Genomic DNA, 141,946 nt, shown 5'->3' with positions numbered 1-141,946 from the left:
AAACAATATTTCAATTTTTTTCAATTTTAAAAAATATTTTCTTAAAGATTACCGCAAGGTTTATAATGGAATATGTTTTACTTACTATACAGCGGGTGAGATGATTTAATTTAAAAGCAGACTAAAAAGCAGGACATAAGAGGACAACAAAACTGTGTTGAATTAAAAGAGAGCCCTTTATTGTGGCTGATGGAAGAAACTTGAACATACAACAAGGCAAAAGCAATTTGTTACAATAACTGTAATTAATCCTGAAATGGGCGAGAGTAAAATACGACTGTTATTAATATTACTGTGACTATGTCAACACTACTACAGACCTGAACATGATGGCGACCAGCAGTATGACATAAAATATGAAGGGGTACACCCAAGACTTGAACATGAGAAAGGAAAACAGACTCTTAAAACAGGAAACATGACGAATGTATACCTCACATTAACAAACAAGGGCAATTGGAATGAATTGTAATGGTAGGTGACACGAAACGATCTATTTAAACAAAGCAGTAAAGAATGAGCAACTATGAGGTGTCTGGGAGAATTAGAAGAACATAACAAAGTATCGCCAAATAAAAAATACTAACTAATAAAAGCAAAAACAAGAATTACATACATTGATCAATAGTAATCTTAATCAACAAATACCAAAACTAATGCAAAAAATGTTGTGTCACAAACCCAAAGTGCGAGAATCGCATTATTTTCTAAACTTAGTGTAATTTTTTACAAAAGCTATTAACATGAAAAAGAATGCAATACAAAATCTAAACGAACAAGCTCTATTTACATTTCGGAAATACATAACCTACATATGTACACATACAAAATGTATAAAAACAATTTACATCTGTTCCTTAGTTTCTATCAATACAAATAATAATTTACATGACATTATTCAACCTTATATACATTTTATAAAATAAATACAAGTATTTATTTTTCACAGAGAGCGCACTCCCATTCTGCAGCCTCTGCCTTCTGAAACAGCTCAGTGTTCATCTGCAGGCACTGTGTGTGAAACCACCTTGAACAGCTGTCACACTGGATCTGTGAATTTTCAACAAACCAAAAATACAAAAAATTATTTAATCACATGATTTAACATTAATATCTTTATTAATCTGCCATTATTATGTATTGCATATTTTTTCATTATCAACTATTCTAAATAACTGACACACAAACCAAAAAAAAATTTACATGCTAGTTAAGGCTATATTTCCCCTCTTCCTCAAAACAAAAAAACCAAATAACAAAAGCAACTATACACAATAGATTTTGTTAAATAATATCCCCAATTACAAATCCGTCTTACCCATTTGGTGATTGAAGGCCCTGGAAAAGGTGGTTTTGGAGTTGAGCACATGGCGCAATTGTTTTCTGCCTCGAACACTAGTACAAACATAGTAAAATTTGTTATTGACAATGAATATTTAAATCAAGTCATTTCTTTGTGCTGTAACACTTCACAAACCTGAGGCTCCCAGTATATTTAAAGCAATGGCTTCACGCTGCTGTGCCATTGCTTTAATTGTTGTTTTAAATGTCATTTCTGGTATGTTGGGAAATGACTCCATGAACGCCTTTGCCATCTATGTAAATAGCAAAATATTAAAAAATTATTTAGTCATATTCCTTTTCTATAGCAGACACAATTTTATAATGCACCATCAGCACAAAAATTATTTGAAACTCATGTCTTCGTTACTTTACCAAGATGACAATCACACCGCAGCTATTTGTGTCCTTCTGTACTGGGTGTTTCAAAACTCCTCCTTTTAACTTGACATCCACCCAGTCAGTCTTGTTGATCGCAGTACGCCTCATTTTGAAGAACTCCCTGTGAAAGGGTTATACTATCATGTCCAGGCAGGAAAAGTTAAGAAAATGCAGACTCACGGAAACAAAATTCTGAACTTAAGTACAGCTTTAATGCTGGACGGCAAACAGAAAAATGTTCTGAACTAGAATACAAAATCTGCCCGCTCGGCACGCTGCCAGACAGGCAGGTCATTACCTTATTTTGAATGTTCAATGTCAGCACACACAGTTTGAAAAAAACTCTACTATAAAAATTTTTGGAATAACATGTGGCTTAATTTTATGCCACATTCTTTATTTATGGGAAACAAAGACGGTCGAGAGATATCACTTAGACAAAAACTAAAATAGCACTGGCTTTGAGTACTGTATTAAATCATCTACAGTAATCACAATTCACTATTGATATTATTTACACAGTCCCAACGCCAATATGGCTGCACCACCAAAAAACACACAGAATAAAAGAAACTGTAATTCAATGAAAAAAAAAAGGGAAAGTAATATATAATTAAAGAAAAAACAAAAATCAACCATCACATTACAAACACAAGCTGCTGCATCTAAACTGCTAAAGCAAGTTCTTAAGGCCAATGACTGACCCATCTACTATTGGGACACATACAGTTTACTTAATACTGTGATTTAACACAATATTAAGTAATATAATAAACTAACAACCAACTTGTACTTTTTCATGCTAAAATGTAATTACTGAGGCACATTACCATCCCAGCCCACCGATAAGGCCTGGCCTACAAATTTGGAAAACACTGCACAACTATAAAAGTAAATGATAATTTTTTAATTTTAATTTTGGAAAAATAACATTTACCTGAATTTTTGTGCTGCCACTTTGGATTCTTCAAGCTCTCTTTTGTTGCGTGCTGGATCAACAAGGTAAAGACAGCTGTCTGCTTTACTTAGGTACTGTAACAGAAAAGATAATACAATTAATTCTCTAGCCAGTAATTACAGATAAAAATATGTCTTTTATCATGCTTGAGAGGTTTGAATAAAACTAGTTTGATCAGTTATTACAGCTGATTGTTAAAATGAGCCCAGGAAAAGCAGTTATAAAAGATATTATTACATCAATCCCCATCAATCCCTATTACAATAAGTCAAGGTGATTTACAGATTCCATTTGCTCTTATCTTATTTGTCCACACAAGATTTACTACAGTCGAATACCGTAAATTTCAGTTTTTAATGGAAAATGATAGGAAACAATTAGCATTACAGTATACTGGCATTTGACGCGCAGGACTTCATAGTGGGAGATCAAAGACACCACAAATCTGGGTTTGATGAATCCATTTGTCTCACAAAGTAAAAAAGGTTTCCAGGGATGAAATTTTATGGCACTAACAGTACATAATTTGAAAAACAAAACCCTAATTATTCCATAATATTGCGTTTTTTTATTCAAAATATGAATTTTCTGGAGGAAAATTTGTGTTAGTACTAACCAGGAACTTCCAGTGAACATTTCCAACGTTCACAAACGAAACAATTGCCTGGTAGTTGTCAAAGTTGACCTGTTAACAAAGCATTAACACAATGTAAAATACAAATATATTTATATTGAAATATGTATATGTATTTATTACCTTTGACAAACAGTGCCTCCTCATCATTTCTCTTTTCCCGAACAGGATGACACCGGCAGTGTAGTGGTTCAGTATGTATACCTTACTGCCCAAATCCAACTTTCCGGCAATTTCATGCAGGGCACACTCTATGATCTTGTACAAAAAAAACATTGAATAATGAAGAGAGGTCAAATTAAACTGCTAATTATGTTACATTTTAGAAAATATTTAATCCATGATTAATTAATAATGTAGTGCTATCAATGTAAGAATTTTACTCTCTAAAGCACTCAAACGCACTTTCATTTTCATTGATTGGCTGACTGATTTTATATGTGATTTTCTCTATCAAAATATAGCTAGTTTATGTCAAACATTACAAAATGAAAGAATATATTGAGCTAACAGTATAATAACAGTAACTCAAATAAACACTATATAAAACCAAAGTACACAGAAGACAAATTATGAAAATACAACAAAGCAGATATCGAGGCAGAAGGTTTATATCAACCGAAGACCACACTGTGTGTGACTCCTGTCAGCCATGAACAGGAGATTGAAGCAACATTTTGTGCTTATTAACGTTTCACATTTTAATAAAAACAGATTTAAAAAACAATATACTCCAATAAATATCAAAGTTACAATATCACAGAACATTATTAAATCCTTTAGTTGTGTTTTCATGGAAAATCTGGATAACAAAATGTGACTCAAGACTGAAAGTTCGTCTTAGACAATTTCACTTTTTTAAATAATTTGATAGATTTTTTTTAATTTTTTACGGCTATTTATTTATTTTAAATTAAAGCAATGCTGGTCATTACGCATGAAAGTTAGCGATCTGGAGTTGTGACTGACAACAGTATAAAACCTTTTAAGATTCAAGTGCATCAGCACAGTAACAAATCCATTTAAGACTAAAGCATGTATAAACAATAGCTCTGTCTATAAAAACATTCCAACTGTGTAACGTGGATGCTAAAATGTGTTGTTGATATGGGAACAGCATTAAGATCAGTGATGTTTTTGCTCTATGAATAGCAATAAACCAAAACAAACACCAGGAAATTAAATTTTTTGTTTGAAAGGTTATGTAACACAGTAATTAAAATACAGCTTCATTTATTTTGTAGTCTGTCTTTTCCACGTACCTCGCCTGTTAACCATTGATGAGGTTCCAGTGATTTCAGCTCGCTGTGGTGAACTATAAAGTTGTTCCCTTTTATTTGTGATGGAATCACAGCAACAACAATTTCGGTTTCCTGTCTTTTCCACAGTGCAGTGACCTATGGGCAACATAAACAGTGTATTTGTATTTGTGGCACAAGAGTAAGTAATGCTTTTGACATTGTCAAAAAAGTACACAAATAACTCCAGATGTACCGCATCTTACAAAATGTACATTTGCATACTGACTCATGGGCATTTATTAGTGGTCTTTGATGAGTCGTTCTTGATCAATGGTCATACCAATTTGCATAGTTATGATGAAGCAACTCACCCCGCAACTGATCATTACTTCAGTTTGCTGGTTTAACTTAGAATGATAATGTTCTCTTTATAATTTGGGGGAAAACTGCAGTAAGATTAGACTGAAGAAGTCACTTTGATGATTGACGAAACTTTTCTCCCACTGAAAAAGCTACGTCCAGATGAATGGAATCAAGTTTTTCAGTTTGACATAAAAAGGATGATTGACAATTCATCAAGACATATAAATGACTATGTGTTATACCATTATAGAGACCTAATACATTTTTTATGACAAGTTAAGTATTTATTGAAAAGTTGTTTGATGTGCACAAGATTGTTACTTTCAAATTTAATTTGTGAATACTAATAACTCAATTTGACATCAGTCTACCTACCACAATCAATAATTAATTAGCTTGGAAAAGCTGTAAAAAGGATGAATAGTTTAAAGGGAACAGAAAAAGTTTTCATCATAACAGAATACATAAGCCTTAGTTTTGCACAAAAATTTCAAACATAAAAATTCACATTGTAAGCGCCAGACGTCTGCTTTATATTTTTATTTACGATTGAGTTCATGTTTGTTTTATAATTCATAGATTCATTACATAAGTCATCTTTTCAGGATTAATAAATGTGAAAATATATGTGTTTACATAAAGTAATTTTAAGTCACTGTTTTGGGATTGGAACCTAAAAGGGGGTACCTCTCACTAAGTATGTAAGTGCAATAGTAGCATGAAACCCTGTGTGAGTGTGTGAGAGGGAAGGGGAGGAGCATGGACATAGAGGTTAGGAGTCTCACGGTTTTCTGACCGTGTGCACAGCTAGTTATGGATAACTGCTATTTTTTGGAACTTTCATGCTTTTTTAGGAAGGAGTTCATTGTTACATCTTCAGTTTGTAATAAATAAACAGTCTTCAAATCATAATGCAACTGGAAGCATTTCTTTTGGAAACCAGGAACACGCGTCAGCCATAGACTCTCCTTTTTTGAACTTGGTTTATTGGAAATTACCCTACACACATGTTATTCTCATGTAACCCTCTGCATGTTTCCGAACTGTGTCTGAATGACATAGCAGCAACTCTAGTGATCATGATGTTATGACTTTTTGTTGTGATTTCATTGAAGCTAAAGACAGTATAATACACATTGATTTACCTGTAATTTATCCAATGTGTTGCCCTTTTCCTCCTGTACTTCTCTGGAGGTGTTTCGCACATCGCATCGTTCTATATCGTCTGTGCTCTATCATAAATTAAAACACATTACCATTTAAATATTGTTTAATATGTGTGGTGTGCTACTATATTCTAATTCACTGTTTTAAAGTGTAATTTTTGCCTTGCATTTAATATTTTCAAATTGATATAAATCAAAAATACATTACCATAATTAAAACCTTAATATCACAAAAACCATGATCACCTGACTTATGGAAGTTGGAGTTGGATCCTCATTCTGATTTCCTTGTCCTTCACTGTTTGGAAATGGGTCCTTCAACAGTTCTTTGCACGCCCTCTCCAGTTCCTTTGCATTTTTTTCCTCCTTGTCCACAAGATTTATTGTAAATGGTGCTGATTTTTTAGTCTTATTTTTTACATGGTCATAGATTGTTTGAACAATCACATCAGCACATTCCCTGGCAGGAAAGTTGTATATTCCTGAACTTACTGCTGGAATTGCAATAGAACACATTTTGTGCTCCTCGGCCTTTTGCAAAACACTGATTATGGCCTGTCGCAACATTGGTTTTGCTTGTGTGACATCTTTGGCTGATGGTTTGCTTTGCAGACATGGTCCCACTACGTGAATAATTTTTTGGCAAGACAGGTTCCCAGCACTTGTTACAATAGCTTCTCCAGTCCGCAGAGGTCCGTTTTCTGCTATGTAATTATTGCTCTCTTTCTGTATTTTTGTCCCACCACATTCTGAGATCGCCAATGCCAGCCCACCACAATGTTGTAACATGGTATTTGCTGCATTGACAACAGCGTCCACTTGAAACTTGCAGAGATCAGCAATCCACACTGAAATGTTTACATCTTGCGTGAGATGTGCTGACATTATCCTTTTTTGTGTTGCTGCTTGTTCTTCTTCATCCTTGTGAGAAAATTGTAAAAATGAAAAACAAAAAAATTTAAATAACAAAGTAAATATAGAATTCATAACATTATAAAAAATTTAAGAAAGATGAATACAGAGATTGTAATAAACATATTATTCAAGGTCAAGTATAGCTCAACAACAATATATTTCAAAATTAGATTAGGCAAAACTACTATAGATGCCAGCCATCCTTTCTTTGTATTACCTGCTGTATTAGAAAGCATGAACTAGTGCTATTAGATCCAAATTTTCATTGTTCTCACATAATAACATTAAAATTTAAAAACACACACTCACATATTTATCTCTCTCTCTCTCTCTCTCTCTCTCTCTCTCTCTCTCTCTCTCATTCTCTATGTATATCTATCTATCGATCTATCGATCGATAGATAGATATTAAAATGTCTTGCTTTTTTTTTTTTAAACAGTATTGAGCAATCAATCCAACAGTTTAAATGCCTTTCATGACCGGACTTTTTCAATCATTTTTACGCGAATACTACTGACTGACATTATTCTTAGAAAAAGAAGTGACTTCTTGACGACCCAATTAACTCGATCTTTTAAGTTGCTCGAAGAACAAAGGAACCAACGAACATAAGTCATGATATGAATCAGTATTATGGCTGGCCTTCAAGATTATCGGATCAAAAATATGAACGATTGTCAACAAGTAATAATCAATGAAGCAAAATATGGATCACTGACTGTGATATGAAAAATTAAAAACATCAGCGGCCACATTTTTTAATGGGTGATGAATTGTAAAATTAAATTTTTTTCATTCATATCGTCATCTGTAGGTTATGAGAATATGAGTACAGAGATACAATATTTATATCTATAGCCAATGATTAAAAACAAAATATATTGTCACTGTTCAGGGATGTAATTTGGCCATTGGTGTTGTTGTTTTCAAGGCTTCTTCGAGGAGCATCCGGGAGAACTACTTTCAAAGTATTTAAATGAAAAGCAAGCTTGCTTTTCTTTTAGAAGGTTCCATTAATAAATATTTACTAGCAACATCTTTAAAATGATAATTAAGTGTTAGTGTTTACAAAAAAAAATAAAATAAAGCAAAGTAAAATCAGTAATTATAATAATAGTTTCTTTGATACAATTAAATAATTTATATAAATACATATATATATGGTAACGAATGGTAACAAAGAGAGGGAAGGTAGTCAGAACTGAGGGGATTGAACTACCAGAAGGCAACATTGCAGACATAGGGGACAGTTACAAGTACTTGGGGATCCCGCAGGCAAATGGGAACCATGAAGAGGCCGCTAGAAAAGCTGCAACCACCAAGTACCTGCAGAGGGTCAGGCAAGTCCTGAGGAGTCAGCTGAATGGTAAGAACAAGATCCGGGCCATCAACACGTACGCCCTGCCCGTGATCAGGTACCCTGCTGGGATAATAGGCTGGCCAAAGGAGGAGATAGAAGCCACTGACATAAAGACAAGAAAGCTCCTTACCATGCATGGAGGGTTTCACCCCAAGTCCAGTACCCTGAGGCTGTACGCTAAGCGGAAGGAAGGGGGCCGGGGACTGGTGAGTGTCAGCACCACAGTCCAGGATGAGACAACGAACGTCCAAGAATACATTGGGAAGATGGCCCCAACTGACCGAGTGCTCAGTGAATACCTCAGGCAGCAGAAACCCAAGAAAGAGGAGGGAGACGAGGAACCATCATGGAAGGACAGAGCCCCTGCACGGTATGTACCACCGGCAGATAGAGGAGGTGGCTGATATCCAGAAATCCTACCAGTGGCTGGACAAAGCTGGACTGAAAGACAGCACAGAGGCACTAATCATGGCAGCACAAGAACAAGCTCTGAGTACAAGATCCATAGAGGCTGGGGTCTATCACACCAGGCAAGACCCCAGGTGCAGGCTGTGTAAAGATGCCCCAGAGACAATCCAGCACATAACAGCAGGGTGCAAGATGCTAGCAGGCAAGGCATACATGGAACGCCATAACCAAGTGGCCGGCATAGTGTACAGGAACATCTGTGCCGAGTATAACCTGGAAGTCCCGAGGTCAAAATGGGAGATGCCCCCAAGGGTGGTGGAGAATGACCGAGCTAAGATCCTGTGGGACTTCCAGATACAGACGGACAAAATGGTGGTGGCTAACCAACCGGACATAGTGGTGGTAGACAAACAGAAGAAGACGGCCGTAGTGATCGATGTAGCGGTTCCGAATGACAGCGATATCAGGAAGAAGGAACACGAGAAGCTGGAGAAATACCAAGGGCTCAGAGAAGAGCTCGAGAGGATGTGGAGGGTGAAGGTAACGGTGGTCCCCGTGGTAATCGGAGCACTAGGTGCGGTGACTCCCAAGCTAGGCGAGTGGCTCCAGCAGATCCCGGGAACAACATTGGAGATCTCTGTCCAGAAGAGCGCAGTCCTGGGAACAGCTAAGATACTGCGCAGGACCCTCAAGCTCCCAGGCCTCTGGTAGAGGACCCGAGCTTGAAGGATACAAAAAATAAATAAATAAATAACCGCCCGCAGGGGCGTGCTGGGTGTTGTGTATGTATATATCAAACCTGTTTAGTGACAGCTTCAGTCTGCTCTGTGGGCACATCTGAGTGTGGTGGTTCTTCTTGATGATCCTTATAAAAATAATATAATTACTACTTTACATGGAAGAACACAGATTAATTACAGAACACACATGACAATGTATGTCTTTAGCAGAACTTAAATTATTCTTGATCTCTAATACATACATAGGTTTAGACAATATACAGTCTTTGTCTGTGTTTATATGTTACTGCATTTTCCGAACAAAATTTTAAGTGATATAAATGGTCTTCTACAACAGCAATAACTAACAATAATGATAATTATTTCACTAACATCAAGTATTTTATGGGTAGCTGTTGCCATGTGTGGAGTGTACAATATCAAGATTTTCATTAACAAAGTTTTCCTAAAAGCTGTGAAAGACTAATGATGTTTTTAATTAGAAAATGTATTATGGGACTTAACATGGTTATTTGATGTATACAAAACATTTTTAACACATAGATGAGTTATAATTACTGTACATTTATGTATAGTTAACATCGTTATTTACTTTCATAAATATGCATAAAATGAATTAAATCACAGGAGCATAAAGAGAATTACAGTAAGATTACAGTATTTTTTACATAACTAATTGAACAATTGTAAAAAAAAGAAAAGCAAAGTACACATTTAAATTTGATTAGAACACACAACCTTTCTAATAGAAAATGTTTTAGTGACATGCATAGATGATAGAAAAAATGATGATACCTTACCTGTTTGACTCGTTTTCCCATCAGAGGAGTTACATAGAAGCCTTTTCGTTTTCGACTTTTTTTCTTCCACTTCTCGGTCTCCACTCGGTAAGACTGAAAAGTATAATTTTTAAATAATTAACAATACTTTTTAGATCTGATCTTCATGTTTAAAATATTACAAACATGCAAACCGTCAAGGACATTTACTGTAATCCCAAATTTAGTTACCGTAAAATGCTTAATGCTTCCTGTCTTTTGTTTAATTACAGTTGTTAGTCTAATAATCTCCTATATTTATCACGTCTGAAATGTCATTCTAACCACATGTAATGCATTTGAGAAAATGTTTGTTAATAACACAAAGTCACAATGACAGTACCAAAGACATTTTAGACTAAAGAATGCACAAAAAGAAAAAAACATTTCTAATGTGAATGTGAATATACATTACAGATTTGATAAATTCAAAAACAGCAGTGCGAATGACTGTTGTTGTGTAAAAACTGCACAAAATCTGTCCCAAAATTTAAATTATCCTATTTAAACCTCACCTTCATCCTTTTTTTGCCGACATCGCCATATTCTCGGAGAAGAGCATCATGTTTCCTTTGATATATTTGCACAAAGTCATCTAGTCTAGTGAGACGCCTTCGTTCGAAGCGAATCCTTTTCAGGTCCCATTGACTTTTTTCCATTATCCCTTGCGTTCGATTGTCTTCAGTGTAGTTCTGAAAATGTTAATTACATCATTTACACTTTGGCCGAATTCAGCATAATGTTTCTTTTACTGTATTAACTTATTCTACCTGCTTCTTAAACTTCGACACATGATTGTACCGTTTACTGAGAAAGCGATACGCTGAGCCTTTCCCATGCCGTCCAAGGTCTCCTAAAGAAAAGGCAGAATTTTTAATCAATAAAGCACATAAATAACAACATATAAGTGTTGATTGACCAAAACAAGACATACCAAGCAGCATTCCTGACCACAAGGTAGCATGTGGTAGAAAGTACTTTGAAATACTTGAAATGAATGCTGGTGCATAGTACACATTCAGTGGTCCAGTCACATCAAGGTGGGCACTGGCAATTACTTCGACAAAGTGCTTTTTAAGTGATGAATGAACAATATCTGTCTGAAATAAAAATTGAAATATCATATGATTACAATGTCTTTTGATTTTTAAAGAAAGTCTTAATTGTTTTTAAAAACACATAAATATACTACAAAACGATGTTATTGGTGTCACACTACATCATGAACACAATTAATATCTGAAACATTGAAATCCAAGATGAATTTTAAAATTACCTTATAATCCTCTGGAATGATGTCTGTTTCTTCAGCATCCCCATTCCCCGTCTGATCGATCAGCATTTTGAGGTTCTGCAGGTGTTTTTTCACTTCTGGTCCACTGCATGGACTTTTGAAAACAACTGTTGCACTTATAATGATGCCATCCATGTCTTTCAAGTTTGAAGAACAGGCCAGTAATCCAAAAACGTGCATGCCAAATTTGTAGTGTTTCTGTAGTCTATAGTGAAAAAAAGCATATAAACAATATGCATACTAAACACAAAGTCTAATCATTAGCAGAAAAAACAATTGCAAAATATAATTATAATAGACATGAATTAGAAAGTCAACAATAACTACAAGGGCAAGTACACTAACACCGGAGAAATACTTAAAACAGAAAAATAACAATCGTACTCACAGACTCGAGCACAAATACCTCTTTTTGCAAAGATCCTTTGCGTTCTTCATGATGTGACTCAAACACCGGTGGAGAATGGGTATGTTGAAGTTATCCGTGTCTAACTGTCCTGTGATAACCTGGAAGTATCGCTCCAAAAGGTCTTCCAAACTTGCTCTGCAGAATGTTACAGCAATGGACTGGAGAAGCACCAGTGAGCCATCACATATGATCATTACTGGCCTTTTGTTTGCCCTGCTTCCATACATTCGTGTAAGCTCTGTTTGAAATGCTTGTAGAAAATATGTAACAGAGGCAGTGGTATGGTCACATGTTACAAAAGTTGCTGTTGGTAGAGGTGATGATCCCTTGAAGGGATTTCTAACTATCACTTCATACACATAGTACGGATTAGCAGAAGCATTGTCTTTAGAGATAATGCTTCCTGTTGCATCAAAATATACTATGTCTTCTTTGCACCGCTGGTAAAACACTGAAAGTGTTTTTGTGGACCACAGCATTATACCTTTTGGATGCAGGAGCACTCTCTGAAGGACTTCGTTTGGAAGTCCTTGCTGTCTGTCTATTAAAATTTGCAGACTGGTCATCTCATTTAAATGAGGTCTCTGTTTTTTTCTGTGGGACAAGGCAATATTTTTCAACACATCTTTAGATGGAGCCTCATCCCGACACCCTGCTTGGAAAGCTTTTTCTGGTATTAGATTTAGAGAATCCAGATAAAGACTTCTTGGCAATTTGGTTTCAAGTTTTTCTGCTAAAACATCTCTGGACTGTCCACGCACAGGTCTTGTTTTTATTTCCTTTGTGTTGTGGCACACCTCACCTCCTTGGAAAAGCACATCAGCCTTCAGGGTTTTTTCATCTTTAACCTCCACTTTCACAGTCACTGGACAATCCTTAAAACGGCAGTATCCCGTACATGAGAATACAGCCGTCTTAGAATGTGACTGACTGGTCTTGATGGTATGCCTCTTAAATCCAAAACTGCAAAATGGGTGTACTGACTTAATGCCAGTGGCTACAACATTAGTCCACTGCATACTTTTGAAAAGCCTCCCTTTCTGTGTTTTTTTTATGTCTTGCCAGTCTTTCTGATCAATGAAAAAAAAGCATGGCTGCTGTGGCAAAGAGCATTTGTAGAATTCCTCTTCAGCATTACTACTGTCACTTGTGTTTGTTGAATTTCTACTCCAGTCCTATAATGCATCAGAAAGACTTTATTAAAAATAGGTGATGTAATTTCATGACAGAAATGTTATGTGGAAAATACTTTACCTTTTCGAGGGATGTAGACGATTGTGATGGAGACACACCGGGTTGTTTCAATTCAGGAGAAATGTTTTGGACAATGCCATTGTCATCACTCTCCTCCACAACATCCTTTGAATATCATTTTATTTGTCAAACAAAGAAATAACTTTTAAATAGAGACATTGTTTTCATAGAGTAAAAGTAGTTATAATTAATGTAATAAATAATTCCAACCTGTTTGAGCAAATGGAGAGATTCATTTCCTTCCATTGCAGATGGACACATCTCCAATGTTTCGTCGCCAGTGTTTCCTTCATCCTGAGTGTGAAATAATTATTAACTCATGAGTATAGTAAGGTAAAACAAGAACTACATGTTTTATTTTAAAAGGTTTAGCATATAGCTTACTCTATATTACAGATTTAATAGATGTTTATATAACCTATGCAAAAAGGCATGGAAACTGTATAATAGAAATGTGAAATCAACTACTCTGTATTGCATGTTGTCACAGCAAGTTCTTTAGTAGAGTAAAGAAGCAATGTTTGTTGAACACCACAGTGTTGTGAAGCCTTATATATATTTATATGGCTTTTATATGAAAATATTGTATTCTGCAGTGTGGACATAATACAAGTAATTTACTTACTTTATGTTACTGAGAGTGTGGGGGGTGAGTTGGAGGGCAGGGTGGGCTGCTTTTAACCATGTAAAGCACTTTGTGCTACATCTTTGTATGAAAAGTGCTTTATAAATAAAGATTGATTGATTGATACACACACACACACACACACACATAGATGATAAATGGACTGATTTATATATATTGCTTTTCTGCTCAGCCAGAGTACTCAAAGCTCTCTGAGTCTGTGTCGTGTCGTCCCTCAAGCTGTGTGTTTCCTTGTGTGCCTCTCTGCAAAGTGTGAGTTTATATTTTCCAAGTTTAGTTTAGTATGCTCATTTTCTGTGACCAACAAATAAAGCTGTGATTTTGATTTGCCCTTCAAAAAACAACGGTTTATGTTTTTTGTGCCTCCATCCATTAATGCAATATGTCTCATGTTAGGTGTTATTATTAACCACTAATAATAATGGATTGGATTTATATAGCGCTTTTCAAGGCACCCAAAGCGTTTTACAATGCCACTATTCATTCACTCTCACATTCACACACTGGTGGAGGCAGCTACGGTTGTAGCCACAGCTGCCCTGGGGCAGACTGACAGAAGCGAGGCTGCCATATCGCGCCATCGGCCCCTCTGGCCAACACCAGTAGGCGGTAGGGTAAAGTGTCTTGCCCAAGGACACAACGACCAGGACAGAGAGCCCGGGGATCGAATCGGCGACCTTCCGGTTACAGATACGCTTCCCAACCCCCTGAGCCACGGTCGCCCCACTACACTATGGACTTACCACTACACTACAATTTATAGAAAACAATACATTCATGTGTAAATGATTGTTTAACCATGTAATCTAAACATTAATATAATTTTAAAAAATGCAACTTTTGAATTCATAACAATATATGTAACATCAAAGAAATCATGTAATTTTGTTTTGAAATACGTACCAAAGCAGATGAGTTCTCTGCGGAGGTCCCACTATCACCTTCAACATCGATATTTTTTGGTTTGTGTATGACTTCCATGGTTCTCTGTTTAATACACATGTAGTAATTACATTTTCATCTATCTGTAATGTAAAACCGTATCCTTCCACCTTGTTATACTTAGGTGTGCCTGTGCAAGGCCCAATTTTTATTATTCATCCACTGTTCTTCATGTCTAAACAAACTTCTGTTGCTCACTCAACTTTTGCTCTGTAATTAATTCAGAGCTTAAAAAATGTTTGCCACTCTCCTTGATAAATACTAAGTCCAGGGTAGTATTCAGACTCTAAACATAGATATCATAGAGTGCTTACCTTTTGGTAGTGCAGAGCAACATGATTAAGTTTTTTACGATTTGTATAATTGTTTGGCACTCCCAAGTCTTTGCACACGTTACTCCAGAATGCGTCTCCTCGGTGAACACTGTGTTTCTTTCTGTTTTGTCTTTCGGAGAAAGTCTCAATGCATTTTAGTATATGTTCATGTTTCAAACGAATTTTCCGTGTCTGTAAATGCAAGTAAAAAACAATTAAATAAAATAGAAAGAACTATACAACTATAAAATTATATTTCAATTTTTTTACACAATATAACTTCTAAATATTGTTTAAGGATAAAACTTGCCTTTCCAAAGGATGAAAATGTGGAGGTTCTGTAACACAAATAAGAAATTAAAAAACAAAGGCTTCAATGTATTTGCCAAACAATAACATTTTCAGTTTTTGTCATGCACTTGTTATATTTACATATTTCCTGTATTACTCGAAATGACCTATTTAAAACCACTGGGGTGAGCGAAATGGTCTCGGATGGAAACAGACTAATCATATTATTGTTAACGCACCATTACAGTCAAAGATATGGACAAAGCAACAGTCTTATGATTTGTGTTTCGGGTTCAAGGAAATAAGCCTACATAGGAAAAGTTATTAAATTATGTATTAATATCAAATTTATTTCTAACAAAGTTGTTTAAAAGTGGTTGTTTGTTTATAGGAGCTACCGAGAGCATCACGTGGTCATACCACATCTATTACGTAATGTGTCCATACCTAAATACATAGTACTTAAAAACACGTTAAAACCAAATTTAACTTAGAAAACAGTAATAGGAAGCAAATAACATATGAAGCAAAAAGCCATAAGGAAAACTTCATAAAATTTTTTGTCAAGAAGGCAAATGTTATGACTTGTGGCTTAAGCTAATTGCATGCTTACCTTATCTGTCGTTTTGCGTAGCTCATTATTGTCTGTTGCAGAACCACGGGAACTCGTAACTTTTCAAAGTTTACAAACGTAGTGTATTTAAGACTGTCAAGTAAAATTGTAATTCCGTAGTTCCTACAGTTGTTGCAGCATGTGCACGCATCACACCGCCACCGCAAGTACTTGACTCATTGGGCTATAGGCTACTATCACCTTCACCCTTAATCAGTGTCCCGGATCAATAGTCACCGGATATCCTCGGACGCATTTCAGAAAAGTAAAATAATGCGCGATTTAGAAATGTTAATACTTGCCTGTTCAATTTTAATCATTTGGATAATTGATATTAGTTACACATAAATAGTGTTTACAGATGACCTTTGACTTTCGATGTTCAATTAAGCAACGCAAAAATGTATTACAGGCACATAAAAAACGAACCCATTGATGCATCAATTGTACTTAAACCCAAAAATACCCATGAAAGGTTTTTAAAATGGACATTTCAGTAGATAAACGGTTGAAACTTGTAAAAGTACTTAGTGTCACATTGAAAAAATATTTTTGACAGTTAAAAAAATAATTAAATACATTGCATTTAAAGATATTTGAAATAAAATAATAAAAGGGTGGAGTGCCCACTCCGGGTCGGGGATGAGTTCCTGCCCCAAGTGGAGGAGTTCAAGTATCTCGGGGTCTTGTTCGCGAGTGATGGGAGAAGGGAGCCGGAGATCGACAGACGGATTGGGGCTGCGGCTGCAGTAATGCAGACGCTGCACCGGCCCGTCGTGGTGAAGAGGGAGCTGAGTGTAAAAGCGAAGCTCTCAATTTACCGGTCGATCTACGTCCCTACCCTCACCTATGGCCACGAGCTGTGGGTAGTGACCGAAAGAACGAGATCGCGGATACAAGCGGCAGAAATGAGCTTCCTCCGAAGGGTGGCTGGCCTCTCTCTTAGAGATAGGGTGAGAATTTCGGCCATCCGGGAGGGGCTCAGAGTAGAGCCGCTGCTGCTCCACATCGAAAGGAGCCAGCTGAGGTGGTTCGGGCATCTGACAAGGCTGCCTCCTGGGCGCCTCCTGGGTGAGGTGTTCCAGGCATGTCCCACCGGGAGGAGGCCCCGGGGCAGACCCAGGACACGCTGGAGAGATTATATCGCTCGGCTGGCCTGGGAACGCCTTGGTGTTCCCCCGGACAAGCTGGAGGAGGTGGCTGGGGAGAGGGAGGTCTGGGCCTCTTTGCTTAGGCTGCTGCCCCCGCGACCCGGCCTCGGATAAAGCGGATGAGGATGGATGGATGGATGGATATTTTAAATGAATTAGACAAAATAATTAATGTCTTTTTTTGGTAAAGTTCCATTATGGTATAATAACCTTCATACTTCACTGATGGGTGAATACTCTTGAGCAACTGTTTTGTGATTTTGTTTATTGGTGTTATGGAAAAATTATACAGGTTTGTTGAAGTATTTTTGGAAGATGATAACACATTGGTTGAGTATAGGAAAGTGTGTGTAGGACTTTTGAAAAACATTGACAACTGGTCCTCACTATTATTGTGAAAATAAATTTTAAAAGAAAGTCTCCTAGAAAGCTAAATGTTGAAAAATGTGAGTAAAACTAAAATATTTTGATACTCAGCAATGCTGTACATTTTAGTATTACAGTGTAAAATCAACCAACATTAAAAACAGAAAACAATGAGAAAAAAGAGATAAGATATGATAACCTTTATTATTCCAACACGTGGGAAAATTGTTTTGTCACAGCAGGAAGTGGACAGTGCAAAAGTTATATACCAAAATTGGAATACAATAAGAATAAAATACTGTACAGAAATATACAAAGTAGAATAGAATAAAATACTACATATATTGGAAAAAATAGAATAAAATATACAATAGGATAAAAAATAGAATGCAAATGAGAAGACCAAGTCAAATTTTTAATCACTTCAGAATTTTAACGATTCTGATAATTGCCACTGTGATAATCAATTCTTAAGTAATTAAGTAAAGTGTATCATTTTTGTCATAATGTACCAACTACATTGAAACATCCATCTATTCACTTGCGTTTGTCCTCTAAAGGCTTGCGTGAGGTCGCTGTCATAGGGCGAGAGGCGAGGTATACCCTGGACAGGTCGCAAGTCTGGCGCAGGGCAAACACACAGGGACAGAAAACCATTAGCACTCACACCTATAACTTAGATTAATCAATTCCACACATATCTTTGGACAGTGGGAGGAAGCCAGAGTACCCAGAGAGAACACATGCAAACATGTGGAGAATATGCAAACTCCAGACAGAAAGAAAACAGCATGATGGTGGAATTGAACTGACAACATTCTTGCTATGGGGCAACAGTGCTAAACACCATGCCACTGTGCAACTCAGATTAAAGGATCTGACATTAAAATGAGTAATTAAAGACTATCAAAATTAGCTTTTGGAAAGCTATTCTGCACCTCAATGTAATTTTATTTATGCCCAAAATATACATATTCTACAGAAAAATCAGAACCAGAGAAGCTTTATTAATTTGACGGTGAAATTTAATACAAGTACCCTTTAATATCTGAGGATTCTACAGTAAATCTGGCTGAAACTTGGCACACAGGTACAGTAGGTGTCCCAGAGGGGGGATGTGTTTAAAGTTGTACATCAACTTCTCAGGATGATTTTTAATGAATTTTTGAAAATTGACATAATTCTACTGTATTGGCCGACTGCATTGGATACAAGTACCCTTTAATTTCTGAGGAATTCTACAGTAAATTTGGATGAAACTTGGCACACAGGTACAGTAGGTGTCCCAGAGGGGGGATGTGTTGAAAGTTGTACATCAACTTCTCAGGATGATTTTTAAGGAATTTTTGAAAATTGACATAATTCTACTGTATTGGCCGACTGCATTGGATACAAGTACCCTTTAATTTCTGAGGAATTCTACAGTAAATCTGGCTGAAACCTGGCACACAGGTACAGTAGGTGTCCCAGAGGGGGGATGTGTTGAAAGTTGTACATCAACTACTCAGGATGATTTTTAATGAATTTTTGAAAATTGACACAATTGTAGTGTATTGGCTGTATTAGATTGAATAAATGTTTCCATTAATTTCTGAGGAATTCTACAGTAAATTTGGATGAAACGTGGCACACAGGTACAGTAGGTGTCCCAGAGGGGGGATGTGTTGAAAGTTGGACATCAACTACTCAGGATGATTTTTAATGAATTTTTGAAAATTGACACAATTGTAGTGTATTGGCTGTATTAGATTGAATAAATGTTTCCATTAATTTCTGAGGAATTCTACAGTAAATTTGGATGAAACTTGGCACACAGGTACAGTAGGTGTCCCAGAGGAGGGATGTGTTGAAAGTTGGACATCAACTACTCAGGATGATTTTTAATGAATTTTTGAAAATTGACATAATTCTACTGTATTGGCCGACTGCATTGGATACAAGTACCCTTTAATATCTGAGGAATTCTACAGTAAATCGGGCTGAAACATGGCACACAGGTACAGTAGGTGTCCCAGAGGGGGGATGTGTTGAAAGTTGGACATCAACTACTCAGGATGATTTTTAATGAATTTTTGAAAATTGACACAATTGTAGTGTATTGGCTGTATTAGATTGAATAAATGTTTCCATTAATTTCTGAGGAATTCTACAGTAAATTTGGCTGAAACTTGGCACACAGGTACAGTAGGTGTCCCAGCGGGGGGATGTTTTGAAAGTTGGACATCAACTACTCAGGATGATTTTTAATGAATTTTTGAAAATTGACACAATTGTAGTGTATTGGCTGTATTAGATTGAATAAATGTTTCTATTAATTTCTGAGGAATTCTACAGTAAATTTGGATGAAACGTGGCACACAGGTACAGTAGGTGTCCCAGAGGGGGGATGTGTTGAAAGTTGGACATCAACTACTCAGGATGATTTTTAATGAATTTTTGAAAATTGACATAATTCTATTGTATTGACTGTATTGAATTGAATAAAAGTACCCTTTAATTTCTGAGGAATTCTACAGTAAATTTGGATGAAACTTGGCACACAGGTACAGTAGGTGTCCCAGAGGGGGGATGTGTTGAAAGTTGTACATCAACTACTCAGGATGATTTTTAATGAATTTTTGAAAATTGACATAATTCTATTGTATTGACTGTATTGAATTGAATACAAGTACCCTTTAATTTCTGAGGAATTCTACAGTAAATTTGGATGAAACTTGGCACACAGGTACAGTAGGTGTCCCAGAGGGGGGATGTGTTGAAAGTTGTACATCAACTACTCAGGATGATTTTTAATGAATTTTTGAAAATTGACATAATTGTAGTTTATTGGCCGACTGCATTGGATACAAGTACCCTTTAATTTCTGAGGAATTCTACAGTAAATCGGGCTGAAACCTGGCACACAGGTACAGTAGGTGTCCCAGAGGGGGGATGTGTTGAAAGTTGTACATCAACTACTCAGGATGATTTTTAATGAATTTTTGAAAATTGACATAATTCTATTGTATTGACTGTATTGAATTGAATATAAGTTTCCTTTAATTTCTGAGGAATTCTACAGTAAATCTGGCTGAAACTTGGCACACAGGTACAGTAGGTGTCCCAGAGGGGGGATGTGTTGAAAGTTGTACATCAACTACCCAGGATGATTTTTAATGAATTTTTGAAAATTGACATAATTCTACTGTATTGACTGTATTGAATTGAATACAAGTACCCTTTAATTTCTGAGGAATTCTACAGTAAATTTGGATGAAACTTGGCACACAGGTACAGTAGGTGTCCCAGAGGGGGGATGTGTTGAAAGTTGTACATCAACTACTCAGGATGATTTTTAATGAATTTTTGAAAATTGACATAATTGTAGTTTATTGGCCGACTGCATTGGATACAAGTACCCTTTAATTTCTGAGGAATTCTACAGTAAATCGGGCTGAAACCTGGCACACAGGTACAGTAGGTGTCCCAGAGGGGGGATGTGTTGAAAGTTGTACATCAACTACTCAGGATGATTTTTAATGAATTTTTGAAAATTGACATAATTCTATTGTATTGACTGTATTGAATTGAATAAAGTTTCCTTTAATTTCTGAGGAATTCTACAGTAAATCTGGCTGAAACTTGGCACACAGGTACAGTAGGTGTCCCAGAGGGGGGATGTGTTGAAAGTTGTACATCAACTACCCAGGATGATTTTTAATGAATTTTTGAAAATTGACATAATTCTACTGTATTGGCCGACTGCATTGGATACAAGTACCCTTTAATTTCTGAGGAATTCTACAGTAAATCTGGTTGAAACCTGGCACACAGGTACAGTAGGTGTCCCAGAGGGGGGATGTGTTTAAAGTTGTACATCAACTTCTCAGGATGATTTTTAATGAATTTTTGAAAATTGACATAATTCTACTGTATTGGCCGACTGCATTGAATACAAGTACCCTTTAATTTCTGAGGAATTCTACAGTAAATTTGGATGAAACTTGGCACACAGGTACAGTAGGTGTCCCAGAGGAGGGATGTGTTGAAAGTTGTACATCAACTACTCAGGATGATTTTTAAGGAATTTTTGAAAATTGACATAATTCTACTGTACTGGCCGACTGCATTGGATACAAGTACCCTTTAATTTCTGAGGAATTCTACAGTAAATTTGGATGAAACTTGGCACACAGGTACAGTAGGTGTCCCAGAGGGGGGATGTGTTGAAAGTTGTACATCAACTTCTCAGGATGATTTTTAAGGAATTTTTGAAAATTGACATAATTCTACTGTATTGGCCGACTGCATTGGATACAAGTACCCTTTAATATCTGAGGAATTCTACAGTAAATTTGGATGAAACTTGGCACACAGGTACAGTAGGTGTCCCAGAGGGGGGATGTGTTGAAAGTTGTACATCAACTTCTCAGGATGATTTTTAAGGAATTTTTGAAAATTGACATAATTCTACTGTATTGGCCGACTGCATTGGATACAAGTACCCTTTAATTTCTGAGGAATTCTACAGTAAATCTGGCTGAAACCTGGCACACAGGTACAGTAGGTGTCCCAGAGGGGGGATGTGTTGAAAGTTGGACCTCAACTATTCAGGATGACTTTTAATGAATTTTTGAAATAAACATAATTGTAGTGCATTGACTGTATTGCACTGAATATGAGTTTACTGTGATTTCTGAGTAATATTACAGTAAATCTGGGTAAAAACTGGCCCAGAGGTAAAGTAGGTGTCCGAGAAGAGGATTGTGTTGAAAGCTTGGCATCAACTTTTAAGAATGATTTTTAATGAATTTTTGAATATGCAACCAGACTGTCACGATGGCTGTGTTGGGCTGTTCCATTGTAATTTGTGTGCGCGCGTGCGTGTGACTGTTCACGCGCGTGCATGTGTGCGCGAGTCTAGGCTTTCAATCAGGATATAAAGCGAAAAGGCGCTACCGTAAAGACTGGTGTAAAAGCGCAAGGAAATTTATGCGGCGGATAGGAGGCGGCTGGCTTGACCGCGGCTCACAAATGACGGCTCACTTTACCGCAGTGATTTACCGGTGATTTGTGAGACTGGTAAACTTATGATAGGTACGATGGTCTTTCGTTCTACACGGTGCATTTCAAGGTCCTGCACCCATCCGGCGGTAAACTGTACCTGGGCTTGTTGCAGTGACCTGAAGTTACTAAACTTCATGAGTGTATACGCTCACTCCAAGAACCGTATGATTATAAATATGCATATAAATATGCTAAGATGAGATAGCTGACTTCATCTAACTAGCAAATGTTGTCCAGGCTACGTTGGTGATACAGTTTTTTTTTAATGTGTATGATATTTTTGTCATGCGATTTTAAAGCTGGTCCTACAACCGCATCCAAGAATAACATGCAGCTTATCTCAGAACTGTCGGTGAAAATTATTCTTGGAGCTAGGTTTAATTGAGCTGCATTTTAAAGAGGTGCAATTTCACAATTTGTGTATATTTTTTAAGTTCACTATTTTGTCATGTGTTGAGAAAAACACAGATTTTAAAATTACATGGTCTAATATTTACATTTAGCATATAACTGCAACATTATTTTTTCGTTGTTTTTTTTTAAAGACTCGAAAGGACTTGAAATTCAAAGTTTCAGACTTGTGACTTGACTCGGACTTTTACACCAGTGACTTGAGACTCGACTCTGACTTGCCTGACATTACTTGAGACTTGACTTGAGACTTGAGGATAAAGACTTGAGACTTACTTGAGACTTGCAAAACAATGACTTGGTCCCACCTCTGCTCTGTGGAGTTTGCAGATGATGTTGTGATCTGTAGTGAGCAGGTGGAAGTGAGCCTGGAGAGGTGGAGGTATGCCCTGAAGACAAGAGTAAAAGTCAGGAGAAGCAAGACAGAATACATGATGCATGAAGATGGAGACAGGTAAAGATGCGAGGAGTAGAGCTAGTGAAGGCCGATGTGGTCAAACATGTAAGGCAACAGACTCATGAGAGAGAAAGAGAGCGCAGGCAGGGTGGAGACGAGCATCAGCAAGAGTGAAAGGAAAGTTTTAAAAAATGGTAGTGAGACCTGTTACGATGTGTGATTTGGAGACAGTGGCACAAACAAAAAAAACAAGGAGGCTGAGCTGGAGGTGGCAGAGTTGAAGATGCTAAGATTTTCATTGGTAGTGACCAGAATGGACAAGATTAGAGATGAGTACATCAGAAGGACAGCACAGGATGGAGACAAAATTGGAGAATCCAGGCTGAGATGGTTTGGACATGTGCAGGGGAGGGATAGTGGATATACTGGGGATATTATGTTGAAAATGGAGCTGCAAGGCAGGAGGAAAAGACCACAGAGAAGATTAATGGATGTAGAGGGCTGGTTTCACACAAGAAAAGAGGATGGAGCCAGACTGAGCCACTGTGGGGACTCCTTAAGTGAGCAAGGGAGTCTCCTTTAAGTATATTTAATAAAAGGCTAGCAGTTGACCTTTAATAGTGCAGTATTTTTACACTGACCATTGATCCTCAAGTACAATATTACAGTATTGCTTCCACCATTGTTTACTGAAATTCACCAATCAATAAGTAGTATAAACAGTCCAGAGTCAGACCAGAGTTGAGGGCTAAGATGGAGCTACAGCAACTGTTTGATCGATCAGATGTGGTGGTGGTGGTGGTGAGGAGGAGGAGGAACAAGAAGGCCTGTCTGCCGAACAGTCAAGCCACTTTATCTGTCAGGTTGGAACAATGTCCTCAGACCCACAGAGTGGCTGCTTATCTTGTGGTCACACCTGAGGGAAAATGTGTTGAGTCCACTTAATGTCCACTTGTGTCGAAGTCACAGTGAAACAGTGTGGGAGTCTTTTCGATGTGCCATTCTCAGTTTAACACAGAGCCATCTGAGAGGATCTTTACTCCTTGATTGATTCTTTCTGTGTCCTTTCTGGTGTATTTTTTTCAATGTGTGAAGCAAATAGCTTTTTTAATTTAAGTGTTCTCTTCTTATTTTGTAGTTTGACATCGTAAATAGTGTTATATAATAACGAAATGCATAATTAAAAGTAGTTGGAGTATCAGGTCACTACACACTGCTTTGGGTTTGCAGTGAATTGCAGATTTTCCAGAGAGCAACAACTAAACATAAGACAGTCTGTTATTGCATAAATATATCCCACAAATCACACCATTATTTAGTTTACATGTCACAAAAAGACGCCAATGCTTACAGTGGTCTTCTGAAGATTTAACTCAAAACTTAAATGCAGGATATTTTTAAACAGGAATCATGCATTGTAGGGTTTTTTTTTTCAAATGAGATTAAAAAGCCAGGAGCTGTCGAATAGGTGGGAGATCTAATCATATAACATTAGGTCAGAATATTTCTGCTTCTGCTGCTTTAAGTTTAATTTCTTTTCTGTATTGGTTTCCCAACTTTATCAAAGTGAAATGTCACATCAATGGAGAGCACACTGAAAAAGATGACTGAAGAGATTAGTCTCAGTCCATTATTTCTGTTTAAAAGTGGAGTAAAAACTTCTAAGGATTCATGTCTTTGCCAGTGCTCTATGATCACTGAGTATATATTTGTTGGAAGGATTTTTGTTTTGGCATGCTGAGAGTATCTCCCGCTAGTCAGTGAGCTTAGAATATAGCAGGCAACTAGCCAGTAATGTAAAGCGCAGTCAGCCACCCCTGCCTTATTTGTTAGGGGTCCGTGTTCCTCGTGCAGACACCTCATGTCCACTTAACCTTGTGACCGCAGCAGCCCAGGCTGGTTAAACGGCGGTCTGTAAAGTGAGTGGATGTGGCTTGGCAGGATTAATCAAGTCTAACGACACATCTGTAGGTAGGCTCACTGGGAAGAGTGAGCATCAATCAAAGTCTGGAGCATCTCTCTCTCTCTCTGCTGCATCGACCAGTGCTTTGGGCCCTTGGTAATTAAAAGGCATTGATTGGCTTCAGCCGCAAGATGCTGGGATGCAGTCAAGCAGCACAGCGCAGTGGGATGCTCAGAAAGAACAGGTGTGGTTGTTCATGTGTGGGTGCATTTGCATGTGTTTACACATGTAATTAATGTGTTATAGCCACGCAAATGTCAGTAGTTTTGTTGTAGTTTGCTTTTAGCTCATGCAATAGATGTCCTTATGCTTTAAGTCCTTTTTTTCTAGCTTAACTTGTTTTCTTTCTGTTTGATTTATAAACATTGCAGTAATTGCATCTTTTTAGCTTACATAAAGCTGGCTGCATGTGCCTCTAGTGAGGTTTAGTTGACTCATCCATTTGATAAAATCTGAAGCCTGAGAGAAACCTTTAGGTCTGTGCGCCCTTATTAAATGAGAATCAGGAGAGAAAAAAACAAAAAGGGGGGGAAAAAACACGATTGATTCTGTGCATATACCCGAACCCTGAGGCTCATCTTCCCCATGGACACACACAGTCCTCGCACACTCGCTCTTCTTTTATTCCATCTGAGTGAACACAGTAAATCTAAGTGCTGCCAGATTGCTAGCGCTGCACATTTTTCGACCCTCAAGTTGGCTCATCAAGCAGGGAGCCTTGCCTTGGCTGAATAAGGACCAGAATACTACTATAAATACACTCCCTGACTCTTTACTCAGTCTGACACACTGACTGAGTGACAGTGAAGGCCACACATAAACACTCAGAGTCCCTTTTGATGGGTTTATCGATGTGTTAAAATACATAGTGGTTTTTGTTTTTGTTTTTTGGTGCACTATCCTTTGAATTACTAGGATTTCTGCAAAATAATCCTTCAGATCCTCTCTTCTGTCTTCAGTTTGATATTACATTCACTCCAATTTGCTGCCTATAGAGGTTTCCCAGATAATTACTAGAGAACAAACATATTTACAAGAGTCTAATATCGTTTAAAGTCTATACTGATGCACTAATAAGCTAAAAAAAAAAAAGAAAAAAGCTGGATTTAGCAGGCGTTAAAGGGTTTAGCAAAGAAGAAGTAAAAGCTGTACAGCCTGTTCCTTCATTTGTCGTGTGGAGGGGGAGCACTGGCTGTTTAAAAGATGCCTGTCTCACTCCATCGTTTGACCACAGCTTGACAATGATGATAATCCCACCCGTGGCGCCGAGTTTTAGTCTTCCTGCTGTGCTCATAGGACCGATTAACGCTTTGATCGAAAAGCCTCTGTTTAATGTCAGGATGGCAGATGAATCATTAACCCAGTGGAGTGGACTGATTCGAGGTCTAAATCCAGGCAGAAATTCAGTAACTTGTGATCTTATTTAGCAGATATTCCCTGTAGCTGTCCTGTAGCTGCTAATGAGATGTCTGAGGAGATGAGGGAGGATATTGGATCATTCCTCCCAAAAAAACTGTCTGATTTCATCAATATTTTGAGCATGTATTGACTGAACAGCAGTCTTCAGTTCAGGCCACAGCATCTCAATTCGGGTAAAGTAAAGAATTTGGCTTGCCTTTTCCAAAACATGAATTTGTGTATTTTGCAAACATTATGTTGTTGATTTATTTATTTATTTTATTCCTAAGATGCTTCAATCCAGGACACATCTGGGTCAGGGGTGTCAAGCATAAGGACCAGAACCCAGAGGACATAAATTTGAGACGTTTAACTGTATTTTGATGTCATTTCAGAGTCGTGCTGGCAGATTTCATTCATTTTCTTCATAGAAAATTTGAGACATTCTGTTGAAATTGCACTTTTTTATGCTGTATTAAGATATCTCAAGGATTATATGTCTAGTTAAACTTCTTAACACTGAGAGAAAGATGGTTTTTGCTGCTCCAGCCCACAAGATCAAAGTGGGCTGATGTCTGGCCCACAATCTAAAATGAGTTTGACATCTGTGATCTAGGTGGTCTTTCACAAAGTTAACACAAGCAGCTTTTTCCTTTGGTATTCCTCAAAGTGGACACATGAACACAGGATTTAGCTGGGTTTTGGAACTTCTGCAGGTGCTTTGCTGTTATTCCTGGCTAAGAGGAGTGCACATGGTCCTGGCGTGATCTCTGCAGGATGCCCACTCTGAGCGACAACAGCAGCAGCTCACACTTTCCTCTGTTTGTTTTTAGAAATGTTTTCGTAGCATTTTCCTGCTTTGTTCATCTGTACAATACCAAGGTCCTGTGAAAGTTGCTGTGATAGAGCATTGATTCACACGAACAGTCTTCCAGGAGCAGAGCAGACTTTGAAGGCAAAGTCAGTCCTTTTATTTTTTGCTTTGAGGTTATTTGACAGAAAAACAGAATATTGTGCTCATAAATATACACTGATTAGCATGTAATTATGTTTTCCATCACCTGATGTGTTCTCACAGATTTCTAACTATTCTAGCAAACATAAAAAAAGAGCAGGTTCAGTTTATTTGGAGCTCCCATGTTTCCCTGCCATCATGAATACGGTGGCCAAGATGAACATCTTAACATCTGCCTAACTGTGTTTTATGTATGTTGCTTGAGACCAGCCACATATGTAGTACACCAAAGGCAGAGGTGTGAAGGTCCTCCAGTCTACTGGTTTCCTTGCATATCTCTCACTCTCTCGCTCTCTGTCTGTTGTCACTAAACATACCTTGCTTTGTGGAGGTGTGTCTTCCACCGGTCCCAGCCTATCTGCACCTGGGCTAAATACCACACCTGCCAGGGATTTGGTCTTCAGCCAGTTTCCATTTAAAGCAGAAGAAGATATTCATTAACTGCCAGATTGTTGACTAAGCTAGAGTCCTGTCGCCCTGTAGCCCTCACCTCAGTAGTGATGAAGTGCTTTGAACGCCTGGTCAGAGACTTCATCATTTCTTCACTACTAGACACACTGGACCCACTACAGTTCGCTTACCGTCCAAATCGTTCCACAGACGATGCCATCTCTCATCTCCTCCACACATCACTCACTCACTTGGCCACTAGAAGGGGGAATTATGTTAAAATGCTCTTCATAGACTACAGCTCTGCATTTAACACCATAATTCCCTCCACACTCACCACCAAGCTGGAGCATCTGGGACTCAGCTCATCTATGTGTCAGTGGATCTCCAACTTCCTAACTGGCAGACCACAGGCAGTAAGGATGGGAGGACATGTCTCAGCCTCCACCACTCTCAGCACTGGAGCCCCCCAGGGGTGTGTTCTGAGCCCCCTGCTGTACTCTTTGTACACATATGACTGTGTGGCCACTACCAGCTCCACCACCATCATCAAGTTTGCTGACGACACCGTCGTGGTGGGCCTGATCTCTGATAACAACGAGACGGCCTACCTGAAGGAGATTAGGAATCTGGAGAACTGGTGCCAGAGGAACAACCTCCTTCTAAACGTCAGTAAGACAAAGGAGCTGATAGTGGACTTCAGCACTAAGCAGGAGAGGAACTACCAGACCCCCGTCATCAACGAGTGCCCAGTGGAGAGAGTGGACAGCTTCAAATACCTCGGAGTTCACATCACGCAGGACCTGTCATGGTCCTGTCACATCAACACCGTGGTGAAAAAGGCCCGTCAGCGTCTCTACCACCTCAGACGCTTGAGAGACTTCCAACTGCCCTCCAAGGTGCTCAGGAACTTTTACTCCTGCACCATAGAGAGCATCCTGACGGGAAACATCTTAACCTGGTTCGGGAACAGCACCATGCAGGACAGACGAGCTCTACAGAGGGTTGTGCGGTCAGCTGAGCGCACCATCCGCTCCGAGCTCCCTGACCTGCACTCAATCTACAGCAGGCGGTGCTGGACCAAGGCCAGGAAGATCGTGAAGGACCTCAGCCATCCCAACAACAGACTGTTCTCTCTGCTGAGGTCAGGAAAGCGATTCCGCTCCCTGAAGACCAACACAGAGAGACTGAGGAGGAGCTTCTTCCCGCAGGCGATACGGTCTCTCAATCACACCACCACACAGTACTGACCCACACATACAGTTCTTACACACACTGGACATTCTGGACATTGTTTTCACTTCATTACTTAAATCACGCTGCTGTTATTGTGTATATATTTATTTATATTTCTTCATACATTCTTATATAGTTCTATATTGTGTATTTGTTGTACAGTTATTTTATTTTCAACTTTAATTTATATATTTTATCTTATTCTCCCAGTTAAATTTACCCTTCATTCTAATTTGTGTTGTACAGTTATTTCATTTTTAACCTTAATTTATATTTTATTCCTTCCTAGTTAAATTTACCCTTTTTAATTTTTCATATTTATTTCCTATCTTATTCATAGCCTTTTCCTTTTTCGTTTTCTTTAGGTCACGAGCAGTTGTCCAAGCATTTCACTACATATCGTACTGTGTATGACTGTGTACGTGACAAATAAAATTTGAATTTGAATTTGAATTTGAGTCCCGGACCCTGGTAAGAGTGGACTTAAGAGTGAGTGTTCTGGACTTTGAGTCAAGGGTTGTGGACCTGTTTCTGCTGTTGCTTCTGGCTTGGAATGAGGCTTGGAGCCTTCAGGACTTCCAGCTGGCTCAGAACCCAGACACCAAATTGTTGCTCTTCTGTGTAATCATTTGTCGCTGTAAATAAATGTACTCTACGGAGGATTCGAGAGTCTGCATTATGAGTCCTTCTGACCACTAACCGTGACAGGAGGAGGAGGGAACTTGGAGGCGTTCAGACACCATGGAGGTAAATTTAAATTTACCCATATGAGGGATAATTTTTTGTCACGTAAGATGGGGTCCACTTCACCAAAGAGGCAAAAACATGAAGGAAAGAGAGAATGCAACCAGTATTTAGATAACACATTGTCTTCCTCCTCACTTCAAGCCTGATCTCTTCAATCGATGTCAGGACACTTAATACAAAAAAAACCTGGGCAGATTGCTCATTTATTCCCAATATTATCACAATTACTTATTGTCAGCAGACTGGACATGTGACCTCCTGTCTCTGGACAGCTGACAACAAACTGGCTAAACAGTAAAAACAGCTGGCTATATGCTAACATTATGCCAGCTAGTGTTAGGCTCCAGTGTCCTAACAATTACACTTTCCCTCTGATTAACAGTTTGATTAAATTCTCATATTGTATGAGAGTTTATTCACTAAGTGTCAAAGTCTACCTCAAAGAAAGTTTCACTTACACCGGCTAATAGCAGCTAACAGAGGCTAACAGCAGGCGTTACCAATAGAAAAGTTCAGGATATGCACAACAACTTCTTTCAGTATCGCTGTCGTTGGACAGAAGTGAGCTTCACAGACTCATTGACTTTGTATTGAACGCCTTTCACACAGTTTTACAGCCTCGGCGTGTACACCAGCTAAACAGCAGATTGAGAGCCTACACTTGAACTACAGAGGAATGATAGTCAGAGTTGTTTGTCCTATAGCGACCACCGTCGCTAGGAGGAGTGGTAAGAAAACAGGAATCAGTTGACTGTAATCTACTGACATCTAGTGGTGAGATTTTAAACACTGTGCCTTTAAAGATTGACAGCTTTGAAACAGACACTTTTACTGGAATTCCTGGCTGGAGATCTGGAGAGGTCGTTTGTAAAGAATTCCTCTTAATATTTCTACCAACAACGATTAGTGTCGATAAAGATATTATTATATTCCCTGTAAAGCACTTTGTAATAGATTCCTGTCTTAAAAAGTGCTATATAAATAGATTTTAGTGAGAAAGTGTTTGTCTTTAGTTGTGAACCGTGAATCTTCAATTTAAATATGTATATATTTTCCCTTGCGGTGTGATATAGTGCATGGCCTTTCGTCTAATGTCTGTGACTGAGCTATACTTGTCTGCGAGCCTATTTCCCCTGCCGCTGTCCTTCATAAATCCAATGAATTACCCAGTATCCCCCCTCTTTCCTCCATTAACCCTCCCCTACTGCCCACCTCCCTCTTCTCTCCCTCCTGAACGAGTGATCAATTAAGGCCCTGTCCAGCGCTCAGTGCACGTCAGCACTTTCTCTCCTCCTCTTATCCCCTCCCTGTCATTTTTTTCTTCTTTTCGGGTGTTGGGCCAGCCACCACCAACACGACAGGATAGGGAGCAGAAAAGACCAAAGGCAGTAGGAAAAACAAAAAGAGAGAATCTTTTATTTTCAGGATGAGAAATGCTCTGTACAGAGATGTGAGTGTTCAGGTGTCAGTATGTGCTCGAAGGAAAACATCCTTTCGTAAACCCTCTGGCAGGAAGTTTACCTTCTGCCTTGCTAGAGGACTTTGCTTTAAAGAGGAAGAGAGAGAAGACAAAAGATGAAGGCAAGTAGAGAGGAGTTATAAAGGACTTGTACAGCTGTCTCTACACTCTATCAGTTCACAGTGAGAAAATACATGTGCACAGACAGTGCTGGTCAGGAATGTAATGCAGTAAACATATTTTGTCCTAGAGGAGTAAAGTAGGAGATTTTTGTTTATTATCATCAAGTCCCATTAAAACTAAAACAAATCTGCTGAAATGACTGCCTGTGTGGTCAAAGCTTCCTTTTCCTTTGTGTCATAAAATTTTGAGGAACGCATTAATGAGCCACACTTCACACTGAGTGTCATGCTCCTCTGTTATGATGAACACGGGCTCTGTTGTATTTTATCAGGGTAAATCCCTCAGCCATTGTTCTGTTGCTGCAAGAACAGCAACAAATGTGCGTCTGACGGTGTAAAACGCTTGCTAGAAAGTGCACTGCTTAGCTGTTTTTTCAAATTAAAAGAAGAAAAATAGCATCAACCTTGGGATTTGTTGAAAAATACAGAGAAACTCTGCTTTTATCCTTCAGTGGGTTGTTTAGTATCTGAGGATATTCTCCCACACAGCAGTCAGGTAAACTGAATGAAAGTGATTTATGTCTCTGCTTACAGTTTAAAGGTATGGTCCAATAGTGAGCTTAGTGAGATCCAACACCTGCCACATAGTTGAAGAAAACACACGTTATCCACAGTTTAATGTTAAAACATTAAAAACCTCTGTGGGCTGTTTAAGGCTCCGTGTTTGGAAAGACACGGCATATTTTGTACTTCTGCACGCCGGCAAAGTGGATTTTAAAGCAAACACTGAATATGTGATTAAAGTGCAGTTTTAATTCAAGTGTTGCTTGAATTTACTGCTTAGTAATTACTGCCTTTTTCATCCGCACTCCCCCATTTTCAGAGGCTCAAAATTAATTGGACTTACTAACATATTATTAAATATATATGGACTTATTTTTAAGCACTTGTATGAAAGTTTTTTGTAGTCACTGCCTGAAGTCTAGAACCCATGGATATCACCAAATGCTGGGCTTCCTCTCTTGAAATGAGTCTCACTTTCTTCAGTTTTGTATTTAATAAGTGAAAAGCATGCTTTTTGGGGCTGAGATCAGGTCACTGACTTTTGCAGTTTGCCTTTGGCCATTTGCACTGTGAAGCGCTCGACTGAGTTTGGCAGAAAATGTGGTAGGCTTCAAATTATGAGCTGCTTTTCTCCTTCTTCCCATCATTCTGGTACAAATTCATCTTAGTTTCATCTGTTCAAAGATGTTTTTTTTCTCTAGGATGCTGCAGACTCACGTCCAGTCTAAAAATGGGGGAATACGTATAAAAGTGGTTGTCACATTGTAATTGTTTGATTTGAAATCCTCTGTAGTGGTGTATAGACGCAAAACTATAACAGTTGTGTCTCGACCATCAAATGATGGACTTTGCTGTATTTGCATTACATCCTAATAGACAACCACTCGTATTATCTCTTTCAAAAGCAACACACAGACTAGTTTGAACAATTTCCATTCATCCCTCCATCTTTTTTAACCACTTATCCAATTCTGATTTGTGTGGGAGTTTGAACATTTTTTAGTAGCTGTGCACTAGAATTGTACTCACATAGAAATTCACATTGAAATGCTCAGATAATAGCATCAGTGAAACACTGGGAGACTCTGAGCTGTTAAAGGTGGGCTCTATCCTAGCTGTTTCAATGACTCATCCTTCCCTTATAATCTTTGTGCTCAAAATCCCCGCATCATTAAACTCCCATTATTTCAGTATAGCTTACTCCATAGTGAGGATCAAATTGAGATTTCAGACACTTATAAATTCTCCTTTCCCATCTCCGCTGTCACTGACTAAATGTAGGGTCGCACGACTTTAGTATTTTTCACAATGTTACATTTCCATTCAGTTCTGGGACTTGTTAAGTGCACTCGTGTTGTGTTATATAACAACGAGGGAACACTTTTAGATACATCCTGTGCAAGTACAATGAAAGCACATTGGACCTTTTTCTTTTACAATTTCCTCCTCTTTTTACCGTAAATTGCTGAGAAACACTCAAAGTTAGGGAAGCGAGTCTAACTTTGTCGAGACCGGAGTGGAGAAGCTCCATTAATCCATAGATATTTGTAAACAGGACTAACTTTGCATTCTGCATACCTTCAAACTGTTTGCAGACACCCAAATATAAAGCATATATAAAAGGTAGATAAAGCTACAGAGTCTAAAAGGTGCAGCCAATACATAACTGTCTCAGACCAAAAATAGTCTATGGGGAAAACAAATATCCTACTCACTTTATCTTTGATTTCAATAAACACTCTTGATGAGTTTATGATTGTGATTGCTACTTTCAATTCTTGGATAATACGATGTTTATTTAGTAAAATATGATCTCCTCACTGTCCTTAAAGGTAGATAAAGCAGGGTGTGTGTGCATTAGGGCGTGCCTGTCCTGTGACTGACAAGTTGCTACCCTACGAGCATGCAGCATCCCTCAGTTTCTCAGTCACATCCTCCCTCCTCATCGTTTCCAGTTTTAAATCATCAAGATGGCAAACAGCCAGCATGCTCAGCTCAGGCTCTGGACTGGGATGGGGACTTTGCTAACCATCGCTGACATCACGATTACTACATTAATCTTTTATATGCGTTCTGTAGAGACAATTCATTTTTTGTTTGACTGGACTTGCACTGTATGGACAAAAGCACTGGCACACTGCCTCTACAAGAGCTGCTCGGCCATGGAAACCCATGCTATGAAGCTCCCAGCGAACAGATATTGTGCTGATATTAACGTCAGGGGAGGTTTATCTCTCTGCAGAGGATTGGCAACTTTTACGGACTATGCACCTCAGCGTTCAACAACACCGCTCTGTAACTTCATGTGTCAGAGTTGCTGTGCTTCCTTCCACTTCTACACTACAATAATACAAATTACTTCAGGAAGGGCATCCGTATGGTTCCTCTGAGGGTTCACATGCACTCCAACTAAAATAAAAAAAAACAACCCACCAGCAAATAGGAAAAAGCACACGAAACCCAACAGAAGTGTGATGGAACAGCTGCAGATGTGACAGAAACCAAAATATGCAAACTGTACTGAGACACACTTAAAGGAAGCAGAGGCTTCATCTGTGCTGTGTGGCAGAAAAAGACAACTGCTAATGATATTATCATCATTAGCTGTCAGGATTAGCTGTTTTGGTTTTTTGTGAGCTTTTATTGCATTTTTTTTTCTATTTCCGTTGTGTATTGGTCGCCTTTGCAGCATTTTACTATTTGCTGTTGTTGTTGTTTTTAATTTGCCTTGCGGGACATCCGGCAAACGTGGAGCTACCCGCTGCAGCGACCCTGTAGTGACAGGGTAGCAGCTGAAAGCAGCAATGCTACAGCTGATCTTTAAATATCAATATAAGCTTCACAAACTGAATATGAGTACCACGCTGTAATTCACTCGCTCACCCATTCACAAATGTTTTTGAATGCAGACTGCATGGCTGAGTGCTTGCTGTTATACACCTGCAGCAATGGGACTAAAAGCATTTGGATTCAAAGATTAAGAGGTGTGCTCCATTACTTTTGTCCATATAAGTAGTCTGTGTGTTGGCATAAACCTTCAAAATGCCACTGCAGTGTATTTCATGGAAAATATGATCCTATTAAATTCTCTTATCTCATTTTAGATCACTGAGGTGACTCTAAACCTTTCAATAGATCGTACAGAAATTTGATGGGATGTTTTTTCGCTGTAATATATATTTTTTATTTAGAATGCCCTAGCCCTATTTTTCTGCCTCTCGTGCCCTTTTAAAACCCTGACCTCCCCTCTGAGTTATTAAACCTTTTAATACGAAATCCAATGAGTTTCGCTGGTCTATTACGAGCTGCCAGATCCACTTAGATGACTGCCTCGTAAGTTATTATCGGTTCAGGTCTCCGCTGTGGTGCAGCTACCGGCCACTGCATCACTGATGACCAGTTAATTCAGTTTCCCAGTCATGATTAGCGCCGCACACTGTGCACACTGCTGAGGAGCTTTGATCTCTGCTGATTGTTGCAGATTGGCAATCGTCTCAAAGAGATAAGGCCTCGCAAATTTAAAGTGGCTCGCGAGCAGTGGAGGGACTTCATCTTTTAAAAGCTTATTAGTCTTGAAGATTATCCGAGGTCTTTCAATTTGACGGTCATTAGATGGGTGCGATTGAATAATAGATGAGATCCTCTTCTGTTCCTCTGTGCTTTCTTGCTCTTCGGTCCACTTTTGCGTATCCAGCAACAAGCCGCTTACTGCGCCTCACTGTGCCAGTGCCGTGGGAGAGGCAGTCTCGTTCCTTCACGACTGCTCTTTGTTGTCTGTCCTTGTAAAAGTCTCTGTCTCCTCTCCCCGCCCTCTCGTCCTCACATCACTCTAAATGATGCAGTATTTTCTGAACATGTGGGAGTCTGGGGCTGTCTTCTCTCTTCAAGAAAATAAAACAGTAAAATGTCTGCCTCATTTATCTATCTGCCTCTCTCTTCTCCACCCTTATTCTTTCAATCTCTCTCTCTTGCTCTAAGAGCTTTCTTACTCCAGGTTGGATTACACTGATAATCCTCCCTTTCTTTATCCATTTCTGGCTCAGCGCTCACCCTAATTTTGGAGGAAAGTCTTTGAATTAACCAGAAGAATCCATTTCACCTTTTCAAGAATCTGATAAAGCACCCTGCTTGCCGTAATCTCATTTTACCTTCACTCTCCATCCCCTTCTTCATCTGTTTTCTTCTTTTATTTCAGTTCCAAAACAGAATGTATTGCAAAGAAAACCTTTTTTTTTTTTGTTTCCGATTGCTTTGCAATCACAAATCATAGAGCCTACAGTCCACTGGAAATTGGGTTTCCTTGGATCGGGGCCCACTCCATCTTTTATCCCATATTTAGTTTCTTTCATCCTTTCCTTCACGTTTCTCCTCCTCTTTTTTTTTTCTTTTTCTTTGTTTTCAGACAAAGTCTTTTGAAATAGCGTCCGCAAAGTTGGGAGCAGACATGAGGATTGAGATGGTGCATATGATGTTGAAAACACTAAATGCCACCAGACAGAGGCGGTCAATCACAGCGCCTGCAAATTTCCACTGCTCCGCCATGCTTTCGTTCTCATCTTGCTCCCGGAAGCGGTCCGCCATGTAACGCACCTCCTCCAGGATGGCCTGGAGCTGGGGGTCTCCCATCCCTACAGTGGAGCACCCTCCAAGACCTCCCGCCCCACCTCCAAAGCCCCCACCACTGGAGACAGTGCTGGGACATCCTACAGTTTCCACATTAGGGGTAGGCGGTGGAGGGGAGCTGCAAAATTGTGACGGCAGGTGTGGAGGTGGGCTTCCCGCCACTCGCAGAGGCCCAGCGGAGATGTTGTTTCTCTGGATGCTCTCCGGGAGCACCGAGGGGTCGTCCATGCTCTGAAAACCCATATATAGAAGATTCCCGTTGTTGTTAGCACTCGTCTGAGCCTGGAGGTGAGGGTGCCCTGCATGAAGCGGCCCTGTTTGGAGGGGAGCCAGGTTCTGTGGGTGCAGCGGGTGGAGGGAGTCCGGAGGGTTAGGGATGCTTCCGCTCTGTGACCCCGAGGAGCAGCGGCGCAGGTGGGGGGCGCAAGGTGGCCGCTCTGGGTCGTCACTCTCACCCGGGCGCTTCATCCGCAGGAACCACGCGACCCACTGCAGCAAAACGAGCCGCACCTAGTAAGAGAGAGAGAGAGAGGGACACTGAGATATGTAGAGATGAGAGCGGGGGACTCGAGGGAGCACAGAGCATAAAAGCACTCAAAGAAGTAAAAGAAAACATAAGAAAGCAGCCACAAAGCACTAAAAGCAGCTACACATCCTGACCTGCACCTAACGCCAGTTAAGCTGGGCTAATAGGCAGTTATTTGTCTCTTTCAAACTGCAGCTGCACTTGTAGAAGTATGAGATCCTCACCAGGGTCGCCTGAGGAAAAGATTTTTTTTTCTTTGACTGCATTCCCCACAGAGAGGAAACTTAGAAGTAGGCATACATTCAAACTGTGGAAATATTGAGAGCAGTGCTCACATTACTGTTTTATGACTCTAACAAGTTTGCTGTAATGTTTCATTAAACAGTGTTTAAATAGAGACCTTATTCAAATTGAAACCTTCGCTTCTGCTCTCCCAAAAAATACAAAAAAGACTCCAAGTCCCCTGAAAGTCATTCTGGCCCAGCAGAGTCCAGATGGGTGTCTGGCATCTAATGAGCAGCTAATGTCCAGATGACTGCTCAATTACACTCGACAGAGTATGTTTACCAGCCAGGTAACCGTCTCTGTTGCTGCTGCCGTTGACGTAGGTTTTTTTCAAGGGCTGTAATTATGAACTGCGCTGGTTCGATGCCCTCATCTGAACCACATCAATTAGCCTGTTAATTGGCCATTGGACTGTCTGAACGAGCCATTCATCAACAAAGCGTCCTTGAATTGTGTCGATACATCGAGCATCTGCGCCGTCATGCAGTAAAGCTGATGCACATGTATTGAAAACTGCAGGCCTGTCAGTTCGTCTCTGCAGTCCACACATAAATCACCGGATAAATACATCTCAAGATGTTGGTTAATATTACATTACATGACATTTATTTTCATTTCACACCTTCTTTCAACATTTTTCATGTTTTAAAAAATTCACGTTATGACAAAACCTTTGTTAAAACAAAGCTTGATGAATTTTTTATCATTAAAAAGGCGAGGAAAATAAAAAAAGAAGGAATGAGGCAAATCAAATCCTCCCACACATCCAGAGTGCTTTGAAATGCACTCCTGTTGAAGTCTGTGGTGAGGCATTTGATGAACACACTCAGGCAGACTGACACTGCTGGATGAGTCACAGCCGAGGAAGTCGGAGAATAAAAAGCGAAAGAAAACTGGCAGAGGAGCACAGGTATAGAGCTAACAAATGGATGACATGTTATTGAAAATGGCAGAGCAGAAGAATTATACTGAAGCTTGAACAGAGATTAACAAAAAGATTCATTTGAATATATCTGTGTGAATTAGAAAGACTCGTAAGTGATGATGTTTGTGGAGTTAGGCTCACCCATTTGGGCATTTTTCCTCCGGTCGGATCGTGATGATGATACTGCAGAACCACCACTGTGGCGATGACTGACATCCCAACGATGATCATTATACTGGCAAAGTACTGACCTGGGAGGAGTGGGAGAGAGTAAAATATTTCATTTTTAAGTCACACCGTAATTTCCTACTGCCTCACTGAGCTTCACAGTATCTGCTACAGCTTGTTATTTAGGAAACAGCCCAGCAATCGTTGTATAGAAGTAAAAGATCTACAAAATGATGGCTTAATGTCTGTTTTCAAGGACTCTAAGGTCAGCAAGATGAGGTATTTCACTGAAACACATTATGATGGGATTCTCAAGAAAAATGTGAATTTTTAAGGATGGTGTGTTCCTGTTTTTTTCAAGGTGGATGTCTTCATAACACAACTTCTGCCAAGTTTATACTCCTGAGGGAAAAATCATCAAACAGATTAAATCCACAGCAGATTCTCCTAATTAAAAAAACAAGCAGAAAGGAAAACACTAATGATTATGACTCTTTTTTTTCTTCTCTTACGCTTTTAATGACCAGGATTTGTGTCTTCAGGCAAAGATGGCCTTGCATCTGTGTCGGTTGCCGTCTAAGCTCGCTAAACATAATTTCCAGCAGCGTGCCCACAATCAATTTAGACTATTAAACTTTAAGGTGAGCAGGTGGCCACAGTAAATCCTGTGATTACAGTTTTTTGGGGGGGAGCATTGTGTAGATTTTCTGGTCTCCTGTAGTGCAGTACTGTGCAAAAGTCCCTCAATTTTCCATGTTTTGCAATGAAAATGGGAAATAGGTGCAAAAATTGATTAAAATGTGCAAAATGAAATCCATGGAAATAAAGTGTATAAGGCAATCTGTACAATTCAAACAGCTTGAAAGTCAGTGTTTGGTATGACCACCCTTATTCTTCTGTCTTAGGGAAGCTTTCTTGTTGTGTCTTTAAGTGTGTCTTCATGAATAGTTCTCCGGGCTTCTTGAAGGACATTCAAAACTCCTCTTTGGATGTTGGCTGCCTTTTGTTCTGTTCTCTGTCAAGATGATCCCACACTGCTTCAGTAATGTTGAGGTCCGGGCTCTGGGTAGGTCAGTCCATGACTGATGGTGCTGCATTGTGAGTTTTTCTATCCAGGTGTGGTTTTACTGCTTAGTGTGTTTAGGATCATTGTCATGCTGAAAGATGAAGCTGTCGTCAATCAGACACTTTCAAGATGGTATTGCATTATGGATCAAAACCTGACTGCACTTTTTGTGTATTCAGAATTTCATCAATTTTGACAAGATCACTGTTACCACTGATTTTCACTGCAGTTCCCTGTTTCCCTTCCCTAAGAATGGCTTTTTTGACAGCCACTCTTCCACTCAGACTATTTCTGATGAGGGTCCAGTGAACAGTAGATGGATCAACTGAAGGGTCAGACACATTTCTCAGGTCCTCTATCAGGTCTTTGCTGCATTTTTTCCCATTTCTTAAGGACAGGACTTTCGGATACTGTTCATCAGCTGTAGATACTTTTTTTAGGTCACTTCTTTTTTCCTCCACTTGTCAAGTTTCCTTAAATGTTTTAGAACACACTGCACATCATCCAGAGAAATGCCAAGTTTTCAGCTAACAGCTCACTGAATATGACTTTGTGCAAAAATACTGTTTTATGTCTGCCAAACTGTGGAACAATGTATGTGTTTTTGCAACAGGCTGCTAATAAATTTAAAATGAAGTTTTCTGTCATGTATAAGAATAACACTGGTTTGTGTCTGGAGTTAGGAGCCTGTTACATGCTTGAATGAGCCATGGGTTACTGTTAAATGGGTTAAAAAGCACAAAAAATCCCATTCCACTGAAAGTGGTTAAGTGAGAACTACTGTCTCTGGTAGCTTTTCATGTAGTTTCAGGGTTCTCAGATTATCAGAACAGCAGCTGATGGGAACATTTTGTGCAGCCTGCAATTGAGTAATGTTCCTTTCATCCATTCATAGTTCATGTTATACTCTTGCACTGCAGAAAGACCGTAGCAGTAGACAACATACTTCCTCCGTTTCAGCCTTGAAGGCAAAGTATAAAAGGCAGCATCACTCAGCTAATGAATTTAAAAAAACCTGTAAACCCGAAAGCATTATCAGCATATAAAAACACCATCTGAATGGTCACAGGGACACTTGTGTATCCCATCTAAATTGATACTTGGTCATTGAAACCTTGGGAAAGTCTACAGTTAGGTCCATTATTTGTTGGACACAGTATTTGTAATTTCAACAGTTTTTTAAAAAGAAGGAATGCACTGGCCAACACCAAAATGTCTAACAGACCACAGAAGACAAGTTCACAACATCTAACAGTCACCAAGGCTCTTAGAGATGCTGATCTACAATCAGCAGAGCCTTCAAGATGAACTTGTCCTAAAAGATGGGAAGAGAAAAGTAAGAAGGACAGACCCAGCTCATCAATCCAAATTTACCACATCATCTGTGAAACAAGGTAGAGGCAATCTTGTGGCATGAGCATGTATGGCTGCCAACTGAACTGGACTACTAGTGCTTATTGATGATGTGACTCCTGATAGAAGCAGCAGGATGAATTGTGAAGTGCACAGGGCTGTACTCCCTGCTCAGAGTCTAAAGTGGACTGCACAGTGCAAATGGATAATGACTCAAACCAAACTACTAAAGCAACCCAAGAGTTTCTCAAGGAGAAGAAATGGGATTTTCTTCAAATGGTTGGTCACTGATGTCAACCCAAGACAGCATGTTTAGGCCTGCAACTGAAGGTGGCTGCACTAAACGCCCAGCAGAGCATCTCAAGGGAGGAATCACAACAACTGGTGATGTTCACGGGTTCTAGAGTTGAGCCTTGGATTTCACTCCAACAGTCCTGATATTTAAAACTATATTAGTCTGTACGATTCCTCCTGAGCCTCTGAAAATGGGGAATTGTGTACAAAAGTCACCGTAGTTCCTAAACAGTTCATTTAAATTTGTTGTAAAACCCCAGAATCAAAGCCTCGAATTAAAGCCTGCACTTCAATCACATCTTAATTGTTTGGTTTAAAATCCACCGAGGTGACACACAGAGGCGAAACTACAAAAAAAATGTGTCTTTTCCCAACGAATTATCAGCCTAACTGTTTAATCAACATGTTCAGCATCCACAGGCTAACTATCAATTATAACAAACAAAAAACAAGCACAAAGTATCGATCGCGCCCATCAGATAGAAACTGCATGCAGTATTTCCAGTGAGTCAGACAGCCTGATTTAATGCTGTGTGTTGCGATGGCAGCAGATTCTTTTTCCTATGAATATATCCATCTTTCACATACCTATGAGAGGGACGGAGTCAGATGTGGCTGGCATGATCTCTGCGACCAGCAGCATGAAAACAGTGAGAGACAGGAGGATGGTGATACCTGCAGATAGAAAGAGAAATAATACATTTTGTTAGGCCATCGATCCAGTGGTTTGGTCTCCTCCCCTCAGTCGCTCTGTCTACTTCTGAGAAACTGCATTAGTCTGTTTGGTATTTTGATAAATAGTTACACTCAGGAGGAGATCGGGTTCGATTTATGTAAATGACTGGCTAACGCTCGTACAGTGAATCACTTTTTTGGCATTGTGCATCTCTAAAGCAAAAAAAAAAGCACTTCCGCATACACAGCACATAACCCTTTTTAAAGGTGTTCAAACACCACCGGTGTGCACGCGAACACACTCCTCACACCCTCCCGCAATTCCATCTTCATTTATCCACCGCCACGCAATCTGTCTCACTTCTCCAGCAGACGGAATTTAGGGAGTGCTTTGCTGGCATAACTGTCCCCATTCAGAGGCATTCAATTAAACTCCCAGGCCGAGAGATAAAATATGAATGCTCTTTAAGGATATTAGGTGAATTAAAAATGCGTCTTTTATGTCGCTTTTTCTCTTCACATATGACATTTATTCTTTTTAAAAGCATGCTCCTCTAACCCTAACGGCTCGGCCGCTCGGTGCACGCGTCTCCTCCATCAACTGAAGTGACAGAGTATTTTTCTGGAAGCCAGTGTGTAAGCTCTCCTCCCAATCAATTCACTAGCTTTAATTACATCAATAGGTTAATCGTCCGTGTGTGTAAGGCTTGGCATCCCCCCCACCTCCTCCTTTTATGGAGAAATGCTGCGTAATGCATCCTGCATCGGGGGTGAGGTCAGGCTTTGACAATGCTGTTGCCTCCCAAGCAGACATGAGTCAAAGAGCATTTAGATTTATCCAGTTACCAAGGTGAACTTAATGCAATATCAAGCTGCAATCTTCTATTTTCTTAAACAATTAGTCAAATAAATGGTGGAAAAAATAATGCAAAATTTCACAAAATTCAAAAGTGACACAAAAAAATCTTGAACCAATTAAATTAGATTAAAAAAATGTAAAGCTGAGACTTTTTCTCTATTTTTACTTTATAAAACTTAATCGGTTTCCCAAACATAGTCATAATTTTTCAACCACTTCCCTCTTCCATTAGTTGCCTAACAGCTTTACCTCTATAAATGTCAGATAACGTGAAATCTGGACTATTTAATGTCCTGAGGAGATGAACATTAGTCATCTCTAAACAGGTTGAAGCAGATATTAAAACATATTTGCAGCTGCTGCTTGATCCCGGCAATGCTCTCTCTCTCTCTCTTCCAGCCCATTATTGTGCGATTTGGATGTCTCTCCCCTTCTCCTCCTCATCAGTCGTCCCTCTCTCTTTTGTGCTGTCCTCTCTGATCCTTTTCGAATTCTTCTCCTGTCGGTGTTATCTTTTTGCTTCCCTCCCACACCCATCGGTCTGTGTTCCTCCTCCTCGCATTTCTCATCTTTCTATTTTATCCTGTAATCCCTCTCCTCTCTCAGCTCCCCACCCCTCTCCCTTTGTCTGTTTCATGCCTCCCCGTAGTCTCCAGTGCCACTCCTTCGATTCTTTTTTTTTTTCTTGAATTTATTCCGGGATGGCTTGCTTGTTGTGAGCTCAGTTTTTGGCAGCCTATAAACTACTTCACTCAAACCCGGGAGCAAGTTGGAGATTTTTGCATATTTGACACGTTCTTTTTACAAAATATATACATTCGTTTCAAAAAGCCCGAACACTGTGTAAAACCTGCAAGTCGTTTCAATCATATAAGGGACATTTGGAAGTCTTACTGCATTTGCAGCAACATGCTTGGAGAAAGTTGAAAGCAGAGCAATTAAAAACTACAAAAAGTCATGGCCACACGTGCTGCTTTTGGGGCGCCATCTTTTTCATAGAAGACACCTCGCTTCTTCCATGTATTACAGCAGCTTGGCTGTGTAGTGAGTTTATGTGCCTGAAGTTTCTATTTTCCTTCAGGTTTACTCTTTACACTGTGTGCATCTTGCACTTGAAGCTTTCATTGTTTGCATTCATGATTACCTGCTTTACAGTTCCCTGGTATTTTACCGGTGTCCCTTTGTTTCTTGGCTACACGCAGATTAGTGACTAGAGGCAAGAAACTGCAAAAATTACAAAGTATGTTTTAACTCAAATGAGCTTGCATTGATTCTCAGACTGGTTTACTCTAAATGTGTGTGTGTGTGTGTGTGTGGGGGGGGGGGGATTCATGTTTCTGTTAGAGATGGCACGATACCACTTTTTTATGTCCGATACCGATACCGATATCATAAATTTGGATATCTGCCGATACCGATATGAATCCGATATAGTGTTTTTTAATCAACAAAACTGTTTTTTAAAATATCTTGCTGCATTTTGCAAGTCTGCAAGTTCATACTCAAGTTTAAAACAACAACTACACTAAAGCTATTCTGTTATACCTGTATACAAAAAAAATATTTCATAGTTCAGCAATACTGATCAATCTAATAAACTTAAACCTACACCATCCTCCCTATTCTGGTATTTTAAAGAGTACTTAGCGTAAATATTAAGCAACCTAACTAATAGGGTTCCAACTCCCAGCAACAACAAAAATAAATAAATAAAAAATAGGGAACCACCCCTCACGCTCCACCTCATGATGCTTAATCGACGTAATCAACCTTAATTTGATGCAGTGTGAAAAAAAATGCACAGAAATCAATTATTTTTCAAGAAATATTAAATAGATTCAACATCTTTCTTCAACAAAATTGCAGACTGCACAGATGGTACCTTCCCAAAGGAAAAAGTACTATAGCTTACTAGGGTATATATATTAGACTTAATAGTCACTATATACAGTAATTGACTTCTATTCATTTTACATCAAATTAAAACTTTGTGTGTCAGATAATTATTTATTAAAAGCTCGACATTTTAAATGAGAATAAGAAAGAAAAGTATGTCTTTGTGCCCCCTTTTCCCAGTTAATGCCCTATCGGCCCCCCTGGCTAAACTTTGCTAGATCCGCCCCTGCACAGTTACCAGCGTCAGCTACGTAGAAAAAGATCCTGGTGTAGAAAGTAATATTAAATAAATTCTAACAACAGCTTATCAAGCTTAAACGTGCTGCTGTTGTTCAGCCGCTGGTTTCCTCTTTCTGGTGCAAAGTGGGCCAAAAACAAAGACGGACTCGCGACAGAAAAGCCGATCAGCTGATCATTTAAGCAGTTTCACGATTGAAGTAGCAGCCGGAGAGCGAGAGGCAGTCGCTCGTTAAGCTTAACGCAGGAATGCTTTACAAAAATTCAGAGATGGACTTACACACTTGCTTTACTTCTCTCGGTGATAACTTTGTTGGAGATGAAATGCCGGGTTGCTAGCGAAGCTCCACATGCTATCCAGACCACCGACAGGTCCCGCATGCCACAGCCGCTCTATCACGTGATGCATACTGCTCCGACATGCTAACGTTCTGAGGTGAGTTACGGCGTGTTGCAAGTTTTGCGAGGTGCTTTCGTGATATTTAATGGATCGGATTACATTTTTTATTTTTCTCCGATATCCGATCCAGTCATTTAGGTCAGTATCGGACCGATACCGATACGTAATATCGGATCGGTCCATCTCTAGTTTCTGTGAAGTCTTCTAAAACATGTTTTTGATCCACTCACCCAATGAGATCTTCTCCCCGGAGTCAGCAGGCAGCACAAAAATGAGCAACGTCATAGAAGAGAGCAGCACACATGGGATGAGAAGGTTCAAGGCGTAGTAAAGCGTTCGCCGCCTTATTGTAATAACAAATGTCACATCCGTGTAGGGCTCCTTACAGCAGTCATAGAAGACCTCATTCCGCTTTCCAGGAACTCCTGGAAGTAGGTGAGAAACTGGTTTGGTTGCTCATGCCTGAATAAAAGTGAATGCAATGCAAACTTTTTTCCCTACTCACCTATTAGGTCCCATTCTCCGTTGGGCATGTAGCCGGAGATGTCAGCGTCGACCATCTGGAGGTCCAGCAGCCAGCCGTCGTACGTCCAAGAGCCAAATTTCAGCTCACATTTCTGAATGTCAAAAGGAAACCAGCGAACATCCACATTGCATGTGCTCATAAAGATTCCTGAGAAAAGGACAAAAGCACAGGGGCTCCTCAATCAATTGACTAAATGACAATAATGAACCGCCGCTTCCTGAGGAGAGGTGACAAGGGAAAGATGTACAGCCGGACCATTTGTTTAGTGCAGGGAGTCTGTCCAGAATATCAAGTTCCTTGTTAGAGAAATCATTCATTCACTTCAAGACCTCTTTTTTTTAAACTTTCTACAACTGTGTGAAAAATGTTACATCACAACCAAAAGTGCACACTGCAACAGCATTTTTATGAACACCCTGCAGGTCTACAGAGAGTTTTTAAATTTCGTTTGGAGGCTGAGGAAGTGAAAGCAAGGACTAGATTAGAAACGAGCTCCCGTCAAAGAGATGGCTATAAAAACAAAACTTGGCAGCTATATATATTGTCACTCACAGGTTTCAGATATTTTCTGCTGTGAACAAATGCTGCTTCTGCTCTCTGCCTGCACACACACACACAGCTGTTAGCTAAGCCTCAGCTAGAGAAGAAAACATCAACGATGACACTGAAAAATGAGATTGTGCACAGTGCCATAATCAGATTCCCACTTCTATTATGCAGAAATAATAAATGCAACCGCTCCCATATGCACGGCATAAGTGACCAAGAAATCATAAAGACACACTTCCACCCTCAAACGAAAAATTGCAATGATCCTCGCTGTGGTCGCTGGTGAGCTGCAGCTCTTAAAGTAATTACTGAAATAAAACGGTCTCTCACACACACAAGTGCAGAGAACCAAAATGCCAGTGAAGCCTTGCAGCTCTCAAAGACGTTCATTATGAGCCTGCCCACATGCAAATCAGCCTGTGGAGGTAAATGACAACAGGGAAAGGGGGCTAACAGGTGGAAGGTATAGATTTTCTCTCTCCCTGCACTTCTTACTCACTAAAATCCAGCTCCTAACCTCAGGTTCCAACCTTTGCTTCATGAGTGTGTCTTTATAATTACTCCCGTTATGAGCTCCTAAGGCCCTAAAATCTAAACGTACACCAATTAAGTTAAAGCAGATCCACCTCTCTGTGCTTCAAATCCATGCATATTTGCAGCCTGCCTCTCGAATATATCCGGTAACCTTGAAACAACACCTTCAAACAAGGCGCCAGAATCTTCTCTGCAGCTTGGAACAATCTGTCTCGCAGCGCGTACGGCTCCCAAAATAAAACTCCATCATTCTGAGCATTTCAAGGCCTAGAGACAAGATTACCTTGTTATAAATGTCATCCGGTCCAGATATGAGCTAAAGCCTGTTACACGACGTTTCCTGTTAGGCCATTAACACAACACAGCACCTTTACCTCTGCAGCAAGAGGAGTTATTCAGACGGCACACAGCAGACATCTGGGATCCTCCACATCTGAATTATTTACTGTGTGTCAAGCTCCCCGCTCCATGCCTGACACCCACAAACTTGTTGCCTCTTATTTACTGACAATAACCAGCTGAACAACAGGAATTGTAGCCAGGCATGTGTCAGGGAGCTGATTTGTTTCTCATTCTTTTGCTTTTTCTTACTTTTTCTCATTTACTAATAAAATACACACATCAAACCACTCCTTCTCATATTTTTCAAAATCGTATCTTTGTATTCTCCCACTAATTGACTCCAGACAAAGAATTAAGCAGCTGTATTTACATTCAGCAGCAGCTCATGGGATGGCTTTTGGGGCTTGCAGTCTTCGACTTTTTATTCAAAAAGTCTTCTCAGGCCCTCCCAGTCGCTCTCTCCTCACCCCAAGAGATGGGATTCAGTCTCAGGCTTTGATAATCTGGTGTATAACGAAAAGACTGAGAAACTGCAAGCAAAGGCCTGTGGAAACACGAGAGGGGAGTCTATACTTTTGTGGGCTTGCATTTGGGTTAAGGCAGGAAGCAGAGGAAGTGAGCGTCTCCTATTTATAGGTGTTACTCACAGAGCTGGGAATCCGTAACCAGTGACTAACTAGGGATGCTGTTTTACAGTGATAAAATATTAATGTCAAGTGTACAAACAGTAGGGAGACATGGCTCGATTGTAGAATGAGACGCTGCCGTTGCACCTCGGGGAAATGTGGAGGGGATAAGGAGGGAGATGAGCGACGGGGAGAGCAGGAACGATGATTAAAATCTAAGAAATATGCGGAAAGCCTCACCTGGGGGAAGATACTTGGCAAAGCCGCTGGAGTTTACCAGAACATTGGTCTTAAAGGTGGAGTCAAAGTCATCATCTGCACTGAGGAAGGACAGAGGAAGAAGTGACACGACTTGTTGACGTGTGCGCGTACGAGGCGAGCGTTTAGGGGTTTATGCAGGGTTTACCTGTTGTAGAGGAGGATGTCTGGGGTCCAAATTTGATCTGTGGTAAAGCGAAGATTTTTCACTCCAGGATGTTCGCTCTGGTTCCACTGGAGATAGTGGTCGTACCAAGTCTTCAACACACAAACACAGACATGCTGTCTGAGCCAACAACCTGCAGGCAAATTATTGCACACTAATATTGCACACAAATTGCCAAAAGTATTCGCTCATCTGCCTTTACGCACACGTGTATTTGAGTAACATCCAAATCTTAATCCATAGGGTTTAATATGATGTCAGCTTCAACTTTTCAGGAAAGGCTGTCGACAAGATTTAGGAGTGTGTTCGTGGGAATTCTTGACCATTCTTCCGGAAATGCATTTGTGATTCATCTCAAAGGTGTTCTGTCAGGTTGAGGTCAGGACTCTGTGCAGTCCAGTCAAGTTCTTCCACACCACACTATCCATGTCTTCATGGAGTTTGCTTTGTGCACTGGTGCGCAGTGCTTTTGGAACAGGAAGCGGCTATTCCCAAACCCATTCCCTGAAGCTCTATGCACTGGTCTTGAGCTAATCTGAAGGCCACATGAAGTTCGGAGGTTTGTAGTGATTCACTTTTTGTAGAAGTACATTTTATACACCTCTGGCTGTGGAAGTGATTGGAACACCTGAATTCAGTGATTTGGATGGGTGACCAATACTTTTGGCAACATGGTGTATTTCCAAAGCCCTCTACTGTTCATCAAAATAAAACAGAAGATAAAAGGATGCCACTCTTCCATCTACTGTGTTATTCTGATAACAGTGCGCAGTTTCTTTTTAATTTCCTGCCGTTGAAATCGAAGGTGCTTGGAAAGAAGCCCGACTGGACCTTTTTAAGTTTCTTGAAGACGTTTCTCATCCAAGATGCTTCTTCAGTTCTAAGACTGTCTTCAAGAAACTTAAAGAAGTCTAGTCGCTTTCCAAGCTCCTTGGATTGTCATGACCTGGATGACTGAGAACCAGCACAGATATTCTTGCTTTTGTCTTTTTGCCCATCCTCATTAAATTCACTTGTGTTCAATCCTTTTTGCATTATAGTCTTCCCTCTCTCCGTTTTTGCTCATCTTATGTCTCTCTATGTTCATCAAGCCTGTGTCTACATTTAGGTCCTGCATGCTGAAGTGATTACAATGATATATGGACTTCAGGGTGACCTTAATTTGCATGTTAAAGACTGAGAAAACTAGTTTTTGCCGCTGGAATACAATTTAAAAAAATGATCACCCCAAAACATTCAGAGTCTCTCAGGGGTCCTTACCATCTGCAGCCACATATTAGAGGTTAACACCTGGTTCTTCTCATCCTGCAAAACATTTACACCACTTAAATCATCATTCGCCATATAAACCACAAGGCAAGAGGTGTGAGCACTGCTCTTGATCCATAAATCCACAAACAAATATCAAATATTTGAAAAAAAAAAATCTGGTGCATTATTAATACCACAGTTTCAGGCATAAACAAACTACATGCTCAATGCTTGGGGTTTTTTTTTCAGTCTAATTTCCATTTTAATTGCAAACAAGAAAATGCTCAGTGTTCTCCATGAAAAACTAAATCTTAATCCAAGGATCTGAATTCGTCCTTTTTAAAATGTTTTGTCTGATGTCAGAAATCAACAGCCCCCAAATGAGTCGGAGATGCCTACCACATCCATGATCTGTATCAAACTGAGGCTGAAGGAGACGTTGAGAGGTAGGGAGTCGTTGGCCACTGGTCGCTCCATGTGGTTGTAGTCCTTCAGGAGGTTTTTCAGCAGAGTCCTCTGATGAGGGCCCTGCAATGATACTGAAAGGCAGAAGAAAGGGCTCATGTTTGAATCTGATATAATGCTCATGTGTGGAAGCAAGCGAGATTTGATGATTCTAATGTCTCTATGTTCACTTTTAGTGGGTCCAGATTATAAAGTGTGTTTCTAAAATTCTAGGAAAAACTCCATTAAAAAGCACACTGGGGAAACAAATGTCAAAAAATTAAAAAAAAACAGGCTGCTGATCAAATGAGAAGATTTAACCTTGAGGATTTCAGCCTCCTTATCTATAAATACATCTGGAAGAACATGACTGAAATGAAAAGAAGACAGGAGGAAATGCATGAGGAGAAGCAGGTTTAATGATGAAATTAGCAGAAATAGATCTGATCACTTATCTGGGCTTTAAATGTAACACTGAGGAAGGGTCCAGCTCCTCAGTCAGAATAAAATATTTCAAATTAATGCTGAAAACGCGGAAGAAAAATCAGCAAAGAGAAGAAAGCTTCAGAGCAAGCGTGGAGAACATTAAGTAAACAGGAACTAATTAGAAATGTAGGAAAACCTTATCAGGGCATAACTGGCACTAATTAATGTGTAATTAAGTTTGTTTGAGAAGCTCAGAGGTAATGCACATTAAAATGTTGAATTAAGATGTTGATTGGCATAAAAGAAGTGAGAAAATATCACCCTGACCACAAATGTGCCGTTTATTTGTGTGCATGTAGCTGTTTGTTTGTTTCCTCTCAGTATACCCATCATAACACACCCAAGGTTTAGCCAAGAACTTTAATTTACTGTTTATACCACGCTTACATCAATCCATTTGCTTGGCTGTTTATTCAACTAAGAGCCCTCCCTTAGTTGCTGCTCAGTCTTAGGGTCAACAGAGACAACAAAACCCTCTCACGTCCACATTTGCAGATAATTAACCTAACAAGCATGTTTGAAGCCCACGCTGGCACAGGAAGAACATGCAAACTCTACCAAGTAGATTTGAACCAGGCTTCTAGCTGTGAGGTGACAGTGAAATATACATACAGGAAATAATTATTACATTTTTATCAAAAGTGTCAGATTTTCAGTGTGGGAATTTCTTTTTTAAACTACAGCTCTGAAACCCGTAGATGAAATGTTAAAGCTAAAAAGAGAAATGTGTACACTCGACTTTATTGGGTACAGCTGTTAAAGCAAATCAGCCAATCGCTGGCAGAATGGATAAGCATTGTGATTTAGGTGTCTGAGTCTGAGTATCGGAGGAGCTGCTGATCTGCTGGAATTTACCCCACACGACCATCTCTAGAGGTTACAGAGACTGGTCCGAAAAAGAGAAAATATCCAGTGAGCAGCAGTTCCCCGGATCATGTTGATGTCAGAGAGGGCTTCAAGCTGATAGGAAGACAACAGTAACTCAATACAACCAAACACTACAGCATATATACACAGACAACATGCTGGACCTGGAAAGCGATGGGCCATTCACCACATCTCAGTCCAACAGAGCATCTTTGGGATGTGGTGGAATGAGAGATTCACATCATACACGTGAAGCCGACAAATCTGCAGCATCAGTGGGATGCTATCATGTCAATATGATCAAAATACTAAAAGCATGAAAAGATTTGAGAACCTGCAGAAAAATATGTGGAAGATTTGGATCTTGCAGAAAGTCTGTGCACTTCATACTGATAAAGTTTTATATTTCCGAGGTAAATTGGTAAATTTATTTGCCGGGATGCGGTATGCTGTGCGTGAAATGGAAGGAACTGTTTGTTTAGTGAAAATGTCACTCGGTGTGCTGATACCCAAATAAACTGCTGCGAAAAGCAGATGCAGCCTGTACTCTGAGCAGTATGGAGGAATTCTTTTTTATATATTACACTCTTATATAAGTTCGCTGCTGGGAATATGACAGGATTAAACCCTAGAGGTGCAGAGTACAAATTTGCATGCACTTGTGGTGGCGTTTCCTTTCAAAGCTTGCCAAGTAATGAAAATTCCCTGAATGTTTTTTTCTTTAAAAATCTGCGTGCCCAAATACTGTCAGAAACTTTCGCTTCCTCTGTCTTCTTGTCGTTCATGTTTCCCAGCTTTTAGTCTTTGAAACCAAACAAACTGAACACTCTTTCACTGCTGGTACTTCTCCCTGTTGGTAAAGTTTGCCTGCTCTCCTCTCAGGTCTCTCAATCAATTGTCAGCATTTATGTTCAGCTTTTACTTGTGCTGCTCGGAGCGCCGTCGGCTCGGCTGCAGCAACATGTCCACAACACGGAGAGGCAAGATGGAGATGGAAGAGCCAATCTATACGTCAATTCATTTGATCTCTGACAGGTTTTCCATGTGAGAGCCCCTCGTGTGCACACAGATTTGTGCAGAAAGAGCCAAGGCAAAAACTGCTTCCATTTTTCTATCTGACATCTGCCTCGCTGTGCTGACTAGATGTCAATCTGCCCATTACAACATCTCACGCAGAGGCATCCAACCCCGTCTCTCAGCTAAACTAACATCCAGAAAATATGAGCACAGTTAAGACGTAAACAAACAAAGCAAACAGGTGAGCAAGAGTCTCACTTTTCTTCTCCCGGAGTCTCTTTCCTACTTCCTGCTATTCTTATTCCACTGCATACTTCGTAAATCAAGCATCAGCAACGTGGACCCCAGCGCCCGAATTCCTCTAAAATGCTGCTGCAATCCGATTCCCTGAAAACAGAGTGAAAGACAGACAGAGAGAGACATGAAGGCAGGCTCACCGTGGATCAAAGCAGAGAATCCAGAGAGGAGCAGAGCCACTGAGTGCCACATCCTGGTGGTGTGGAAGGGGTAAAAGAGAGGAGGCAGAAGAAGAGAAGCTTCAGATGTTGGAAAAAAGAGGAGGAGGAGGGAAAGGGAAAGGGGGGGATACAGAGAGGAAGGGAGGAAAGGAGCAGAGACTCAGGAAGCTGCTGGAAATCCTCCGGTCTGCATCCAGTCAGCATCAGAGGGAAGAAGTGCAAGCGTGTGCTGGAAGAAGGGGAGTCGAGAGAGGGCGAGTAAAAGGAGGAGGAGGAGATGCTGGTTGTGCTCTAGCTCCTCTCGCTCCTCTCTCTCTCTCTCTGTCTCTCTGGGAGGTGGGACTAAAATGGAGAGAAGAAGAGAGAAAATGTCAGTGAAAGGTTTGACGATAAAACAGTGAAGTGTGGGGACGGATTGGAGGAAGGAGAGAGTTTAATTGCCCTATCACTGTGGGCTGACCTTTTTAAAGACAATAGAAACTGATGAGGCACACGATTTTAAGTGCTCTTAACACTAACGGAGAAGGAGTTTAAGTGTGGAAAAAGGGGCTGATCGATGCAGCAGGGTGAAAAATGTTTGACATAGGCTCAACGCGTGCATAAATTCATGTGGCAAGCACCAAAAGTAACACATAACTGCTTATACTTCTCTCAGTAAACTGATAAAATGCACATTATAGTGATTTTTTTCCACTCTGTGTCAGTTTTTTCTGCACAAATTGCTCATACAGCCCCACATATCACTAGATTGAGCTTCTCCCTCACACTATAAAAGCTGAATCCTTCATAAATCCCTGGAGTGTCATACATCCTTCCCTTGACAGTGTCCCCACTGTGACTATGTTTGCTTTGTTCCTGCTATTCGTGTGCACCTGTCAAAACTATATTGCAGTTTGCTGCATATATGATAACACGGGCTGGTTATGGCTGTGATCACGCACTGCTGGACTGGAAACTGTCTGCTGTGTGTGAGCTTCCCACACTCGTCGCTCGGTGAGCTTTGAATCCTGCGGGGCAGACAGACTCTGGTTTAATTGAGAAAGTGCTGGGCTCTGCAGGAGGGCAGTGGGAATGTGCATAGTTAAACCCTACTTCTCATTTGTCCTCATGAAATGCTGATGCAAGGGCAGAGGCAGCGAGAAACTGAAAGACTGAGAAAGAGGAGGGCGGGGTGGGGGCAAGAAAAGAGGAAGAAAAGAGTTGGACTGTATAATAGATTACCCTATTACTTCTACTGCCCTTCGGAATTACCCCTTTCCCAGGCAGCCTGACACACACATCCAGAGCGCCTCCCGAGCTGCAGATTCATGCTCGGCTGCACACAGAGGAAGGAGAGTGGCCCTCGGAGGGGAGAAGAAGGATGGCCAAGTCACCGGCTAAAGCACGGCAAACTGCACCAAGCGTGGAGCGAGGCCACATGGTGTGCCCCAGCAATGTATCACCAGAGGAGGAGGAGGAGAAGCATCCTGTTGCTCTTTCTGCATCCCTGCAAATATTACTGCTTAAATATGTGCATAAGGTATTTTGCGTTAACCTGGTGAAGAAAACACACACAAACGCACACTCACCAGCACCGAGTGTGACACGGTGCCAAGAACAAAATCCATTAGCCTTCATAAAAATACAGATTGGAGGCATTGAAGCGTGGGTGACATCTGGCGGTGTGTTTTCCTACTGCACGCTGGCTTGCAGCTTGGCAGCTCTGGCTCTGAGTGTGTGCTGGGTGGAGAGAGAGGTGGTGGTAATTAACAAGGAAGAAACTGGGCTAAATGGCACGAGAAGATGATGAGAGTCGCGGCCATAAAGAGAAGGCTAATTAGGAAACAATGCCAGCGAGTGAATAGAAACACAGAGCAGGATGTGAATTAAAGCCATATTAATGATTATGGCGGCTGGAATGAAGAGAACCAGGGTTATGGCCATCATGGGGTGCTCTTGGTCTCTCTCACTCTCTGAATATTTGCCTTTTAACTGTGCGGCTCCTGATTGTAAATCTAATGACACAGCAGCAGTGGTGAGATGGCCATTTCTCCGACCTGGCATGACTACTGTTTATCCCCCCCTCTGTGCTACATGCTGAATGGTGCCTCTGACAATGCAGCCATCAGCCGTAGTGGCTGCTGTGCTGTGGTGTTTTTAATTACTCTGCTGATTGGATTAGGCCCTTTCTTGCGCTGACACGTCCCCTTCACTTAATAGTGTGTTATCGACAAGAGCAGCACATACATCCATTTTCCTGTGAGGTCTGATTTGTCAGAGTGGCTTTTTTCTGGAGTGGATGAAGTTCTCTTCTAATGGACAATTTGATCCTGTCCCGGTAAGCCCTGCAGCTGCTCGACTCTAATCCTATAAAATGTTATGAAGTGATATCTAAGAGTACTTCTTTCGGCTTAGTATTTCTATTACCTTTTATTTCTCACAATGAACCAGTTTTAAAGTATCACAGCTGATGCAGCAAAATCAAAAATGTGATTGTAGCTTCATTTATGACATCTAGACTGGTTTAGTGGTTAGTATATTTGCTTTACACAATACAAAGGAAAAGCAAGCTCAGTTAAGGATAAGGAAAAACTGGGGAACAAGGACTCGGAATATTGTGGAGGTAAGATTAAAAAAAACTAAAGAATAAATGCAAGCAGTACACACCAGTAACAAGAGACAAATACAAAGGAAGGAGGAAAAACTAAACAAACTAAGAATCAAACATATTTAATGATAAACAGAAGTTAGGATTCTAAAAAATACAAAAGACTGGGTCCAACACTAAAGATCCATGACAGGAGGAGACACAAACACAGCCTCAGGCGGTCACGAGCTCATCCAGTGCCAATCCCAAGGCTGGCACTAGACTAGCTTGGAATAGCATTCAGTGTAAAATCTGTTCCACATCTCTCTTTGGGAGTCAGGGAGCAGCCTTGATTGAATATTAAGATGGAAGTTGCCCGGGTAAAAAAAAGCGAAGTCACCGAGTGGCTTAAACCTGCATTCTTTCTACTGAGCAGCAGGGGGCGACTCGTCTGCTTTAAAAAGAAATCAGATGCACAGAAGTCTGCGAGAAAAGGAGCCAGCTGATCACTTGATTTATAGTCTCAGTGGGCACTTTCCTTATGAGTTTAGGATCTCAGTGTCTAGTTTTAATCCTTATTTAATATAGCCTGATGTTCATTTAGTAAATTACTGTCCCATTTATTGTAAAATAGATGTCTGAGACGCGTATGATTTATCGTTTATGATCTGTCGTCTTAATTACATCTACCTATCACTTGTCAGCTTTGGTTTAAAATCAATAAATATTGTGACAGAGCCAGATGACTTGAGTTAAATTTGCATTTAACTGATTCAAGCTCTTTAATTTTATTTGAGTACACACATTTTCCATTCCATTAAAAAAAGGGGGGGGGGGGGGGGTGTAGCTTTCACTTCTCTCTGACCTTATTTTGAAGTTGGAGAGAATGTGTGGCATTATCGGTGAGGACCTATGATGTCTAGCAGCGGGGAGCAGCCCCAAGGAAATGACGCCACCACTCGCATGAAGGACCCCAACACAACACAACACGCCGTTGTACAGCAGTATATAAAGTAGAGCGGCTGAAGCATCAGCAAGCATACATTTAACAATTACTTGATTTATTAGTATTGTTTATTTCAGTTATGTTATTTATAGGACAAAAAATTAAAATTAAAATTTTTCCTATATATAATGTTAGTTTTTTATATTCTGCGTATAAGTATTTACTTACTTTAGGACCATTTGAAAGCACACTGGACCTATCCTTTAGCTTTACTCTTGTATTGCTTATTTCATAAAATAAAAATTGCCATCATCAAACATGCCATGCTAAAAATATATTTTTGTTCCAAAGAACTATGTTAGCTTTTTAAATTTGAACTAACTACCTCATTATCTTTTACACAGTATTTGGAGTTTAATCTAATATCAATGACCAATGAATAATTTTAGCCTCCCCCCTAAAAATCATAAAACATATTTCAGATGAAAAATTGTGAGGCATGCATACAAGCATGTGGGTCATACAAACTACTGAGTTTTGTAAGTAGAGTGCATTCTGAAAAACATATTTCAGATGGAATAATTGCATTTATTATATTATGACATAGCCCAGTTAGCTCAGGTGGTAGAGCATGAGACTCTTAATCTCAGAGTTGTGGGTTTAAGCCAGACGTTGGGTGATCTCTGATTACAAGGGCAGGCTTTGTACTTTCTCACTCGACAAAATGTAAAACCCCAATTGGACAATGAAGGTGTTTTAATAATGAAATGGTTATTCAAACATGTGCAGTGCTTTTCAATTAGAGATCATTTCTCTGAATTTCAGGAGCCGGACCAAACCTCATGCAGGCAGTTGCCGATTGAAATTCACAGACCTCTACAGTCCTCATGGAAAAACAATAAACTAGCATACCATACCATAAAATGCCAAAATGCACATTTCCACCACTGGCAACCTGTGTCAACAAACTTTAGTACAATTATTGATCAATCAATGATGTTTGACTTTTCCAGGGTTACCCTTTGTCACCAGCTCAGTTCTTAACTCTGGACAAAGTAGCAGAGGGCTTCCATTTCTTTGGCTAGTGTCACTACTAAAAAAAAAACCTGTTTTGTAGCAAAACCATAGCACAGTAATAGCAACTAAAGTAGTACCGGTATATGAATGAGTGAGTTGATTGGCACTTTTCAGTAAAACTAGAGGAAATATAAAAAAAATGATAACTGTGTAAGTTCTATTAATTTTAAATATCACAGCTCTATCACTCAGGGGTTTTTGGCTTGATATTTACATCATACAACATCTATCCTTTGTCAAAAACATCTTTTAAATATCTCCTTATTTTCTGGGTCATTTTTTCTGTAGATTGTGCTTCTTTTTAATACATTTTACCTTTTGCTGATCTTAGTGGGGTTAGTATTTTTCTACTCTTCAGTACTGTTATTCTGAAGTTTCTAAAATAAATAATTGCCATGTAATATAATACAGGTTTGCCCAATATCATATGTTGTCCATTTAAATATACACTAACTGGACACTTTATTAGGTGCAGCTCTGTAGTACTGGATTGGGCGTCCTTTTGCCCTTAAAACTTCTTTAATTCGTAGCACAGTTGCTGCAGATTTGTTTGCTGCACATCCAACATTTTAATCTTTTGTTCTACCACATCCTGAAGGTGCTCTATTGGACTAAGATCTTGTGACTGTGGAGGACATTTGAATACAGTGAACTCACCGACCCGTCTGGCACCAAAAACCTTTCCACAGGTGTACCTAATAGAGTAATAAAGGATAAACATATTGTGTTTTTGTTTTTACTTACTGTTAAATGAAATGATTCTTGGGCTGTGTATGGACTCGCTTAAGACCGCACTACTGGAAAGATTGTCCACCTATAAAGACATAAAGACACAGCAATGCACATCTCAGACTGACTAACTTGCTAAAGGAAAACGATTAGATCACTTGAGAGGCTTTAAATGTCTTCATGTTTAGATTAGTCAAAAGATTATTCAGGATATATTAACCACATCTATAAGCGTTTCCTTCCTGAGCCGCCCAGCATGCTGCTGTTTCAGGTATGTTTCATTCATACCTTTTATTCATCTCTCAGGCCATTAACTGGAGGACTAAAACCTGTAATTTCTTTGTGTGTGGGTGACATTTATGCAAATTCAGTCCAAACTGCGCCGCTGATTGTAAGTGGTAAGTTCAGAGCAAAACAGTTTGGCACAGAATGACTGAGTTAAGGGGCTGAAGCTGATCTGACAGCAATTGTTTGTCTTTATATGCTGCAGTGGTTACAAAGTAAAGGAGGGCTGTTCACAACAGGGAACAAATGTGCAAACATATTCCAGTGTTTGCCGGCAGGAAACATTTCAACAGCTAAGAATACTCGGCTGAATAGTGAGTGTGATGTAATGCAACTTTTTGGATTATGGCTATTTGAGTTTCTGTTGCCTTCCTAATAGGTCGAAGCAGTCTGCCCATTCTCCTCTGACCTGATCTGCTGCTCACCAGATAGTTTCTCTTTTTTGATAATTTTCTGTAAACCCTAGAGATGATTGTGAGGGAAAATCCCAGCATATCAGCAGTTTCTAAAATACTCAGACCTTCCCGTCTGGTGCTAAAAAAACATATCACATGTACTGGAATCACCTTTCTTCCCATTCTCATACACAGATTTAACTTCTGCAGATCATTTTGATGATGTCTAGTTGCCTAAATGCATTGACTTGCTGCCATTTGATTAGCTGATATTTATTTTAAGCAGCAGTTTAACAAGTGAACCTAATAAAGTGGCTAGTATTAAAGTAAATGTCAGACTCTATAACCATAAACAAGATGTTTAACCTTGAGAATAAAACTGTATGCCCGATGTGTGCATCTTAGGTTAACTAATGTTTCCCAACAGATGAGACTTAAGTAATTAATATCCTGTCCAGAGGATGAACTCCCACTCACTAAAAGATTCAGGCCACGATGCAGATTTGCCATTTACCATCCAGAGCAATTAATGCACTCCAAATTCCCCAGCTTGGTTTCACTTTCTTAACAACCAAAGGATGATTTGCAGGAGAAGCGACTAATTGAAGATGTGCTGGCTACTGGCCACACAGGCAAGAAGAATTGACATACTTAGCTACCAGCTAGAGCGGACAGGATTTATAAGCACTTGGCAGCAAGCTTGAATTAATTTGAAGCCTTGCAGATGTGCATATATCCTTTCAGCAGCCTGTTATTAAAACGACAACATAATTTGAGAACTTTTGTATTGTCTCCCGAACCAGTTTTGCTCTGTTTAATCCAACCAAACAGTCATATTTAGGATGTTTTGGAGTCGTTTCCCCTCCGAGTGCATCAGGTGCAGGCTGTATTCACCACAAACCATCTGCAAAGGCAGTTTAGTGCTGACAGTCATGCACCGGGGCTCAGGCAACCGGGAACTCACTGCCTGCAGAAAATCAAAACAAAGAAATCCAGACAGCAGCATCTGTCTAAGTCTCTGGCTAAGAGTTAAGCAGAGTAGTTTTAGCAGCATTAATCTATTTTACATCTGGGCGGATGTATAATAAAGAAGTACATTTTCAGAATGGATGATCAGACCAGGGCTATATTGTCACTCCCCCTCTGCACCAAGAGCAACACCGTTCTTGTGTTTCAGGCCGTCTTCAAATACATGTTGTCTTCAGATTAGATAATGCCGTTCTTTATCCTGCCACTATCCGGATGCGCTCCGCCCACACTTTGCTCCTTGGGTCTTTCCATTTGGAGGGAGGTCTATTATCTGCAGACCCATCTGTCACAAGGATTTAGATGACGCCGAATGTCATTGTTATGACTTTAATACTTAATACTTCACTGTGCTCTGTGCATATTGTTCGATTCAGAAGTGACATATTTGATATTTCATAAGCTCATAAGCAGCAGATCTGTGTCTCGCTTGATTAATCTTCAAATCTAATCTTCTGTCTGATTTCAAATTGACTGTTATTCCATTTTGAAGATTAGATTTATTCTGAAAAAAAAAGATTGCATAACACACTCCTCCCTTCACTATAATGATACCAATTAATGAAGTCTCATTTCTTATGACTTTTAAATAATTTCAGGCTTATTTCTGACACTAGGCCACCTATATTTAAGCAGCCTTTCTCGCTCCCTCTTACACACACACACACAGACACACACACACAAATATAGGGAGGATGAAGTCTGTCAATCCCAGCTAAAAAAAAAAAAAAAGCTCTGATGACAGATGACTCTCTCTTTGCCTTTGCTCCACACAACATCTGCAACTTAGAGACTTTGCGGTCATTAAGCCCCTCCAGCTTTGAGGAAGATGCCCTGACAGCGGACATTAACGCAGTGGGAAACGCGGTCGAATACGGGAATAAAAGCCTGAAAATGTAATGGATATCTGTGGGTATATGTCGTCATATGCAGGAGTTCATAAACTTCACTTAAATTTATGGGAGGAGCTCCGTGATGCTGAGGCTGCTGATGGATTTCTGGGAAGTTCGTAGACTGCGTGAAGAGTGCGGACGTTTGGAATATTCTGATCCGAACAAACCACGGCTCACTGGTGTTCCAGCCTGAAATTTTTAATGATCTGAATATTGGATATTCACTTTAGGATCTCTGTGATTTAAGCACATGTGACCTTCAGGACCTTGAGATGCAACTCTGAAATACCAGGAGGGAAATAAACAGATTAAACTCAGACTTAAGGCCTTTTTTCATCCTTGCAGTGGATTGGCTACAGACTGGGAACACTGACCCGAAAGGTAAGAACAAAATATGTGAAAGGAAAACATTTGGAGCTTACACAACTAGTGCATTTTGATTACTTTATGTTTTAAAAAAATTATAGTTTTGTTGCTTTTTTAGTTATTCTCTATGATGATCATGTGAATACAACAAATGTAAAAACCATAATAAAATCTCTTCACTAAGCTTCCCGTGACTGAAGCTTCTTTTCAAACCGTATTCAGTGGTTTCCCATGTTGTCTAACATCGTCATCTGTCTCTCTAACCCTCTTTCAAAGACTGTTTAGCCTTCTCATCATGGAGCATCCCCCTTCCATGACCTCCTCAATGGTAGATGGAGATGAGGTGGATGTCCAGCGCCCCATCCTGCCACCGAGGATGGTTCCTCAGCCCCAGGCGTGTGCCCCTCTATGTGGGATTCACCACACGGTCCAAACAGCAGCCGAGCACCCCGTGTGGCTGGACAGAACCCAGGCCATGGCCACCACACCTTTATACAACGGCCACCTTTATGTCACGCCATCTCCTCGCTGCAACAAAAGGGGAGACAAATCCAAAGGGAAAGAGAAGAAGGGTGAGAAAAGGTCAGGGGGGAGTAGGCCAGGTCAAAAAGACCGAAACCACCAGTGCAAAGGCAAACTCTCAGGATGCCACAGACTGCAGGAAAAAGTCACATCTTTCACTGATGTGCCGATTGCTCGCTGTGGGTCACCCTTTGAGGGCCCCTGCAGGTCACCCCGAGAAATCAGGGATGTCGACGGTCAAGGTCAACGCAAGTCTGGTAACGTTTCTGTGGAGATGCAAGACCGCCAGAGTCTTCCAGAGATAATAATAACCAGCAAGGACGACAACCCCCAGCAACGCAACAAGGAGACCGAACATCATCAGGATCCGTGTGAGGCAAAAGGCCTGCTGCCAGGAGCTGAGTGCCCCAGCACGAGCCCCACTTGCAGCCCTAAGACCAGCCCAAAGCACAAAACCGATGACGACGACGACCGGTACCGGAGGTCCCACAACATCGGCTGGCGGCTGGTTCGCAGGAGGGCACTGTTTCTGAGGAGGCAACGCCTGAACGACTGCGCCCTGGCGGTGGGGATATTCGGTGTTGTGGTGATGGTGATGGAGACGGAGCTCTCCTGGAGCATCTACAGCAAGGTCAGAGAGGAAGGGAGTGTGGGGGTGGGCGGGAACTCTAGCCTGTAAAAGAGTTGTAAAAGTGTTATAGAAAACATGCACAGGAAGATCAAGCATGTGGTTATGCACATACATGGATATAAGATTATGACTGTTGATATCTTTTCATAGCCTGAACTTCATAATGAAGGTCATCAGCTGACAGAGATGTCATATTTGTGTGTGTCACCCACAGAGCTCCATCTACTCCCTGGCACTCAAGTCAGTCATCAGTTTTACTACACTCATCCTGATTGGCCTCATCATAGCATATCACTGGTGTGAGGTGCAGGTAACTTGTTCTTTACATTTGGAAATTTGTCTTTGCAACCAATCAGCAGCCTTTATAGTTCGTGATGCCTAAAATAATAAAACCAAATGGTGATTTTGAGTCTCAGATTATTCATCTTAAGTATTTTTAGAAGTCTGACTCAGAGAAAAGACAGTAAATATAATTTTATAGTTCGTTCTGTGCTGTGATCCACAAACTGTGCACAGTTCTTCACAGAAATCGCTTGCACACTAATGCACTCTTCTGATCCCCCTGGCAGCTCTACGTTCATGATATTGGTGCAGAGGATTGGCGGATTGCCATGACAACGGACCGTTTGGCTCTGATAGTCCTGGAGCTGGCAGTGGTGGCCATTCATCCTTATCCAGTGGGTCTGCAGGCCTACTTCCTGCAGGTCAAGACCCGCATGACACTGTCAGAGACAGAGCTGGAGATCGTCCTGGCTCTGCCCATGTTCCTGAGGCTCTACCTGCTCGGTCGGGCAATGATGCTGCACAGCCGCCTCTTCACAGACACGGCCTCACGCAGTATTGGGGCGCTGAACAAGGTGGGAAGTCACCTTTGGGCTCCCCCTGCAGAATCTGGCTTTGGGCTTATCTGGCTTGGATAGTACTGTGATGAGATCATAACGCATATAAATCGAAGGAAGGAGAGAAATTCTAGGCTTTGGAGCAGGATTCGTGGAATTTTAAGTCTATATTTTGGATAATGATTTGGGTCTGGGCTTCCTTTTATGAACATTTCATGCACATCTCTTTATGTCTTATGTCTAGGTGGGCCGAGAGGTCTGTAGAGGTGTGACACTTGAGGTGTGATTATCACAGTTTTGCCCCAATGAACCCCTGTGGTTTCACATGTTGGCTATGTCCCTCTCTAGCTCTCCTTTACTTGTCTGCTTTTCTTTTCCACAGTTGATAATACCCACCTGCCTAATCCCTTCCCTTACTAATGCTATTTAAGAGTGATGAAAACAACCTCTGTCCCCTGCTTCTGCAATACCAAACCTACTATCCATGTGTCAAGCCAGATTGAGAACAAGTTTTCTTATCCCTCATGTCCTCTGTATTATATAATCATAATCTGACAAGTGCTATCCTAAATAGTTTGGTTAAGTAGGCCCCTAATGTCAAATTATGATGTAACGTATCCCGTTTGTGATCTTCAGATACACTTCAACACCCGGTTTGTGGGGAAAACACTGATGACCACCTACCCCGGGACCGTGCTGATGATTTTCAGTGTTTCTCTGTGGATTGTGGCGGCATGGGGCTTACATGTCTGCGAGAGGTATGTCAGGATATTTGTAGACTGGCTCCGGCTCTCTGGGATATCTAACGTTTCATTTTCGCCCAACTTCTGGCAGATAAAGAGTAGTAGTAAAATCTTCCCACTGGCAGCAGCAAATCCAATTTTCTTCCACTGTTCCTTATCTGTGCAGGCTGCATGATATTGACAAGATTAAATATCAGCTAATCTATGATGCTGCTAATTTTGAATATGATAGTGATCTTGAAGACGTGAGGACATTTCGCCTCGCATACAAGAGGTGTCTGCAGTTCTGAGGTGCAAACCTCTGTAAGACACGCCACCATCATGTGAGCTATTGAGGTCAACTGAGGCAAGATGTGAGTGCGGAGGCAGAAAAGCCTGGGGGAGGGGTCTCAAGACTGCATTGTAGGTGGCTGATAGCTGGTGTCGTTCACAGTGGGCCTCCTTTACTCTTCCCTCAAACCATCTGTCCAAAACGATCAGATCTGCACCCCATTAGACCTCTGCCTCTTTCTACAGACAAAAACATGAAAGTGCTATTCCCAGTGTCACCATTACCTTTACATGGAGGAAGATTCGGGCTCTTTCAGAGGGACAACCACAAGCTACTCACTGGTTCCGATATGTGGTTGGCAGCTGGATCAAAATTGAAACTGAAGAAGAAGAGTGAACAGAAACATTAACTTCACCTGGGAGGATGCCAAGGATGATAAGTTACCATTCCTAGACTCTGCTGTGCTCATGAAGGTGGATGGAAACCTCAACACAGACCATGACCTGCTCTTTGACTGCAACCACCTACATGGGGTGAGCCTGCAACCCCTCTGAGGCAGCGTGGACAAAAAAGGGATGTACACACATAATGAAAGCTCTTAAACATGTGGTTATCCTAACCAGGCCTTCGTTAAATTGATGGAGATGGCAAGGAAAAAACCTCAGAAACCAACGCAGGAGAAACAGGATGACAGATGGAACAACATCACTGCCCCAGTGTACTTCAGACCAGGTAATACGCCGGTGTGCATCTCAGCACTCAAACACAAACTGAACAGCGCAGTGTTTGCTGTACAGTGCACTGACGATTCCTGGGACCTCTACCTCTAAAGGAGGCCATCTACTGTGAATAACTATCGCTGATCAAAGGTGGTGGCTGACACCAGGTATCAGCCACCTAAAATACAGTCTTGACATCCCTTCTTGGGCAGTTCAAGCACTACTCACACCTTCCCACATGTGACCGTTAACCTGATACTGCGACGTTTTACACCTTAACCCTGGCCTTTTTTCACACCTTAGCTCATGTGACAACACCCATGATTGGCTCAACCACCATCAGGACAACCACCAACAGGACACCTCCTAGTAGGATTTAAATATCTGGGATTCTCTGTCAGTTATTTAGTGGTGAAATACCCTCCAACATGAGAGTCTAAATGTCTTCATGAACCAAGAAGTCCAGTTGCCTTCTTTTCAAGCACTTAAGAATACCATAACATACGGGATTGTGAACCCACGCAGACATAAGCCTTATGAAAAGTAGTATTTTTTGGTAAAATGCAACATAAATTCAGAGGTTCAAAAAATATATATACCAGTATATATTTATATGTAAATCTAGGATAAAAAACAGGGGATTTTGCACAGATATCAGTGTGAGTAGATTGTTTTATTTCTGCAGACACCACAACTACAGGGACCTGAGTAGCAACTACATGGAGGCCCTGTGGATGGTCTCCGTCACCTTCTTGTCTATCGGGTATGGAGATGTGGTCCCCCACACTTACTGTGGACGCAGCATTTGCCTTCTCACAGGGATAATGGTGAGGCAGAGGGTGGATAGTTGTCTCTGTAACGAGCGAGCGCTGACTCTGAATGCAAATCTCAATCTGAACGTTTAAACGTTTGTGACTCCTGCAGGGAGCCGGCTGCACAGTGTTGGTGGTGGCAGTGGTTGCCAGGAAGCTGGAGCTGACCAGGGCGGAGAAACATGTTCACAATTTCATGATGGACTCACACATCTCCAAGAGGGTGAATACTAGTATCTCCTTTTTTAAAAATTGTTATTGATGATTAAACATGTCCAAAAGTAAGAGATATTATTCAAAGGCTTCACTTCTTTCCTGTTTGTACACCGTACCATGCAGGATTTGATATCAGATACCACATATTGACTTATTTTACTCAAAATCCAGGACTTTTTGAATGCCAGAAAACAAATCTGACTTAAAATCTTCAAAACGAGTGGCATCATCTTCCAATAAAATCAGTTTGCTATGATTGGCATTATTTTTTTCCTGTTCTGTATGGATACTAAATGAATAAAGTTTTTTTTTTCAAAAAGCATTTTGGAAAATGGAGGAATTGGCTCACTCGATTTTTTCCTCATTTTCGATTTTAAAAATTTCCTCATGGTGCACTGGGATTCGTTCCAGCTTTTGTCAGCGTTTTTCAGCGTTTTTCAGCATGTGCTGTAAATAACAGCACTCCTAAGATTTTGTGCATAAACATACAATAACTCTCCTCGTGATTTTTCTTCTTTTCACCAGATAAAAATTGCTGCAGCGAATGTGCTGAGAGAGACTTGGCTTATCTACAAGCACACTAAGCTGTTAAAAGACCACACCAAAGTCCGCATGCACCAGCGGAAGCTGCTCCTGGCCATCCACCAGTAAGGCACTTAACCCACACATAATAATAATAACCTCTTTATCAATCACTGCCTGAAATGATTGATTGCCGCTCATTTTAAATTCATTTTAAATTATGTGCCATTAAAAAATGAATAGATCTACTTTCCTCCTCCAGCCTTCCTCATTCTCTCTAATATAGTATTAGGTCCATAATTCCATAAATGGTTGGACACAGTTTCAAATCATAGATGTGATTGAAGACTTTAAGCTTTCATACAAGAGGTTTTACAAAAGTATTAAAATCTGTTTAGGAATCACAGTTGTTTTTATGCACCGTTCACCATTTTCAGAGGCTCAAAAAGTAACTGGACAGTTGACTGATAAGAAGCTTTATGGCCAGGTGAAGCCTGTTCCCTCGTCATTCAGCGAAAAATAAAGCAAACATAATATCTGAAGTTGATTCAAAGTGCTGAACTTGTAATTTTAAACATGAAGCCCAAAGAGATGTCAGTGCAAGTGAGGGAGGTCATTATTAGGCAAAAGAAAAATAAATGTAAGCAAAGAGATTGCAAAGACTTTAGGAGTGGCCAAATCAACAACGTGGTGCATTGTGAAAAAGGAGGAAAGTGCTGGTCAGCTCAGCAGCACCAAAGGGCCTAACAGACCACAGCACTTGGGTGCATGATCACAAATTAATTTCCTTCGTTTAAAACAACTCCAACACAACACCTAACCGAGTTAAGAACACTCTGGAGAAGGCAGTTGCATCAGTCTCAAAGTCTACAATCAAGAGACTATTTTACAAATGTAAATACAGAGGGTTTACAACAAGGCGCTAACCACAGTTTTCAATAGGAAAACCAGATTAGACTCAGAAAACATCTAAAAGCAGCTGCACAGCTCTGAAACAATTCTTAGGACAGATGAAGCCAAGACGAATCCGAAGCATATAGCGTGATCTGTCTGACAGGCTGGAGGAAGAGTTACAGCATGGGCATGTATGGCTGCCAGTGTAACCGGGTCACTGGTTACACTGATAATGTACAGATGAAGTGTGCAGAGATGTACTCTCTGCTCAGACTCAGCTAAATGCTGCAAAGCTGATCAGACAGTGCCTTGCAGTGCAAATCGATAATGAGCCAGAGGAAGCTCCAAAAGCAATTTTGCAGTTTCTCAAAGCAACGAAATGGGATATTCTTCAATGACCAAGCCAGTCACCTGATCTCTACCCAACAGAGCATGCTTTTCAGTTATTGCACGCAAAATCGAAGGCCGAGAGACTCACAAGCGACTTCCACAAGTATTAAAAACAATGTCTTGATGCATGCTCAAACATCCAGGTAAGTAAATCCCACAAGGTTGATTCTGTTCATCTGGACGTAGCGTCGATCAATGGTCATGACAATTTGCATTTTAATGATCAAGGAACCGGCCTCACAGCCCATTGTTCATTCAGTGGGCTGGTTTTGATCATTGTGCAAATGTACTGTTTATAAGATGAGACTGAAGAAGTCACTTGGATGAGTGACGAAAGGCTTTTCCCACTGAAAACGCTACGTCCAGATGAACAGAATCAACAATGTTTGATAAGTATGAAAGGTATTAAAAACAATGTTTTTATTTAAAACTTATAGTTGACCAATAATTCTTGGACTGAAAACGGGTGACTGTGTACAAAATAGTTTGATTTTAAGCTAAAAATCTGCACTTCAGTCACACTTTATTTGGTTTTAAATCCACTGTGGTGATGTACAGAGGCAAAACTATACAAACTGTGTCATTATCAAAAAATCTCGGCCCTAACTGTAAAACAGATTTAGGATTTCTAATGAACCGCCCAGTTTGAATCGAGTCCTTTAAAGTCACGTCTTCTCCTACATAGTCATCTGAAGCAAATGACAAATTTAAGGTATGAATTCAATGAAAGGTCATTTAAATTAGATGCCCAGCCCGTGTAAAAAATGGAAACAACCAAAATGAAGTGAAAACCAAGGAGTGGTGCCATTTGTGTCCATATACATTGTCTCTGAAAGGCAAAAGTTCAGCTTTGTCACTTGGGGATTTTCCGCCACACCTTATAAGAAGATATTTCTTCTAAATAAAAGCCACTTGATTACTACTATATCACTCTTGTCTACTGCTGCAATTACAGTCCTAGTTTTACTGGATCTCAGTGCAGCATTTGATACAGTTGACCACAACATATTACTCAAACGACTGGAGAACTGGACAGGTCTTTCAGGAACTGTACTAAACTGGTTCAAAACATACGTAGAAAACAGGAAATACTTTGTATCAATAGGTAACTTCACATCTGAGCAGACAAGTATCACATGTGGAGTTCCCCAAGGTTCCATCTTGGGACCCCTTCTGTTTAACATCTACATGCTCCCACTGGCACAGATTATAAACAACAACAAAATAAACTATCACAGCTATGCAGATGACACACAAATATATATCACAATGTCACCAGGAGACCGAGGCCCTGTACAGGCTCTTGGTAAATGCATTGAGGAAATCAATGACTGGTTGTGCCACAATTTTCTCCAGCTAAACAAAAACAAAACTGAGGTAATAGTCTTTGGCGCCAAAGAAAAACGATTACAGGTCACCAGAGAACTTCAATCTATACATCTAAAAACCACAAACCAGGCGAGAAATTTGGGTGTAGTGATGGATGCAGACCTAAACTTAGAAAAACACATTAAGACAATAACAAAGTCAGCTTACTATCACCTCAAGAATATATCAAGGATAAAAGATCTGATGTCTCAACAGGACCTGGAAAAACTAGTCCATGCATTCATCTTTAGTAGGCTTGATTACTGTAACAGCATCTTTACAGGTCTACCTAAAAAATCAGTCAGACAACTACAGCTCATTCAGAACTCTGCTGCTCGAGTCCTCACTAAGACCAAAAAAGTGGACCACATCAGTCCAGCTCTGAGGTCTTTACACTGGTTGCCTGTCCGTCAGAGGATAGACTTTAAAGTTCTGATGCTGGCCTATAAAGCTCTGAATGGTTTAGGACCAAAATACATCAATGACCTCCTGACCCAGTATGAACCATCCAGATCCCTCAGGTCATCTGGATCCGGTCTTTTATCAGTTCCCAGAGTCAGAACCAGACACGGAGAAGCTGCATTCAGCTTTTATGCTCCTTATATCTGGAACAAACTCCCAGAAAGCCTCAGATCAGCTGAAACACTCAGTTTATTTAAATCCAGGTTGAAGACTCACCTGTTCTCAGCTGCATTTGAATAAAGCACCAAATCCACACTTTTAAGCTTAAATTTCAAAACTTACATTTAACTACTGATTTTATCTACTGTTCTGATTTTATCTGTTTTGATTTTATATACTGTTGTTTGTTTGTTTGTTAATTAGTTAGTTAGTTTATTTGCTTGTTTTATTCAATTTTAAATCGTGCTTTTTATTTGTTCTTGTTTCTAATGTCTCTGTAAAGCACTTTGAATCACCTTGTTGTTGAATTGTGCTATACAAATAAACTTGCCTTGCCTTGCCTTACAGTACATTTTAGCCTGCAATTGTTCCTTCAAGCCACAAGTTATGCTGACTTTTATATCAACCATTCCTTGCTAAATTTGGAAGATTTTCATTTGGTGCCGTTGCATAATCCAGAGAGATGCCTTTAAATTGTTTTATGGGAGCTACTCTCTACCAAAGTCCTCATAAAATCTGTTGACGTCGTGTCGCGTTTATGGCTTGTTTCTCCGGTCATGTGTCTGACTGACCCTTTAAATTACTGCTCGTCTTAAAATGAAAAAGTAGCAATGTCATAAAACCAAGCAATTTTATCTCCAGGCTGCGGCAAGTGAAGATGGAGAAGAGAATTCTTGCTGACCAGGGGAACACACTTGTGGACCTTAACAAGGTATGAGAGGAAGTGCAGGCAACACGTGTCCTTCTAACACCCCAAAAAAGAAATAAAAGAATCTAATTGCTGATACAATTTTCTTTTCTTTCCCCTAACTGCGCACCGATTTATACGAAGATGCAGAACCTGATGTATGACGTGCTGTCGGAGGTGCAGGGCTGCAGGGGGGATCTGGACACACACATCCACACTCTGGAGAAGAGTGTGGAGGAGCTGAGGGAGGGCTTCAGGAGCCTGATGCCGCTCCTCTCCAGCACACTGTCCACACAGAATTCCTCCATCCGCCACCTGCTCAGGGAGAGGGAGGGGAAGACGGAGATTGCAAGCGTGAGCAGAGAAGACAGGTAGAGGGATGGCAGACGCAGGCTTCTAAGGACGCTTGAGAAGAAGTTATCTGCCTTTACTGCAGCTTAAACAGACTTGAAGAGAAAGGGAAAAGAGATGTATAATTGTATTAAAATATATTTTCTGTAGCAGAAATAACTTTAAAATGTAGAAGTTAGTACTGTGGCAGCAATAAAAAAAATGAAAATTAAACCGTCTTTGCCCAATAAGCTTAATTTGAATTTATTGCAGGAAGATTTTACTTATCAGATGTGGACTTCTGAAATATTTCACCTTCTTAGGTTGTCCATGATCAAAATAACCAGGAGATACTTTTAGCTCCACTAAATGCATAAACTAAGCCAGCTTTTATTCTGTAAATGCTGCATCTTTCTGATTGTGTAATAAAATGTGTATAAAGTCCAGCAGTTTGCTATTGTAATAAAAATCCAACCGTAACCTGAACTACTTTATCATAAAGGTGACAACACAACCTTTATTTTCCAGCTTAAAATAACAAAACAACAAAGACACACAAACCATTCCTTTAGCCAAAACAACATTTTATTTAGAGAGACAGGGTTGGAGGGTGGAGTTACAGCAACAAACCATCTGTCAACATTAACAGAGGAAATCCATCTGCTGTCCCGTTAAGCCTCCAGATCTCGTTTCCGATCGTGCCGCAGGGTCCGCCGCCGCTGCCGTCTCGAAGGCGCTGATATCAACCGGTCCATCCCCTCCTCTCCCCTTCAGCTCCGGGGAGGACAGCTAGTGCTGCTTCCTCCTGAATGAGCACCCTGCCAAAAGAGACAATGACAGTCAGGCTACAGGATTAATGCAGAGCATAGCATGCTGCCATTGTGCTGCACAGCACCAATACAAGAGTCATTGCTTTCAGTCATGTGACTGATTAGGTCAGCTTTAATTTTCCCCATTCCCTGTACACTAATTCAACAAGCCACCCTGAAATCTGCACTCTCACTAGCTTTAGGGCGGTAAATAATCTGTTCTCAGCCTTCGAAAGGGGGGAGCCAGTAGTCTAGCTCAACCCTTCTGCAAACTGAGGTTGATCTGGCACCGGAATGAGACTGCAAGACCACGACAGAGGAAGTCCAGTCACTTAGCAGTGCGGCCAAAACGTCATAATGATTTAGAAACAACACACAAAATTGTATCGGCATTTCCAGATTAATGACACCCACCTCTGTCAGTAAGAAACAAGACAACAGCATTATTTTTCATAAAGAGCAAAATCAGCTCCTGGATGTTGATGTCCTGCACTTTCTGAATGCTATTTGATGACATCTATAGTTCTGTAGCCTATCTGTTATTCCAGGCTTTAAATGTCTGAAATTATTCCAGTCGTAACTATATTCCAGTTTGGAATAACACATAGCAGCATCACTTTGATAACGAATTTGGTATTACCAGTAAAACAGAGTCTGGATGTGTGACCAACCTCAGTCACTAAAAGCGTATTAAAGTTCTGGCACAGGGGAAAAATGGGTGACAGGACGAACACCCCAGCCTGAGGCTCACGTTTCCTGTAATTCGTCTAGTGGCATGCCCATTAAAAGTGCAAAAATCATCCCCATTCTAGATATTTCTGCCTCTACCACAAACCCCCCAAAATAGATTTTAAAAAAATGCATGATACAGTCTGCGTTTATATCAGCAGGCCACTGAATGCCATCGGAGGACACCCCTGCTGTAGATGAATACTGACCCTCTGTGAGACGTGCTTTGCCTCCGGTGGGCTGACACAGGACTGTAGAGCAGCCCACACACAGCACGACTGTCTGAGCATGGCTGAACACCGTCGTGATCTTGTAGCATCCTGCAAAACAATCACAATGGTCGATAATCCAAAACTCAAACCCCCGCAAACGCTCACAGGTAAAACTCAAACCCCAGGTGACCTGTGTGTGTGTGTGTGTGTACAGAAAGCGTACCTGGACATTTTACATCCATGAAGTAAGAGTTGGGACTCTGAACAAGACGCTTCTTCTTGTGCCTCCTCTTCTCCTCCTCAGGGGACGGGTGCAACAAGTCTTTTGCGAGCTACAAGATTTAAGAAAATGAGGAAATAAAAGAGGGTAAGCGTTATTCAACTCATAGAGAGCAATTAGAGAAAATTAAATAAAAATACCAAGCTATCAAATTCAAAAGAAAGGGCGCTTTATCAGGGACATTTAGCTTTATTATTTAGCTTAAAAACGCTTCAGTTGCCATGTTTTGCTCGTGCTACGTGCACGTTCAGGCTCCACGATCGGCCTACATTTCTTGGATTAGGTAACCCAACGTGCGCATTTACATCGATCACGAATTGTTCCCCAAATAGTCAAACATCCTCGGTAAAATACGTCGATGGCCACTCTAAAAGACACCAAGCAAAGCGAAAATATAGCTCTGAATATTGGGTTTTCGAGGCTGTATCATCGGTCGTTGAACTGGCTCCATGTTTGCGGTGTGTGCGCAGCCATCTTGTATCACAATGCGCTCGCAAATGCGCCCAAATGGGAACATTTAGTCCCGCCAAACTCAGTCCAAAACCCGGCTATATGTCTCAAACCGGCACCGATCGAATCGCCGGTCTCTCATGTACACGTTGAGCCGTGCGGTGACTCCCTGAAGGCCCGTTAACTTATAAAAATGTCATTTCGATACTGCCTGTCTATACTCACTGGCATGTTGGCGAGGAAATAGCCGCTGCCGAAAAGGAGGCATTACCGGAAGCAAGAGGTTCATATTGGTAGCTCCTTTGAGCATTAGCCGGACGTGACGAATTTATCAGGATATGGCAGCCATTTTGGAGAGGTCGAAAACCCGCCTTGTTTAGTCTTTTCAGGCCTTTATTTATTTAAGATAAATTTTCTTTAACTTTTTAAGGCAAACGCATATAATATGTAATAATAAATATAATAATAGCAATAATAATAATAAACACTATTGATCATATGTAAAAAAAATATTTAGCTTTTAACATAGTGTACAATTTTGTTATGGATATTCCCAAATCAAATAAAATATAGTATAGATTTCCCAGGTATTAGACTGATTGAGTGTAAATTACGATAATTAAACCTTTGTCAGTTTATGTTTTAATTTTCCTCGACAGCCCCCTGGTGGCACCTCGGGGAATGACACCACTGATGTGCCTTCAGCATCAGAAGAGGCATAAATGTGAAGAACCATCCAAGGCAACGGTTGTCAAACTGTGGGATGCAGACACCAGAAAAATGAAAGCAAACTAATATGACTATAAATTTAAGATGATGGGGAAAATAAAGAATATAGGAACACCTGGAGCAGATGTGGAAGGTAAAGTACAAAAAAGCATTAAGAGCTGTAACTCCAAAATTGGAACTTTTACATTTATTTATTTATTTATTTTTAGGGAAAATAATGAATAGTTTGATGATGGGACCGGAATGGAATATTAATTAATTAAAAGCCCAGCACTACAGGATAGTGGATTACACAGTTTGATTCCAGGAGATACAAATCATATAAATCCCTCTAACCATATTCTGAAGCCATAATGGTTCAGATCCTGGAGAAAAAAACATCAAAATCCAGGAGACAAACAGTCTGTAGCAGAACATCTGTATTACTCAAAGACACTAGCATTTCCCAATGTCCATCTATCCATAACCAATTTAGAACCACCAATAAACCTAATGTGCATGTCACCTGAGTGATGGCTGGTAACTGTAAGGTGACTTAACTAAAACAATTAATCTACGCAGTTCTGATTGGCTGCCCTGTTCACTCATATTATTCTCTTTAATTAATTCTGACAAATAATTAATGGGGTTATTGAAAATGTGTATATGTGCGTATGTGTGTATATACGTATGTATGGATAGATAGAAACATATATGTGTATATATTTAAAAAAAAAAAATTACACATAACATATAATGTAATTGCAAGGAGGTATTTCTGTAGTCTATTGATACTAGATAGTGGAAAAGGGGTGGGATTAAATAAGCTTATGCTTCTTCCTGCTCCTTTTTGAACATGGACGTTATTTGGAGTTGTGGTTGCTCGTTTTCCTTTTGTTTGCTTTGTTCATTTGTCTCTTTTAATTCTATTTTTTTTTTTATACTTTTTCAACATGTTCAAAATAAAGATTCAATCAATCAATCAATCAAACAGCTGAAATTATTATTATACAATTATACACATATTTGTGTTGCTATAAGACAAAGTGAAGGCCCATTCTGTCAGCCTCTCTACTCTCCCAGTCCCTCCTCTTCAGAGTTATTTTTTTTCATTGGATCTGAGGCAGCCATCATTTCCTTTATCTTCACGTAAAGCTCATTTTCTGGTGGGAAAATGTTTCTCTGTGAGAGAGAGAGAGAGAGAGAGAGAGAGAGAGAGATCAGAAATTATAGCAAATAATGTTCACATTAATCAGCACTTATATTTAGGTAAAATGGAATGAAATGGGAACAACTAATGAAAGACTCAGCTAGGATGCAATAAAGCAAAACAGACTTTAATAAATGCTGAAACATAATATAATATAAATAATGTGATGACAGCGGCTGTGAACGATTTTAAAGTCATTTTTTTGTCTAAATGCAGTTCAGGGGAATTGTGCACAGACGCCCACACACAGAGGCGGAGGATCTTGGAGCCATATCAATAAAATTGAAATGTGAAAGCCTTTTTGCTTTGCTTTGTTTTTTAGTTTAACATTTAGTAATAATGTCAAAAAATAAGTCTAATTTTTTGTGGCGATCAGAAAGGAGGTGCTATTTTTGGCATTCTGAGCATGAAGCGAGCGAGTCAGAGGTGACATTCACCTTCAAATGCCAACTTTATTCCTGACATTTAAAGTTTATTCACAAAACACAAAGAAAAACGTCATCTTCTGATTTATTTGCAAAATTCAACTTTTATGTTAAAATGTCACGTTTAGTCTCAAAAATTCCAAAAAGCAAAAGAAAAGAAAAAAAAAATTCTTTTTTTAAAACTTCATGTGGCTCTAATACGTTTCGTACAGTGTCAACTTGAGTGCCCTGTGAGTGCTACGTACCTGCAGACAGAGACGCAGCAGACCTCCACCCTCGCCCTGCGCTTGAAGTGACGCCAAAAAGTGAGGCAGCGACTTCTCTGTGATTCTGTTTCCTACACAAACACACACCAAAAGACTTTATTTCAGTCCTGATAATGCATGTCCACACTTGCAAGAAGTCAAAGACAAGTCCTGCCATCAAATCTAACAGTAGTTGTTTTTATCTCTTTTGATTATTTTAAATGTACAGCACTTTGGTCAACAGTTGTGGTTTTAAATGTGCTATATAAATAAATTTGACTTTGATTTTGTGCTTTGACTTTCCTGAGAAGCACAGATAAATGCACCACAGCTGCTGACCTGCCAGGTTGAGGGAAACAAGAGTCGTGTTTCCGGACATGAAGACCTGTCCGTCCCTGGGATCCACCGACGGGTGCAGCAGGGGATTTGCTGGATCCACCAACTCTGCCTGCTCACGGAGAACCGTCAGATCAGCGCCATCATTGAGAATTATATTTTTGCTTCACAAAATGTTGCATCAAACAAACCTTATTCAGGCAAGTATTTGATGTATCCTGCAGGGGGAAAAAAAAGAAAAAAAACAAAGTGAAACCAGTGAAATTTTATACTGTGTTGTGCATCCACATGATGCTCAGCAAACAGAAAACGTTACCTCTTCTGCATGTTGCTTCTCTTTGCCCTCTGCCTTTCCACCTCTAGCCTGAAACGCTCTTGTATCAGTGGCTAGAAAAGATGTCAGGGATAAACGATAAACACAGCTGTCATCTCTCAGAGAACAGAACAAGTGTTTCAGGTGCGACAGGAGCGATTACTTTTCTTGTTTGGCTTTTGGTTGTCTTTGTTGGCGTCCGGTTTCTCGTCTTTTCTGGTTGCTTCCTGTAATAAGAATCAATAGCACAAGATTTGCAGCACACACTAGTTTAAGAATTTGCTAAAAGTCAGTTTTCACATGAAACCTTTTTTTTAGGAGTGCCTGTGGTCTCTCCTTTGTTGCCACCCAGTGAGGTGGTGCTGCCAGCTAATGTTTGGAGAGGCTCATCCTTCACTAAAGCCTGAAAAAAACAGATCAAAAATAAACCTGAAAGCGGTTTAACTACATGTGCTGTGAAAGCAGTGCTATTCAGAGCACTTAGTTATTAAAGTCAGTTCAGTGAATGACACTGCCACTCTTACAGCTTGCACTCTTTTCAGAAGCAGCTTCCTCCTCTCCACTATTTCATCATGAGTTAAGGCAAACTCACGAAGTACCTGAAAAGGGGAGTAGCAAGCACTGGAGGCTTATTAAATTACATTACATAATGCAATAAGATGAATATGATTTAAGACATTTTAACTGCTAATTTAAATGCATTATCTGTCAGTTAAACTCTGTGATGTAAATTGATACCGCAGCCAGCTGAGCAGCTCCTGCATCTCCAACCTGATTGTTGCACAGCGAGAGAAAGAGCAAAGTACGATTCAGCCGCAGGCCCTGAGGCAAAACAGGACGGCGACAGAGACATCAGCTCAGCGGTCACACAGGGGACATACACCAGGGAATATGCCATCAGATCTGGGTTATACCTGAGCGATAAGTGCAGCACCTGCATCACATATACGGTTGAACGCCAGGTTGAGTGACAGGAGGTTTTTGTTGGCAGACCTGGCTGTCGAAAGCGCTGAACCAATCAGGCGAGCGCCTTCAACTCCTATCCGGTTATTTCTCAGAGACAAGTGAGTGAGGCTGGATCAAAGAAACGCATGACATTAACTGCTCTTGTGTGCAGAAGGGTGTGTAAATACAGGAAGAGGGTTTTCCAACATTGCGGTCGCTATTTATTAATTTGTTGTTTAAGAATTATAATATGTTGAAAGTTTCATTTTTGCAGATGTTTTTTGTTAGCTACTTTGCTTTATTTTGGCTTATTTTCTTACTCACTTGTCAAAATTGCTTTAAAAAGATTTTTCTTTATTTTATTTTTTGGGGGGACTTTGTTGTCAGGTACAGTGAAAAAATGAGGACTCTATGCAGTTCTGTGAAAAAATAACGACACGCCACAATTCACTAGCTTATAGAAACACCATAAACGGCAACTCCAGAATATTTTGGTACACAGAGGACTTCATGGTCTACTCAGTGACTGCAAGATGCCCATGTCCTGTGGCTGCAAAATAAGCCCAAATCATCACCTCTCCACCACCATGCCTGGTTTCTGCCGAAACCGCTGTGCATTACGCTCATGACTTTAAACTAGAAAGTGACACCAGTGCTTATGGTGCAGGTACAGTAAATTAGAGTGAGGTTGACAGAAGTGTTCATCATCCAGTATGCTGTTTTTCAAAGAAATTCAAGAAACCCCAAATGATTTAGAGCACAACTGAGAAAGAAACCTTAGCGTTACTTTTGGGTATGCAACATTCTGAGGTGTACTTTGGTTCCAGCACCACCTCCGCTGATGATCACAATGACCACAATCCCCTGCTTATATCTCAAATGCTCAGTAACAATGATGCAGGTCCTTATTGCTGCAAGATTTCAACACTGAGTACACCATCTGAAGGAGACTGATAACACTATGGCAGATGTCTTATCTCATATAAATCAGGCATTTCTTGTGGAGGAGAGTGATATAAGGTGGAGTCAATATGACCCAGCTCATAATTTTATATGACTTGTATTGTTTTCTCTCCTCTCTGCTGTTCAGTTTTTTTCTCTCTGTGTTTTCAATTATTGGAAGGTTAGAAGCGCCGACTTTAAATTATGACCTGACAAAGGGATTTCTAATTCTCGTGATGGATAAAGCGAGGTTTTGTGAAACATTTGAAGCAGTTTTTGTCAGAACTGTCAAAAACAATGTGACACCCATCTCCACAGTGACACCTACTGGCGGCTTTTGCTATTGTCACATCTTAATGCTATTCTGTTGCACTATTGTAAACAAAGCTCTATACTTTGGGTCAGTGTTTCAAAACATTTCCACTTCATAAGCTTGAAACAATCTCAAAACTTTTGTATTGAGCATCCCAACCAGTCTAAGCTGTGTGTTTTTGTGGAGAGTAGTGCTGTATGAACAAGTGTTTTCCACTCTGTAATAGATAAATCTGTTTGGACTGTGGTAATGTGGCTAGGATTGTTGCATAGCAAGAAAGTCCTGGGTTAGAATCCACCATCTGGCCAGGCCTTTCTGTGTGGATTTTGCATGTTCTCCCTATGAGTAGGTTCTCTCTGGGTACTCCAACTTCGTCCCAGGGTTAGGTTAGCAGTGTGAATGTTTGTCTGTCTCTCTGTGTTACCCTGCGACAGACTACCCTTATTTGGGAGCAGGGGAGTCACATTTGTGTTTCACACTTTGGTGTTCTGTCCAAAAGACTTTGTTCCAGAAGTCTCATGGCTTGTTCAGACATAACTTTGCAAACCTAAGCTGTGCTGCCATGTTGTTGCTGTCATGAACATTAACATTTAACATGCTAACTGAGGCCTGTAGAGGTTGAGATGTAGCTTTTGCGCTTCTGCATTTTCTCCATGCACTGCACGACCTGAACTTGGGATGAATCACGGTGCATCAGTGCCGTTTTGATTATGAACCTGATTTTTAACAAATGGCTACTACAAACATGTTTACATGTGTGACTGTTACGCTACTTACACACTGTCCTCAGAAAGAAGAAGGTGGTAGCCCTGCTGTGGAAGAACATTGCCTTCCAGTGCCACAACCCTAAGTGAACACAAATCAGAGGGGCTGTTTCAGTAACTCTCAGTGCTAAAGCGAAATTTGTCTGCTATTCTACATAATTTCCTGGCATGAAGTCAAAACACATTTGGACCTGTTGTGATGTGGTGCAAAATGCTTGGGGGACAGTGTGTATCTGCTCACCTGAGGCTGGAGCACAGCGGTATTGTGTTCATGAGGGCGACTACCATGCGATCTGTCAGTCCCGCCTGCCAAAACCTGCACAACCGTGGACAAGATTACACCAACAAACAAGAACAAAACAGTGACAGCTGTAACCTCGTTCGCTGTAACAGGAGTGTGCCTCCCTGCAGCACCTCATTACTCACCCAAGGCTCTGTAGCTGGTTCATGGAGGGGAGCATCTTTTCTAGCACTCGGAAAATCTGCTCATTCACCCTCCATCCTGTTCATTCATGACATATCCAGTCATTTTCTCACCACATGCTTCAAACAATAATATGAGCTCACTTCTCAATTAACAAGATCCAATGATGTCTTTCAAACTCTGACATTACACACAACATAGAATGATATGACTGCAGGTAACCAGTGATAACTACAGACTCAGAAACTCAAATTCTTTAAATGTTGAATTAATGCCAAGTACAGTTATAAACCCTCGCCTTCTTTTCCTCTCACCAGAAACCTTCATGCTCCTGGCTCTGTCTTTACTCTCCAGCTCCAGTGTTAGGCAGGGCTTTGAGCAGAAAAAAGCATCACTTGTCTGTAACTGGTAATCTTTAGGAGGAAAATTATTATTAGTAAGAGAGTCTGAGATCATATAAATTATATTTACTGTTTATACTGTAGGAATGAGCATCAAGGAGTAATTCGAAATAATGCTGACCACAATAATACTGCAACGGTTGGTAAAATAATTTACAATATCTGTGTGACTGAAATCTAAGAAATACAGACGACCTGGTGACTCTGTAACAACAAATTCCAGTGAAGCATTCATGGTCATGCTTACTTCCATGTCTCTTTGTGTTTGTAGATGTGTAATGTTTAACCTCCTGAGACCCTGCACCTTTTGTCCTGCTCAACCTGCTCCATCTCATGCATGCCAAACAAGATCTTGGGTCTCAAGAGGTTTTATTATTTTGTGCAGAAACATTCCAAATGTTTAGATTACTGATGCCAATACATTCTCATTAATTGACACATTTTTATCATCAATATGGGCTTTAAGTCTCTGCCTCTCCAGTAGTATATTTTTCTACGCTAGGTCTGTTAGCCATAATTCACCTGAAAACGCTAAATGTTGGTAATGTGTGGAAAACACATTCAAATCAAAGCATATAGTATTCAAAAACATGAACACATTCCCATGATCCTTCTTGCTCTAATGTCACAATTATCACAGATTTTTTTTGTTGTTGTTTTATTTTCTGTTTCTCTGTCAGTGTGATACTACTCAAAGCAGAACCATCTCTTGTTTACTGGTGACACCTTCAGTTTGACTGGCGGAGGAGGCTGGGAACTTGGCAATAACAGCTGGGATATCCTTCACGTTCAGTAGAGCACACAGCGCAGGGAAGTCAGTCTCTGCATTTCCTGTGCACTGATATTCATCTGTAGGGCAATGGGGATAAGTGCAAATCTCAGCTATCACCACAACCACACTAAGTAGAAGAGCTTCATATTTATGCTTACCGAAGGTCTGAACAGGAAGAGTTTCATTTGGAGTCGGTCCTGTAAACAGAAAGGCCTAGAGTCTTGACATAGCAACTCACAAAGCAAACATCAAAAACTTTCACTTTGATTGCATGAAAAGTTTTCACTGTCAATCATATCTCTATATAATGTGTGGTGTTAGATTACCACAAACAGCTATACTGCAATCAGTGCTACTTGAGAGACTGCAGACAGGAAAACTTATTTTACTAAAACCTCATGATGAACAAACATGTTATTGTGTACTTGTTATGATTGCTTTGATTATGTGCTGCAGCTGTTTCAAAATAAACCTAAAATGAGATCACATAACTTGAAGTCTTACTTTATTTATTTTAAGAACTTTTATTTAATCATGTGCTCCATTTTTCAGGGGAAAAAATAATCCTGTATTTACTAATTTGCTTTTTTCAAAAAAGGTTTGCCATAATGAAAATAAGCTGACATGAGAAAGTAGTATATAAAGTACAGTTTTGGTCAGACGTTCACATACGCTAATCATGGGCATGAATGTCATGTTAACTTTGGACCTTTTAATAATTTCTTTGAACTTTTCTTTTTCCAGGGTGAAATCATTGTACACCACACATCTTTAATAGCTTTTCAAAAACAAGCACCGGCTCCACAAGTTTGAATTCATTTTGGATTTTCTCTAATCAACACAGGGTCAAAATATATACATACACTCCCTTAAATCTTTTCATAAGTGGTGCTGAAGGGTCTACAATGTCTTTTAAATTTGAATACAACCAAGGCGTATTAACTTCTCATTAGTGATCATGAATAATTACAACTGATCGTTTCTCTTTGCCAGCATAAAAAGGACTCGTTTGACAGCACTCATTAGATTGACTAATGCTCAGAACAATGCGAATAGGTCTATGGAACTCAGTGAAGATCTAAGAAAGAGAACTGATGATTTTCACAAGGTGGGAAGATCTCTTGGGGCCATTTCTATACAGCTGCAGATTCCAACACAGTTTTATTTAAGTAAAAATGTGATGTGTCACCACTTTGCCAAGAATGTTCAGGAATAACCCACAAACCACCTAGGTTCAAGTCTGCCGTGAACTGGAAAATGCTGGAACACCAGTGTCACTGTACACATGGAAGCCAGTTTCACATTGCAATCCATTGAGAGGATGCCAACGAAGAAACAAGCCCCTACTCTAAAAGCTGGGTCTGTGGCAGTAAATCAACCAAATTAAATGAACTGTACCACATATCCCAAGAAAAGTGGTTAAATATCCAGCCAAAATTATTCCAGAAGCTTGTAGATGGCTTAAAAAACAGTATCTGGAGTATAAACTTGCTAAGAGACATTTAACCACATATTAGGTGGAGGTGCATTTTAGTGATAAAATGCACCTAAAATGCACCTACAAGAATTTACCTACTCTATGTGGACAAGAGAAAATCCTAAATAAGTTCTATCTTGTGCAACTTGTTTTGTTAAAGTCATTAAAGATGTATGTTGTACAATCATTCCACCCTGGAAAAATAATAGTTCAAATAAATAATTATTCGAAGCCCTAACTTGCCATGAGATTCAAGCGCATGATATACAAACCTCTGACCCCAACCGTAATTTGAATGAGTATATAAAACAGGTATTTTCAAATAACGTTACATTCGAAATAAAAGTTAAATTCTAAGTTGTACAAATGCTTAAAGTAACAACATATTTTTTCAGATAATGTGGCAAAAAATTAAATTACAGCTACGGTTAAGTAGCAGTCCAAGTAAAAAGGCGCTGCCATTCTTCGATTAAAAAAAAACAAAACAGGCTAACCTGCGCTTTTCCAGGCCTCGTCTTCAGCGCTGGTTTTATCTTTCGGGTCTTTCTTTCTAGACATGGTTGCGCCTGAAACCACAATTACAGTCACACAGCTAAAAGCGTTAAAGACGATATCGTTTCAGAGAGTTTAATAACGCCGTTGTGAACCAGTTAGGGCGTTTTGGGCGTTACTATGGATACTCAAGTTGTATCGCGAGATTTAAGTTCTTGGTTCTTCAACCTTTAGCTCTCAGTGTACTGGAAAAGTATAATTCATAAATATTTGAGTGAAAATATTATAGTATGTATGGCCCTAAAGTCGATAAGAGCGATAACGAAAACGTTGTTTAACTCGCCTATTGTCAACTACTGTACTATCGCGAGAGCTGAGAGAAGGACTCGTTTACTTCTTGACAAGTCTGTCGTACTTGATATATGAATTTGTGAGTTTTTGAGGTCCAGAAAACATACTTAAATTACATAAATAACCTCTCTCACATCTGTAATTTTTTTCTCTTTAAAGTGGATCAGGAGTGCTGAGAGAGCCTTATATTAACCCACCACAAGGAATACTTTTTCTTAAATACCGGTATATAGGTAAATCTTCACCATGTCCTAGCACTATAGTTTTACATATTTGGTTAAATTTCCATAAATTTTCAAGCGCCTTACAGGATTATATCTACATTTTTACTCACTGACCTCACCGTATTCACTATTTTCTATTTAATTTAGCTACTTTTGGATAATTTCGAGCTTATTAGGCCTTTTGGTTTTATTCAAGCCATTTTGGTAGGGTTTGTATTTAATGTTTTGGCTGAACAATAGTATCTATATTGGGTATTTATAATTCTTTTTGTAAACGTGTGTTTGTGAAGTATATGAGGGGTTTTCAAAGGAGACCACCATGAAGTATATTCACAATAATGTAGTGCTTTTATTAAAAAAACAAACAAAAAAAACAAAAACAAATATAAAACAAAAAGTAAAAACCAACAGCATTTTTCATGACTTAAGAATCATAATTACAAACTTTAAACGAGTGGAAGAAGTTTTTTTTCTTTTTTTTTTGACAAACTGTACACATCACAAAATGTCCGCCAGTCTGCCATTTACAATGCTTGCATCTTATTTTGTGATTGTCTAAAAATAACTAAACAAATCGCACAAAAAACACACAAATACAAGTACAAGCATCATACAATGACTGCTATCACAAAACGGAACCATTTTCCTATTTGAAAGAAAAAAACAAAGCAAAAAAACCCAAAATAACATAATATTGGGCCGACAGCTTTTTTTAAATTTATTTTTTAAAACTTTTTCTTTCTGTCACCGTTTAAAAATATCTTAACATTTTTATGTTGGTTTGTTTTTTTAGTGTTCAACACTTTGCAGCAAAAAACAAGGAGCGCAGTTCTCCTTCAAAAGTAATATTAACAATGTTCAGCGGCAAAGAGGTCGCTGGCAAGTCACTGTCATGTCCCAATGCCTTCTGTGTCCGTTTGACATTCTTCTCGCTCATGCAGTACATAGGTGAATTTCATTTATAGGCAACGAAACTTCAGCTTACTTTTTTAATGTCGTCAGGACAGTTGGTGGTGAGATTTCTTGGACATTAAAAAGAAAAAACAATACAAAAACAAAAATCTTTTTCCTCCGAGCTTAAGTGTCTTCAGTATAGTCATACAAACGGAAGAAATTATAATATTATTATTATAATAATCATAATACATTTAGGGCTGAGTCCTGTACAGTACAATAATAAACAAAATCCATTTTCAAGATATTGCTTTTGGAGACACTCCTCAATGTAAAGTGTGTATATTTACATAACTTGGCACTGTACAACTTCCTGATCCCTCTCCTCTCTCTGTCAGTGTCTCATTCTCGTCACATCTCTGTCAGTTTAACGCACCGGGACATTGCAGGCTGTCCCTTTTAAACAGAGGCATTTGGGGGAAGAAAACAAAAAAGGAATCTCATCAAATATCACAATTTCTTTCGAAAACATTCTCCATGGCAACCAGGAAACATAGTTTAAAGACAAAAAAAAAAAAAAAAGAACCCTCCCCAGTTCCCAATATACAGTATACACCTCCCCCCAGTCTCACAGAATATAAGAAAATATGACCATCACGATACATTTCATGTTAAGTATTGTTTTTTCCATAGTTTTCTTAAAACTGTTAATTGCCATCGAGCCCTTGATTTTTTTTTTGATTTTTTTAAAAAGGTATATTTTCATGAAATTCTGGCAGAGTGCACACACAAAATAAAACGTGTATCCACGCGCACACACTCGCACACGCAAGGCAGTCGGAGAGCACGGCTGTGTAAGGCGTTACAGTTGGAGCCAGTGTTCCCCCCTCTTCCCACCCCACCCCTGACCCACCCTCCCCGCCTGATTTAGTTAAGCTGGTGAATTATGTTTTACTTCACAAAAAAAAAAAAAAAAAAAAAAAGAGGGGCAAAGCGGACTGCCTAACGAGACGATTAAAAAAAAAAAGAAAAAAAAAAAAAAAAAGAACAAGACACTTTTACTGACAAAGGCGCGCACGCTCCATCTTCCCAAACCCCCTCCCTTTACTCTAATAAAACAAACACGCCACAGGCCTCTTCTGTTCCTAAATGAGTTACTACAGTATAACAGGAAAAAGATAATAGACTTGCTTCTTTTTTTTTCTTCCAGACTGCATCATCCAATACTGTGAGAGTGTTAGTGTGTTTTCATTATAGATACATTACAGAGAGCTTCACAATATCCATGGTACCAAAAGTGCAGTTCACCACCCTTGTTCTCTCTTTCTCATGAGCAGCATCTGAGCACACCGCTCAACTTTACATTTCTCCTATGCCATTCCTACCCCACCCCACAGCCCCTGGGCAGTTCTTCTCTCATCCCTTACATTTGTTTCATTGCAGCTAGGTTCCACTAGGGGGAACAATTCTCCAGCACTCATATCCCCCCCACAGACTGAATCATTAATCCATCCCTCCCCCTCTATCCATCCTTATTCAGTACCACTTATTTCATTACAGATGCTTGCTAGTGGAATTCATCTACCCATGTTTTCAATGTTCAATGCATTTAAATGCATGGGTTACAACTCCTATTTTCGTTTTCTTTTTCTTTTCTTTTTCTTTTTTTAAAAAGAAAGTTTTTGCATCATACTACTTAAATAAGCAAGAAGCCTGGGTCAGCTCTCTCTTTGTGCTCCTTGAGAGCTCCTGAAGTCAGTGCTTCCAAACACCCTCCACCCCTCTCAGAGCTGAGACGACAGTCTTGGAAGAGGTAAACTGGAAGAGGCCCCCAGGGATGCATTGTGGTCCTTAATGGCTGGAAAACCAACAATGCTCATTTCCCTTCTTGCTGTCTCTCCATTTTCTGCCCCTTGCTCATGACAGTGAAAGGCAGTGTGCTTGACAGGCACGTAGAAACATTATTTTCTGCCTACAAAATCGCTGAATCCGAGCGCCCGCCGCCGCAGGCGCCGCCCTGCGCCTTCCTCAAGGAGATAAGTGACATCAATGGCTGGAGAAAGTTGGAATGAGAGAGAAAATTAGCAGCTTGGACACAAATAGATGACACAGGGCGATCACATTAAAGATAAAAAAATAATTTAAAAAAATCAGCCGCATGGAGGCAAGTTACTTTAAAGCAAAAATGCTTCAAGTATAATCTGTTAAACAGTTAATAAGCAATAAAAATTAAGTCTGATGTTGTTGTACACATAAAATAATAATTCCCAGGGTCGCTTAAGGCAGCTCATTCATTTAACACTGGTAATGGATTACTAGTCTGTATCCACCAAATATGGCTTTGGTACCTTGGCTTAGACATCGATGGGATAGATACTGGCTTTAACATGTTAATCATTTGTTTGTAGTAAGGTAATGTTCTTAACTCAGGTAAGACCTCATACCACAGTATCAGTATTTATTGTATTTAGAGTTCTATTTATTGTGGTGCTTAGTTAATCTGTTTCTATTTCAGCTCCTTCTTTTGTGGAGTTTTTAAACATACTGAGGTTTTTCTTTGGTCATATTTCATTTATTCCCATTGAGCTTTTCTTACTTTTTTTTTGGGGGGGGGGGGGGGGGGGGGCAGTAAAAAATGGCCTTGGGGTGGATCAAACGCTGGCCTCTGCATTAGCCTTGCAGCATATGGATCACTTGCTAAACCCAGTAGGCTAAACTAGCAACCACTACAGGGTGTGTTTAATGTTTTGGCTGGAATTTCCCTTTTTTTTTGGATAAATAATGTTTGTCTTATCTTATCAGAAACAAATTGCATCTACAAGCCAAATAGTTGGGTTTCACAAGCAATACATAAATTCTTGAGAAAAACTAAAAAAATGTGCCTTTTCATAGTTCATGTACAGCCCACCTGCCTGAGCTTAGTCCAAGTGGGAGAGAGGACAAACACGGCAGAGCAGAATGTGCATTACTTCAAATTTACTGTAAAACAACAAGAAACTGCGAGAGCACAGACATTTGTGCTGATATGGCGGCATATCATTATATTGTTAACTGCAATTAGATTACAATGTTTCTTTGGTAATGATACAAAGTATCAAGTAGTGTAATTAGTGACTTTATAAAAGATGGACGTAGTCACTGTGACGTCATCAATCAGTTTGTTAAGTGATGTTATGAGGCCTCAAGCTGACTATTTTCACCATATATCCATGTTGGTGTTTTAAAGTATGATGTAACGAGCCTGGGGTGGATCTGAATGTAAAACTGGATGCTCACTGGCTAACAACTTGTGACTGACAAATCATTAGGAAATGAGCATATCCTGGGCAATTCCCCATTGTGACTTAAATAAAAGCTTCTTTCAGCTTCTACTTTATTTGCAAGAGGTTGTCATAGCAGACAGATCTGATATATGATGTGTAAGGTTTTTTACGCCGCAACAACCCTCTGATGGTCTTTAAGTGGGGATCTTTCACGTTAGGCTAAGATTAGTAAGTGAGATGAAGTGTTAAAAGGGAACTCCGGTATATTGTAACTTATTTTAACCCATTAATGTGGCCTCAAGTGTCGTGCCAACTTTGCAACTTGTCCTCTCTTGTAAAGACTGGAGGAAATGTGAACAGCATTTATCTGGGCAACTAGAATCACTAGTTTTGTCTTTGAGTCCGACCAACAGTAAACACAAAACTTGGCTGTATTTCTATATCACGGGTTATCAAATGTATTGTAGTGGGTAACGTGTAATAATCCAGCGCATGAAATGACGTTTTACTTACTTGCCAAATGGGAAGCTGAGAGTTCAGTCCGGCCAGTCTTGGTCTTTTGTTGATGAAACACCATCTCGGGGATGGCAATGTTTTCAAAGCTTTCAATTCATGAATTGTAATTCCACACATTGAGACATTCAAAGGTCCCCTTCTTTGCAGCAGTCGGCATTAGCAGAGCAGTGAGGACAGGAACACCACCGGTTTCCCGAGGTAGGTTGCCTCTGCCACCATCTTCAGAGTACTGTCTTTCCTTCTTTATGTTTAAGCTCCTCATCCATCTGCTTACTCTGGGTAAAATCAATACTGACAAGCGAGCTGATACAGCCTCTCGCCCTCAAAATGGTCCATGGGGTAAATCCGCCATTGCATTTAACTGCCAACTCTCCTCAGAAGACAGTATAAACACAGTGTAAGTCAGCTACACACGTGTGATGATGAGTATGCCAGTGATTTGGTCAGTTGGCAAGTATCCCAGAATGAAGATTCCTAATGCGGTTAGTACAATGCCCGTTCCAGGCAACATTCGGTCAGACTGAAAAATGATTAAAATTAATTGATGTAAAAAAAAAAAAATTATCTTTTGTGGTAAACTGTAGGCAGTTCATGCTTGTCGCACAAATAAATGCTGTTCAGATTAAAAACTTTAAAAAAAAAGGTGATGATCGCAAAGTGAGCATGACCCTTCAAGCCACTACAGCCATATTAATGGTAAATTTGCCAGGTTGAGGTAAATGGGAATTTTCCTTGAAGCGTTGGTCTAAATTTTGATATTTTTAGGTGACATAAAATAGAACATAAATATGATCTCCTCTTCATCCTATGCTTCTTATGGACAGATTCTTGCCCCAACTTCAAGCTTATTCTTTCAGAAATAGTAGTAGTTTTAAAAAAAATGATCCAACACGTTCAAATGACGTGTCACAGCAAAGTGACCTTAAACTTTAACCCTCATTTATCTGTTGACCTACCCCCCTCCTTTGTTCCCAGTCCCTCACCGTTCTTGCTGGGTGTTCTGTGCAGCAGATCCAGCAGGATCTTGTTCAGTCGTTCCCGCTGGGCCTCCCTCCTGCCCAGAGCTGGGTGGTGTAGTGGCGATGAAGTCGAGGATGATGGAACTTCAAGCAACTCTCCAATCCTCTCGGCTGAGCGTTCCTCCAGCCCCTTGCGCTCATCGGCTTCCTGTCCATCCTCCTCGTCCTCCTCTTCTCCTGTCTCCCTTTCCCGTTCTGGTCTTCTAGGCTTGGCTGAAAGAAGTGCGGAATCTTCTGAAGCCATGTCCATGTCGTCTTCCACTCCTCTTCCATCTTCTCCCTCAGGTGGGAAATCTTCACCCCGGTCGCAGGAAGAGGCATCGTCCTCACAGCCTCCAGCTTCTTTGGGTCGTTCGCTTTTCCAGGCTGATCGGCCGCCGTTCCTCTTATAGTTGTCAGGAACATAATGAGGCTGCAAGAAAGCCAAAAATGAAATTTAACATAAAGCACGTACGTTTCAAGTAGATAGGGTTTTAAAATGTAGAGATAAAAAAAAAAAAATACAAAAAAAAAAAAAAAAAAAAAAAAACACTCAGGGAAAGTCCACCCTGACTAACATCCAAGTTACCCTCCACGAGTACAAAATAAGAAGTAATTAAAACCTTGAGGCCAAAAGGTAAGTGCTGACAAGGATATCCCTTTTTGTATTGTTTTTTTTTTTTTTAAAGAAAGAAAAAAAAAAGAAAAGAAAAGTTCTGGATTCTGTTAACTTGGTCTCATTTTTCAACACAAGCAGACTTGGCTGGATGAGGCTTTCGGTGCATCTGTTTCATGAGACTGTACTGTATCAAGTTCTAAAATCATACAAATCTGACAGCTGTCATCATAACAAAAGCTAACACTACAACAAATATAAACTATTAGTCTGGTGCATACAACACTACATTAACTCTGTGTGAATGTGTTTTTTTTTAATAATTTCTTGTGTGACCCAATTTTATAAGCTTTGGTTGCTAAAACACAGAGAAAGAAAAAAAAAAGACCCCAGCTAAAACATGACTTCCATTCTCAACACATTTTCTAGTGTTTGTAAATCAGTAACAGATCCCGGCTCAACAGTCCTGTCGCTCTCACCGAGAAGTCTCTTTTGGGCGTGAGCCGCTTGGGGAAGTGATTGAAGGCATATGGCTTGGTGCAGACCGGAAAACGGTTGCGATGGATCTTGTAGAACAGATGGGCCGACTTGTCCAAGCGGTAATCACAGATGTACACATCCTGCTCTTTCACACCCTTTGGCCGTCCTTTAAGAAGAATGCACACTGAATTAGCAGGGACGTGATGTATTTGAGCAGGAAAAAAAACATTCAAGTGAGCACATGCCTATGCATTTTCCTGTAGCGTATGTTTATCAAAACTTAATGGGAATATTAACCAAATTCCAACATGGTTCTAGCAGTTCAGCTAACATATTTGGGTTCATTTGTGCATTTTTACCTTTGCAGTAAGTATAAAGGTCGAGAACACAGCAGGTTCCCACCACTGCCTCCAGGGGGATAATCTCATAGAGCGGCATGCGGAATAACTCGTTCTGGTAGAATCGCCGCGATGGAGAATGGTGTGTCTCGTGAGGACGGAAGTAGTGGTGGCCAAAGGCAAATCGCTCACCCCTTTAGAGTGTGAGTGGACAGTTTCATTAGAACAATAATGAAACACACACACACACACACACACAGTTATTCTCCCTGCCTGTTTAGGTAATAAACTTACTTTTCGTTCTTCCACAGCTTCTCAATTCGGAAGATGTCGAGTTTGTCTCGGTTGATGTGAGACAAGAGACGGTAAGACTGTCTGACAGGCTGACCCTCAGGTGAGCGTCTGCTGTCTCTCATCAGATACACACAGTCACCTGCACACAAACAAACACAGAGATCAGTTACTTATCTACAATAATATGTCTCACAAGAATCTGACCACTTAAGTCACCTAGAATATCAGACTCTCTCCGCTGCAGATCTCTTGTATGTCTAAAGTTTGCAGAGAAGTTAGAGAAACTTTTTTAAGCAATCGTCTATTGATAAGTTGCAATAATACATTATGGCATTTGCAATAAAATAATCGACAAAAACAAACCTTAAAGAACAACTCAGCCTTAAGCTGAAATGAATGTTTCTGATTCAAAGTTTCAAGCTGTTTCACTTCTGACCACTCCTAACCGTTGAGGCAGATGTGGTTGGGTGTGGTCAAAAGTGCACACTTTTGCATGTATAACCACATCAATCACGTCAGGTTGCCCTCGAGTAACACAGCATGCAAATCATTGCATCAAAATGATAAATTTCTCTGTGAGTACAGGGAGTTTTCCAGGCATGCGTGAGCTTACGATTGCTTTATGATTTAGATACCTTGGTGTAGCAGCAGGTCATCTCTAAGGAGACAGATGTAGTAGACAGAGCCAGCCTGGGCGTAGCTGGGCTGGGGTATCATGGGGACTTCCTGTAGTGAGGATAAGACACATCTGAGACACTTCTAGCCAAAAAACAACAACACCAACAAACAAACAAAAAACAGACTTTAAGGAGTTCATCATCCACTGTGGTTTCGAAACAACAGACGCACCCTATCTACAGGCCGGGGATCGCACTGTTCACACAGATAGTGCTCCACCTCAGTCTCCAGTCGCATACAGTCAAAGTGCTGCCACACCTATGATGGGAAAAAATTATTAAATCACATAAATGCATAAGACAAAAAAGAAAAAAGAAGACTTTTCAAACCATTTACTGTAAGTAACATTGAGTTACAGCTCGAATGAAATGCTCAAAAAAAACCAAAAAAAAAAAACCTCTGCGTTAGTGATTCACCACCTTGACTGTTTCTGAACCTCTGAACTTAAGCTCCTTCAGTATTTGTTATCCTCCTCATTTTCTGTATCTAAAAATAACAGACAACACACACAAAAGACTGCCTGCATCCTCTGCATGGAAAATCTCCTTGACAAAGTACTTCTCAGATAGGTGAAGTCTTTAGAGAGACGCTAAAATAGTTCTACACCATCAGCAAGTGAGATAAAAGAAGAGAGGTCGAAGTAAAGACTGTTTCTGATATTTTTTTACTTACCATACACTTTTCACATTGAATCATCAGACCTTCATCCTTGTACATTCCACAGATGCAACGGATGACATCGTCATCCTTGTCGTGAGACCCGGGCCCTCCTGTGTGGTGGTGATGACCGTGGTCACGGTCCAGCGAGTCTGAGCTGTCTGCCTCGCTGGCGGTCTCGCCCACTATCTCATCAATCTGGACTGCAGCTTCATTACGAGCACTGTAGTAGGCTTTCCGCAGCCGACAGACATCTCTGCCTATTGATGACTTCTTCCCATAATATTTCTGGTGGGAAAACGAGACAGTTGCTGAAAATCTTTTAAATCAATCCGTTACTGGCAGAGCAAAAGGACAACAGGACCTCACAGACACCATAAAGTGATCGATATTTAAAGCTGAGGAATGCTCATTTGACCCCAGAATTACACGCTCATCATTCACTCGCACGGTTAAGGCTTTGAGTTGTTCATCCTTGAAAGTCTACGGGCAATTTCCTGCAGGACAAAGGTCACCGACACAGAAAGATTCATTCAAAACTGTCTTTGCAGCTGCCAAAATTTCACCGGCAAGGCTACACCCACATTCAACAGTAATTCACATTCCTCTCACACTTTTTCAGTCCGCCAGAAAGGGCCTTGGGGCGAGAGGGTGATTCTAATTTATACGTCCACTTCAAACTTCTCTGACTGGAAGAGTAAGCTGCCCTGAGAGCTTTTCAAGTGGCACTTGTTTAAACTGCTTAGCTATACAGATGTAAATCAAACAGCCTTGCAACATGTGCACACAGGATCAGCAGTCGCGAAGTTATGTTCCATTTGGGAGGTTTTTGTGTGCGAGACAGGAGAAAGAAAAGCAATGACTGAGTGGGAGGAAGAAAGTGTTGAAGCTGCACAATAACAGCGTTAAGTATCAATTTGACGAGGCCCTTTGATAATTGAGCTCTAAGAGTCTGAGATTACACACAAGAGTCCACGGCATGGACGCGTCACTCAAAGATTAAGACTGGATGCTCCAACAGCTGAATGCCTTCGTGCCACCAGCATGTTTGAGTTTCTAATGACTGCTAACAAACGGTCTAACAGATCTATGACACTGATTAAGCAAGTAGTTTGACACCAAACCAAAAATTTCAGAAAACTATCATTTTCATGGATGAGTGTATCCCTCAGGACATGTTATTAGACTACTAGCAGCATAAACTTGTGAATTTTCACCAGTTGAAATAGGAACACAATTTATTTCCAGCTGCTTCATAGACTCTTACTCTCTACATCTTCAGTGATTTTCAAGCTGATGTGCAGCTGTTCCATTCACACAATGAAGTATATATATCAATAATATTAATAATGGATGAATCAGGAATCTTATTATCTAGCAATATAAAAATTAAAGTTAAAAGATCAATAAAGGAAGTACTCATTGAGAGAGCTAGCAAGTAATTAAGAGAGAGCAGAGATGATAGAACAAACTAATATGCTGGTATTTACATTTCACTGAGTTTCTAAATAAAAATATTCAGGTCATCTAGGCATGGTTACATTGAGTGGCTAGTGAGTGCACCTCAATTTCTACCCGCATTTTTTAAAATTCTCATTGGATTAATCTACCTCTTTTTTTATGGCTCTAAAAATGCAAACTAAGGAATGCATCACAGAGATCTGAGTTCCTCAGTTTAGCTGCTTTACTTGAACAGCTTCTGATCATTACTAATAAATAAAATCCTAATTTCTTCTACTACAAACATGTGAACTGGTCCTTTGCCTACCTCAGCATTGCGAAATACTTTGAGCATGTCTGTGTCAAATGCTTCAACCGTCTTATAATGGCCCGTGAGGATTTGCTTCTCAATGGTGCTCAGGTCCAGCGGGTCAGACACCTTCTCATAGTACTGGCTGTTCCTGATGGTGCACAAAGATAAAAGAATTAGGCTCCAAATTTGGTTTGTCAGTAGCAGAGGTGGGTGGGAGGACAAAAAAAGGAAGGAGAACATTCAGTTCAAAACTTATTAAATCAGATTCAACCAAAACTCAAATTTCTATGAGCATACAGGGCAACAAATCCCAGATTATAACAGCTTTTTTTTTTACCATGTAGCTGAAGAAAAATAATAAGCTGCTATTGTTTTGACACCAGCTGATTACTATCAATACTGGACAAGCATCAACACACAGGCTGTCACGATTGTGTGTGGCGAGAGATAAAACTGTTACACTACGTGGGTGCTGTACACAGATAGACCAGATAACATAAGTAGGCGCTGTTTGGTAAACATGAAACAGCTTGTCGATATGCAGGTTTACACTCTTACCTCTTTCGAGATGGGAGGTTCACCAGCGGGGCAGCAAGTGTCTGACCAGCGGAGTCTGAGATTAAAAGAAAATAATAACATTCCTGTCATCATTTTTCAATCACAGATTCTTATCATTCAGTAAACAGTGGACAGCTACACCGAGGCACTGAAAGATTCCTTCAAGAAGCCTGATCAGACCCCAGATCAGGCTAGAGGTCATACTAATGAGAATATCAGCGTGACCGGGGTCACTTACCCTTGTAGCTGGTTATCATGTCACAAATCTCCTTGAAGATGTGAGCAAGGCGAGCGGTGCGTGTTACTTCTGTGTTTTCCTCGGCTGCAGCGAGCCTTCGTGTGCGTACCGACCGTGACGTCTGCAGGGCTGAGAACTGCGTCAGGAACACGTCTGGACACAAGATATGACCATTCAGCATTAACGTCTAAAACATCTGCATATTTACAGTCTCTGAATTTTGTCTACATTTCAAAAATAAATGTCTGTGTCCCCTTTATCGTACACTATTCTTTACATAGCTTAAATTACTTGCAACTGAATTTCTTAAGCTTGTACCTGACTTGATGTTGCCATCATCACGGATGACTCCTCCCCAGCGCGTATAGATGGACAGGCTGCTGGCATCCCTCTCTCTCTCGCCCTCTCTTTTCAGCAGCTCCTGTTTCTCCCTCATCTTCTCCCAGTTCCTCAAGAGAAAAACTCTATGCTTCAACACAAAGTTTCTGGAAATCAAAGGAGACCGTTTAAATGTGTTACCATCAACTCACACCTCATGAGTTGAGAAGTTTTTACTTTTAAATGACATATATATGTCTTGTGTATTAATAAACCACTCTATTAGAATGGAGAAGCAAGCATTATGTGCAATGGAAAAAGAAATTTAATAAAAATGTGTCACTGGCTTCCCAGGTGCATATGAATGAGGGGTTCAAGCAGATTCCTGTGTACAAGTCTGAAAGGAATTGTGATTATGTCTATCACTGGTGGTGGCTTTAAAAAAAAAAAAAAAGTTTCTGCTATTTTATCCCGGCTTGATTCATGTGACTGAAACAGGAAATCACTTTGGAAACTGTGTGGGTGGTTGACTTGACGCATGCTCAATTATCAGGTAAGGAAATCCCAGAAAGTTAATTCTGCTCATCTGGATGTTGCATTTTCAGTGGGAGAAACATTTTGTCTCCTGACTGATCATCAACAAGCAGTGGAAAAAGTGGGCTCAACTGCTTAAATTCTCATTGTTACCATTTTTTTCAGCAAAAATGCAGAAATTTAAAAGGTCATTGCACTCACAGATAAAGAAACATATTTCATTGATACTAGTATTACCACCTTAAAATATAAAACCTCTCACAAGCCTACAGGTCAGATTTATACTTTTAAGGATGCGTGGGAACCCAAACACAATTTATCAGTTGGCCCACTAGAGTTATGCTTCCTCTTCTTATCTTGTGTGTCCGTTTATGTTTTTACCTCTCTCTGTTGGACATGGGCTTCATCAGATGAGGGTAAAACTTGCTGCTGTCACTTGACTCTTCCTCCTGAAGATAACAAAAGTCCCATTAAACAATCCCTGTCTTCTCATCTTAAACAGTTTCTCATTCACACACATCGGTGACAACACCATTCAAGGTGCTCTTCAGTCTTTAGGAGCCACAGAGGGATTAAATGAGGGTTGGGGATTGAACTGCCATTATGATTAATGAGGAACCCACTATAACTTGCAGGTTACTCCTGATTTCATGCAAGTTCAGAAAACATTTTAGGTCACTAATGCAAAACTATACCCTTTAAGGTACTCCGAGTTACTTTTTTTAGAAATCCCGTGGCCCACTAAGAGCACCTCTGAGACAAAGAAAGATTTGTGCCCTACATAGATACTGCACCTGAAATCTACCAGGATAGTTAGATTTCTATTCAATTAAAATGTTAGTTTTCCCTCATTAAAATTTTTTAACACAAGATATTAAGCTGCAAGGGAATCCATTTCTGTGTAATAGGAGAAAAAAAAAGCCATTATCCAGTCTTAATTACAAGTGACCTGATCCCACCGCAAACTCTCACCACTTCCATCTATATGCATCACTCACTCGTTTCTTGAGCTGGTGTTTGGACTTCCTCTTCTCCTTGAGTCGACCGAGCCGCCGAGTCCCTCCTGATTTCCCAGGCAACCCATTAATACGCTGGCTCTTCCCTCCGATGATGCCCCTGCAGCCCTCTGAGCCACATTTGCAAACTTGCTGCAGAGAAAAGTGCAGTACAGTATGTGAGAAATATGCACAGGTGCAACAGAACGTCTGAAAATAAGCGTTCTTCCAAAACTGTTCCTAGTGCTTCACCTGCTCTTCTGTATTGAAGGAACGGAAGTTGTAGTCGTAGGTGAGCTCAGTCCCGCTGCTGATGTCTCTGAGAGCAAAGAGACCTATTCTGTACACCCCGTTCACTGACCTGCAAGAAATGAGAATATTACAATGAGAGAAGCTTTTATGAGATTTTTAATACTTAAGGAGATATTCTAAGGAGATGAAAGGAAGCAAGAAGCATGGTAAGTTTTAACCTGCCCACAGGCTCTGGAACAGCTTTTATAAAATAGCAGTTCGGTGATTCCATTTCAAAATCTGAGCTTACTGTAGTAACAACTGTCCCAAAAGGGCCTGTACAACAACTAGAAGGATACTACATGAACTTCTATTTGCAGTGTTTTTGTGGTTTCACTGACCAGCAGCCTGCAGCCTCAGGACAGTTCCTCTCGTGGACTCTTGAGGCTGAATCCAAAAGCAAACCAATCTTCATAGACTCCCATGCTATATTGCTAAATTTACAGCATGGTGCAGTTTTTGCTGCTGGCACTTTATTGCAATGTATTCACACTTCAAATTAAGAAATGTCATCAGGGACAGTAGCTCTTTGGCTAAAATCATTTTACAATTTTACAAATCTCATGAGTCAAGCTTGCTAGTTTCAGCTTAAGGTTTAGCACGCCACCATCACCAGTTCTAGTCTGCTCTGGCTCAGAAGAAACAGAATGGAGGTATTCAAAACAGTCCACCTTTTATATACAGTTAATGATATTCATAGGTCACTCCATTCTTTGCAACATAAGTGCTTTAACACATACAACTGAGGGAAAATCACAAAGTCCAAGTGCAAACCACACTTAGATGCTTCCATCAACCAAGAGATCCAAATCCAGAACATTTGTTGCTGTGAGGAAACGGTACTAAGTACTGAATCACACTTTCCAAAAGGTTAGGTAACAGGTATATGATTTCAGTTCATTATATAATTATACCCAAATGTCTATTTTTCAGGTTAATAGTGAACATTTTGACTTGATCACATGAAAAGATTCACTTTTTCAAGGGGTATAGTTCTAGGCTAGGGATAAAAAAAAAAAATCACTAACTACATCCAAAACATATTACCGTATATCCCTTTTACACAAGGATGTACAAACACAAATTTCTCCCTGAAGCAAAGCTTTCATTTTAAAGTTAAAATGTAATATTAGTCAATTACATCAAACCCAGTTTTAAAATTGGGACAAAAAGGGAATAGTCAGTGTGACAAATGTTCAACAAGTAATGCCTTTCTTCCTCTCTCCAAATGAAGCAGCGCTCCAGCTTTTCACTATTCTTGTAAGAATAAAACACACCATTCTGCTTGCCAGCCGCTTGATAATTTATTCCTTATATAGGGGTAAAAAGCTGATTCAGCGCATTGTCTTCAGCCACTACAGCTGTATCTAAGGCCCGGCTGCATGTAATCTCTCTTCTGTGACAAGACGGATGACTCGTCAGGCTTTGTGCTGAAAATCCTCCATCCTTGTAGAGTCTTTTATTTCAGGAGTGCACGCAGGCACCTGCAGACCTGTGTCCTAGATTGTGAACTGGTCTACGTTGGAGGGCAGAGGGTACAACGTGATAGTAAACTCTATGTCGTCATTAGCTTTCAACAATCAAATCCTCTAACGGAGTTGGCACATTCACTAAAAGAACTAAAGATAAACTAAGCAGGTTTCACTTAGAAAAGCGAGGCAAAGGGAGGCCTGCTCAGCCAGGTCTCCATGAGCTGTGGATTTAAACATGCTGCGAGAACAAGCCCTCAGGAAAAAAAGAGAATTGTTTTGGCAGGTGTAAGGGCTTTAAGCCATTAAGGTCTCTGAACACTGGAAGAAAAGGAGTGAGGTGATCTCATCAGATTACCACAACCACATTAATAAGGTTGGGGTTTCAAGGTAGAGCCTTCTCATTTACAGAGCGGTGCACCTGCAACACGTGTGTCTTTTAGAGCTATTATGTACGATACCAAAAGAGAGGCAACAAATACTGCCTAGCATTCACAGTGACTACTTATCAAGGTCTGTTCAACTGGTTTAACTGTACAGCTGCATGAATATAATAGGCTTTTCCCCAATTTCTGCGTTATTTATTACATACTGTTACTATGGTGCCTGCACATATTCCACATGGCACATTTTCAAATAATCAGTTCTGTGTTTGCGGAGGTAATAACAGGCTTCAGACAGCATTAAATGCTTAGTTACTGGTATTTTTGTGAGGATGGATGTCCTGTTCTCCAAACCTGCTGCTCCAACCTTTTTTGTTTGCCAGTAGCAGCAATCAAATGGTCTTAAAGGTAGAGTGGCTTTAATGAGAAAAGAGTTAAATAGCTCATTTCAGACAGAGGGACTGCACCAAGCAAGGCACACAATAAATAAACATTATTTTGAGCTGCAACATCATTATACTGCACTGTTACCTACTATAACCCCTGGTCGTGGCTGGATTTTATGTAGCTGGCCTTGTCTCCAGTTGTCTAAATTCCACGGTACCATCTTTTGGGCCATTCCTAGTGTGTTATAGCTATAGTCGGTTGCAGAGAAGACCATTTTAATAACACACAGACAGCCTATTTAGGTAATAGGCTGGTCTATTTTAACATGCCCCAACTTTCAAGAAAGCCACCGAAATACTGAAGTATCAAGCTAGAAGACTTTGCAATGAGCTCCTGTGACACTGCTGTCACATCGAACAGCATCACTTGTTTAACACTGTGCCCTAATATCCCCTGTGACTAAATCGACCTGACAATATCTGCCTCACATGGTAACCTATACCGATTTGGACTATTATAGACACATAGTGAGTATAAAAGCAGTACTCTATATCTGTAAACCAAATGTGGTTCACACCAGGCCTCTATCCCATCCCTAACAACTTGTGGCAACTGCTCGTGCTCAGAGCCAAAAAGGCTTAGCCAAATCTGTTCTTTGGTAAGCACCTAAAAGCACCACAAGGGCATTAGCAGGGAAACAGTTCAAGGCTGCTGTGACACTCACCACTTCTGCATCTGACAGTTGGGTTCACAGCTGTGGTTTATGAAACGCGCTTCATTGCCCATTCTGTAGCTATCAATCACCATGCCACTATCCAGGTTCAGGCAGTAGTGGCCACTGTGGGAGAAGTACTGTTCCATCATGCGACTCCTAAAACATGGAAGGTAGGAATGTGTTGAAGATAAGAGAAAGAAATATACATCATCTAACACTAGTTTCATTGTATAGCAATGAAGATGTCCATCTCACCTGAACTCCTGTTCGCTAACAACTTCACCCAAATACTCAATGATGAACTGTCCTGAGCGGAGAGACTCCTTGGTGCGGATGCCCCACCCTTTGCCCTCAGTGCGGAAACGCTCCAGACACTGGACCCACTCGTGTCTCTGGATATGCTGGTTGTCACAATGATCTCCACATGGACACGTGCTGGGAGAACACTCAGCAAAGCTCATCCTGTGAAAAATAATTTTTTTAAAAAATTATAAAATAAGGCTGCCATTATTGGAGCTTGGAAAGAAAAGCAACTGGACTTATGCAAGTTTCTTGAAGATGTTATTACCTGTCATCCGAGAAGCTTCTTGATTACCATGACAACCCCCCCATCCCCAAAACTCCAGACCTCTGAATCAGTCCACTCATTCTCAACTGTAAAATGCCCTATCCAATCAGAACCATGGAAGAAACTAACACCTTTGCCAAGCTGTTACAAAACGCTGTCAACTGCTGCAGTGCCACAGGGATATTTTCAACAGCCAGTGCTTGCTTGTTTTCAGCACCCCTGAGGCATGGTTTCTGTACAACATCTGAAGCACATTACTGTTTTTACTTTGCTCTGCTGCATGCTAAAAACTCAATAGGTTTGCAACACTTAAGATGTCAGATTGAAGAGGATATACTGGTTACAAACAATAAAAAAAAAAAAAAATCCCCTTCCTATGGAGATAGGTTTGACTGGAGAGAAAGACAGCCTGAAGATGGAGATGGAGTGCAATGGCTGGCATTCCTGTCTTGACACCATGTTTTGCCCTCTATTCAAAATCACTTAATTCCTAAAACAAAGCGATGTAAAATAACATTTCTAAACAAGCACATGGCTTCATCTGAATACTGAAAAGTAACATGAGACTTGTTGAAAACAACCAATTATGATGGTGTATCTTTACCTATTCAAGCATTCATCCATGCAGCCTTTTTCAGTTGAGTCTTCGGGAAGTCTACAGTTGCATGTAGTTGTTTCATAACCAGATAGAGGCTTCACATCCACATAAACATCTATAAAACATAAAACAGAGTATTACCATATCATTCTTACAGTGTTTGACACACAAAGTTGAACCGTAGACACACATCTTTAATTCCTGTTTTTGTAACTAGTGAAGCAAATATCCTTATCTTATATATTTATAGGGAAACACCTGAGTTTAACAAAGCTACAAATTATATATAAAAAAAAAAAAAAATTTGAAATTAAAAAAAAAAAAATCCTTTCACTCACTTGATCTTATTTTTTTATAAAGGGGGACATCAGGCCTCTTGTGTAGCTGAAAGGAAGAAATAGAGCGGTAAATGCAAAAGTGGTCGAAACAAAAATACATACTAAGAACCTCAGAAAGATTGATCACCTGATCATGTTTCCACAACCATAGGATGTCGTAAGGCAACTGGAAGTCAATGCGTTTCTGTCTCAGGTACTTTCCTGGGTGGGGGGGATTTGGGAAGAGAGAAAAATCAGTCCGTTGTATTTATGCTTCATCTTATCATAGCTGAAAACACAGGCCTGTGATAAACAGAGGAGAGTCCTGTTCCAAGAAACAGGTTTATCTGGATAATTTACTAGAGCCGTTTGAATCTTGGACACGGACTGAAGCAAAATGAGGTTTTCTAGGTTTTACTTTCCCTCCCTTGGCAAGTCATACAGCTAACTGAGAAATTCAAATTTGTGAAACCTGCCAACGACTGAATTCTGCATAAAGAAATTTAAGAAATGTGCTCAAAACTTCAACTAAATAAATAATTAAATCTACTTTCAGCTGTTCCCATATTCCCCAATTTGTCTCTTTTCTATCGTTTACTTGTTAGGTAAATGATTAAATGACTACACTATGAATAAATAACTTGGTTTTTAGTGTTTAAAAACTCCTTGCTTCTTAAATTCTTTTTTTTTTTTGATGATCATAAAATAAATCAATAGCAAAAATCTCAACTAATTAATTTTAAAACTCACCAACATGTATTGGAGCAGGAAACAATCCATACTCATGTTCCCCAGGTATATACTCTAGCTTCTCTTTCTTCAGCTGCAGAAACTGACTACGGGGGCTGTAGAAGAGGAAAAGAAAAATGTGAAGGCATTTCACTGGCTGTGCAGAAAAACTGTATGACACTATGAAGTGTTGCTGTCTGAATTAAGGATTAGTAGGGAGAGGATTTGGATCTCCACGCCCCTAAGACTCACTCTTCAGTTTTGTACACATCAGAATATAACCCCGCTTTCTGGAACTTCTTCTTCGGAGGTCGTGCTGGTCTTTTCTCTCGCTGGGTGGCTATGGGCATAGGTGGAGCTTGTTCCCTGGAGACAGGGCCTGGGCCCTCTGATGAGCAGTGGCCATCTGGCTTGGTTTCCACTGAGCTAAAGATAGAAACATGACTTGGTTTCTAGTGACAACTGGACTTAATAAATGTTATACATACCACCACTGAATCCTAATATTAGTTTTCACTGTCATAGAGAAGAGTCTCTCAAGTCCAGTCTTGTTGAATATGCAATAGTGTATTATAATTTGCTTACCCATGAAGGCTCTGTAGCTCATCTTGGGTAAGCCAGCTCCTTCCTGTCCCAGGTCTGGACCTTGCCACAAGGCTCCCTAGGTTTTCCTCTCTTTCAGGCAAGTGTCCCTCCATGTCTTCAGCCTCCCTGTCCTCTTCCACATCCTCCTCCTCTTCCTCATCCCCTTCTCTCTCCCAGTGCTTTCGCTTCTGACCTTTTCTGCGTTGCCCCTGGACTACCGACTCAATAGCATCAGTCACAGTATCACCCTCCCACCCTCTTCCCTCTGCTAACCGTTCCACCCCTTTCTCCCGGTGCCGGACTTGATTCAACTCTACCACAGGTGGAGGGGACGGTGGTGGGGAGGGTAACGGGTGTTTCCTAGGACGTCCAGGCCCCCTCTTCTTTACCATGTTGTTTCCTGTACGGGCCTGTCTCTGCAGCTTCTTGGCACGCAGGATTTTGTTGACATGGAGCAGACTGTATTTGGAGGGCTGTACGCGATGGGAGTTGTGAGACAGTGAGACATCCAGGCAACACTCCTGAGAGGGAGAGAGGCAGGATGAGGAGGTTGAGCTGTGGGAGTGAAACAGAGAAGACTGATGATGGTGCTGTTGGCGGTGGTGCAGGGATCCTTCAGGTTCTTCCGAGGTTGGGAGTGTAACACCCCTTGTCTGGATACCTGATGACCCTGAGGAGAGAAACAGAAAATGAATGGTCTAAATGAATCTTAAAAATGCTAAGTAGCAACAGGACAGTTAACACGTCAGCACTCAGGAAACAGTGATACTATGCTTATGCATGTCTTCTCTTGTTCATTTAGGTCCTTTTCTATTCTCATACATGCTTCTAATCACACTTCATTCCTTTTTGATTTTTGTTAATCCAAGAGTAGCAGAAAAACTCTGCTAAAATGCAGAAAAACTGCTGAAATCAGTACAACTTGTTCTTTGGTCATATTTCTTCTATAAGAAAACAAAAACAAGTACATAAAAAAAAAACCCGCAGCACCTCTAAAGTGTGTAAATCATCCCCTAGATGTATTCCAACACTTCCAACAATATTCTTTACACAAATGAAGAAAAAAAATGTTTAAAGGACACTGTACACTAACAACAAAACTTCAACCAGCCTTGAAGCATGGGGGAGGAGGTATCATAGTCTGGGACTGCTTTGCAATCCTTTAAAGGACAATGAATTAAAAATGAGTGAATTTTACGAGACAATGTCAGGGAAGCAGTCCATGCCCTGAACCTTAGAAGACACTCTGGGTGATGAAACAAGACAAATGACCCAAATCCCATAATTAAGTAATAGCAGAATGGCTAAAAAATAAGAAAATACGGGTTTTGGAATGGTATGGAAATAGAAAGTGAGAGGCTAAAGAAACTGTGCTGCTATTTTTCCCCTCATTAATATTGATCTCCTGCATCTTCTTAGAATACTTCCTTCCCTGGTCTGACCTTAGGAAACCATATTTCTAAGTTGTTTTTATTTTTTTCATTTCAGACAGACCCTAATGTTTTAAGAATGTCTACACCATCAAACTTTACACAGTTTCATTTAACGCATTTAATATGTCTTTTTACTTGACAAAAAGAAGCATTACTCTTACTCCTAACTCAAAATCCTTTCATTTTTTGGTCACCCATACAAATGGTTTATTTTGGCTGAAATATGACTTTCAAAAGAAATGCCAAAATAATAATATAACAATTCATACACTTAAGTGGATAGAAGTTACTGGCAACTGTACAAGTCTGAATGAATCATTAGACACATTGTGTATGCATTTAGATTAAACCCTCTTTACTTCATGGTAGGGTTTTTTTTAAATAAGGACATTTAGCATAAAATGTGTGCCAAATCAAACATGCAGATCGATCTGCTGTGGTGACCACAATAAGGAAATAAGGAAGCACCTGAAAGTACAACCTCCTCCTCCTTTACTAGACAGTACTGAACTGACACACAGCAGACCGCAAATCACCCTGTAATATAAGGTCAGAGTGCGATGATCAGTTAATTAGCCAATCACTGAACCATATTTTTAACAGTCCAAGGTGCTGTGACACTCTTTGAATCTGCCCATCTCAACGGAAACCTCTTTCACATCTATTCTAACGTCCTTTTCCAAAACATCCCTTGCACTCTTTTTGCTACACGTCACTATCTCTACACCCACTACCCTGTCATTGTATATTTGTCAACTTCTGTCATTCCCCACTTGCGTTGTGTGGCAACCCAGTCCCCACCCTTGGCCTCCCCTACCTTCACAGTTCTGTCTGTGACCGCTGGGTGACCCCATCTCCTAAACTCTAATCCAGGATTACCCTGGCTTGGTTTGAACTGCATCCTGCTGCCTCAACAAGGACCTTTCGGCTTCCCATATTACTCATAGACACACGCATAAACATTAGGTGATACTCACATACAGTCAGCCTACCAGTGCTCATACACACGTTACAGCTCGTTAAGAGCCTCACAGATGAAGCGAGATCTCTACCACGGCACTGTGTCTTACATCAGCAACATTAAACCAACCCAGGTGCTGGGTGTACCGATGGATAGGACTAGGCCCCACATTCTGAGCTTTTGAGGGAAAAGACTACTAAGTATAGCACGTTAACAAAATACTCCACCCTTCTAGCAAGATGAGCCCTGGCAGAAATGCTATATCTATAACTGTGGCTAACCACACACACAAAGGAGCTAGTTTAAGCAATTATGTATGCTTTTTTTGCCATGCTGGTAACCACTACTAAGAGCTACCAAATGTTAGAGCGTATGCAAACAAGATGTCATTGTGTCTTTAAAGTGGGCTTGTTCACTAAAATAAATGACCCATCCAGCTTAGTATTTTTTTTCTTCCTAACACTGGAGAATTGTTAATTTTCCAGTTTTGTTGTGAGGTATGGATTTGAGACCCCAGTTGCTGTGCCATATGGCAACAGCTGCCCACATAAAGGAGTTAGTGCCGGATCTAAATGATTGGACACTGTGCCAGTTTTGCCAGAGCTGTCCAAAACTATAAAGCCCATCAAACAGCAGCCAATCACATTTAGACACAGAATTCACAATACAACTGCATCAGAACTATTTTAGGAAGCATGATTTTGGTGGAAAATTAACTCCTGCAACCTTTAACAATGTCACATTTAATTTGGGTCAAATGATTTTCTGTACAGAAAAGTTATCAAAGACACAAGCTTGAAAAGCTACACAGATCATAAAGGATTTAATGGATGAAATATCCAAGAGGAGGTGAAGGCAAACTGCTCCCTGCTGCTTTAAAATATTACGTTTTTAATAACCTATGCTACAAACATGCCAAGATTATTCAAGCAAGGTATTAAGCAATTATGTTTTCCTGCCACTTTGCATTTACTTTTTTTTTTTGAAGCTCTGCCATAAAATTAATTTTACTATGGGGTACACTAGGAGCACATTTAATTGGAATGCCGTCCAAATACACCATCACTACCTATGATCTACATAAAGAAAAAAAAGAAAAATAAACCACCACCAGAAATTCTCCTTTACTATAAATGTCAACTAAAGCTGAAAATGTTTTTTTGTTTCGTTTTTTTTTTTTTTTTAATTATTCCTAACCCAAACAACAGAGATTCCAAAAGTGCCTTACCCATCTCTCTCCTCTCTGCTGATGTTGAGTGTTCCTTCCTCATTGGCCGGTCCATGTGAGAGAAGCTGGAGCTCTCTGTAACTACATCAGTCTTTCTGCTCCTGCCTCCTTTCAGTGAAGTGCGGGTGATTGCTGAAGCAAACAGATTTGTACGCTTTGGAGAATCGTGGGTTTCTACATCCTCTGTGGGAGTGAGAGGCTCCTCATCCTCACTGTCCGAGCAGCCCGCTGGGTCTTCTGCCCGTCCGTCTGAGAAGGAACCCTGGCCAGGAGCCAATTGACTCCGTGACAGCTTTGAGTAGTCTGCTTCAGAGTTGCCTATTCTGAACCAGGACTCAGCTGAGTGGCCCTTTGAGCTGTTGCCCAATGCAAGCCTTGAAGGTCCGAGACAGGACATGGAGCTCTCTTTGCGCTTGTACCTTTCAGCAGATGAGGATGAGGAAGAAGAGGGGGAGTTAGCAGAGGTAGTGGCAGCTTGCTTGCTGGCACTGGTGCTGGAAGTGTCTCGTCCAAAGCGGCATCGCTGTAAAGCCTCTGCCATTCCCAAACCACTAACTCGCTCTCCTTTCCCAGATGTTCCACTGTCAGAAATCCCTGCACTAGCTCGGCTCCCTGATCCACCTCTTGCTGCTTCCTCCCTGTCATCCTCAGCACAGCGTTCTCTGTGTTTGTGCCTGTGTTTATGTTTGTGGTGCCAGTTGAAGGAGAGCTCAGAGGACATGGGTGGGTATAGGACAGGAGGCCGTCCTGCTCCCAGGTACTCCTGCCTTAGCAGCTTGTGTTTTTTCTTGTGAAACTTTGAGTGGTTCAGCAGGAGATGTGATGGGTGGTGATGATGTAAGAAAGATGTGGGGGGAGGTGGGAAAGACGGTGAGTGGTGAGTGTGATGTGATGGGGCCGTATGGGGTGACTGGTGGTGTGGGTGGGGATACAGCGCACTTGCTGGAGGATAACCTCTGTAATAGCCCAACCCCAGAGGTCCTGATGAGTAAGGAACATAGGAGGGGTGGTAGAAGCCTCCACTTGAAAGGGGGAATCCAAGTCCAGGTACAAATGGAACCTCAGACATAGACTCCCTCAGTTTGGGAGGCCGTCCACGTTTCTTCTTCATATCCGGTTTACGAACATAGTGCAACGGGTCACAGGAGTATGGTGGATGAGAGTAGAAGCTGCCAAAGTTAACCCTGAAGATTGTAGGCAGGAGGTCTCTGTGAACATAATGATGCGGTGGAGGGCCACCTGTGCCTCCTATGGCGCCAGCAGCCCTGCCACCCACCCCTGGCACTCTACTTGATCCCGCTGCTATGCCTATTCCGCTTCCGAGCCGGTGCCCTGTGGTGCGGTGAGTTATGCGTATTTCACTTAGTCGCACAACAATCTCGTCCAGCTCAGCGAGGAAGTCTGGGTCGAGCCGTCGGGAGCGTAGCTGTAAGTACTTCTTCTTGCGTTTCCTCTTCTGCCTCTTTAGCTTGTCATAGCCGGGGCAGCCATGGCTTCGGCGTTTGCATTTGTGCTTATGTTTCTCCTTGTGTCCCACTAAGGTTGTGGCGGGAGCTGCTGGGTGAGATCTTCGGGGATCAGGCGATGACCTTGTCCCATGGGGTGATGGAGACGGTGAAGGATGTTCCATAAGTACATTGCTGTGTCGACGCCTGCCCCTTGAGTTAATGCCCATCCCTGGACCCATAGCTGAACCCATGACCCCTGGCATTAATAATCCACCACCCATCCCAGGTGGGATGCCAATTGCACCCAAGCCACCTGCTCCTCCAGCTTTCTCACCACGGTCAGAGGTGCTGTTATTGTCTGTCCCTATACCACTGTCACTGGGCACAGTCTCCTCGCTGTGTGACTCACTCACTGGTGATGGCGTGGCTTCTTTTAGCTCACTCAGAGGGGCAGGGGAGGTGGGATGGAGTGGCCTGGGAGGGGAAAGCTTATGATAATGGTAGTGCTGCCTATAATGGTGATGGTGGTGATGATATCCACGGCAAGATGACTTTTTCTGGGAGGCTACTGGGACACCAGACGATGACATCGAGCCCATGACTGGGTTACGAGGATTAGGAGCTGAAAAGGTTGGAGGAGGAAGCGAAAACGTGTTATGACTATGATGGGAGTTGGAATAGTGAGAGTGACCTGCGAAGTGCACTGAGCCTGGCTCCACAAAGCTACCATCGCTGATGGGACTGTGGCCTCCACTCAACTGTGAGAGGGAGGGTGAGGAAAAAACCTCTGAGGAGAGCTGGTGCTGCTGATGGGACTGTGACTGATGGGGATGAAGAGGGGAAGTGGTGTTTGGAGATATAAAGGTTTCTGAAGGTGACATTGTAGCTGAGACATTAGTTGCCACTTTTGGTTTACGGCCTCTCCTTTTACCCATGTATATTGTGCCCTTTTTACTGACATTAATTTGAGGCCCTAGTTTTCCTCCAAAAGAAGCAGCTAGGGATGACAACGACTGCGTTGCAGCTTCTGCTGTTGCAGCCATGCTACTAGTGGTGCCTTTAGGGGTGTCTTCTGACCTTGGGCCTAAAAGGATTTGACTGAGAATACGCTTCCGCTTAACGCTTTTCATCTTATTGATTTTGCCAATAATAGTTTTCATGATAAGCTGCCCGTTTCCTTTGTTGCGGAATCTTTCCCCTGCTTCTGGAGCCAACGTGGGAGGCTGACCCTCCTGGGGTAAAGTAGGAGGAAGGCGCTTGGGGCGCCCACGTTTCCTAGGCATAGGTTTAGGAGGGTTTAAGTCTACCTCGGGGTGAAGAACAGGTGGGTCCTGTTCTTCTTTGGACTTCAACAAAGATGAAAAGACCTTAGAGGGTTGTAGCTTGTTAGGGGGATTCCCACGGGCCGGTGCATCAAGCCTTGGCATTTTAGACTTTGGCCTTCCTCTTTTTTTAGGCTGGGGTGGGAAGAGCTGTGACACTGAATTTTGTGACACAGGATTTGGTTTGACCTTATTTGGATTTGGGGGCCTGCCTACAGGTCTTTTAACTGGTGGCGTTGGAATTTCCAGGCTTGAAGATAAAGGCATGGTGGTTTTGTTCTCAGTGAAGAGACTGTCCGGGCTTCTCTGACTTTGGGCCTTTAGCATAACACGTGTCCAGCGGGGTTTTCTTCCCCTGCGCTTTTTAAGGGGTTTGCTGTCCTGCTCTGCTGGAGAGTCTAGGGATGAATCAGGAGAGTCATCTCTGAGAGGCGTCTGTGGGCTTTCTTCTTCATCATCTTCATCTTCATCATCATCATCATCATCATCATCATCATCTGGCTCCAGTGGGGAAGGTGTCCTTTGTCTAATAGACTCAGTGGGACTGCTAGTCCAACCGCTTCGGTTACTATCCTGGTTGGGACTACGTTTACTTGGACTAGAACTTTTTCCCCTCTCAACTCGTACTGACTGGTTGCTTCCCCCTTTCTCTTTCCCTTCTGGCCTTCCAGTTGCTGCTGAAGGGGGGCACTTGGATAAGTCTCTGGGGATGTCCCTGTCTTGCTCTCGCTCACCTGCACTGCTTTCTTCTGCGAGGGCAGGAGACTCTCGTGCATGGTGTCCTTGTGAGGGAACAGGGGAGCCCAGGTGACTCACTGCACTCACCGTCCTCTGCTCCACCGATGATGATGAAGATGATGAAATTGGACACAATGAAGGTGACGTGGTATGGGGTAAGGAGTGAGCAGGGTGTAACGGTTGCTTAGAAATGCTACTGTTGCTGCTGTCACTGTTGCTTTCATTTGACAGGACTGTCAGGCGGTTATTGCCATAGGTGAATGCTGGGCTGTTGCTGCGACTACTGCTGTTGGTGCTGCTCATGCTGATACTGTTGTTTCCGTTGCTGCTAGCAGCTTTCCCAGTCCCATCCAAGTCCTCGTTCCTCAGCGGCGTCAGGGTGGTTGAATTTTCTAAAATACTGTCTTTGCTTCTAGACCCATATGGCCGACCAGGTGGTCTTGACACAGGAGGTGGAGGAGAAAGGTGAACCATTCTTGAATATGTGTTCCTATTGGCCAAAGCTCTGTCTCGTTGCTTGGCTGTAGGGGCCATAAAGCCTGAGCTCGGAAGAGGAGGGCTGGGATCAATCTTTGCAGGTTTGGCTGGCTTAGGGGTCTTGGATGGTGGACAAGTTGCTATTAGTTGAGCTAATTTTTCAGTGACGGTTGGCGCTCCCCAACTCTGAAGACCTTTGTCCTTATCTCTTTGACTGTCTGTGCTGTAGGTGCATTGAGGAGGCTTAACACCTTCAAGGCTGGGTTCTTTCGTTAAAGATAATGGCGGAGATGGTGAAGATGTCCGGGGGTTGGGTTGCGGAGCTGGCGCTTTCTTCCCAGAGGAATGCGTTTTGCTGTCTGGTGGAGGGCGGTGAAGGTTAAGTGGTCTCTCAGATGCGGTGGTAGCTGCTTTTGTGTCTGACTTTGAATCAGACTTGCAATCCATCTTTGGTGGACCCTGGAAGGGTGTTAGGGAGAAAAGGCAAGGGATTAATGAGAATAATAGAGATGAATAATTATTATGGTAAAGAAATAACAAACACACCACCCAAATTTCTAAATTATATATATATATAATTTTGAATGTGGTAAACAAGCAGCAGAGGCGCAAACTAGGACTGCTTGATTTGCAATTTGAAGAAGGTAATGTACAATATTAAAGTTAAATATTATCTTTTAGATATATACAGCACCAGGTACATCATAATTAAGACGTAAGCAATCTTGCACAACATTAAGCAATATTTTAAAATAAAGCGTAAAACAGAAACTGACACACATCATGACAACACACATGGGAAGTATCAGCAGCAAGTGAATGTTACACATTCATTGGTAAGATCTTTACTCCAACGGTGCTTCACAGGCATGGCCAGAGGGGGAAGTTACCCTCAGCTCAATAACACTTATTAGGGTCAGACTGAGGACAGAGAGGGAGAGTGAGAGAAAGGGGTCATGCGGGGATGGGGGTGGAGAGTACACAGCCAGGCAGAGGACAGACGACACAGACGGAGGGTGATTGAAGGGGCCAGTGAGCGATGAATAGAGGCAAGCCAACTGAGAACACAATGAAAACTAAAGTAAAATTTATGCTCTGCTCTTTACTAGCGTAATAACACTGTGATTACTAGAGTAGCTTTGCTGTAGACCCGTGGCTGACCAATAACATTTTAAGGAAGTAAGGTGAATGAAAATAATTATACTAGTTGTCATCACTGAATGTTTAATTTTGTTCAAAGTGGAAAATCACTGCTGAACCAAAATAAATAAAATCCACAGCATCTAGCCTCCATACCTTTTTTGCCGGAGCGTTCCCATTCATTTGGGAGGGTGTCAGGGTGGTAGTGCTGGCAGGAGGAGGAGCTAGAGGAGGTGGTGTGGGAGCTTTAGCAGTTGGGGCTGTTGAAGATGATGAGATGGGTGGTCTGTTTACACTGGGACTCTTTTCCCTCTCTTTTTCTCTGCCCTGTGAAGGACTCTGGCTCTGACTGCCCGCCCCGTCACCTGTGGCGCCTGCACGGTTTCCACGGGCATTACCTCCTCCACGACCCGTATGCCTCACAGTGGCTCTGAAAGCCGGTCGGCAAACATAGTTCTCCAGGATCTTAGGAGGCTTCTTCATGCGTTTCGCCTGGAGGCCAATCTTCAGTTTGACATTGCCCTCAGACAGGCTGCTCTCTTTGATGGAGAAATGGGACTGGTCACCACCGGCACCTCCTGGCCCGCCTGTGCCTCCTGCACCAGCAGATGCGGTGGGGGTTCCCTCCTTCTCTCTGTCCCTCTTCTTTTCCTCCTCTTCTTCTTTCTTCCCACCCGCTCCCTCCTTCTCTCGCTCCCCTGTGGGAGCACCGGACAGGAGAGGGGGTGGAGTTGCAGTCCTCCCTTGAATCTTCTGATCCATTAGATTGTTTGGGGTGGGGGGTGGGGGGGTACAAGTTTATGGAGTTTAAGGAGTGGTTAATGTGGATACCAGGTAGAGTTTTTGTCTGGGGATGGGATAAGGGTGAAGGGGGGAAAGGGGGAGGGGGATAACGGTGAGGGTGAAGCTCTCCTTGCTTTGAGGGCTTCTCTCCCTTCCTCGGCTGTCCAGCCCTATTTCTCCGTCCTTCAACTGCAGGACCAGGGACAGGTAGAGGGGAGAGAAAGAAGAAAAGGGAGGGTAGAGAAGATAAAAATAAATCCCACATTAGTCACTGAAATAGAAAAACAGAAACACTGACAGTTTTAAACAGTCTTAAAATGAACGCTGGTGAAAGGCAGACAGAGAGCAACAATTTTATTATCTGTTTGGTTAGAGTGTCCTTCATCTCATCTCTGACACTTTTTATGGTGCGCTCATCCTCATAGATTATAACAATCTGTGACCTATTTACACAGCAAAGTCCCTTCTACCTCACCTCAGAAATGTAACCTTAGGAACAAGGACTTTGAATTGTCCACCTGCGATTTCCAAAGCAGATTTACTTTAGAGCAGTGGCTTCCAAACTAAGTGCCTAGAGACAGGTCCAGGTGTGGTTAGGGATTTTTTTTTTTTTTGAAAAGAAAAAAAATTATTATTGCAGGATCATAGAAAGTGGTGAATGACAATTTTCAGTTTACTATGCCAGCGCACATCAAAAGGCCTTGACTGATGCTAAAGACAACAGCATTTGTCAGAAACGCCTGTGAAAGCCACCAGTCATATGGCTTTAACTAGACCAGGGATAGCAACAAGTCAACATAATGCCAAGCAAGCTCTAACCCAGAAATGGCAAGAACGCATCTATGACTGCATGCAAGTGTCTGTCACGGGCATGGATATAAATTAGAAGCCAGTGGAGTTTAGTCCAAAAGTAATAACATTGTAAAAATCAGGCCCAATAGTTCATTTGTCTGACAATACAATGAAAATAGCCACTCGTGCCATTCCAGATGGCATTAGAGGCTATTTTCCCCCTTGAAATTTTGTTTGGCTTGCTCTTTGGTGTTCCTTGGAGTCAGTAGTTGATCCCACAGCACTGCCACATCCTTCCAAGTGTTACGGAGTAAGATGCAGAATGAGCAATCCCTTAAGTGTTCTCATTAGCTGCAGTGAAAACGGTTGCCTGTGATAGTGGCAGCTCACAGCTCACACGCTAGCAGCAGAGAGCAGCATGCTTCTTAATTGTCCTCTTTGGGAGGACAGCCCAATTCAATGAAGTTGTCTACAGCTCCCCGCGGCCTCTGAGTGATTTAATGCGGATTTGCCCCCAAGCAGGTGCTTTCTCTGGGTGAAGTCATTTGGAGGCAATTCAGAACTGTGACCTCAGCACACTAGGTCTCTGGGACTAGACGAGAGGATCCAGCCGCCTTTTCCAGCCTGAGTGATCAAGCGTCAACATGCCGGCGGTTTTTCTGCATCCTACATTAGTGGAGAGCACTAAAGGAGGTACTTAATGGAGCCTCAGGAAAGTCATACAAGTCATCACATCAGTAAAGCATCACGGTAAGATGAGGGGGGACAAGGAAAAGGAAATCTTCCTTGCTATAGTCTTACACCATGTTTGTTTTGGATTATGACAGTGGAAAACAGTAGTAGAGATTTTTTTAAACCACACAGTAAACACTGCAGAATTTTTGGATTCTTGCCTGCGGTTCCCCACATGGTCCTTTCAGTGTTTATTTCAATTACTCACTCCATTTTGCCTCAAAACTGCACACTCCCCCTCGCTACACATACCACACTGAAAATCACACCTCCCACTTTTCTTTAACACTCCATCAATCTCGGTGTTCTTTCCCCCGGTTTTCTTTAAGCTTTTCCATCCTCTTCCTCCTCGATTTCGCAAACTTGGAAAGCACTGAGAACAGCACACAAACTAAAGTCACTGTGTTCCCACTTTAATCAAAAACACATTTCACCCATCACCCACCCCACCAACTCCCTTTCCCTGTGTCCTTTTTACACACAGTGACAAATGTTCTCCTCTTTCTTTTATGCTCACGGTGATGGGAGCTGCTTCCGTCGCACAACAGCAGCAATGCCAAAAATAAGCCACTTTAGTACCCAACTCTGTGGACAGCTAGTGACACAAGTCGGCAGAAAAGCCTCCCAGAGAGTCAAAACATTCCCCTCACCTCTAACAAGCTAAGTCAGGTCATTTACTGGCATTCGCTCCCCTGCTGATAATCTGACACCAGGCCACATCGCTTTCTAATTTCTCATTGATCAGCCTTAACACTCAAGTGTATCATTTTCATGTCTAGCGCTGAGGTACTTTTTGTATATGTGAAGCAGTTAAACTGCACTACAGTCATTTCATTGCCATAGTCATACTGCAAAACAACTGAATAGCAACACTTGTGGTTTTGAAGGCTGATATTAGTCACGCCTGTCTGTCCTTTGCTTTTGTTTTCTGAGAAGACCAGTATGCAATGCTATGAACGCAAACAAATGCCAAAAGAAAAACGACAAGATTCAACAATCAATTTCACTCCAACAACCTAAGAAATAGCAGAGCAGGGAGGAACGTAGTAAACAACTCCTGCTCCCCCTCTCTCATTTCTTCCCCCCTTTACTCCCTCCCTCCTTTCACTCCCTCCTCACTTTTGCACACGTTGTTCATAACTGCTTATTTCCCTTTGGCCATAGCAATAGTATCCCACCCACCCACCAACCAACCCACCCCCTGCATCATTCACATGAGGGCTGGCGTCTGCCCTGAGAGCTCCCTGTCATTTCCAGAGCTCCACTGGTATTACTACAGGGCCGTGCTCAGAGGAGGGGGTGGAAGCAGGCAAATTCCTCTACTACTACAACCACCAGCACCACCACTGCCGCCGCTGCTTTGTATCACCCAGCAGCGGAAGTGCTATAGAATTGTAACAGACCGTTGCTTTAAAAAAGAAAGAAGCGGGGACAATGATTAAACTCCGTTAACTCGCTGCGACAAAGCGGAACAGAGAGGCAGGTGTCATTCACACCTGCACCGTGCAAACATCTCCCCCAGCAGCTCAGGGAAGTTCAACCAGAGGACTTCCAGTACAGCGCAAAAACATGCGTGCACTTTAATTTAGAACAAGAAGAAACATGGCTAACCAGAGCATGAGTGAGCAAACCAAATAATGTTATCTGCTTTCGGTTTCCTGTGCAGTCAACACAGCCCCTCAAGGGACCAACTCATGAGTCTGCGAACCGATCAGCCCTAATTTCCCCCGCAACTGCCCTTATCTAGTCATACTCGTAATTACTGTCTTGATACAAAAGAAACCGAGTATCTACATGCGGTTCTGCAAGCATGCTTTTGGGGTGGGAAGACGTCTACTCCTGCGTAAACAACACCTATCAATGTGCATCATTTCCACTCACCTCTGAAATAGTCCAGAAACGGTGTTCACATTATTTGGCTGTGTCCTGTCTTCTTGTGTATCAACGTGGTGGCCACATTTCCCCCCCCTTTTATTAAAATTATCTTCCAACAGCTGAAAAGCCAAAATGAAAATAAAAAAAAAACATGATCAGAACAATTTAAAAAGGGCTACAGTTTAAATATATCTCAACGCTGTTGTAGGAGTATTACAAACAACCTCAAACGGAAACCACTGCACACAGCTCCTGACCACTCACTAAAATTGATCGTTAACCTTGCCAAGCTCCAAGACACAAAGTTGCTGAGTGCCAACATGCAAAGCACCCCCACTCGCTCCCCCTTAACAATTTTATTTCCACAACACTTAGCACTAACAGCCGGAGCGGTAAAGTAATAGATCGCCACTTGGAGCTTAATATAACCCCATGCATCACGAAAGTGTTGTTTATTTTGTAAAGAGTCAGCCCGTACAATCAGTCCAATAATAGACACGGGGCTACAGTCTGTATCAATGGCATTGGCAGCAGCTAACTAGCCATCTACAGCAGCCTGTTTGAGAGCTATTTAAGCAAATTTCACTTAACTTAGACGCCGTGTAGGCAGCAAATGAATAACAAACGCCTACAGCTTTCATACAATTTGTGTAAACCGAGTGAAAGTGACACAACCCGGGACAAGTGATGTACATAATCTTGCATCTCCGTCACATTCTCGCAGGCACTCGTGTTACTACATCTCAGCTACGACGGCTAGCGATGCACTAGCAAGTGAGCTAAACCAGAAAAAAATCTCCCAACGTTACCTCAAAGACAAACGCGCAATTAAATCTGCTTAAAAACGCGAGTAAAACAAAAACAGGGACTTATATTCCGGCGGTATAAAATAAAAGGATGCAGGGCTGTGTGGGTTATTTAAAAAAAAAAAAAAAACACTAACTGTCAACAAAATGGCGGCTGCGTTGAATCAACAGAGACCCGAAATGGATCTCCCTCTTATTTCTTCGTCCTCGGTGCCTAAATCCTTTTTTCCTCACGGCGACTGGTATCCGTAATATCTCCCGAGATGCTCCGAAATCCACTCCGACACACCATTAGCTGGGCCTGGATGTGTCAGCGCGGGCCTCTCTCGTCAATCGGGCCTCCATGTCTGCTCAGCCCGTATCGCTACTGTGTCAGTACAACACGGGCATTCTCGGTCCCTGAGAGGAGGGAGGGAAGGAGGACGGACCGAGGAGGGCGGAGGGGAGAGGAGAGGAGGTGAGGAGAGGAGAGCAAATGTCGGTTGTACGCGGTTCCTGCGGTCCCCAGTCATTGACAAAAATGACTGTGTTTCATTATTTCGCTATTTTCGGTTGCACTAGGGCGAGGGTGTGTTTGGCGGTGCGCAACAGTCAACTGTCAAATCCCGGTTTCGTGCCTCCTTTCAAGGGGTCAAGCCTATAAATAAACCACCCTGCCCTCTGTTGTCATGTTCGACTCTGATGGATTGGGCGACTAATCGATCACCCTCTGGCGTTGTTTTTTTTATCCTTTCCTTTTTTATTGCTTGTTTGGTTTTTGGCTATTACATTTTTGTATTTGTTTTTTCTGGATAATAATAAAAAGCTGATTAAATGATTTAAAACTGTCAAGAAAAATTATTCTTTTATTTGATTCTGTCTCACCTGATCTCTAGCATCTGCTTCTGTCACACTTCTCTGAGGTTTTCCTCTTTTCTTCCTGCCTCACAGCTCCGCATCCCTCCTCTACACACGTCCAAACTATAACTAATATCCTCATTTATAATTTTGTCCATCCTGGCAGCTCCCAATAAAAATCTTATAGCATATTCAGCTCTGCCACTTCCTGGCTTTTTATCAGTGCAACTGTCTCCAAAGCGTACACCGTACTAGGTCTTGTAAACCTTCCCTTTCACTCTTGCCCCAAATCATCCCTGACGCGTCTCCACCCACTCATCCCTGCCTGCCCTCTCTTCTTCCCCTCTCTCCAGCGCTGTCCTTTGTTTTGAATGATTAACCTCAGTCATTTAATGGCATCTGCCCTAACTACTACCCCTGCTCCTTGCAGCTTCACTGTTACACCTCCCTCCCTCTTATTCACACACACGTATTCTGTTTTACTTCTACTTTCTTTCATTCGCTCTCTCTCCAGAACATACCTCCACCTCTCCAGGCTCTCTTCCACCTGCTCCCTACGGATCACAGTGTAGATATATATGGACAGCAGCTGTACTGGTTAGGGATTAATACATTTAATGTTGCATCTCTAATGAATACACAGCTAAGCACTGTTTGTGCTGCACTTTTAAAACCACTGCAGCTGGGCTCCCACTTGTAAGGACAGTAGCCACTGTACTAAATCATACTTATATGCTTACTGACCACTTTATAAGGTGCATCTGTCCACCTGCTCATTAACCAAAAAGGTCAGCCAATAACACAGCTCAATGCATAGGCATGTGGACTTGATCAAGATGGCCTGCAAGAGTTCAAACCAAGTATCAGAATGTGGGAGAAAGGTGATTTAAGTGGCTTTGATTGCGGTGTGGTTGTTAGTTCATGACAGGATAGTCTGAATGTTTCAGAAACTGCTGATCTACTGGGATTTTCACACACTAACATCTCTAGAGTTTACAGAGAATTGTCTGAAGAGGAGAAAATATCAAGTGAGCATAAATGTCTAGTTGATCTCAGAGGAAAATGGACAGACTGGTTTAAGCAGATAGAAAAAGAGATACTACGGCCTCTCTGCGTGAAATTTCATGTTCTCCTCGTGCCTACATGGGTTACCTGGGAATTCCAGCTTGCTCCCATAGTCCAAACACATGCATGTTCAGTTAACTGATCGCTGCTGTTTGAAACGATATAAAGCAGGGAAAAAGCAGCTTAGATAATATTTGGGGTCTGAAACAAGTGAATGCTCATAATTTTTGCTTAATAAATGAGTCATATTAATTCATAAAAGGTGTGACAATTCCTCTGCTGTCATACACTAATAGATTGATATCTTAGACGAGCAGTTTGACTATATAATGTGACTATTTTCTGAAGAAGAGCTATGTGGGGGTTTTTTTTGTTTGTTTTTGGTATGAATTCCTGTTAAAGCATACAGAGGTTTCAAATGGACAATGTCATCGAGCAGTTACTGACCACAAAATGCAAAAGAGACAAATAGAACTGGCAGATATGCACATAATTATATCTTAATCCAGTGGTTTTTGAGCTGTGGGGCAGGCCCCAGTGTTGCTGTGCACATAACCAGTTGAAAATGTGAACTGAAACCAAGATAAATGAATCTTCTTCTTCTTCTTTTTTAAGGGAAAATAAAGAAAGCGTATCTTGCTGATGCCATTACGCTGCCCTTAAATAAAATTGAACACGGACCTTTTTTATTGTTACGTTTTTATAAAAACTGTGGGCTCTGTAGAATGAACAGTTTTTGGCTTAGAAAGTTTGGGAAACACTATGTTTTTCTAAGTGACTGGTTAATATCTGCTTCTAAATCTCAGATATGTTAGGGAGAAAAGACAGAGGACAGTAAAGATCACTGGGTTGGGCTTTAATAATGGCTGTACACAGGTAAAAGGTCAACAATATACTGCATTAAGAAACTCTCTTACCAAGAGAATAATGCATAATTCTGTGAGTTCCTCTTTGACAGCCACAGATAGCTCAGTGGGGATTAGTTCATGACATCAAAATCAGTCATTCGGAAAACCACCTAAGAGTGCAGCGTAACAAGGAGGACACATCACCTCTGAATTTTGTCAGCAAACTCTCAGATGTAGCATAAAATGGTAACTATGCTGGAGTAGAAGTTCCTTAAACAGAGATGCGTGAACCAAGTGAGAGTTAAAGCTGCAAATTATGACTCTGACACATCTGTTTTATTTAAAAGCAGCTGATGTGGGGAGCAAAATTTCCGACGTGGGAGGCGTGACTCCTGAAAACAGTAAAATGAAGTAGAGTTCTCTTCACGTTTCTCAGATCGCCTGCCTCTCCTGTTGCTCTGTCCTGAGGGAGCGGGCTTCTGCGGGTTCCGATGTGGGCGGGAGGCTGTTGTCGACGCCATCGAGGCTTTTGCGGCACACGGGGCAAGAGTCGTGCTTTGAGAGTAGAAAAACTCTTGTTAATCAGCAGAAACTATGTGACACAACACTCTTTATAGCATGCTACAACCTGGGAAATCTTTTATTTTTATTACCAGACCTTTAAACCCCTCAAACCCACTGACCGCAGCCTTACCAGCTCCAGCCACGGCACTATACATTCACTGTGGAAGTGATGAAGGCAGGGAAGCTTCCTTACAGTTTCCCCTAATGAATATTCTTCCCTGCAAACCGGACACTCCAGTCTGCAATCTAACAGGGAAGAAATGGAAGGAAAAAGTATGAACGAGTATGTGGAAGAAGACAAAACCAAAAAAAATCCAGTTATTAGACAGGTCTGTAGACTATTACAGTGTAACAAGGTGGTACAGACTATATACTTAATATGATTTATAACATAGTTCTCAATACATAATATTAAGTGGTCTCTTTTTACAACAAAGATGAAACAAGGAAAGATTAGTGGAAAGGATAATGGGCAGTATAAAGAAGATAAAAGTAGGGAGAGGAACGTAAGAGGTAGGAAAGAAATATGATGAGGGAAGGAAAGATGGAAGGAGATAAATAATACAGGAGAAGGAAAGTAAAGCTACAAGGACATAAATAAGGAAAAGTAAAATAACTGCAATGGACAGGGAGTAAGCACAGTGAGAGGAGAAAAGAAAACATAGATGACAGAAAGAAAACAGAGAAATAAGAAGGAAGAGGAACTGGATATAAATTACAGAAACACAGCAGGTGTAAAGGGAACATAGCTAAAGGAAAGGAAAGATAAGAGAGGGAGGAAAATATAGGAGAGGGAAAATAGATATAGGATGATGGTGATAAGAGGAAGAGGAAAGGAAATGTAGGAATAGTGAAAGAATAAATAAATGCTATGAGGAGGCAAGGAACGTGAGAAAAACAAAAATAAGAGGAAAAGACAGCATGAGGAAACCTATGAAAGGTAAAATAATTACTGGTAGGAGTATTACATGAAAGACACAACAAAGAAATTCAAGTCTTCATCTTCCAGCTGCTCTCATTAGGGGTCACCACAGAGGATCATCTGCCTCCATTTCACCCTGTCCTTAGCTCCCTCTTCTGTTACACCAACCCTCTGCATGTCCTTCACTGTATCAATGAATCTTCTCTGTAGTCTTTTTCTTTTGCTCCTGCATAGCAGCGCCATCTTAAGCATCCTTTGTCCAATTATATCCACTATCCTAACCTGAGCTGTCCCTCTGATGTACTCATTTCTAATCTGGCCCATGCTGGTCACTCCTAACAAAAATCTAAGCATCGTCAAATCTGAGACATCCACAAATCTGCCTCCTGTATTTTTATCACTGTCTCCAAACCATATATCACAGCAGGTCTCACAACCTTACCCTTTCACTCTTACTGCTATTGTTCTGTAAATAAATCCCTGACACTTGTCCCACCTGCTTCCTTCTACTGACTTTCATTCATCTTCTCTCCAGGTCATACCTCCACCTGCTCCCTGGCCTCTCTACTTTCACAGTGTCGTCTGTGAGCATCATAGTCCATAGAGACTCCTTCCTGGCCTCATCAGCCAGCCTGTTCATCACCACTGTAAACAAGAAGGGACTCAGTGGTGCTCCCAGATGTAATCCCACCCCATCTTGAATCCATTTGTCACTTCTACTGCATACCTCACTACTGTCTCATTGTCCTCATAAAAGTCCTGCACCACCCTTATGTACTTCTCTGCCACTCCTGACTTCCTCATGCAGTACCACATTTCCTCTATTGGTAGCTTATCTACACCCACGTAGACCTTCTCTGTATTTCCTAATAAACACTCTCAAAGCAAATATCACATGTGCAGTGCCCTTCCTCAGCATGAACCCATACTGCTGCTCACTGATCAACAGCTTTCTTCTTGCCCTAACTTCAACAACTCTTTCCTGTATCTTCATAGTATGTTTCTTCAGCTTTATCACTCTGTAGTTACTACATCACCATCCCATGACTTTTTCTTTAAAAATCACTTAGCAGTACACTTCTCCAGCATTCCTCCAGCATTCTCTCACTTTCCAAAACTGTGTTAAACAATCTGGTTAAAAAGTCTACTGCCCTCTCTCCTAGACGTCTCCATACCTTCACAGGTATGTAATCTGGACAAACCACCATTTTAATCTTCTCATTTTCATCATTCATCAGCTCTTCAAAGTTTTAATTTCATCCTTGACTATATTCATTAGCCATTACCATTTCTATTCTTGATCACCCTAACCTGCTGCACATCCTTTCCATCTTGAGGAAAGCATGTCCTTCTCTCCTTCCTTAGTGTCCAGCTTTATATACAACTCACTGTAAGCTTTTTCCCTTTGCGTTTTCCACTTCTATTTGTAGTTGTATTCTATTTTATTCTATTGTATATAGTATTTTATTTTATTCTATTCTATTGTGTACAGTATCTTATTCGTATCCCATTCCCCATATCCCATGTAACTTTCCACTGTCCACTTTCTGCCGTAACAAAACAAATTTCCCATGTGTGGGACTAATAAAGGTTATCTTATCTTATCTTATTCTCTCTTTGCCGTACGCCGAGCCTCCAAACTTTCATAATCTCCCTGACTATCCCACTTTTTCTTCAAATACTGCACTTTACTTCTTCATTCATTCTACCACCAAGTCGTCTAGTCTTCTTTCCTCTGTCTAGAGCAGGGATATCAAACGCCATGGGCCACATACAGCCCAGTTTGAGTTTAAGTTAACCGGACCAGTAAAACTAAATGATAAAAAAGTTCTGGTAGTTTAAAGTATAAAGTTTTGGTTAATTTAGAGAAAAAAAGTCAGACACTTCTATAGAAGATTAAAAGAAACCGCTTTCTGTTTTTCCACTGTGATTTAACTGTTTATCCATTACTTAATTACTTTGGTGTGGGGAGGTCTTTATTATTAGAAAAGGTGTAAAACTTGTGAAAATACAGTTAAACAGTCAAAATCACTTCTGCACGCCTTCACATTTTCCAGAGTTGTCCAGTGGGCTGGATCTCTATGGCACATTTATCTTGACCGGGCCGATTCTGGTCTCCGGGCTTCATGTTTGACACACCTGGTCTAGAGGATACACTTTTTCGGCGGGTTCCCTCACCACTTCAGCTGTACTTTCCCAGTCATCTGGTAACTCTTCCCTACCACCCAGGGCCTGTCTCAACTCAGCTCTGTGCAACATTCTTCCTTTCTTCAACTTAAACCATTTAATCCTCAGAACAAGGAAAGTAAAGAAGTAATTACGGAGTGAGGAAAGAGGAGGAAGGGCAGAAAATATCAAAAGTAAAAGAAATGCAGAAGGACTGTATGTGTATCTTATGCAAATTCCAATGTCATATGTCAAAATTTTTAAAAAGCTACTGAGCTGTACTGGAGAGATCATGTGATCCGGTGTACATGTGCCATACTGGAATTCCCACCTGTCTGTTCTTGAGAGATGCAAACGGTTGGAAGGGATGAGATCATCTCCTTTTCTGCTGGGGGTGGACCTGTGTTCTCCAACTGTCCTAATAACTGTGTGAGTAGGAAGAGAAATGAGTGGTACGACTACAAATAGGTGAACAGATGAATGGAGAATTGTGTGCAAATGATTTTATGTGAGTGTTTCAATAAAAGAAAACAATGAAGTAACGATGCTAGCGCAGCGCTTCATAGACACTAGCTCTGGTGTCACTGACCTCCGTGATGACAGAGTCAAGACCGCTCTGACCCCACGCATAATCTCCAGGGTTTGAGTACAACTGAAGCATGCTGGATCTGAGAAACGAACCAAAAGGGAGAGCAGAACAAAACAAGAGGGCGCGTGAGAGAGGGGGCGGTTGTCACACAACTTTAGATTAATTCAAGAGCAAGTGATGTGAAATCTAAAATTAAAACCGTTTACAGTGCAGCTGGTGCAGCGCCGGGGTTTCCGTTGTTGGCAAACAGGCCAGCCAAGAACTGCTGCACCATCCTTAAATGAGCAGAAACGGACAGCTTTAGAGTGCTTAAACCAGGCTTTACTGTATGTTCACAGCTTCAGATCATACAGTCACTTTATTTTAGTTGGACTTAGTAAAGTCAACAGCTTTAAACATCAACCGATGTATAAAGCTGTTCTCTATAGTACGTATCATCCAATATACACTTAGTCTGATACTGAACTGTTTTTGACTGCATGCATGTGTAAAGGGAAGGATAATGATTAAAAGCATAGACTGTATATAAAGGATGAATGTTTCCACCTGTAAAAAGTTGTCAGAAAGTACTTTTCTGATGAGTTTATGATCTCATTTGCTATTTTCATGTCTTACTGAATACAAAGTGATGTTTTTTTTTTTATCAACCCAATATGACTCAAAATTGAGGACAAAAAGCAAGGTATGCTTTAGGCCCTAAAGCATACCCTAAAGTTTAGGGTGTGCCTTCTGTGGGATTGGTAAGTCACTACTCAGTGAGTGGGGAGTGTCCCATGGGTTCTCAGTAAGATCCACCCTTTGCTCATGCTGTCCAAGGGGCTGAACAATGAAGTCAGTGTGACAACACCAAAAACTGCAATTCCTCTAATGGCCACTTCACTCCAAAATCAAGTCAGTCCCCACAGACTCCCATATTTTAATTTCAAACTTTACAACACTGAAAAGAATGCTTACAGCCTGATAGAGAAACTGGTTTTGGCTTCTGTGGATAGTGTTGCCCTTCAAAATAGTATTTTATTAGTATGCAGCGCTGAAAGCGACTAAGCTGCAGCTTTTTCACAAGAGCTCACCACAGTGGTTAGCTGTGGACGTTTGAGAGATTTGTATCTCCAGCTGTAATTGAACCACCAACCTTTCACTTGCCAAGAAAAAGTGTAAACCATTACACTACGCAGTAATTAGTGGACTATATCTGCAGCGTCGGTCGATGAGCACTTCACTCTCTCATCTAAACACGGTCACTTCTGGCTGCACAAAACTGGGATTGGATTCAAAATGCAGAGACCAAAATCACAGCGGTTATATCTGTTTCATTTGGGAGTCTGTGTTTATCACTGGAAATATTAAATCATTACTGAGGTATCCTTACATGTGAAAACTTCACAAATATAAGAAATTAAAATATTACCTGTGAATTGGAAGGTAAAGGTCAGTATATTTTCACAAATTTGAACCTGTAATGAGGTTGTTCACCGATTTAAACAAACGTAGTTTGAAACTGGTAGTATATGCATGATATTAAAGTTTTGGTCTTGTTATTGATCTTGGTTTTCATTTCTCATTGGCTGTTGTTTCTGTATCGATAACACAGCACCCTTGCGGTCATGTTTCTGTATACCATGTTCACACACCCTTCAACTGCAGGCCTTTGTTCGAAGGTCCTAGACGGTGTCTCTTGCTCTGGGTTGGAAGGAGACTCTGGTTCTGTGGCCTCAGCAGGGCCCGGTGATGCTGGAAGAAGACGGCTCTGACCAGCAGATCCCTGCTCACCGTCATCAGGGTCGGACTCGGAGGAGGGCGGATGCGACAGCAGAGCAGAGCGCTCCATAAACAGCAGCTGCCATAACTTGGCGAGAGACCAGAGAAGCAATGTGTCAAACAAAGCTTTAGAGAAAGAGGAGTGTTCCTATTAAAATGCCATTTGTTAGGACGTACTTCTGAGAGCAGTGAGTTTGAATCTTCACTGGGAACAGATGCTCTGCTGGTCTGCAGGAGACTAGACAGTAAAGAAAATCTGTCAGTGGTGTTAAATGGAAAATTCATACATGCTTCACTCATTATCACTCTTTAACGAGGTATATTTAAAATGCTTTCACATGTTCCTTTTTTTTTTTTTTTTTTTAAATCAGAGAAAGCCATACCTGGAGTCTTCTGTTACTTCCTCAATGAAGCCAGAGTCACATCTGGGGCATACGAAATCCTCAAAGACAGAAAAGCTTTTTTATAATAAGCTCGTTTACTGTCACTGCCATTTCATTTCATAAGTACAGGCATTAATCTGCTAATCCTCAGGCAAGCCTGTCCGCAAAATTTTAGAGGCTGGCTGCAGGGATTGGGCTGGAGTTGAATACAAATTTTTGGCACACAGCCGACGTCCTGGTTTTTATTCTGGAGGTGATCTGCGCAGGCCAGTCAAGTTTCATCTCTCTTCACTGTAGTGTAGACAGTGTCAGTCTCAATACAGCCACGAAGATGGGCTTCAATATGCTTTACCATCCAGGAGTGGTCATAGTGTGGTCATATGTTGTGCATACTCACTGTCTCTATTGTTTAAGATACCAGAGCTGCAGCATTGTGATTGACTTTTCAGTGTTTATAACTGAAAACACAACTTTAAAAGCACAATGCCAAGCAGCCACTATAAGAAAGCCACATGCTGTTTGGCAGGGTTGACCTGGGAGGAACTTTGCAGTTCAATACTGAATTAGATAGTCTGTTTGAAGTATTTTCAGACTATGTTTAAAAAATATACCCTCTTCCTGAGTGTCAGGAGGTAGATCGGTTTGTCTACTATCCTGAAAGTTGTTGGTTTGATTTTCCTTAGTCTGAATGTCAAAGTATCCTTGGGCAAGATATTGAACCCGGATGCATTCATTGGAGTGCAAGTGTGTATGTGAATATTAGGCAAAAAGCGCTTAGGCATCGAAAATAGTGCTTGTATGAATGTGCGTGTGAGTGCATCAGCCTAGTTTGTAGTAAGAGCACAAAATGAGCACAACAGGTTATATAAGTACAGCCCTTTATATTGATTTTAACAGATATATACAATAAAAGAAAGGATTCAGTATTCACTTTAGAATTTTGTTTGCTGGTATTATGAACATCCAATAATTTAGACGTTGATTTAATAAATAAAGTATTACTTTAGGGACACCCTCAAACCAAAAGGAATAACAACAGAAAGTCGGGCGTATTCCTAAAATCCTGCTAACGTGCGTTTTCGTTCTGCGTCACCTAATACCAGTGCGTAATTACGCCACGAAAAGTGCCAGCTGCGCAACAAATGCGCTCCACTGTGCCCTCTCCGTTTTACCTCCAAGAGAAACTGACTCAAAGTAAACGAAGTTCAACCTTTCAGTCCGCCACATCAAGCTGAATGTGTGTCATTAAACAGCAATGGAGAAATATTTTTTAAATCCTGGTGGTAAATGTGGCGACACCTACACGCCCCTCTGACTTCTCTTACACACAGCTGACGGGAGACAACTAGACACAAAGTGGCCAACAGTGGCGCTTCTAAATATGGCAACGTGAATCGCCACATTTTACTCCCTCACCCGCTCTAATAAGACTTCAGTACTCGCTGTGTGCACACGAAAACCCAAAGACTGGCCGCCATAGCCACATGTGTGCTTTAAGGGTTCCAATTATTATAGGTTTTGGAGATAATAGTTACTAATCAATCAGTTAAATCGGTTTGAAGAATCGGTTAATATTAATTCCACACCCTCCGGGGAGGAGAAATCGTGGGTGATGCTCAGGCCAGCACGTGTGGAGCAAAAACACTCTCCAAAGCAACTCACCGGGAGTTTGGGGTTTGTTTCACATTTACAGCAGTGACAGAAAAACCGGACTTGTGGCGTATCCCCAGCCTCCGCCATCTTCACGGTGAAGCGCAGTCCCTGACGTAGCTGTGGCAGCCCATAAAAGTCTCAGACGGCTGTCAGACGGATCAGAGCGGTCCAGGAGGGTGTTGATGTGTCCCAAAACCAAACTAAGACCTTTTTGAGAGGACACAATCTTCACACTGACGTTTTGATAAGCAAAACGCATGAAGGGTTTCTCTAGACTGGTTATGCCAATAATAAACGTGTTTAGAAAAATATGTAACCGGCGGACTCGATCTTCCTCTGGTGGCAGCCGCAAAGATCAAGTTGCAGCCACCCGAGCTTAAATTTAAGCAACAAGTTGTAAGCATGACACCAAGGATGTAGTTTCCTTTCAGTTTGTTGGGTGTCGCCAGAGACGCTTCTCTCTTATGAAAAAAAGGCCCTAAATTTTTGGTGTAAAACAGAAGTGTCTCACTCCTTTTAATTCGTGGATCACACAGTCTGAAAGTCGAAAGAGAGAAATATTTCTTGTTGTGTCTTGAGCATGGACGTGAAGCAAATCTGTGAGGAATGTTTTCAGCACCTTGTTGAATTGACTTTATGGGCTGAACTGCTAGTTTAAGATGATACTGAATAGAAGCTGCTTGTGGGTTTACACCTCAGTGACCAAGAGTTTTAAAAGTGTCAGCTAGAGGCTTCAGAACAGGACTTCACTAACCAGTGGGTGACATCACATTGCCTATGTCCATCCTTTATATTATGTATATGATTAAAATTCAGTTTCTCTTTCTTTATGTTGATAACAGCTTGTCTAGATTAAATATTTTCACACTTTGTAATCCAATCCAGTGGGCCAGACTGAACCCTCTGCCAGGTCGTTTCTGGCCCACAGGCTACATGTTTGAGGCCTTATTAGGGATAAATCTAATAAAGTTTGAAGGTTAATGGTTGTATGAAAGGTCAGTTACTGACAGTGAAGCCCGGAACCTGCTTAAGGTTGGATTTTCCACTATTAAAATGCAGGTGATCATCATTATTATTATCGTTCCAACAGGATGAGGGAATAACGGCAGCAGTAGACTGTGAAAGCATGACAATATATTTTAATAAAACCAGGACAGTGACACAGTCATGATATTCACAAGCAGTACTGAAAGAACAGTGACAGATACCAGAACCAAACCAACACATGTTCATCATCATTACAGTACGAAAGGTTTTGGCAATACAGTAAACGGGCATTCTTGTTTGGCATAATAACAAAACAAACTGGTTAGTTTGCACTTAAGCTACAAAAAAGTAGTGCTGGCTAAAGTTGAGCAAATCAGTTACGGATGAAATGTAGCAATGGCAACATTTCTGTGTTCAGCCCCAGTCTTACACTTTGCATTTTAACTGTAAATGTGGAAAATGTCAAGGCTAGCAGAATCCAACTTGGCACACAGCTGTCATTTCATAGTAAAAGCATCGTCCCTCTATTCACTGAAGCATCACTTTTCATATAAATTCATACAGCATCTTCTTGTTTTTTTTATTATATTTTCCATCTTTCGTTTTCTTGAATCAACACTTACAATGTGTCAATTCCTGTTTTGGTTTAATATACGTAACTTTTCCTGTACGTCATAGGAAATTGGATAACCCCACATCTGTCTCATGCACGTGCTCTGAAATTAAGTAGGGGGTAATTATATAGACTCCACTTCCCTCCATCAAATTCTAATCACCTGTGGGGAAATAAATACCAAACTGAACCACCATCGAGCTCAAAGCTCCCCTCCTCCTCCTCGTCTTATCCAACCGTCTCTGTTCGTTCTCTCTATCGAGGAGCGGTGAAGGCCCCCTGGGCAGCGTTGGCAGCGGCGTTGGCAGTAGCCTGGCGTACCGCCTGATTGGACATGACTCCAGTGGCGAACTCAGCCTGGGCCTTCTGAAAGCTGGCATCGGTTTGCCTGTACAGACTGTGGATCTGGAGCGGGAAAGACAAGAGTACGCTGACACCTGATCCTTGCAGCAATTCATCATCTTATTATGCACGCTGTGAGGGTGAAAACGATACCCACAACCTGATATTGTGGCTATTCTTCAGGCTCTTTATCTACTGAATGCTTCGCGGTAGATGGACCACCTGGACTACGTGGTGAGACGACTGTGTTTACTTGAAGCTTGTTCTTGCTCTACACCTTTGACTCAAATTCAACCCACTTAATCTTTAGCTTTACAATCATAAAGCATACAATTTATTTTGTTTGAATGGATATTCATGTGACACTTTCAACATTTCAAATAGTGAAGTTGTAAGACTTTCATATTTTCCCTAGAAAGATGCACAGACCCTGGCTCAGGTGAAGTGTGCTGTCCACTGAGTGTTTAAAAGGCTGATTGTTGACCTGTTGTGCATCTCCTTATTTTCTGTCCTATATACTGTTACAGTGAAAGATTCTCATAGTAAACATATCCAAAGTTTTCACATCGTGGTGTATGTGCAATTAATCCCTGTGAGCTAAAAGCTCGAACTTTAGCATGTTTGTGATGTCACAGGGAAGGGATATCCCTAAAACGGTGATCTCAGCTATTCCGGTCTAGTTGCTGCACAGAAGCCCAGCCCAGTATATGACATATAAGGGTTATTTTGAACTGGGAGTCATGTTAAGTTTGTCTATTAGAGTTCAAAAATGAAAGTAATGCCCTAACACTGAAACTCTCAGTTGTTTTCTTATGCACTACAACAAAATCCTGGTTTTGTGCAAGACACTTTCTGCTAGGGCTGTGCGATATGACCAAACTCTCATATCCCGATATAAGACATCTATCATCCGATAACGATATAAATCACAAAAATTTCACATTTTCTGTAAATTCTGTGAATCTCGGGCAGCTCGACTTGCGTGAAGTGTTTCCAGCTGGGCATCGCGTACCTGGAGTCGAGTGTTTTAACCGATGTAGGAAACGATACATTTTTAGACATAAGTTGTAACGGCCGCCGTTTTCTTTGTGAGTATTTATTACACGGCGTGCTGCGGGGAAAAGCCCGTTCTGACGTTTGAGTCTAAGGTTTATTTTTTAAGCACCTGGCGGCTCTTTTTTACTTCTCATCCGTAAATACTCTGCATCTTTCACGTGATTCACTTTATTTTGAAAAGTCTCAACAGGATCTTGAGCTTTAATGTGAAAGGTTTATGTGGAACATAAACGGACACGCGTTGGTTTTACAGTCGTTGTTGCTAACGACAACGCATAAAAACATTCGCTTGTCTGTAGTGTGGTTATATAAAATATAAGAGAAAGAGAGAACTTTAAGAAATGAATATAGCCACTACAGTGACCAACAAAACCATGAAAAAAATATTGCCGTAAACAGTTTATTTTGCGACACCACGAAACAAACGATAGCGTAAATGAAACGAAAAATGTTTTTATATCGTCATCCGATATATATCGTTATATCGAACAGCCCTAGTTTCTGCTTTCAGAAACCAAGATGCTGTGGCATTAAAACACTTTATCCTGATATAATCACATATAAAAAGATATAAATAACTCACTGCTATGCTAATACCCTGACTCAGTGTGGGGAACAATCCTGTGCTTTTGTTCCAACGACAAATCTGAACATCTGCTGATAAAAATAAGAGCCTTGATTTGAAGTTCTTTATGAGACATGAAAATATGAACAAATGTACCCTTTTCAGCATGATGACCCCCATAACGGTTTCTGCAGTAAAGAGAGCGGCATTGATCATCATGATCACACCGACACCGATGTGGGGGCTCAGAGCTGAAAGGCTCACAATCCAACCACTGAAGGACAGAGAGAGACACACAAAGATCAAATATACAAGGACGCATACTGTGAAAATAGGAAATAGTCAGGAAATATAAATATTTCACAAGTAACTGGTGGTTGCTAGGAGGTTTTCGACTGGGCTAACACAGAGATATTTGTTTAGGAACCTTACCTGAACCCCCATCCAGGGATGCCGATGGTCATGATGATAAAGACGATCACTTGGGCAAAGAAAACGAAGAAGAAAGCAAAGAAGTTGAAAGAGCTGTCACTCCTAGAAGAGGGAACAATATAATTACTAAGGTGACTGCACAGTAACTAACAACTCAGTGTAATTTATGCGACTGTACTGAGCAAAAACCCAAAAGGAAAACGACTCAAAACGTCTTCACCAAGACGGAGGTACACACCTGAAGGCTTTGTACATGGGTCGATACCAGCAGATAAAGGAGCAGGGAGTGAAAAGTAGGACCCACAGGATGGCGAGGCCGAGACCAACACCAACACCACCGGACTGGTTGATGCAGAACAGGGCCAGGGAAGAGATCAGGTTGAAGACCAGTGTGCCTGTGCAGACTAGACATAGATAGGCTATGACTAAAAAGGAAAAGAACTGCAGCCTGACCGTAGGGATCAAAACCAAACCCATCCTTCTCCCTTTTGGCTCTGGCTGATGCAATATGATGCCATTTTCACTAAATCTGTTGTTGTCTGCTGCCTGGTCAAGATTTCAGAGTGTGACAGACCGTTTTTAAAATAGCTCTACACTGTTCTTTGCATGTTCACACAGGAACTGTATAATGCAATCTTAATAACACCTTCACAGTTTTACAGATCAGGCGTCCTCAAAATCTGATAATTCTGCAAAAATCTAAATGATAATTTTTAAAACAGCAGTCACAAGCTGTTTTTACAGGATATACACCCTGTAAAAGCTCAGTGACCCTGAACTGCATCTCTTAAGAAATGGATGGTTGTATGGAGAGACGGCAGGAGAGTCTGAAGTAGATCCTGCAGGTTTCAGGGCAAGCACTTTGGTACCTTCCAGCCAAAGTCACATGCACATAAATGCCACAATGCAAGGACTCTTAGCAGCGGTTTTAATGCTGCGGCTGGCTGATTAACGTACATGCTACATTTGACTTTGATCATACCCACTTTGATTTCAAGCGGACCAAACCAAATCAGGTCAGTTCAGTTTAATTATTCTGTCAGTGTAAAGAAGTTTAACTACACATTAATCCCTGAGATATCTTAAAATGAGAAAAAGAAGAAGAATTTCAACCGTACATCTCAGTTTTTCCAGATGGCAAAGAATTGCAGCTGTAGTACATTATAGAAATCTGTCAGCACAACTCAGTTGTCCAAATTTCATTTCAACATTCACTTTCTCTCTCACTTTCAAAATCAGTGTCAGGTTTAACTTTCATTCATGCCCTAAAAACTTGTGGACATGCAAACAACCCTGAAAACATTAAAGCCTCCTCTTACATTTTTTCCTGGGATAATCTAAGTGACAAGGTGTGGAGAAATTCTACAGTTTCTCTGTGAAGAAATCAACGAGAACTTGTGCAAGTTTAACCAGCTGGATTGGTTATTGTGCAGACGCTCCGTGTAAGTGTCCCAGAGTCTTCAATCTAACAGTGAAGTGCAAGTCTTTGTACAAATATTCAAGCTCTACTGCCAGACAGTGCAGGAGGAGGCACGCATGCACGAGCTAGCGTTTACTGCCTCTAACTAGCAAGTCTTAAGTGTTAAAACAAGATTCCCTTCACGCTAAAAAAAACTTCATTATGATGTTAAATTCTAACACTGATGCCTCAAATTAATAATAAACTGTTAAAAGTTGCAGAAACTCACACAACCAGAAGTAGTACATGATGGTGACCGTGCGCTGGAACCGCTGGCTGATCTCCACATTGATGTCCTGATAGAAGCAGGGACCCACAGGGCAGAAGGAAGGCAGCGGGGGCCAGTTATTCTGCCGGGCTGAAGAAGAAAAAAGTCAAAAACACTTTGGTGTTACTGGGATGTCATCAGTTTATTTCCTTTATTTATATATAAACACATCACTCCAGTTTTAGCAAATTTACGCTGACTCCCTGTTCATTATCGGATTGATTTTAAGATTCTTTTACTTTCTTTCAAAGTTTGAAATGATATGGCGCCCAGTTATTTAAGCAAACTCCTCAACATAACTGAGATAGTCTAGCCAGATCCTCTCAGTACAACCAAGGTCTCAACTGAAGCATAAAAGAAGATCGGGCCTTCGCAGTTGCAGCGCCTAGACTTTGGAATAACTTGCCAGACAGATATTCATACTTCAGTCTATTCTTTTAAATCGTGTCTTTAACCTCACTTTTTTATATTGGTTTTTATTTCTAGTTCAGTTTGAATACCATCAGGCTTGTTTTATGGTTGCTACATTTGTTTTGTTTTTATGTTAATACTTTCTCATTGCCTCATCTTATTCATCTGCATTTGTTTTTAAATTGTTTTCTCTTGTTCTTAACTAATTGTGAAGCATTTTGGTCAACTTTGTTGCTTTTAAATGTGCAATAGAAATACATTTGATTTGATTCATTTAAGTTCATTAAACCTTATCATATTTATATTACAGGAGGTTTGTACTTGTTTTTGTGCAAACTCTAAAATAGTGCTCTGACAATTTTGGTCATATCGTGACAAAATCCAATCACCACCTCTCACTGGACCTCCTGTGGATCAGCAGACTAATTAGCAAAGTAACTTTTCTATATTTTTTATAGCAGTGCAAAACTTTAGGTCCCCCTTTCATCCACAGCCACTTTAAGGCTTTCTCTGTGGCCTCAGTGATCTTGCGAATGGCTCGTCTCCTCTTCTCTCCTATGATGCCATCCACAGTGCAGGCCCTGCAGAACGACTGCCCCATGAAACCTCTGCACCCAAGCTCAACAGGGAAACACTTTCCCCTCCCACCCTGCTTCTGGCCATTCTTGTCCAGGCCATCAATCCTCTCCCTTTTTCTTGAAAAGAGTACTGTAAGCTCCAACATTGCAATGTCCTTTGTTGCTCCTGACACCAGCACAATGTCGTGCCTCAGGGCAGTTCTTTTTTTATGTGCAGAGGGAACTTCAGCTACTATCAGCTGCCTTAGGTGTTCTGCTGGATTTTTCTCCCACTTTTATGAAGCAGATGGTGGTTAGCTAGTGTTGTCACCAGATACTTTATATAGAGTAACCAGTTATCCTGCTCCATTGCACATATAAGCCTGGAAATGTGTTATACTCATGTTGTTATTATCCGTTTATCTACTCTGTTGAGTTCCACAAAGCAATGAAAAAAACTGGAGCACAATTCCTTGTATCTGTGCACATACTTGATCAATAAAGCTGATTCTGAAAAATTTAATGTGTCTGGCTTCTTTGATTTGTGAAGCTGTGGGTGCAAAAAAAATTGCAAACAAAAATTGTGATTAAAAATCTGCCAAATCTAAACCGAGCCCTGTAAACTCCAGGGTAATGTAACTTGGAAAATCAAAGGAGGAACTTAAAATGTTGAAATGTAACATATTTTTCAATACTCCCGTACACAGTAAGAAATAAAAGATAAAGTTGGACGAGGATCTTTTAGATCTAAAGGTTTAAAGTTCTCTCACTTGTCTACATTAACTCCCCATCCCATCATCCCCTCTATGTCTTACAGGCTCCTGGTCCAACGCTGTGTGCCGCAAGCTCCCGCTCTCTCCTCTCCAGCTCCTGGGCTTTCTTCTCCAGCTCCTCCTGCTTCTTCATCAGCTCTGCTGTGGCAGCATTCACAACAGGCTAGCACAGAAAGAATGAGGCATCAGAACTCTATGTCAAAGTTATTCTGCATAATCATGTATACAGGTCCCAAAGTTGCTCCAATGGTTGTGCTTAGGTATATTACTGGTTCAAGTGAGTCATTCAGACTGGTCTTTCAGCACGCAGATATACACAGCAGGAATTAGTGCAACGCTTCATTTTAATAGCCATAAAAACACTTACATGGCACTAAAGGGCATCTAACAAAACTTTTAGTACAATCCTGTTTTATACATCCAGCAGCCCCTGAACGTTCTGATGGTAAGCTGATACAAAATCACAGTGAAGAGGGTCTTTACTGTAGGGTGTATACCTGGGAGTTGTAGGAGCCATAGTTGCGAGGCTCGGTAGGTGTTGTCCTGCTAGGCGGGGTCTGCACAGGTGGAGATGGAGCAGGTGCAGATGGAGGAGTGGCTTCATATGGTGGAGGAGGCTGTAGCATGGTTAAAAAACAAAAACTGACATCATACATCAGTCAGACGAAAAAATGTGGTCACAAAAACATGATTCCAAGAACTAAGAATTAGAGTATTAATTGTTAATTAATTAAAAGTATTATTGTATAACATATACAGATCATACACATTTTAAAACAATACAAAAAAGTAAAATAAGACATTTCTCTCCACAACTAATATCTCACAATCTTTTCACAACACATGATTATTAAACAATCATTAACAGCTATGCACTTTTGAGACAAAGTTCACAAGCTTGAACATTTCTAAAAACTAAAGGAAATCAATCCACTTTTTGTGAACTGATCTTTCTAGATATCTGAGCACAGAACTTCAGATAACAGCATTTAGACCTCTTCATTCTAATAGCGAAAAGCCTTTTATCCCATATCACACACACAGCTAGAGCAGACAAAAAATATTTATCATGATATACATTTGAAAATTTGCGATAAAGATATAACTGACGATATAATTGACACTAGACAAAATACTTTACAACTCCACAACTTTATTAGTGCAACAAAAAAAAAAAAAATCAATATATTTTCACTTAAACAAGCAGCTGTTTTTTATGTGCATTAAAGTTACATAAAAATTTAACAGTGCAAATGCAAATTCCTTGCTGACAGTTTAAGCAAAAGGCATTTCCAGTGGAAATTGGCCGACATATCCTCAACATAACCATGTATAATATCCACAAAACTTAAAAAGAGGTTATACACACACAAAACGGTAACATTATGTTGAAGCACAGTACGTATCACTCCGCGAGGCTCCTGCCTACAATAGCCGTAATGCTCCGACAATCCATCAAGCGATGCGGCTTCGTAGCTTAGCAAAGTCGTACTAAAACATTTGACAGATTTTCGAGCGCCGTGTACCATATAAAATTGTTTCGAGGTCATAAACACAACCAGAATTCATGCATAAGGGGCACTGTCGATTTTCAGAATAAAAGGATTAAGGATTAAGTGTGCCGTATTTTCCAAAAAACATGGTAATAACGACGGCCCGTTAGCATGCGCTACCAAAAATAGTGCTTTGTTGTGTATCTGATAGACGAAAGCTAAACCAGTTCCACACCACTGAAGTTGCAGCATTTTTACAAACGAATTCTGGTTCATCTGTTTCATTTAACGATCCACTTTCGCTCTTCTCATTCTCCGTTGCAGCCATGTGCGTATGAAAACAAAGGCACTGCGCATGCGCGTTTCACCCATATTCTATCGTGATATTTCATTTTCTTATCGTTGCCCAACATTATACCGGTATTACCGTAAACGTTATATGGCCCAGCCCTACACCAGTGTTGGTCAAGTTACTTGAAAAAAGTAATCAGTAACTAATTACCGATTACATCCCCAAAAAAGTAATCCAGTTACTTTACTGATTACTTATTTTCAAAAGTAATTAGTTACTTAGTTACTTTTTAAAAACATGATTTACAACCTGAATAGGTGATAAAGCGATAGATCTTTCAGCCCAATGCTACTTTTTCTACAATCAATCATACAAAATGTAATCAAATGGAAAAGTCTCCTTTTTTAAAACTTGTTTTATTAGTTTTCATCTTTTAACTTTATGCATCAAGCAAAAATGTAATTATATGCAACATTCTCTGACTGGAAGAAATTTGTTTAACATTTAAACTTATTTTCTGAACATTCCAGCACATAAAATATATATTTTTTTGTGTTTACACTCAGTCTTTCAAATAGATGCAAGTAAAACACAGCAGAAAATAAATAACATCAAAGACTCGGCGGTCCTGTTGCTCTATTTTCACCTGTAAAGCAGGAGTAGAGTAGGCAGAGGTTTACCCTGGTGCAGGTGTGCCACAGCGGTCAGTGGAAGAATCCGCGAGTTTCTCTGTGAGTTTCCCATTACGTGGTAGCGCACTCGGTGCTTGCTCAGAAGTTTAGGGTTTTTTTTTTCCACTTTAAAAATAAGTTTTCTTCCCACGCACAACGGACGCTAATGTTTTTGTCACTTTTTATGGAATCAAACTCATACTCTCTCCCGCACTCAACATATGATCCGTTGTTGATCTGCACACAACTGTTGTCACGAACGTCGCACTCGCTTACGTCACTGTCGTGAAACAGTAACGCGTTACTGCCCATCTCTGCCCTACACACAGCAATATCCTGGGGATTTCTGGTTTAAGTCATTTCTTTGAATTGCTTTTCTGGACGATAAAGTTAAGATTCCAAACAGGTATTTTATTTTGAAGATTCCACATGGGGAATTCCATCCACCCTCCGATTTCTAGAGTGCACAGCTAATCTCAGTAAATCTAAGCTTCCTCATTCCCTGCATGGAGATTTGCATATAAAGGTAAAAATTGGACCAAAAGTAGAAAAGTCCATCATCAAAGCAGACATTTTTTCCCAAAAATCTACTGTATAGGAATTTATTTAATTTATTTTTAAATAACAGCATTTTTGATCCATCCATCAATTTTCTTCTGCTTATTCAGTTCAGAGTTGCAGGGAGGCTGGAGCCTATCCCAGCTGCCAAAATATATAGGACGGTGTGTTGGACCCCTGTGACATCCCACTCCTGCTTTTTTCCACACAAATCAAACCATATCTGATGAAAAGAACTTAAAATATTTGCTCACTTTGGTTCACAATAGAGTTTTTAAATGGACTCAAAAAGACCCCAGCGGTGTACGCATATGTGTGGGTTTGCAACATTAAGCAGGAAGTGGCCCATCTGTGTGGCAAATGTGACCCAAATGTCATGGACGCTTATGGGAGGTTATTTCCCATCATTTAACAATATAAACTTTATTGTCATGTAATTTATTTGTAAATGTTCCATAATTAGGAATCTTATTTTGACATTCTTCAGTTATATCAGTCTAAAAATTGATTGAGTATACAGTTAAAAAATGATTATTATTGATGTAATAATCACAGATTCAAATCAGGATTCTCTGATTTCCATGCCTCTCTATCAGAAATGCTTCTGCTCTGCATTTCAGGATAATCAGGGTTACACGAGGGTGCAATCCACATACAACTGTAAATATTGTTGTGAGAAAGTATGCAGCTTGTGAGCTCTGCTACAAGTGCTACATAAACAAGTCCAAGTTTAGTTCCTGTTGCTGCAGAGTTTGCTAGTATCAAAGACAGACAGGAAGTACTCATGAACTCAAGGTGTTTCCTAGCAACAAAAACCTAGTGATATAGCAAGGACCTCAGCTGTTTCCCCAGCAACAAAAAGCCCTGAACTCACTGTATCACACATACTGTTAAACACTAATGTTAAGGCCCAGCATCTCACAGGGCAAAAGCTGTGTTTGACAGACATCAGTCTAAACATATAAAGCAGAAACGGAGATGCTTGGTGTAACACAGAAACCGTTTCATCAGATAGTCTCTGTGCTCCCCACAGACAGTCACAATAAATGGCTGCCCCTCCCTGGGCCTGGTTCTGCTGGTGGTCTCTTCCTATTAAAGGAGTTCCTTCCCCCCCACAGTTACCATATGCTTACTCATAGAGAATCAGCTGATCACTTGGGTTCTCTCTCTAATATTCTTGGGTTCTTAGTTTACAGTATAAAGTCCTTTGAGATGACTGCTGTATACAGTTGTCTTCAGACGTACACAGTCATCCTGGGCATTAATCTCATGAAATTTTAAGTCTTTTAATGTTTTTTTTAAACTGTTCTTTTTCCAGAGTGGAATGACTGTGCAGCATACACATTTAATCACTTTAAAAAAAACAAGAATTGGGTGCGCTAGTTTGAATTATTTTAGATTTTCTCTCATCCATACAGGCTCAAATATACTTAAATCTTTTAATGTGATCCTGAAGATTCAACAGTTTCTTTTAGCTTGTCAGGTCCAACACCTATTAACCTATTAACTTCTCATTAGAGGTCGTGATTGACTAAGCTAGTAGATTCTTTTTGCCAGCTACCTTTAAGCCTAGTCTTAAGACTAGGCTTAAAGGTAGCTCCACTAATATTTCACCGAATATTAGTGGAGTTGTATGTACATATTTGAGCTTGTGGATTAGAGAAAAACCAAAAACAAATTCAAACGTATGTACCCAATTGTTGTTTTTTTAAAGTCATTAAGGATATATGCTGTATAATCATTCTACCCTTGAAAAAGAGCAACTCAAAGAAATCATTAAAAGCCCCCAAATTATCAAGACCAGTGTGTGTAAACGTCTTCATTTAGAGCTGAGCGGACTCGAGCTGTGTCCTCTAACACACTGTCTGCACTGTATATGAAGAATGTCAGCTGATACACAGTCTTCAGTCTTGTGTAATATTATAATATTGTTAATAAAATGTATAATTAATAGTGTGTAATAAAACAGTTAACATGTGAGTAGTTTCGCAACAGAATCCTGAGGTCTCCTTCTGCTTTCAGGCCTCTGAATCACCACAAATCCAGGCCCAGTGATTCAAACTGAATAAAAAGAGTGAAGTGAAACAGAACGGCCTCACTATGAGGACATCAAAGTAACTCTGCAGCGACTTACAAAAAGGAATAAAATTAACCATTATTCACAAGAACAACTGCGCTTTCCTAAGGATAACATCTCAGAGCTCGGGGTTATCTGTGCCAGCATGCTTTCTTAAATATTTCAAACCAACTCAGGCTGGTCAACCTGCTGCAAACCAGAAGCCAGATGCTTCAAAATACACAGGAAGCAGGAGAGACAGTGGATCTCTGTCTTCTTTGAAACAAAAGCACAAAAAAATGGTTAAATATAATAATGCTCACCGCAGTTGTATTATCAAATGGGTTGTAAAGGTCCAGTGTGGCATATCCTGTGTTGCTGCTGTGTTGAGTCACTGCAGGGTCCTAGCAGACAGGACAAAGACAGAGTAATTCAGCATAAATAAATCCTCATTTTTTCATGTGCTCGCTGTTAATAAGAGCTACAAGTGGGCGAACACTGAGGAGGATCTGGCAGGCCCTGAAATAAGTCACATGAGCAACAACACGCCTGCTATTACACGGAGCCAACACCGGCCACTTTCATCCACCCACCCATCCATCCATCCATTACCCTGACGTTAGCTTCATGCCTAACATCTCTCACCTGGAAAGGGTTTTGGTCCTCCATCGGTTCTGGGAAGCTCGTGTATTTTGACATCTCACTAGCGGCTAGCTTGAAGAAGCCACCGCGTACTCGCTGATGTCAGCGCTGGAGCAAAAAAAGAGAAGAAAAAAAATCCCTGCGTTTGTTTCCGTTTCAAAAACGAAAGAACAGGCAGGGTGTGCTCGTTTTTAATCGATGTAAACTATCTCCCCGCCCCTCTGGCTCTCATCTCAACTGTCACGGCTCTGGGTTTCACACGGGTCGATGGGTGTATTCACCGGAGCTTTCTCTAATCCGGGGCCGGCTGTCAGTGTCCGGTTTGCGGCTGTGGGCCGAGCGAAGCCGTTAGTTTTTCTGGGAGGAAAAGGATCCGCGGTACAGGAAGTAAACAGCCGAAAGCTGGCCATGTGACTGCTGCTGCAGCGGAAACACGTGGGTTCTGTCGCGGCTGAGATAATCAGGTGTACACTGGATAGCATATTATATTTGTTTATATTTAAGTGTACTGCTGTGTTTGGATAATGAGCGGTGGAACTCCTGCACAAAGAGTTGATCTTCAGTGGGCCAGACAAACTAAAGCTGTTTCCTAATGACCTACCCTTTTCGTTTATATCAAAGTGGTAATGTGTGGGGTAAGAGTGGCGAATGGGTTCAAAGTGGGGGTGGGATTACATCAGGGATCGACTCTGAGCCACTTGTTGTTTGTAGTGGTGATGGACAGGTTGGCTGATGAAGTCAGGCAGGAGTCTTTGTGGAGTATGATGTTTGCAGATGACAGTGCGATTTGAAGGCAGAGTAGGAAGCGGGTGGAAGAGAGGCTGGAAAAGGTGGAGGACAGAATACATACCTGGGATCATCCATCCAAAGTAATGGGCACTACATAAGACAGTTGCTTCTTGGTTTGGTCTCTTGCACTTAACATAATTTACACCTTCTCTTTTCTCATGCACTCTCTTACAGTGATTTTCTGACTGCATACACTATGATTCGTTTAGGTTCTTCTTTTATTTTGAAAAAAAAAATTAAAATGTGTTGTTAATTTAACACTTATTTGCATCTTCCTTTTTGTCATGGCTGTGCAGTCTGGTTAGTGATGTTGGTTAGACCTGGTCAGCCTGAAGTGAAGCCTGAAATTGGCTTTCAGTCAAATCCACTTAGGAATCAATCAAATGCCCGTTTACTCTATGCAGTGACACAATGGGCAGCTTTGTTAAAGTGAC

General features: G+C 40.8%; 8 protein-coding genes, 1 long non-coding RNA gene and 1 other non-coding gene across 17 annotated transcripts; 2 read left to right on the top strand and 8 right to left on the bottom strand.

Annotated features, from left to right (window-relative positions):
* Positions 1-153: 153 nt before the first annotated feature.
* LOC113015007 (uncharacterized) lies at positions 154-15,368 on the bottom strand. 4 transcript variants are annotated; one of them, XM_026156895.1, is made up of 21 exons: positions 15,186-15,368; positions 14,833-14,916; positions 13,494-13,577; positions 13,284-13,388; positions 12,027-13,204; positions 11,603-11,825; positions 11,261-11,426; positions 11,097-11,179; positions 10,842-11,018; positions 10,309-10,401; positions 9,568-9,633; positions 6,331-7,005; positions 6,064-6,150; positions 4,577-4,711; positions 3,438-3,572; positions 3,297-3,365; positions 2,660-2,754; positions 1,717-1,843; positions 1,478-1,595; positions 1,319-1,395; positions 154-1,050 (listed from the first exon to the last, which is right to left on the bottom strand). In XM_026156895.1, exons 2-21 carry the CDS (start codon positions 14,908-14,910, stop codon positions 937-939), a joined length of 3,885 nt encoding a protein of 1,294 aa, XP_026012680.1. In that variant the 5' UTR covers positions 14,911-14,916; positions 15,186-15,368; the 3' UTR covers positions 154-936. The 4 variants fall into 4 exon arrangements, with proteins under 4 accessions (XP_026012680.1, XP_026012679.1, XP_026012681.1 ...); XM_026156894.1 differs by lacking the exon at positions 15,186-15,368 and having other exon boundaries at positions 14,833-15,097; XM_026156896.1 differs by lacking the exons at positions 3,297-3,365; positions 15,186-15,368 and having other exon boundaries at positions 14,833-15,097.
* Positions 15,369-31,601: 16,233 nt separating this feature from the next.
* Positions 31,602-53,226, bottom strand: chrna11 (cholinergic receptor, nicotinic, alpha 11). Of its 2 annotated transcripts, XM_026156574.1 has the most exons (10): positions 52,986-53,226; positions 50,313-50,452; positions 49,923-49,967; positions 48,645-48,754; positions 48,479-48,558; positions 46,167-46,334; positions 45,892-46,086; positions 42,183-42,269; positions 38,855-38,964; positions 31,602-37,487 (listed from the first exon to the last, which is right to left on the bottom strand). In XM_026156574.1, the coding sequence occupies exons 2-10, from the start codon at positions 50,388-50,390 to the stop codon at positions 36,753-36,755; spliced, it is 1,608 nt and encodes a 535-aa protein (XP_026012359.1). In that variant the 5' UTR covers positions 50,391-50,452; positions 52,986-53,226; the 3' UTR covers positions 31,602-36,752. The 2 variants fall into 2 exon arrangements, with proteins under 2 accessions (XP_026012359.1, XP_026012358.1); XM_026156573.1 differs by lacking the exon at positions 52,986-53,226 and having other exon boundaries at positions 50,313-52,967.
* A 7,726-nt stretch (positions 53,227-60,952) lies between these two features.
* Positions 60,953-71,162, top strand: LOC113014995 (small conductance calcium-activated potassium channel protein 1-like). Of its 3 annotated transcripts, none has more exons than XM_026156881.1 (11): positions 60,953-61,483; positions 61,745-62,621; positions 62,836-62,931; positions 63,191-63,478; positions 63,705-63,740; positions 64,097-64,218; positions 65,879-66,020; positions 66,118-66,228; positions 66,747-66,868; positions 70,659-70,728; positions 70,855-71,162. In XM_026156881.1, the coding sequence occupies exons 2-11, from the start codon at positions 61,764-61,766 to the stop codon at positions 71,077-71,079; spliced, it is 2,070 nt and encodes a 689-aa protein (XP_026012666.1). In that variant the 5' UTR covers positions 60,953-61,483; positions 61,745-61,763; the 3' UTR covers positions 71,080-71,162. The 3 variants fall into 3 exon arrangements, with proteins under 3 accessions (XP_026012666.1, XP_026012665.1, XP_026012667.1); XM_026156880.1 differs by having other exon boundaries at positions 70,849-71,162; XM_026156882.1 differs by lacking the exon at positions 63,705-63,740 and having other exon boundaries at positions 70,849-71,162.
* Positions 71,163-71,597: 435 nt separating this feature from the next.
* On the bottom strand, positions 71,598-73,822 carry rps27.1 (ribosomal protein S27, isoform 1). The gene is made up of 4 exons (XM_026156879.1): positions 73,740-73,822; positions 73,008-73,116; positions 72,782-72,892; positions 71,598-71,852 (listed from the first exon to the last, which is right to left on the bottom strand). Exons 1-4 carry the CDS (start codon positions 73,743-73,745, stop codon positions 71,824-71,826), a joined length of 255 nt encoding a protein of 84 aa, XP_026012664.1. The 5' UTR covers positions 73,746-73,822; the 3' UTR covers positions 71,598-71,823.
* On the bottom strand, positions 72,058-72,187 carry LOC113015455 (small nucleolar RNA SNORA35). The gene has a single exon (XR_003271125.1). It is a non-coding gene; the product is annotated as a small nucleolar RNA SNORA35 (small nucleolar RNA).
* Positions 73,093-76,130, top strand: LOC113014994 (uncharacterized). Its single transcript, XR_003271045.1, has 3 exons — positions 73,093-73,151; positions 74,174-74,376; positions 76,070-76,130. It is a non-coding gene; the product is annotated as an uncharacterized LOC113014994 (long non-coding RNA).
* On the bottom strand, positions 75,201-84,554 carry lrrc71 (leucine rich repeat containing 71). The gene is made up of 17 exons (XM_026156878.1): positions 83,284-84,554; positions 81,471-81,509; positions 81,267-81,389; positions 80,454-80,552; positions 80,142-80,217; positions 79,957-80,031; positions 79,729-79,797; positions 77,666-77,825; positions 77,490-77,573; positions 77,276-77,350; positions 77,059-77,154; positions 76,915-76,978; positions 76,755-76,825; positions 76,630-76,656; positions 76,442-76,550; positions 76,103-76,194; positions 75,201-75,404 (listed from the first exon to the last, which is right to left on the bottom strand). Exons 1-17 carry the CDS (start codon positions 83,345-83,347, stop codon positions 75,294-75,296), a joined length of 1,434 nt encoding a protein of 477 aa, XP_026012663.1. The 5' UTR covers positions 83,348-84,554; the 3' UTR covers positions 75,201-75,293.
* Positions 84,555-85,783: 1,229 nt separating this feature from the next.
* ash1l (ash1 (absent, small, or homeotic)-like (Drosophila)) lies at positions 85,784-117,471 on the bottom strand. 2 transcript variants are annotated; one of them, XM_026156877.1, is made up of 27 exons: positions 116,901-117,471; positions 115,964-116,076; positions 111,932-112,747; positions 106,651-111,094; positions 103,029-103,698; positions 102,696-102,869; positions 102,465-102,559; positions 101,863-101,936; positions 101,736-101,781; positions 101,404-101,512; positions 100,487-100,693; positions 100,241-100,387; positions 97,239-97,347; positions 96,990-97,139; positions 96,373-96,440; positions 95,458-95,624; positions 95,140-95,292; positions 94,902-94,956; positions 94,359-94,491; positions 92,606-92,878; positions 92,105-92,191; positions 91,891-91,981; positions 91,256-91,394; positions 90,983-91,155; positions 90,623-90,789; positions 89,513-89,960; positions 85,784-86,803 (listed from the first exon to the last, which is right to left on the bottom strand). In XM_026156877.1, the coding sequence occupies exons 3-27, from the start codon at positions 112,535-112,537 to the stop codon at positions 86,712-86,714; spliced, it is 8,877 nt and encodes a 2,958-aa protein (XP_026012662.1). In that variant the 5' UTR covers positions 112,538-112,747; positions 115,964-116,076; positions 116,901-117,471; the 3' UTR covers positions 85,784-86,711. The 2 variants fall into 2 exon arrangements, 1 of the variants encoding a protein (XP_026012662.1); XR_003271044.1 differs by having other exon boundaries at positions 86,745-86,803; positions 88,527-89,960.
* A 2,033-nt stretch (positions 117,472-119,504) lies between these two features.
* On the bottom strand, positions 119,505-127,993 carry rnf115b (ring finger protein 115b). The gene is made up of 9 exons (XM_026157013.1): positions 127,558-127,993; positions 125,896-125,954; positions 125,690-125,750; positions 125,386-125,600; positions 123,961-124,029; positions 123,755-123,833; positions 123,497-123,590; positions 120,208-120,323; positions 119,505-120,068 (listed from the first exon to the last, which is right to left on the bottom strand). The coding sequence occupies exons 1-9, from the start codon at positions 127,633-127,635 to the stop codon at positions 119,946-119,948; spliced, it is 894 nt and encodes a 297-aa protein (XP_026012798.1). The 5' UTR covers positions 127,636-127,993; the 3' UTR covers positions 119,505-119,945.
* Positions 127,994-128,669: 676 nt separating this feature from the next.
* scamp3 (secretory carrier membrane protein 3) lies at positions 128,670-141,199 on the bottom strand. Its single transcript, XM_026156691.1, has 9 exons — positions 140,727-141,199; positions 140,405-140,485; positions 135,509-135,628; positions 135,054-135,174; positions 133,232-133,360; positions 131,782-131,947; positions 131,544-131,645; positions 131,268-131,385; positions 128,670-129,553 (listed from the first exon to the last, which is right to left on the bottom strand). The coding sequence occupies exons 1-9, from the start codon at positions 140,778-140,780 to the stop codon at positions 129,404-129,406; spliced, it is 1,041 nt and encodes a 346-aa protein (XP_026012476.1). The 5' UTR covers positions 140,781-141,199; the 3' UTR covers positions 128,670-129,403.
* Between the last annotated feature and the right edge of the window lie 747 nt (positions 141,200-141,946).

Source organism: Astatotilapia calliptera, chromosome 22, assembly GCF_900246225.1.
Source record: "Astatotilapia calliptera chromosome 22, fAstCal1.2, whole genome shotgun sequence".
NCBI classification, from domain to species: Eukaryota; Metazoa; Chordata; class Actinopteri; order Cichliformes; family Cichlidae; genus Astatotilapia; species Astatotilapia calliptera.
This window is presented reverse-complemented; position numbering and strand designations above follow the sequence as displayed.

Coding starts and splice junctions, on each gene's coding strand:
- rnf115b (XM_026157013.1), bottom strand. CDS start 127,635: ATGGCGGAGGCTGGGGATACGCCACAAGTCCGGTTTTTCTGTCACTGC. Junction 125,751..125,895: donor GAAGTAACAGAAGACTCCAG/GTATGGCTTTCT, acceptor TTTACTGTCTAG/TCTCCTGCAGACCAGCAGAG. Junction 123,591..123,754: donor TTGACTCTGTCATCACGGAG/GTCAGTGACACC, acceptor CTACTCACACAG/TTATTAGGACAGTTGGAGAA.
- LOC113014995 (XM_026156880.1), top strand. CDS start 61,764: ATGGAGCATCCCCCTTCCATGACCTCCTCAATGGTAGATGGAGATGAG. Junction 63,741..64,096: donor GTAGAGGTGTGACACTTGAG/GTGTGATTATCA, acceptor TGTGATCTTCAG/ATACACTTCAACACCCGGTT. Junction 66,021..66,117: donor GCCTTCTCACAGGGATAATG/GTGAGGCAGAGG, acceptor TGACTCCTGCAG/GGAGCCGGCTGCACAGTGTT.
- lrrc71 (XM_026156878.1), bottom strand. CDS start 83,347: ATGTCTAGAAAGAAAGACCCGAAAGATAAAACCAGCGCTGAAGACGAG. Junction 80,032..80,141: donor AACCAGCTACAGAGCCTTGG/GTGAGTAATGAG, acceptor ACGGTTGTGCAG/GTTTTGGCAGGCGGGACTGA. Junction 79,798..79,956: donor CCGCTGTGCTCCAGCCTCAG/GTGAGCAGATAC, acceptor GTGTTCACTTAG/GGTTGTGGCACTGGAAGGCA.
- rps27.1 (XM_026156879.1), bottom strand. Junction 72,893..73,007: donor CATGGATGTAAAATGTCCAG/GTACGCTTTCTG, acceptor ATTGTTTTGCAG/GATGCTACAAGATCACGACG. Junction 71,853..72,781: donor CAAAGCACGTCTCACAGAGG/GTCAGTATTCAT, acceptor CTCTTTTGGCAG/GGTGCTCATTCAGGAGGAAG.
- chrna11 (XM_026156573.1), bottom strand. CDS start 50,501: ATGAGCATTATATCAGATTCAAACATGAGCCCTTTCTTCTGCCTTTCA. Junction 46,087..46,166: donor CGGAGAATGGGACCTAATAG/GTGAGTAGGGAA, acceptor ACCTACTTCCAG/GAGTTCCTGGAAAGCGGAAT. Junction 37,488..38,854: donor GAGGAAAAATGCCCAAATGG/GTGAGCCTAACT, acceptor CTCTCTTACTAG/GTGCGGCTCGTTTTGCTGCA.
- ash1l (XM_026156877.1), bottom strand. CDS start 112,537: ATGGATCAGAAGATTCAAGGGAGGACTGCAACTCCACCCCCTCTCCTG. Junction 96,441..96,989: donor AACACCAGCTCAAGAAACGA/GTGAGTGATGCA, acceptor TGTTATCTTCAG/GAGGAAGAGTCAAGTGACAG. Junction 86,804..89,512: donor CAGAACACCCAGCAAGAACG/GTGAGGGACTGG, acceptor AACTTTCTCCAG/CCATTGATGTCACTTATCTC.
- scamp3 (XM_026156691.1), bottom strand. CDS start 140,780: ATGTCAAAATACACGAGCTTCCCAGAACCGATGGAGGACCAAAACCCT. Junction 135,629..140,404: donor CATTTGATAATACAACTGCG/GTGAGCATTATT, acceptor ACCATGCTACAG/CCTCCTCCACCATATGAAGC. Junction 129,554..131,267: donor GGGTCATCATGCTGAAAAGG/GTACATTTGTTC, acceptor TTCCCGCTCCAG/ATCCACAGTCTGTACAGGCA.
- LOC113015007 (XM_026156894.1), bottom strand. CDS start 14,931: ATGTGTATTAAACAGAGAACCATGGAAGTCATACACAAACCAAAAAAT. Junction 10,402..10,841: donor TCGGCAAAAAAAGGATGAAG/GTGAGGTTTAAA, acceptor TATACTTTTCAG/TCTTACCGAGTGGAGACCGA. Junction 1,844..2,659: donor GTGGCAGCACAAAAATTCAG/GTAAATGTTATT, acceptor ACCCTTTCACAG/GGAGTTCTTCAAAATGAGGC.